Source organism: Drosophila montana, unplaced genomic scaffold (genome assembly GCF_035044405.1).
Source record: "Drosophila montana isolate Dmon_TW-CO22-7 unplaced genomic scaffold, ASM3504440v1 contig_3833_1, whole genome shotgun sequence".
NCBI classification, from domain to species: Eukaryota; Metazoa; Arthropoda; class Insecta; order Diptera; family Drosophilidae; genus Drosophila; species Drosophila montana.
Genome location: NW_026998704.1, coordinates 2299048 through 2420943, shown reverse-complemented (window position 1 = coordinate 2420943; position 121896 = coordinate 2299048). Strand labels below are relative to the sequence as shown.

The 121896-nt window shown below is 40.0% G+C and overlaps 7 protein-coding genes, 1 long non-coding RNA gene and 1 other non-coding gene across 18 annotated transcripts; 4 read left to right on the top strand and 5 right to left on the bottom strand.

Moving 5' to 3' along the window:
• The first annotated feature begins 862 nt into the window (after nucleotides 1-862).
• On the top strand, nucleotides 863-4426 carry LOC135437639 (fas apoptotic inhibitory molecule 1). The gene is made up of 5 exons (XM_064695642.1): nucleotides 863-1041; nucleotides 1190-1346; nucleotides 1458-1523; nucleotides 3129-3428; nucleotides 3497-4426. Exons 2-5 carry the CDS (start codon nucleotides 1209-1211, stop codon nucleotides 3686-3688), a joined length of 696 nt encoding a protein of 231 aa, XP_064551712.1. The 5' UTR covers nucleotides 863-1041; nucleotides 1190-1208; the 3' UTR covers nucleotides 3689-4426.
• A 1104-nt stretch (nucleotides 4427-5530) lies between these two features.
• Nucleotides 5531-29460, bottom strand: aPKC (protein kinase C iota type). Of its 6 annotated transcripts, none has more exons than XM_064695638.1 (11): nucleotides 29158-29460; nucleotides 27910-28262; nucleotides 27726-27846; nucleotides 10591-10641; nucleotides 10431-10516; nucleotides 8852-9808; nucleotides 8596-8790; nucleotides 7797-7918; nucleotides 6925-7051; nucleotides 6348-6597; nucleotides 5531-6288 (listed from the first exon to the last, which is right to left on the bottom strand). In XM_064695638.1, the coding sequence occupies exons 2-9, from the start codon at nucleotides 28117-28119 to the stop codon at nucleotides 6964-6966; spliced, it is 1830 nt and encodes a 609-aa protein (XP_064551708.1). In that variant the 5' UTR covers nucleotides 28120-28262; nucleotides 29158-29460; the 3' UTR covers nucleotides 5531-6288; nucleotides 6348-6597; nucleotides 6925-6963. The 6 variants fall into 6 exon arrangements, with proteins under 6 accessions (XP_064551708.1, XP_064551709.1, XP_064551705.1 ...); XM_064695639.1 differs by lacking the exon at nucleotides 7797-7918 and adding an exon at nucleotides 7156-7271 and having other exon boundaries at nucleotides 29158-29456; XM_064695635.1 differs by lacking the exons at nucleotides 27726-27846; nucleotides 27910-28262; nucleotides 29158-29460 and adding exons at nucleotides 14005-14953; nucleotides 15818-16517.
• A 502-nt stretch (nucleotides 29461-29962) lies between these two features.
• On the top strand, nucleotides 29963-51574 carry ckn (CRK like proto-oncogene, adaptor protein). The gene is made up of 6 exons (XM_064695731.1): nucleotides 29963-30561; nucleotides 37130-38126; nucleotides 47476-47709; nucleotides 48308-48553; nucleotides 48706-49197; nucleotides 49258-51574. The coding sequence occupies exons 2-6, from the start codon at nucleotides 37182-37184 to the stop codon at nucleotides 50122-50124; spliced, it is 2784 nt and encodes a 927-aa protein (XP_064551801.1). The 5' UTR covers nucleotides 29963-30561; nucleotides 37130-37181; the 3' UTR covers nucleotides 50125-51574.
• A 709-nt stretch (nucleotides 51575-52283) lies between these two features.
• Nucleotides 52284-66475, top strand: pcs (parcas). Its single transcript, XM_064695650.1, has 4 exons — nucleotides 52284-52817; nucleotides 64407-64469; nucleotides 64531-64708; nucleotides 64768-66475. The coding sequence occupies exons 1-4, from the start codon at nucleotides 52776-52778 to the stop codon at nucleotides 65970-65972; spliced, it is 1488 nt and encodes a 495-aa protein (XP_064551720.1). The 5' UTR covers nucleotides 52284-52775; the 3' UTR covers nucleotides 65973-66475.
• On the bottom strand, nucleotides 55602-55683 carry TRNAL-AAG (transfer RNA leucine (anticodon AAG)). Its single transcript has one exon. It is a non-coding gene; the product is annotated as a tRNA-Leu (tRNA).
• Nucleotides 61917-67198, bottom strand: LOC135437647 (SAM50-like protein CG7639). Of its 2 annotated transcripts, none has more exons than XM_064695651.1 (5): nucleotides 67033-67198; nucleotides 63405-63992; nucleotides 63221-63332; nucleotides 62321-62879; nucleotides 61917-62251 (listed from the first exon to the last, which is right to left on the bottom strand). In XM_064695651.1, the coding sequence occupies exons 2-5, from the start codon at nucleotides 63917-63919 to the stop codon at nucleotides 62100-62102; spliced, it is 1338 nt and encodes a 445-aa protein (XP_064551721.1). In that variant the 5' UTR covers nucleotides 63920-63992; nucleotides 67033-67198; the 3' UTR covers nucleotides 61917-62099. The 2 variants fall into 2 exon arrangements, with proteins under 2 accessions (XP_064551721.1, XP_064551722.1); XM_064695652.1 differs by lacking the exon at nucleotides 67033-67198 and adding an exon at nucleotides 64020-64168 and having other exon boundaries at nucleotides 63405-63944.
• Nucleotides 67199-67734: 536 nt separating this feature from the next.
• On the bottom strand, nucleotides 67735-69164 carry LOC135437705 (uncharacterized). 2 transcript variants are annotated; one of them, XM_064695745.1, is made up of 3 exons: nucleotides 69025-69164; nucleotides 68560-68906; nucleotides 67735-68502 (listed from the first exon to the last, which is right to left on the bottom strand). In XM_064695745.1, exons 2-3 carry the CDS (start codon nucleotides 68797-68799, stop codon nucleotides 67786-67788), a joined length of 957 nt encoding a protein of 318 aa, XP_064551815.1. In that variant the 5' UTR covers nucleotides 68800-68906; nucleotides 69025-69164; the 3' UTR covers nucleotides 67735-67785. The 2 variants fall into 2 exon arrangements, with proteins under 2 accessions (XP_064551815.1, XP_064551816.1); XM_064695746.1 differs by having other exon boundaries at nucleotides 68560-68941; nucleotides 69025-69158.
• A 22015-nt stretch (nucleotides 69165-91179) lies between these two features.
• On the bottom strand, nucleotides 91180-92069 carry LOC135437805 (uncharacterized). The gene is made up of 2 exons (XR_010437753.1): nucleotides 91837-92069; nucleotides 91180-91770 (listed from the first exon to the last, which is right to left on the bottom strand). It is a non-coding gene; the product is annotated as an uncharacterized LOC135437805 (long non-coding RNA).
• A 334-nt stretch (nucleotides 92070-92403) lies between these two features.
• Nucleotides 92404-117462, top strand: hbs (hibris). 3 transcript variants are annotated; one of them, XM_064695979.1, is made up of 12 exons: nucleotides 92404-92912; nucleotides 111857-112375; nucleotides 112435-112605; nucleotides 112673-112963; nucleotides 113027-113326; nucleotides 113391-113681; nucleotides 113752-114054; nucleotides 114121-114405; nucleotides 114482-114763; nucleotides 114832-115634; nucleotides 115698-116102; nucleotides 116290-117462. In XM_064695979.1, exons 1-12 carry the CDS (start codon nucleotides 92873-92875, stop codon nucleotides 116296-116298), a joined length of 3699 nt encoding a protein of 1232 aa, XP_064552049.1. In that variant the 5' UTR covers nucleotides 92404-92872; the 3' UTR covers nucleotides 116299-117462. The 3 variants fall into 3 exon arrangements, with proteins under 3 accessions (XP_064552049.1, XP_064552048.1, XP_064552050.1); XM_064695980.1 differs by having other exon boundaries at nucleotides 92405-92912; nucleotides 115719-116102; XM_064695978.1 differs by having other exon boundaries at nucleotides 114832-116102.
• The last annotated feature ends 4434 nt before the right edge of the window (nucleotides 117463-121896 follow it).

Genomic DNA, 121896 nt, shown 5'->3' with positions numbered 1-121896 from the left:
TACATTATTGAGCTTGTCTGTTCAGCAGAGTCGCAAGAGAAACTCACATTTAGCTTGTCAAAAGAGAGAATTATCTCTATCGCAAATGTATCTCCCAGGCGATACATTCTTCAGTTTGTTGCGAATTAAATATTGTCTGTTAAGCAGGGTAGCGTAACGTTTCCCTGTTTCTTACGCTTTACTGTCGCTCAAAAATGCTCAAGCTTGTTTCCCGTGGACGACAGAGCCACAAACTTAACTCGCGCAATAAAAGCTGTTTGTAGGGTATCGTAAAACTCGCTTAATTTCACGGATTAATTCATTTTGATGGTGTCTACAACTGATTGATGGTTGCGAGTATTTTATTGACTACTTAAGCTGCCCTATTGCCGAAGGAGAAGCTTAAGACTTCAGTTTCGTAAGAAGCCAACACAAAAGTGTTTTGTTGCAAAGCACTTGTTATAGTTACGCTACCCGCTTGGCTAATGCCATATTCATTGCATACTTGGCGGCGCTTGGGGCTGCTCAAAAAGTAAAGTTTATTTTTATGCTCAACGACGACGGCGTCGGCGACATGTGTGCAAATGTTAACACACAGCAAACACACACTAGCACACACATACGCACACACTCACGCAGTAAAGTGCTGAGCTGTGGGGCTTAAGCTCACACACACACACACACGCACACGCACACTCAAAGCGAAACAAATCAACTCGGTTTTTGGCGCCATGCGGCGCGCTCTGTCTACAGCTTTGGCTTTGGCTTTGGCTGTGGCTCTGGCGCTGGCGTTGGCTCCGGCGCTGGCTGTGCACTTTTTCTAGCCACAACAGAAAGAGCCATCGACAACGCAACTCGACCAGAAACAGTCCAGACCCGTGGCCAACAACTACTATACAAATTTTCTTCAGCTCTTTGTGGCATTATTGTGTGTTGTTTAGTGTGCCATTGACGCTGAATGCTGACGGTTCGCGCTGCCGCCCATTCGCTGCCGAATAAAATATAATAATAATAATACTTACTAACAAAAGCAGAGCATAACTAATTGGGCTAAGAGCAAAGGTGTTAATAAAGACTCTGAAATTATTAAGCTTTTTAATGAAAGTGCATTCGTGCTGTTGGCAAACTTTGTTGCATTGTGTAACCAGCTCTAGTCGCTTGCATTTTTAATGCAATAACTAAATGATTATTAACTGAAATCGATTTTCAGTGCCCGGCCCGGCCCGGCTATGTCGTTTCTGTCGCCAACGCTGCGCATGGAGAACCTGTCAACAGTGCCCATCATGAGTCTGGACCACGTGCCCGAGGCACAGCGCTACAACAAAGAGAACATCGTTGCCCAATGGTGTGCGCCCATCAATGGCAAGGTTCACTTCATTTCCATTCTGAATAGCCCCCTAGAATTTCCCCTATCCCTAACGCCACGTTGACTATCATTTAATTAACTTTCGGCCCTGTGTTCTTTCAAATGCGCCCAGATGTACCGCATCGAACTGGAGCACGGCACCACAAGTGGACGCCGCATGATCTGGGTCAATGGTCGGGTAAGTGGTGAATGCACTTTCAAAGCACACCCCAATAACAGCGCAATTAGTCACACAACCGCCATAAACAAGTGTATGTATTAAGCACAGGGAAATATTTATTTTAGTAAATTCTAGAAAGACTGCGTTACATTTAATATGTACTATCTTATTAACTTCAGTGCTTATTGCAGGCAACATAAAACTTTATTACTTTTCATATATATAAAACTCTCTTTCCGGACTTATCTCTGTGAGAGAGAGGTGTTTATTATTTACATTTTATTTTATTTGCGGGTTTCAGCGATTTTGGAAATTTCACCCGCAAATTGGAAAAATTGGCAGAAGATAGTTGTATAATACTTGAGCTCAGTAATGTCCGAGATTATAAGAGCAAGAGAATCGAAATTTTAAATGCAATTTTATGGTCAGGCATATCGAGTTTGTTTCAACTGAAATCAGCCATATCTTATATAGACAAGAGCTAGATACAATTCATACTAAGATACAGAAAACTTTGGAATAACTCCCCCATTCCTCTTAAAATTGTAAAACATTCATTTCTTGAATGGTCTAAGGAGCTTACAAAAATTAAGATGTCATATTTATGCCCTGCTCTGAACTGGATAAAGATCGGACTATAAAGGCCGAGTTTGTTAAAGAAGAAGCTCAGCCGCAGCGTACAGTGCGCATCAAGCATGTGCGTGTGTAATATTGAGTATGATTAGAAGGATGCTAGAATACTTGTAATGAGAGCTCGGCCCTGGGTTCAGGGTAGAGATGGAAGTGGACCAGGTTTTTACGCCACGAACCAACATGAACATCTAACTGACACAAAAAGCCCAAAAGAGTCGAGAAATATATATACAGCGGGTATTCGCCGGGCTTTTTCGTGGGAAGTTTTGAGCTTCAAATTTTAGAAAACAAACTTTTGTTCACTCAACCTTTGACTCTATTTGGAATTCCCAAGTTCGCTGAAAAACATATGTAATCCTGATTACTAAAAACATCATATCATTATGTCCGTCTCTGTTAGCTGGTCTTTCAATTTAAGAGATATTTTCATTAAACTTTGTCTTTGTCTTTATATATTATACGCACAATTGACAGTTGTATTTTGTTTCTTAGATTCGATCAATACTTATCAATATCGAATCCCTATATGATACAGCTACATACCTTGGGAACGCTCAAAATTTAATTTCTTATATGAAAAAGAATTTCGTTTTTCACCATATGTTGATTAGATTTACGGCCTTCACGATAATTTATTTCATCAGCATTAGACTAATCTCTATATATAAAACTGTTTGTTCTGACTGACTGACAGACTGACTGATTGGTGATCAACGCACAGCCCAAACCGTAAGAGCTAGGAAGCTTAAATTAAAAATGTACTGTAGCTACCTTATGTGATGTAGGTGCACGTTAAGACGGGGTTTCGGGAAATTCCACTCGCAAGTGTGGAAAAATCGCGAAAAACGTTTGTATGTAACTTTTTTGTTTACCATCCGATCGGCCTCAAACTTATTTTCAAAGATCTTTGTTCAAATTCATATAAAAACAAAATGAATTCATGTTCTGGAATTTACTTCCCCAATTTATTGCTGTATTTGATTTTTGCAGGAGGTGTTGCGTCGAGACTGGATGTTTAAGTTGGTTGGCGAGGATACGTTTGAAATCGATCAGGCGCGGTGCATTATTCGCGTGGATCCCGCGCCAGGTTTCAAATATGAATACTCGCTGTACATAGATGGCAAGCCGCACGCTCAGTACGCCGAGGAGCTGACACGCCTATATCGCCTCTGGCTCTGCACATGCGGCACGGAGCAAGCTGGGGCCACGGATGCGTCCCAGGAGTACCGCATTATGCTCAAGCTGGACACGCTCAGTTTGTATGTGAACGATGAGCTACGCGAGGAGATGGTATGTAGTAAACCGGAAGCAGACCGCTTGCCAAGCTTGGCCATCAATCATGACGACCTTATTTTTAGGCCGTTTTTGTGCACGGCGGCACGGATACGAGTTTTGTGCTGCAGGACACACAATTTGTATTACAGGCACGCTCAAGCGGCAACAAACACGATGGCATCGTGCACACCCTGCTCGTTAACGGCGTGCCTGTGCCGGAAGCAAAGATACAGCAAATCATGCAGGAACCCGTCTCCATACTACAAACTAACTGAATCCAGCTAAGACAAAGGGCATCACATTTGCATCTGTTCAGTAATTCCTTGTGTTTTTGACAACTTAGATCCCTACTAAATCGGTTTCAGTAATAAATAATGGGATTACTGATGCCGTTGTCTATAGAAATCTATCCAATGTATACCCATGTAGAGATATGTTAATTATATGCAACCAGGTCGCTCAGTTTTAAAGCTATCGTCTTGAAACTTTATTGGAAGACTATACATATGTTGGAATCGATTGGATTGGACCAATATATCATATAGCTGTCTTGGGAGCGATCGATCAAAAATTAACTTCAGCAGCTTTTATAATATTCACTATGTTCCTTATATCTGAGCAAAGTTCTAACAAAATTGGACTGCTATATCATATATAATAGCTCTAATGCCAGAATTTGTTAATAAATAAATTTGTATAAGACAGAATTTTCTGATTTTTTTATATATTCTATTCTCTTACGATATCTGCAAAACTGTATCGAATCAAACTACGATATCTACAAGGATATTTTATCTTGAGCGTTCCTTTCTTTACTTTTTTTGCTGACATTGAGAATTTGCCAGGGCCACGTCCATAATAAACTAGAAATTGTTTAAAGTTTTACTTACACAATAGTTTATTCGTTTGTTTATATGCATAATTGTAACGCAAATTGTTTACGTTCTCAATTTCATTTGACATTTTGCTAGCATTCAAAGTACTCGAAGTGCATTTTGTATAAAAAAGAAAAATAAATGTATCGGAAACAGCACTTGAAAAAAGAAACATACAAATACATTGTTAAACTAAACAAATATATTTAAGTTAAATACTTGAAGAAAAAATATATGTGTCATAAATATATATTTTCCTAAAAAGTTTTGCCGTCTACAATTGATTTTGTTATGTTTTGAAAACTTTTGAAAAATTCCTCTTACATTAAAAACCATTCTCATGAATTCATTGCTGTTACTACGTTTTTTTTTTCACAATTAAAAGGTGCATACTAAATTTGTTCAGTGTTCATCGTCTGCTTGTTACGTAGGTATGTACGTATGTATGTAAATGATGTACTATGTTACGCTTTAATTGATTGCTTGCTATTATTTTCGTTTAATCAAAATATGTTGTTAGAATTTGTATTTGTGTTTAATAATTTTAAATTGCTTTACGTGTTGTCACTTTGAATACATTAACAATTAACTACTTCTTTGTTTTTTGTTTTGTTTTATTTATCATATACGATTCATTTCAATAATTTGTAGATAATTAAAAACACAATTTTGTAAATTTTCATTAAAGTTAAAGCAACACAATGATATTTTTTGTTTTAATACTAATTTAATTCTTTTTTGTTTGTTGATTTACTTTTGTTTTTTAACATCTCTACTCGTTAATGGGTTATAAAACATAATTTACACGTTTTTATTTTATATGTTTTTATATATATATTTTTTTTTAAAACTCACGCGGTGCAAGAAATTGGAACAATTTTCTGGGGAACACAAAAAGAGACGTGTTTTGAAAATGATTCAATATTCAATTTGTTTGCAACGACCAATAAAATGGGACAGTGATAAAAATAATAAATTTATTGCTTTCTGAAAATCTCATACTTATACGTATTTTACAAAAATTTAACAACAATTTCGTATAGTAAGTACAATGTGGAATGTGTTTCTAATACTTAACAAAACAAAAAAATTGCCAGTAGACGGATGCTTCTTCTTTTTTTTACGATATTGTGTAAATTTAATAATACAGAAAATACAATAAATTATCGTTTGCTTATAAATATATATATATTTATTTTAGAGCGATTCAATTTTTGTTCGTGTCATCAAATTTTGATAATGTTCTTTTTTTTTTTTGATAATTTTGCCAGTTCAATTAGGTCTACACTTTAATGGATTTTCTGCTTACACACACTTGTATCAATTTGTTGCTGTTGCTTTTAAAAACCGTTCTGCTCACTAACACTAACACACATACATTTTACATAATAATTACGCGCTTAAATATAATAGATTGATTTTGCATTCCTTTTTTTTTTTAAATAGTGTATCTATATTTTTTCTCTTTTTTTTTTGTTTGTAGTAAAATTAAATGTTTTGCTTTTAAATATTTAAAAATTATATGTTTATATATGTATATTTTGTTTAGATGCTAAAAATGTTGTTGCATACTTTTTAGGTGAATTTGCTGAAAAGTCTTGCATTGAGTTATGAAATTGTTTGTTGCAGTTGTGTGTTTGCTGTTGTTGCTGTTGTTGTTGCATGCATAGATTTTGCCTAGCTGCCTAGGTGCTTAAATAGTAAAGTAATCATTTGTAGTTTAGTGTAATACTCGCAACTTGTGACCGTTTTTTCTTCGTTCTTTTGTTTTTGGTATGAAAGTAGTGTTCGTTTTAAGACATGTTTTATATAGAAGATTACAATTGCTTAATTTTGTATTTGCTGTTTTTTTTTTAGTATTTTATGTTTTTTTTTTTTATATATATATATATTTTTGTTGCATTTGCTAGTTGTTGTTGCTGTCTGCTATCTGTTGCTCTTGTTGCTGATCTTTATCTAATTCGTAATTTTAATTAGTTCAATGGAAGGCAAAACATGTGCTGCAGTAGACTTTTATTATTATTTGCTTGCATTTGATTATTATGATTGTTATTGTTACCATTATGATGATGTTGCTGCTGCTGATGCTGTTGCAGTTGCTGCTGTTGCTGTTGCAGTTGTTGCTGTTGTTGTTGTTGTTGCTGTGGGTATGGATGATATTGCTGTGCCTGTAGCGGTTGCTGTTGGCGATAATGTTGCTGCTGGCTTATATTATTATTGGTATTGGCTGCACCTCCCGCGCTGTTCAAATGCAAGAGACTCAAATCGTCAGCCACGGAATCGTAATCACTGGAATCCTCGCCATAAAGCTGCAAGAGTTAATGATGAAATTCAATTTCAATTAAAGAGTCTAAAGAAATTGAAATATGGGTTGTTTTTTTGCTTTTGCAGTAGATAAAATAAAAGCGGAGTGAAATGTCTAAAAAAAATATAATTAAAGATCAGTTTCAGCTTGACACGTACTTTAACATTCATGTTAAAAGTTTGCCAAGAACTTTATTCGCTGACAAATGAAAGGGTACTGCAGAGTTGTCACATTGCAATGCATAGAGAACACATTTATCATGAAGATAAATGTATCCCTAGTTTTACATATAGTACCTCAAAAGTATGATCTGTTGGTTAGGTTTACTTACACGCATATTATATGGATGTAAATCACACGTCTCGTGGTGTCAGACGCAATCCTCCAATGACATGAGCAAGGGGTTTACATACTCAAAGCCCTCGAATTCCGATTGATCGATGCTATCAATGACATGGCTATGGAAGAGAACAATATATTAGTAAAAATAATATATGAAGACCTATTAGACTGTCAAAAATCGATGATAGAGGAAGAGAATTAGAAGAAAAAACCAACTTACTCATCATCTGGTGTCAGCTGCACCGGTTCCCCGGTAAACTCGATCGGGAAATTAGCCAGATCGCGATCTGAGTCTAAGCGTGGCTTGAATGGAGGCGAAACCTGCTTGCGTTCGAGCTGCATGAGGTTGAAATTGGCGTTTGTTTGGTTGTGCAGACGAGTGTGTGTGTGTGTGTGTGTGTGTGTGTGTATAGAGGATATGCAAAGATAGAAAAAAAAAATGATTATAGCTAAAGATAGTGCCAGCCAATATCGGCAAACGTAAAAAACAAATTCAATAAGGCTCAGGACACATTTCAAATGCATGTCCGTGTGCGTTTCTCTGTGTGTGTATTGATGATAATGATGATAAGTAGATAGATCGAGCAGGGTAGGGGGCGTGTTCTTTATTTTTCGAGAGGGGGGGGGGGGGGTGGTTGGTTGATAATAGAGAATAGAGTAGGGGACAGCGGGCGGGTTCACAATGTGGCTGAGAGCGAACATTACCTGCTGTTAGTCAGACCGCGAATGCTATGAAGTTATTATTCGTATAAAATATTTTTGGGTATTGTCTCATGCGTCGTTGTACAAATAGAACAAAATAACCAAAACTAGAAGGTATTTCTTTTTTTTTCTGTTTTTTTTTTTTGACACAAAACTTACGGATCGTCTGGCGTCAATTCAGCCGGTTCTCTGGTAAATTGAACGTCAAAGTTTGTTGTCATATAAGGATCGCCAGGATCCAGGTTTGGTATATAAGGCGGTTGTACCTCCTTTTGTGCAATCTTTTTATACACAAAATTATATATAATAAGTTTAATACTTAATCATATGGGTTAAAATTGTCGCAATATTCATATTATACCACAAAATAAATAAATAAAATGCTAATTACATTTTTCTAGGATAACAAATGATTATCATATAAGGTTGTCTTCATACTATTAGAAAGGAAAATATTTTTGGAGAACTTATCACTAATTACAATATTTATTTCCCCATATGAATTCAAATGATGATGTATGTTTCATATAAGGATATAAATATACCAACCTATTTAAAGGTTCATTCACTTTTATACCCTACATATACATCCTTCCCTGTTCTATTTTGATTTCGAGAGTACCAAAAGACTTATTTTTCAAAAAGTTCCATTGCCCTGTCATTATTTACTCTAGCTTTAAGCAAAGGCCGATTTACATACATTTTGCAGACTTCAAGGAGATCATATATCCTATAAAGACGGACAGACAGACAAATTCTCTCTTTGGGAACAGGGTATATAAAAATGGGAAAAAGATAGCTGTGCTCTGCTTCGGATTAAGTTAAACATTAAATAATTACTTATAATATTTTGAGCTCTGTAAAGATTGGAGCACCACAAGTATCATCATTATTACCAACACTGACATCATCAAATACACACAAACAGATAGTGTCCATGCGTTGGCCTTAGACTTACCATTTCCCAATCAATAACCTTGAAGAACGGATGATTTACAATATCCATGAAGGCAGATTCGCGATGGCAGCCCAGGCGATCGGCAGGATTCTTGTTGAGGAAACCTTTGAGAACGGAGGCAGCTTTGACGCTCAACGAACGCGGTATGCGTATGGTCTTCTCCAGAATCACTTGGAATAGATAATCCTCAGTATTCTGCAATTAATGAATAAAGTGTTAGACAGTTGTGGCAGTTGGGTGAGTCCATGAAACATACCTGATCTGGATTTTCAGAAGCGCCGGCAATGTCGAAGGGACTGCGACCAGCGAGCATCTCGTACAGAAGCACACCGAGTGCCCACCAGTCCACCGAGAAGCCATAATCCTCGCCACGCAATATCTCGGGCGCAATATAGTTGGGTGTGCCGCAGAATGTGGAGGTGGTGTCACCCGGACGAATGCCCTCCTTGCACATGCCGTAATCGGTTAGCTTAATGTGGCCCTCATGATCCAGCAGCACGTTGTCCAGCTTCAGATCGCGATAGATGATGCCCTTCTCGTGCAGAAAGTTTAGTGCCAAACTGATCTCAGCTGCATAGAAGCGAGCGTGTTCCTCCGGCAAGCGACGTTGCCTTTGCATGTGGTACATCAAGTCGCCGCCGCGCACAAACTCAATGACAAAGAAGAGGCGCGAGGGCGTCTGGAAGCAAGAGTGCAGCCCCACCAGGAAGGGGTGATTAGAGGCTGTCTCAAAGACATGCTTCTCGGTCTGCACCCAGTCAATGTCCTCGTCATCGGTGACCAGCGCCTTTTTGATCACTTTCATCGCATAGATGCGACGCGTGCGTCTCAGCTCAACCATCAGCACCTTGGCATAGCTGCCGCGTCCAATGACGCGTATCAGCTCAAAGTCATTCAACGAGTACTGGCGCTGGGTGGCCGGCTCCAGTGAATCTTCGGGCGGTGGCGGCACAACAATGTGGGCGTGCTCGTGTGGCTCATAGGAATCGGTAGCGCCGCCAACCGCCTCGTACGGCAGCGGTGGCAATGGCACCGGCATCGGATCGCTGGCCTCCTCGGCACGCTCCTTGACCAGCGGCTCTGGCTGATCGGTGCAGTGCTTCTGCACCAGCTTATGGCACTTTTTGTGCACCAACAGCTTGCACTGTATACACTTGAAACCCTGACGACCCAGGCCCCAGATGCGATCCTGGCAATAGGCACAGAAGGCACGCTAAAAACAAGAAAAGAGTACATTAATATTTGCTTAGCTATTTTATAAAATATAGCATACATGTAATTATAACTATGTTAACTAAATAAATTTAACAAAAATCATGTTTCCTTTAAAATTTAGTCGATTGCATTTAGATCTTTGTGTATATTAGTTATTGGCTATCAATTAAAATTTGTATTCCCTAGCAGAGGGTATTTTCAATGTATAATTTTAATTTAATTTATTATTAATTATTTTGGTCTTTGATTATCAAACTGCATTATATAGATCTCGATCTATAAATATATTCGACTTAGTTTGTCCATATTATATATATAAAATAATTAAATTCAAATATTTTTTTTTACTTTTAACTATGTAAATATCCAAATATTTTTAATTTTTATCAAAAAAAGATTTGGAAACTTATTAAATAAGTTTCAACCTATTGAAATAATATACCAATTAATTATAAATATTTGATATTCTCATTTAAAACTTTAATTTAGCATCAATCGTATTTTGATATGGTTTTTTCATTTTATGTTTGTCTCTTTGACTTCCACTTTTTGTTTCATTAACCCAGTGTGCAGTGGTGTATCTATTAGATATCAAAATACACCCATATGTGTCTACTTACGCGATTAAAACGTTTGGCCTGGAAAATGTGTCCATTGACGCGATATAATTTTCGCCAGCGACGTGCGCCTCGTCTGTAGATGCTGCCTATAGAAAGCAGATATTAGAATGGGATCAATAAAAGTGTTTAAAAGAAAAAAAGTACAGAGAGAAATACTTACGATCTTCGCCATCACAGGACAAGCCTGGCGCTTGAGGAACATTCGGAAATACTGCAAAATACAAATGATAGCAAACCAAATTGTATTAAATGGCAATGTGTGTGTGTGGATATGTATAAGAAATAATTATCAAAATTGTTCACTTTCAATTCATTTTTATGCTTACGGCCAGTTGGTTTGCCCATGGTGAGCCTGACCTTATCAATTTCACTGGCCGAACACTAAAGCCCAACAAAGTGATTTTCTTGTTGTATATTTTCTGTGTCTTTTAATTATATTTTTGCTATATTCTTTTTTGTTTTTTTTTGATTTTGTTCTTTTACTTATAAACGGATTTTTGCCCAGCCACATTTGCCGTCGATTGTGTGTCTGATGTGGCTTGTTAACATGACAGAACCAACTCCATGACTGAGACAGGCGAGCGCTAGGCGGTCGGGTCTTATCTCTGGAGCGGCCACGCACCATGTACAAAACACAAGCAGCGAGAGCGCAGCGCGCTTTGAGTAGTTTTTCCAAGTAATTGCCGCAGTTAATTAAGTTTTCCGTGCAGCCCAAGAGACAAACGATCCACAGTCAGTCGGTCGGTGTCCGTCTCAATTGAGTTCAATTGTTCGCACAAGAGTTTTGATATTTTAGCTATAACATTCATATTCAATTAGTTTCCCAACTGCTGTTCATTCCTCTGGGCGGGGGGGTTTGACTCCATTTGACTCGCCACAAGGCCACAAAATTGAGGCAACCCGATCACAACAAGCCTATGCCTTGCATTGACCTAGAATTCCCTGCTTCTAATGTCATATCAGGTATTGACTACCTACATGCATACATAGCATACGTATCTGGTAGGCGTTTATCTATGCACAGATACATGAGAGTGTGGGCCTTATCAGCGCGATATGCGATATGTATGACAAAATTTGTTTGGTTTGCGCTCTGTGTATGGGTGTTGTTGTATAGCCGTAGCTACTCATAGCTATAGCAAATGCTTGGCACAGAGATAACTCGGCAAATTTATAGTCCAGATAGAAGTATTGGGAAATAAAAATAGCTAAGTTGGGAAAGCAGGTGCGTTATACAGTAGTTTAGTCATTGAACTGACTAGGCGAAAAGTGTGAAGGTCGACCGGATGTTTACAAGGATAGTGTACACAAAATAAATGGGCGGAACGAATGTGGAGTTCAAGTGGAGTAAATGTAGAATGCATATGGAATGCATGTGGAGTGCATGTGGAGTGCATGTGGAATAAATGTAGAATGCATGTAGAGTAAATCTGGTATGCATGCGAAACGCATGTTGAATGATGTTAAACGTATGTAAAATGCACATGCAGTACAACTGGGTGCATATGAATTGCATGTGAAATGTATAATTCATATGCAATACATCTATAATGTAATTGTGGAACACAAGGGAAGTACATCCGGAAAGCATGTGGAATGCTTATAAATTGCATGTATACTGCATGTGGAATGCATAAGAAATGCATGCATCACATCTGCACAATGCATGTATATGCAGTACATCTGGAATTCGTGTGGAACACATGTGAAGTACATCTGGAATGCGTATGAAATGCATGTAAAATACACATGCAGTACATCTGGAACGCATGTGGAACACATGTAAAGTACATTTGGAAGCATGTGGAACACTTTTGAACTACATTTGGAATGCATGTGGCATGCATATGAAATACAGGTGGAATGTTTGTGAAACACATGGAGAATACATATGAAATGCATGTAGTATGCATATAAAATGCAGATGAAATGCATGTGGAATGTATGTGAAGTTCAAATGAAACTTATTTGAAAAAACATGCGTGTGGATCTCTTGTGGTATGTGTGTGGAAGGTGACGCGAAGGTAGCCTACGTGAAGGTCTCAAAACTTGATTAGTTCAACTGATAAAACAAATTTGAGCTATAAAAAAACCCGACAAACAGTCCACAGACTATTTTAATGGCAGTTATTGATTCATAAATAATTCAGTACTGATCTCACGCTCTTATATGGCATCGAAGCTGACAGCCATTGACACTTGAAGTGGGTCTATCAGATCAATACTAACACGAGAAGCCACCACTCATAAAAGTTGCCGATTGGGTGCTGTAAATTTGTGCCGCCTCACAGAAGCCGCTCCAGATGATCATTGTCGTCTTTGTGGCGAGTTCAGCGCGGGTCAGACAGCCGCACGGAGCGCAAAAGCGGTTTTCAATTAAAACTAGTTAAAGTTTCTTTAAATTATGTATAAAAAGTAATATTTATGATATTTTCTTATATGTTTGAGGCTTTTTGGCACGCGCGAAAGGCGTCGTCACCGCGCGAGCTTCAGCTGCGAACTGAGGCCACAAAAGCGAGCAAAAGAACCGAATTCAAAAAGCACAACAAATGAAAAACAGTATAACAAAGAAATAACAGACTCAAGAGGCTTTTGAATTGTCGCAAGAATCGGACGACGCGCTGAACTCTAATTGGGAGCAAGCGAGAGCGCAGCGAATGGCGCAGACGATAAGATCAGGGATGGAAATTAATGCTCACAGAGGAATTTAGTAATTCAAATGGAATAAAACGTTTATAAAGCTAATTAAAATAAAACATTTAATACATATAAAAATAGTGACTTTCCTTATAGAAGAATGACAAAGTCGCTTAAGGTCTTTAAATAGGACGACAGTTCGTATCCCAAGAAGTCTCAGTAGAGGCTCGTTAATTAATAATTACAATCTTATAACTTAGGGCAACTTTAAGTTAAGATAAGATACAAGGGATGGAAATTAGTTTTCTAAGATGAAGCAATCATAATTTAGTTATTATAAAATGAAAACATTATTAAATATCTATATTTAAAAAAAAAAACGATTGACTTTCTTAAATGAAGAGTTGCATATTCTTTTAAAGTCTTTGAGCGGAATGTCAATTGGGGTTCGAATCCCAAGAAGTCTCAGTAGAAGACCTGATATTTTTCTTAATTTATTATTTTTTGTACAATCAAAATTATAATCTTCAAAATTAAGTCAAATTTAATTACAAATTAAAATCATATTATTATGCAGTTTTCAACTTTTCTTTGAGAAAGCTAACATTAAGTTATAAACGAAATTATTTTTCATCAGTGACATGTTATAATTTATTTAAAAGGCTGTAAATCTAATAAATAATATAAAACACATTTAAATAAAACAATAATAAAAAGGTTGTTGAACAGTTAAAAATAACGGTTTATATTTAATCGCATAATAAGTCGTATATTGTCAGGCTTATACTAAGTAGTAACAAGTAGAACGACGCTTTAAACTTTTAAAGTGTTAGGCTCTCTGATATAAAACTTGTCTCATTTAAATTGTTCACCAATCTGTTTCACTGTAGTTTCAAATAATATTCTGGACATTTTCTTGCCCATCCCGCACAATTACCTGTTGCATAGGCTGGCTCAATCTCCTCCTCGGACTGTAGCTGATGCTGTGGTGGCATCTGATGTTGTTGCTGCTGCTGCGTTACGCCCATGGGAACCGTGGGAATGGGCACGGGAATGGGCAGACGCTCGTAGTGTATGCACTCGTGATGGTATTGCTGATGATGATGCCCGTGGCCATTGTGTATGGTGCCCAGGACGCTGCTGCGTCCACCAATGCTGCCGCCAGCGATGCTACCGCCGGCTCCACAGCCGTTAAGGCCGCTACCAGCGCTGCCGCTGTGATGGCCATGATGATAGTCCATTAGCATGCCGGGGCCGCCGATGGCCACAGTGGCGCCGACACCACCACCGCCACCGCCGCTGCTGCCGCCACCGGAGTCATCGGTGGTGGTGGTGGTGTTGTGGCAGCGACTGGAGCAGCGACCCAGCGAGCCGCTGCCGGTGCTGTGATGCCCGAGGCTGCCCATATGCCCGGCATGGCCCATTACCAGCATGCCGCCCATTATGGAGCCGCCGCAGCCCTGGCTAGAATCGGAGCCAGAGTCATGCCCGGTGCAGACAGCACCCGCCGATCCTGGCCTGCTTAGCGTCGCATGCGGCGGCGTCACCGACGCCGTCGTCTGCATATAATGATGCGTATACGGATGCGGATGCGGCACATCGTAATCACCCGTATCGATGTGACTGGCGGATATCATGCCAATGCTGCCGGTGCTGCCTGTGCCCACGCCCACGCCGACTCCGACGCCGCCCTGCAGACAGCCCAGCGAGCCGTGGGCGCTGCCATGATGACTGTGACTGTGATGGCTGCCATGAGCGCTGCCGCTGCGACTGTGAAGGGAGACGCCCCTGGTCAGCGTATTATTGGCCGACTGTATGGAACTGACCACTGCGCCGCGGCACATGATGTCCGACAGCTGATTGGCCTGAATATCAAAGTACTTCGACTGGCCACACACAGAAGGGAAGGGAACAAATGTCAGTTGATAAGCTCAAGTCCCTAGAGAGCTGTGCTTGATTTACAACATTCGCTGCCTTGACTACCAATTCAATAAATGTTACATTTTCCAATTACTCGAATTACTTGCTTTTGGGGGCTGTTCCGCAATGCGATTCTGATCCGAATTTCTCCAAACTATCTGAGTATATTTAATCAAATCTTTTATTTTTAAGCTCCTAGGAAGTGCTTATAAAAAGAACATTTGAGCTGTTCTCTAAGAACGTAAAGGAAAATGGGATATCTTCAATATTTAATTTTTAGCTATGGATATAAAAGAAGACTCGAAGTATTCCATAAATAAATAAATATGGTAAAAAACAGCTTCTAAGATTCTTTAACAATCAAAATAAAATATAACTGAGGGATTTAAACAATAATTTATTTGGATATGGATTACATTTTTAGAAGTATTAGGCCAACGAGAAATTAGGAATTCAAATTATAATTAATTTCTTTTTTTAAAAGGTTTTGCATAGGGCATAAACTGAAGAGCCTATTTGAAATTATGTATTTTAAATATACCAATCCTTTTTATCTGGGAGAATCTATGTATTACAATCTTTATCCAAAATTAAGTAAATTCATTGCAAAAAACAGCCCTATTTTTTATCTTGAAGATTTGAATGGTATTATTTACCAGTCAAGTTCCTCACATATATCCCTCATAAATCTACATATCGCATACTTTATCTCATTTATCTACAAAACTGTGAATCCAAAATTGTGATCAACTTGAATTGGTCTCATTTCTATTTTTGGCATTTTACGGTTCGTATCAGGCACAGCTCTGGAGCCCTGTTCTATTAAGTACCGTGTTCAGTATCTGCGGACTATCCAGCTGATCCAGAGACTGTCTGCGTGCCGCATAGTCCAGGTGCGTGAGCAACTGCTGGGCGGCCGGGCAATTCTTGTTCGAGTGCTGATGCAGATGCTGTTGCGAGGATGTGAGCAACGGCGGCGGCGGCGGCGTTATCGAGCCGCACGGTGAGCCCGGACACGGACTGGAGCAGCGCGACCGGCATGTGGGACTGTAGCAGAGTGTGCCGCCGCCTCCTTGTTGACTGGCCGAGGGTGTCGAGGGGCAGGTCTGTGACTGCTGCGACTGCTGTTGTTGCTGCTGTTGTTGTTGTTGTTGCTGCTGCTGCTGATGCTGCTGCTGTTGTGGCAAGCACGGCGGCGGCTGCTCATCCTCGTCCTCCTGCTGCACAAGATTGACCGGCAACGGGGTGCACTGCGTCACGCGGCGCGGCGAGCGTCCACGATCCACTGTCGTGGCGGACCAGTAGCCCCAAGCCATAATTCGTGTGTGTTTGTTGTTGTTGTTTTTGTTGTTATTTTAGTTTTGTACGCGGCGCGTTGAAGATTCAGTTCGGTTTGTTTTGCACTTGACTTTTGCTGTTGCCGCTGCTTTTGCTTCTGCCGCTGCCGCTAGTTGCGATTAATTGCCGCAAATTTGCATAAACTGGCAATGTCAACAAGCGTACCGAAGAGTGGGGCACAAGCAACGCAAGAAGAATGAAAACTTTAGACCAAATTGCACATTGGAGCAAGTGTGCGCCAAACAAGTTGCTGATCACAAATCAATATTTAGAATTTTTTTTTAGAAAATGTAATTTGACTCTTTTTTTTAGAAAGTTTCTAGTTTTAAAACACTTAATTTAGTTAAGCGATATAACAAGAGCCCAAAACTGTAATAGTTTGATAAGAAAGACACTCGAATAAATATCATTTGAAATTAAAAGTATATAAGCTGTTCACATTGCTGCTCAGTCATAAAAGCTTTAATTGAAGCGAATGAAAACAACTTTTAAATTCAATCAAGCCACTGTTTTCCACTCTTCCTTAAAAAAACACAAACCTTAACTTCAATGAGTGAAAAGGCAATATCCATGTTGTAATAATAACTTTTTGAAATATTATGTCATTTTTGTACTTCATTCACAAAACAACCAACTCCCGTCCCACTGTGCCGCCTCAAGTGCAAATTGTGTGGCACATGGCAGCACACAGCGAACGAACACAAAAAAGAAAATAGAATAGAAACCGGGACAAGGCCCAGCAGCAGCTGCAACGGCACTTTCTGCATTTACCGCTGAGAACGGGCAGCAACGCCGCGGGCTGCCTAAAACTATGCAATGCAAAAGTTTTCAAAGCCAAGCGACAGCTGCGCCCCCTGGCGTGCAAATTCTATAGTTTAAAATGATTGATTAAAAACTGCAGGCAATGGGCGGTTATGGGGCGTGGCCGGCTGTGGGCGTCATGCAGACGCGGCCGTCGCCGCAGAAACCGCACCTAAAAAAATATAAATTGTGTAATAATGGGCAGCACACAGCATGAAGGCAAAAGTGAGAGCGAGACAGCGCGAAGACGAGAGGGAGAGATGCGGCGAAATGCAAGCAAAACAGCTGACAACTCTGTTCAAGCGCACAGACACACACATACATACACACACACAGCCACACACATACAGCGACGCTGCGACAATCACAAACAATTGAACCCAAGTCAAACGAGCGCACAAGTTGCTGCAAATTGTCAAAGGCGTGAAAGCCCAAGAAGTTAAAGCGAGAAGGAACTACATAGCGAAAGAGAGTATCGAAATGCGAGAGAGCGTATGCCAAGCTGCGCAGGGAAATTTTACTCGCAGCGCGACCAGCCGAGAAAGTATGCAATCCTCCCCAGTGCAGTCAAGTGTAAATAGAAAATTTCTTCAAGTGTATTGGTAGGTCACATCAAAATTGCTTGACGTTGGGACATTGTTGTTGTTGTTGTTGTTGTTGTTGTTGCTGTTGTTGTTGTAGCTGTCGCTGGTCTTGTAGCTTGTTGAGACAATTGAAATTAAGTACTCTACTTTCATGCATAATTCGCATGATTAACGAGGCAACCAGAGGGTGGCTCCCACTGCAGCAGCAGCAGCATCCACTTGAGGCAAGTGGTTTCTGTCGTGACAAGTCAGTCGATCCTTGCTTTTGTGCTGACAATGCAGCCTGGCCAGGGCCCAAACCCAATGCCCATTGAGAGCGTCCCAGCCCACTGGGACCCGACTGCGGGTCGGACGCGTGTTTTGGGTAACATCGTTTGCTAAATATAAACACACTTTCCAGGCATTGTTGGGTGATTGCAATTGGAGCATGAATATTGGTTGGGCCCCATCAGAGGCATGCAGTTGGGCGGCAAATGCGGGGTTAGCGGGTCACCGAACGAGCTGACAAGTTGGTTAGTTGCACAGCATTAACGTTGCCCCGTGCACCCAACGAAGCACCCACTCAGTGACAGTGTGCGGTAAATCAATCAGTGGCTAACCCCAGAGATCCTTTGACGTTGCAATAAACTCGAAATGAGAATATAATTTTATGAGCACGTTGTTTTGCCTGCTAAACGAGGTTTATCCTATTATAGAAACTTTCTGCAACCGCTTTAATTAAATCATGAAACAAAGTTTCCTCTAAAGGAAGCTGACACAAATGATAAAATGTCGTTAAATTATATGTTTTAGTTGTTTTTATAACTTCAAGAGTACTTAGTTATAAATTCAAACTAACCGGATAAGTCTGCCTGATTTATGCCTCTTTCTTGTCATTGCGCAAGTTTAAGTCCAGTTTGGTCAAATTGTATTGTCTATAAAGAGCTGATTGTCCTGACAAACTGAAAAATTGTTGAAATTATTTGAACAGTGTATTTAATTAGCAGAACAGGCTTGGGAAAGCCGGATAATTTCCGCTAATTTAACTATATAATCGCATTCAACTAACGTAACTTGTCACAGAATCAAATATCTGGCGAATCCTTGGAATTTATAGAGCCCTCAGACTATAATTTTTGCGAATATATATTTTAAATTATGAATTATGAATCTTAAGAGATATTTTATTTCTTTAAAAAACTCAATTGTGTAGTAATACAAAAAGTTATAGTATTAAGCATATGCAATACTAGTAATTGGGATTAGCATAGGAAAAGTATTTAACAAGCGATAGTATTTAAAGTAACACACAATATTTAAGTAAGTATTTAAAGTAATTCACATGTAGAATATAATCATGTTACGTAACCCTGATATCGATGACAGAATGATAAAATGTTAATATATGAGATAACATACTAATGTAGCTGTTAACAGAATGAAGAAATGTTAACTCCAGTTAACTGCAGATCGTTCGTGAATAAAGCTGAATCACAAATTATTTAAATACAACTGTTTAGTTAGTAAATGTTTTTAAAAATCAAAATCGCCGGAGCTCTATCTATAAACTACATAATTATGGCACATGTCAAAATTGATTGATAGATACAATCGAAGCACGCCATTTGGATGAAAAGCTACTTTTCTTGTCAATAAAACAATAATATTTGATTTATTATAGTTATAAGAGAAAACGTAGTTCTCTTCAAAACATGCAGTCAAAAATCTTTATAATCGTTATAGATTTGTGGACTGCATCCCCTTTCAGTCTATGATGCAACCCCTAGAATACGCACATAGATATATACACATGCATATACATATATACACATACTGTATAGATTATAGGTGTTTTATACCCTTTTTGTACATTTTGAATAGCTATAGGAATAAAAGAAACTAAATTGCAAATACTAAATGCCCTTAATGCCTTCCCATATATAATTCCTATCCATTTAAGGCTCTTCAGACACTGAGTGGCTTTAAGGATTAGCATATTGAATGCATTACGCATACGCACTGTAATCGAACTGAAATGAATGGGAACCATGTTGAGCAACTATCAATTACATGAATTACCAATAATTGCCAACAACTCGGGTCGAAACATTGCTAATGGGGCTAATCAATCAGAAATATACAAAGCAGTGTGAAATAATTCTAAAGATAATTTGTGACACAATATAATATGATAATTAATGCATTATGCCGTTGTCGACGTCTCTTATTAAAAGCCAGTCAATGTCCAATGATTAAATGATACCCCGCCGGATTTAGCAATTCAACTACAATACGTATATATATACATAAGTATATAAAGCTATATATCTATATATAGAGTGTGCTACTTCAACGAATTGGCGAATCAACAATGCTTAAGTATCTGCAAACAATGGGCTTACATCACATCACACGGCGCAGTCGACCTTTGATGTTTATCAGGACACGCCCCAGCGAAATCCACTCAAGTTGCCAGCGATAATAACGATAAATAAAGCAACAACAGCAACAACAACAACAAGGCGAGCGGCCATCTTAAAGCCGAGTTCCTCGTCTGCTCTGGCATCCTCCTGCTGCCGCTCTGACCCCTAGTTAAGCAACAAACATTTGCCTGCGAATGACGTCAGAGCGATGGCAAAACGAGCAGAGCCGTAAATTTGTGAGTGCCTGGTGCTTGGCCATTTGGCCATTCTGGCGAAGCCACCTGCGTCCGATACTTGGCCAAAACTGAAGCACTTTGCACAGTTAAATTTCACGCCACAAGAATGGACGCAAACAACTCAAAGGCAAAGCTGCCAAATGCGAGTGCGGCTTTCGCTGAGAGGAGGCCATTCTGGAGCTGGCCATGCATGCAAAACGAGTCCAAATGTACGTCATGTGCATGACTAAGTGTAGGTGGGAAGGGTGGTTGGGGGGGGTTATACGAGCCAACTGAGAGCTAACAATAATTTCATTAAGCCCAATGGCATCATTAAAGCATGCCAAACAATCATAATGTGCCCAGTCTGCAGGGCTGGCGAGGGGCGAGCCCCAAAAAGTATGCAATGCCAAAATGTAAATGTGTTGATTTTCCAGCAACAACAACAAAAACAACAAGATTTAAATGGCATCGCATTTGAAGGCGACAGCTTGGCCAACAAATTTGTCGATTGTGGGCTTTTGATTTTCACACACACATACACGTGTCTGGAGAGTCAAAATGAGAGAGAAGGAAAGAGAGGGAGAGAGCGAGCGCAAATTGTGCGCCCTGCAGCGTCTTGGCAACATACTGACACACATACAGCTACAGCTGCCTACTCATGTGTGTGTCTCTGAGTGTGTTTGTGTTTGTTAGCCTGGTCAAGTACCAAGTATTTGGGCATCTTTTTGGCCTAGACAGCTTTTGGGCTTGTAATGCAGGCAGGCGACGGCGTCATCAACGCTTGGATGAAGTGCAAATGCCTGCTGGGGTCAAGTTTAGGGCGGGGGGTCTTACACAAACACAAACACACCAACACACACACACCCACACATGTGTGTGTAGAGTGTGTGTTTTTTTTTGCGGCACGTCTGTTTGCCTGTGTGTTTGTTTGTTTGTTTGTTTGTCTGTGTGCGCCGCAGCAGCCGAAATACGAATCAGCGAAGCAAATGAAAATCAATGATTCGATTTTGGTGCTCAGCAAACGAGGTGCGACGTTAACATGAACCGGATTCAGTCGCAACCAACAATTTGATTAAGTGACAAATGTAAAACATGACACTTGCCTTGCGGGTATACCGCAAAATTGAAGGTGACGACGCGTCCTGTTTCCCCTGTTCCCGCATTCGAAACAAAAAGCAGAAAAAATTACAATGCCATTCAAAAAAGACAAGGCAAAATATGACGAGCTGCTGGTTTACATTTCAAATAAAAAATTAGAAAAAAAAGGAAAAATAAATTATTTATAGTTGAAACTTAAGCGTAGAAAGCATTGTATAATACACTCAGATAAATGATTTGAATTGAATTTAAAATCAGTTTTTACTGAATTCAAGCTTTCACTATTCACACAATATTATTATTACATTTAGTAAATAAAATATAATTGACTAAGACACCATATATTTTAATTTCCACCTTATTTGGTTACTAAATTTATGAAATTGGTGTTGCTTACATTTGAAATGAATGAGAAAGTAGAAACTGAAGAATTACAGATAAACTCAAGCTTATTTAACAAATGAATAGACATAAATGACTCAAGCAGAAGCCCAACATTCCTTCACTGCACGTAAAACTTGTCTGCGATTTGAATAAAGCCTAAAAGCGTGCTATACAATTCTTAATCACAGTCAATCGACTGTGCTTTAATCTTCAACAATCCCATTTAAATAAGACTTAAGACCAGACACTGAAATGTGCAGCTCGAACAATTGAAAAGCCGAAAGCTTAATTCAGGACAAAAATAGTTAAAATAGTCATTTGCAGCAGCTCTCAATCATACGCCCCGTTGCACGGTTAAATAAAAGCGGAAAAACTAATCAGAATCCCAAACCAAATGCGATGCCAGTCATAAAATATTGCCCCGCAGCAATTGATTTTTTTCCTTCAAATTTTGTACTTGTTTTTCCTTTTTTGAAGTACTTTTGGGCGAACAGCAAGAAGTTTAGTTGGAATTTTTATTAAAGTAAATTAACAAACCCTTTCGCTGGGTTTTTCACGTTTTGTGTCAACAATTGGCAATGTTTTAGTTAATTTCACACAGTTTATATTTTATATTATGTATAATTTATACATGCGTGCGAGTGTGTTTGTGTGTACGTGCGTGTGTGTGGGGTAATTTGATATATTTGCTGTGCGCGACGACGCGACGTTAGCAACAGCAAGAAAAAAGCGAAGCTTTCTTTTTTTTTGTTATTTTAATTCGTTCCGTTTTATTCTATCCGCACGGCACTTCCAGACAGGCGAGCAGCCACGGCGCGAGTGTTGCGACAGAACGACGAATGCCGACGCAGTCCAAAAGTTTTGCTGGGGATATTTTCGCACACACACATATTGAGAGCCGTCCCGTGCTTGTATGGGTTTGTGTGTGTGTGTGTGTGTCTGCCCGCTGTTCAATGTCAGGTGACGCAGGCAGGCAGCAGCAACAGCAGAAGCAGCGCCGGACGCCTTTTAAAGTTCGGCTCCTGCACTTGCGCTCAATTTCACTTCCTTTGAAACTTTGGCAGCCGCCTAGCAAAAGCCAAACGCCGGCGCAGCATTGCCAGCAGTTGAGCGAGCTCACCAGCTCAGCTGGCAATGCTATCAGCGCTCAGCTGTTTTTTTTTTTTATTGTCTTTTTTTCCACTCAGCGCTTGGGAGGGAAATTGTTCTCTTGCTATCTATCTATCTCGCTCTGCTGTGAGGGCATCTTGTATATCGACCTTATGTGTTTCAAAGCTTGTACGCCTGGATAAAGTTTGTTGCGCGCGTGTTGGTCTGTGTGTGTGCGAGTATAGGGCAGCGTTGCCATATTGCAGGAGCATAAATTATGACGACAGGCGGTGAGATAAAGAGAAAGAGAGCGCGCTTGTGGCAGAGAGCGGAACAAAGGGGCAGACGCTTCATTGTTAGCCGGAGATGAAACCGGAAGGTAGAATGCAAAACACAAGGCAACCAAAACAACGGCTTATAAAAACGCCAGCCCCCCACACAAACACACGCACACAGACACAGCATTTACTAATCAACACACAACAACACCAGCAGCAGCAGCATCAACAACAACAACAACAACAAAACAACCACAACAACAACTGTAGCAATAACAATAACTACACAAACAAACATGCAAAGGTAGCAAAACATCAACAGTCGCGTCGTGTAATGCTTTTAAGGCGCTTGTATGAGTTTTGTGGTACGCTTGTACGCTTGTACGTAGGTATGTACATGTGTACATGTGTTTGTGTGTGTAGCAGCAGCATAATATGTTAGCACACATCCAGAAGCGGAGAGAAAAACGCACAGAAAATGCTTTTAATACATTTTAAGCCGCATTTTTTCACACGTGGCTACAAAAAAAAAAAAAAAACAACTACAACAAATGCTGGAAATATACATGGATGGGAACATGTAGAGAATAGTCCGGAAGCCGGAATGCTGCAAAAATATACAAAAAAAAAACATTTCTAAACTTTGTTGAGTGTTTTGCGGTGGCAAAATTATATCAGCTACAGTTTTTGTTGGCCGAACTCAGTTTTTTGCTATTTACGACCACGGCCAAAACAACAACAAAAATAAACTACCCTGGAACGAAGCCCGAGATAACGGTAAACTTTTAAGGCATGAATTAGAGTTAAAGCATTCGCGGATATACTTGCAAAAAGTTCTCTTTGTAAATCAGTTAAAGATAACAAAAAGCGATAACATTCAACTTTTTTTGTTAGTCAACCAACAGTTATTCCAGCGCAATTAAAGGAACGGTAAATGCTCGCGAGATAAAACGATTTGCCTTTTTTTCCGATTTTCTTGAAATAAACTATATTTAAATATGAATATAATATGAATGCAATATTATAATAAATATTATCAACGAACAACAAATAAAATATTTTAATCAAAAATGATTTATGGAAAATGTCGATTATATATTTAAGAGACAATGTATGACAATTCTACATTTGGAATCTTATTGTATATATAAATATGGAAAAAGTCGATTATAAATGTAGGACAGATCTATATTTGGAATCTTATAGATGTAGATATACCGCATAGAATATGGAAAATGTCGATTACAGCTATAGGACAAATCTATGTTATTCATTTCTATTTAATTTTTCTTTCGGTTTTTATTTGTAATATTTAACAAACATTTTATTAGTTAAAAATGACCCCATATACATTTATTTGAATGTTCAACTTTGGCATTAAAAAAATTATTATTTTAGGAAAAGGAACTATTGTGCAAATTACAGACGTTTGATGGTTTGCCTGCAAGTTTATTTTAAATGTAAACACCTAAAGATCTTACGATGAAAAACTAAAGATATGTTTCTAAGTTTTAGCAAACTTATTTGTGCTACGTTTTAAGTTTTTCTAAAACCAATACTTAAAATCAACTGAAACGAAACAAATTCATTTTCGAATCATATTCATCCCATTCTAGGCTTCTTCAAAAGAGACGTAGAATTGGCGGATTCCGATTGCGGAGTTCTTAACCAATCGATCTCAGTTCGGTTTATATAACCAATCTATTTTTGTTTATATTACTAAGTTAGACTTAACGGAAGATTATTTTGTGTTGTATTTAATTTTAGAGGTTCAATTTAATTTTTTCCTTTTAAATTTAAGAAGAATAAAATAAAATTAACATTCATTCTTTTTTATTTGTTACTCAAAAAATGTCTTTTCGAATCTAAGGAAAATATGCTATATCCGTTTTTAAGCCTTTCCACATATTGTAAGAAATTACTCTACCCTTAAATGTTAATTTGGACCACAAAACATTATAAAATTCTGGTGTTGTTCTCATTTCGTTGTTTTACGTGTTTTACAGTTATTTATTGTTGTTGTCGAAACATTTTGTTTTTGTCATTAGGCAAATTTCGAATGGGGCGAAAGCCAAAAACTTTTTGTGGCAAGGATAATTAAGCACAGACAGTTAACTAAACAGATGGCAGAAGAGTCCGAATGTGTGTGCGTGTGAGTGTGTTGGTGTGTGTGTGTGTATGTGTGTGTGTGTGTGCGAGGCATACTCCCAGGCGTGCCTGCAATGCCAAAGCAGCAGAATAAGCCGCACAAAAATTTAATTTTTGAAAAGCAGGCTAACCAAGCTGGCAGCAAACAATTTAATTATAATGAATTATAAACGAAGCCGGCAGCAGCAATCGGGTCAAAGGGCAGATATGAGCTGAGCAGAACAAAAAAAAAACACACACACAAAAAAAACTGTAAGAACAACAGCGGAAAAACGAGTGAGTTACCAAAAACCGGAGTCTACTTAGGGGCGCGGGGCGAAACGTTTAGCCTGTAGGCGAGTGTATATATGTATCTGTACGTACGTGTGTGTGTGTGTGTGTGTGTGTGTGTGTGTGTTGTAATATGCCTGCACAAGTTAATTAATATTTTATGTTATTAACATGGTCGACTGCTGTTTGGATTTGGGCTGCAAGGCCTCCCGGGAACGCCGGGTGTTTGCCAAAAGGCAACGCCAGGCACCGTTTATTGGGCTAATAAAGCAACGAACGGCATATTGTTTAGCCAGGCTGAAATGTGCACAAAATTGCGGTTAAATTGTGCTACATCTGAAAGCCCCAAACGGCCAAGTCCAGCCCGGCCCCGACCCCGACCCCGCCCCGCCCTGCGCCGTGCTGTGCGCCCTTTGCAACAGCCACAAATGAGCGAAAAACGTTGATAATGAAATTTGTCAAAATTAAAAACTTTCGCATAGTTGTGCACAACACAAAACAAATGTGTTCAAATGCGCATGTGTGCGTGTCATGTAAATGGCCCAACTCATGGAATCCTTTTGCAACATTGAAACGTATCCCTTTTCAGCTGAGCCACAACCCAAACGGAATGTCTGGATAAGCAAACAATAAATTTACTTCTTAATTAACGATTTGTGTTTGCCATCAACTGTGCCCAATCTCTAGCAACATTGGGCTTTACTTTGCTTTGATTTGATTAATACAAAATATGTATATTAATCTTAAATCTTATCTCACTCAACTCTATGTTTGCTGCTTTATCGCATAATAATTCATAGAATCCTTTAAATTGGGATCCATTAAGGAACGAAGAACTTATGGTATTATCATTTCACCTCTAGACAATCTGAAAGCAATCTCACTTGTGTGACATAATTTTGGATACCTAATTTAGAAGGTATTATAAATTCTCGAGGAGTTTTTTTAAAAACAGAGTGAAACTCTTAATTTATAGAAAGGAAGTCAAAACCTAGGCGCTTTCATTGGATTTTTCAATACATTACTTTAGATAAAGAAAACCTCAAACATATTCAATATATTTTACTAAAAATTTAAATAATTGAAAAATTAAATTTAATCAAATATTGAAAGCACTTTAATTTGCAAATATAATTTCAGATTTGTTTTGAATGTGAACTTTCACTGAAATTCTTAATGTAGCACTACAGTATTTATTTGCAAAAAAAGTGTATTTAAACAAGTAAGAGTGCTCTAGTCCGAAATACGCGACTAGTAGATACCCTTCATCTTCTTTTACCAACAACATATATAAAGTGAAAGATAGTTGATCTATTTTTACTATTCTAGAAGATACATGTCAAATTTTGTGACTCTAGCTTGTAAAACCTAAAAGATTTACTGAGAGACGGGATTTCGATATCAATTTTTATCGATTGCTTGGAAACGGGGTAAGTTATCGAATAGCGGAATATATAATATTATATACGTCGCGAGCACTAGAAGAACCTACATTCAAGGTTTCAAGTCTCTAGCTCGTATACGTTCTGAGATTGACTCGTTCATAGTTACGGCCGGTCGGACAGAGAGACGGACATGACTAGATCGACTCGGCTATTGATGCTATGCAAGAATATATACTTTCAAGGGGCGGAGATACTTCCTACTCCTGTTACAAACATTTCAACAATAACATTTACATTGTTCCCACTTTAAAAAGTTTTCCCGATTTAAATAGTTTGTCTAATCAGCCACTATTTGTTGTTCTCTCAAATTAATCGTCGATTCGTATGCTATATCTTTTTGATCTTTTGTAACTCCTCGATATTACAAAAAGTCTCAAGAAGTAGATACAAATTCAATTGTTTATGAACATAAAATACGTTAAGTGCTTCATAATTTATTATACATTATACAGTCAGGGCCCCAATCCTGGCTTTTCTTTATGACATTGAAGAACAACCCACATTAACCGCGGTGACACATTAATTGGTTTTTCCTCCTCAAAGTGACATGGGATACAAAAAAAAAATGCTTATCGCCAACTCGATAACATCGTAAACATCAAATAAAGCACTTACAGCATAGAAAATGATATAAATATATATATATATATATATATCGCGATAAGAAAAGACTTTCGACTTACCATGAATAACCAGCTGGGAGTCGTAATTCATCTCATACAATCGTATGGCTTCATCCAGTTCCATGTTGGTGGATATGGTGCACGGGTCGTTCTCCTCATCGACCCACTTGATGGTGAAGGGCTGTAAGAGAAAGTAAACACATTCAATAAAGATACAAAGATCTAAAGATATGCTTGAAGTCACCTGATCGATGGGAAAGCGGCAAATGTTGCGTATCTCATAGCACAGTTCCTCGTACGTGATATTCTTATTGATGGTCGTGATTATGATCTGACCATTGTAGGCAGTCTTCACTGTAATGCAATTGGGCGAGGCGCCCAGCAACGAGGCCGCATTGTTCAAGCTGCCAGCGCCACTTCCATCGTTTAAAATTTGCGAGGGCATTTTCTGCATTGGGACGGAAACGTACAAAACGACGATTGAGACGGAGGCGTGTTGCAAACGGAGTTATTGTCGTTGATATTTATTGAGAATTTATTTATTTTTTCTTAAAGTTGTATTTAAACATGCACAAGAATCACAGAAATTATAACGAACTGCAAGAAAATAAACGATAAATCAAAAATGAATTAACACATTTAGGGCTTTAAATAAAAACTAAGCCAATTAATAATATTTATCATAATTAGATTTATAGATTGTCTTTATTTCTTATTGCAACTTAACATTCTGTTGCTTGACCTAACAGCGCTGTTAAGCTATGCTTTAACATTGCTTGCCGTAACAGTGTTTTCTCCCTTTCGCATCCCCCCGCAAGAGATGCAGCACGCACAAAAGCTTGAGATGAAAAGCACCTTTCTCTCATTCGAGCTTTTTCAATTCAAATCACATTTTAGGATGCGCCACGCAGCTGTCAAAATTTTTTGCCCCACACCGGTTAAAGTTCGCGAGCATAAACAACATGCCACAGGTGTCCGTTGTTGTTGCCATTCAAACGCACAGCCGAATTCTTGCTGGCAACTAACATTGCAATAGCATGAATCATAGCATCAATTGCGGCAGCAAATGTTAAAAGGCGTAACGCCCACTGCTGAGAGTAATGCAAAAGAAGCCACAACGAAAATTAGAACGCAAAGCTCAACAACAGCAACAATGTTAAGTGTACTTATTGCGCAAACACGGCCCACGGCCCACAAACAACGAGTATTTATATTGCTTTAATTAGCGCCGTGCATTGACCAACTAAAAAGGCAGCCAAGACGACAACAACAACAGCAACAACGGCAGCAGCGCAGCGAGAGCCAAGCCAAGCCAACAAATGCCAAAGCGTAGCAGCGACAACCTGTATTTTTTTTCTTCTTTTCTTCTCTTTGCTCATTTGCATTTAAAATCTGGGCTGTGTTGCCGCTTTTTCTTGAATTTCTATTTGCAGTTGAATTTTTGCAAGACAATAAACTGTCGATTTACTTAATTTCACCTCATTATGCTTACTTCTGTTAGTCGTGGTAATTTGTTTAACCAAAAATGCCGCACAAGGCAATAGTAATAAGCGCACTCTCACACACACACACACAACACACACGCAGAGAAAATACTAATGCAAACGAAACACGGCACGCAAAGAAACAGAAACCTTAATTGCAGTTAACTAAAAAGCCACACATAATTAAGTTATCGAAATAAGCGCACGCACTTTAATTGGTATTGTTAGCCATCAATTTTGTTTAAATAATTGTAACATTTTTTACAAATGCAACAAGTGTGGCTGCCTGTGGCTAACAAATTGCGCTGTTTTATACTGAAAACCAAAGATGACACTAGATAAATTTAAATATTTATCGATGCCAGAAATTGTGCCATCGATGATTAAATTCCACCCAATCGTGATATCGATTGAATCGATGTTCCTTAGACCATTAGTCATATTCCCTCTATTAATTCGTGATTTATTTTCTTTTTTTTATATAATTCGTGAGTAAAAACGACTGTACTTTTTCTGCAGACTGCATTTCTTTCAGCTGCCATTCAAAAATACATTTTTAGATCATGTATTAAAAATTTTCCCTTTATGAATTTATTTGTTTCACTTCATACATTTTTCAAGCCGGGTTTTTCAGAATCTGGAAATACAGCAAATTTTTAATTAAAAACAATTGAATATGTTTTTAGTTCTTTCCCTATAACCACATTATAAGAAATACTACAATATGGTATTTTTGTTTCGATAAGTATCGTTACTGATTTAGTATTTCGCCTCTTTAAATCTGCAGTCACACTCAGTTATGTTTTTGTTTTCCTGCTAAACGGTTCGGGTGGTTTGCGTCGCTTTGTCGCGCGACTCAGACGAGTGATAAAAAAACGCATAAATTAATAGAATCTGGCAAAAATTAATAAATGTTTATATTTAATTGCACAAATATTTTAATAAATTGAGAGCGCCAGACAGCGAGCACAAGAGCAATTAAAACAACAAGTTCACAACAAAGAAAATGGCGGCGTAGCAAACAATAAAAACCAGCGACAACAACGCGGTGCCAACTACGCAAGCAGCGCAGCTTAGTAAACTCTTTTTGGCTGCACAAAAAATTAATCTGGTTTTATGTTTTACTTTTATGAGTCGCGCGCGCGCCATTTGTATCTGTACATTTGTGTGCGTGTCTGTGTGTGTGCCTGGGTGAGAGAGTGCTTGTAGAAAATACCATAAAACGTGCAGGCAACAACAGCAACAAATACAATAATTAATGCCCTGTTACAGTTTTACATTTGTTTACTTTTGTGTGTCAACTTTCGTCGCGGTTGTTTTTTAATGTGATTACCTCGCTTTATGTCGTTACTTTTTGGAAATTGAAACGACGAGTAAACTGTGGAAAATCACTTTTCCATACATTTTAACAGGTGAGTAGTTTGAAGGCGGCCGCAATCGCGCTCGAAATGTTTTTGTTTTGACATTCGTGTCCTTCTGCCGGCGTCGGCGCTGACGTAGCCATCTGTCATTTTGTGTGGTTCTTCTTCTTCTCCATTTGTGTGTACAGGGCGCTACCAGCTGTTCGGCTCCTTTGTTAAGAGTGGCCAGGGCATCTGCAGGAAATGGGTTTTTGTTTCGAAACAATATGCAGCTGCGGCAACGACAGCGGCTGCGACTGCATCTGCTTATGTAAATAATAAACCAACACGTGTCAGTGTCGGCGGCAGCAGCGTTCTGCTTGAGCGCCGATGCTGACGCGTGCTGCAGACAACAATGGCGCTGCGGCAACTCTAGCTGAGCTGATGCTTACCATAATTTATTCCCAGCGCCCGTTTGTTAACAAAACGCTCTCGTCCGCAATTAAATGTTAGGCTGTCATCTACGCATTGTCTTTGGCAGCACTTGTAAATTCAAAACGCGTTTACTTCATCTCTTCTTCTTGATGAGCTTTGTACTCGTTGCAAAGCACTCAAATTGCGCCATAAAGCTCATACATATAAATCAATAGAAAGCGCAGTACAAACACTCGCATACACACACACACTGACACAGGCTCATAACTCACTTGCCATAATGGGGAGCGACTCTCGCGTTCGCTCAATATGCAGAGATTTGTGTGGGAATCAAATGACTTGACGACGCGTCGTTGCCGTCGCAACGTAACGCAACGCAACGCAAACGGCTCCAATGAAGTGTTAGAATTGTCGTTGATGTAGGCAGGGTTCAGTGGGCGGGGGGAGTAAAGTGGCAGCTTAGCGAGCGTCGATGCCATTTCGTTTAGCGAGAGCGCGCGTAGATGACAAAGACAGAAACAGAGAGCGAGAGAATAAGAGCGTGCGCAGGCCATTTAATAAAGTTGGAGCCTTTTTGAAGTTTTTGTGTTAAGCCCGTTTGGAGCGCGTGCTCGCTCTCTCGTTCTCTCTCACCCGTCGCTCGCTCTCTTTGGCTCTTATTGGCTTATGCGGCAAGCGAAGTGGTTGACTAGCCTGCGTCTGAATTTCTGTGTGTGTGTGCATGTTGGTTTGAATGTGCTTTGTGGCATACATCGCACAGTGGGACAACTGCAATTAATTATAAGTTAAGCAAGCAGACCAAGAAATATGTCAATAAATATGTTCATAGTACATAAAATTTCTGTTTAATTTGACAAAGAGAATAATTAATTTTTATTTGGTAAACTGACTGATGAAATTATAATAAAAATATTTTGAACCCTACACCAAAATACTTCGTTTTGTCCTAACTCTTCAAAAATTAATTACATATATAATTATAGTGATAGGTACTCCTTTTACATCAGGACATCTGTTCACAGATGAATCATAGTCGGTAGAAAATTGTAAATAAAAAAAAAAAAATCACAAAAGTGGAACAAATGTTTATATAAATGCTTTTATTTTTGCTTCTTACTTACCCTTGAATATGAGTTATTTTAATGATATGGGCCCAGTTTTACAACTTCCCATGCTAAACACGATTGAATGCAAATGACTTACAATCATTAAAGTTTTTCCCGCCTCAATGGACTGACCTCTAACTCTTATCGCACCAATCTGGGGAAAACGAAAAATAACAATGTTAGGTCGTAAATATTCATAAGGTTTAGCTTGGACAGGTTTCCGTTCTGTTTTGAAATGTGATTTTGTCCACTGTGCTTGCATTGTACGACATGAAATGAATGCATTTCTCTCAGGCTCCTGCTCCTTGCTGCTCTACACTGTGGGGAGGTTGCATGCACACGCCTATAATCAAAGCGGCTGCCCCTGTTGCATTTATTAACTAATTTGCCAGCAACAATAAATTGCCATGCAATTGTTATTGTTTCAATTGCAACAAATTGGCTTGCCTGTGTCTATGCCGCTGGCAGCAAAAACAAAATTGAGAAGAGTTTCGAGTGCGGTAAATTGCGCGCACTCCAGCTCGCTCGCTCTCGCTCTCTCTCTCAATTCGCTCTCTTTCAGTAAACCTTTGGAAATGTACAGCAGGAGGACTCTGGCTCGGACTCGAACTTGAGCCGCGTTTTCAATACGCTTTGACTTGCGGTCGCCGTCGGCTCGTGCACGCTCCACCTTTTTTTCGGCTAGTTCTTCGTTTCTTTCAGCAGCAGCCGCAGCAGCGGCAAGTTTTTTGCGCTGCCTTTTCGTATGCTTTACTTGTTTTGTGTGTGTCGGTGTTAGTGTTACTTGTGTGTGTGTGTGTGCGCGCAAAAGAAATTTGCACAGAATTTTCCGACGCGTTTTTGTGCTACAAAATCAATTGCAATTTATGCAAAATATATAATTAATGCTCATTTAAATTGAGCTTTTGTGTTTCCCATTAAGGTTGCTCCGAAAATCAACGTTTTCAAATGGTAATTTACATATTTTAGCCACAGTTGTTGCAAATATTCAGCATTAGGCTGTGTAGCTGTGTGTATGCATGTATGTATATGTGTGTGTGGAAGTGTGTGTGTGTGCGTAGTAGTAAACGCACTTTGCAAGTGGGTGGCAAGTGGTTAGGTACTAAAAAGTTCAATGTAGCTGTAAATGCTTTCTGCACACTCCACCTCCTGCTCCTGCTTTTACATCTGTTGTTGTTGTTGCTGTTGCTTTGTTCGCATTGCTCGCTTTACAACTTGTTCGCGTTTTTTGACCAAAAAGCAGAATTGATGGCCGCTTTTGGAGCTTTGCTGCTCTCGACGTACGTGCTGACAGCCTTATTTGGTCTGTCTGTCTGTCTGTCCGTCCGTCTGTCGGACTCTTCTTCTGTCTGCCTGTCTGGTGCCATATGCGCTACGCATTCGTTTTGCATTAACCGTTAACTGCACGTACATATGTGTGTTGCTGCTCGTCTGCCCCCCCACACTCTTCCCCCTCTCGCCCACACATTTGACACATCTTCGTTGTGTGTTGCATTTTACTCCTACGAGCTTTTTATGGGCTCTTGTTTGCTCCGTTCTTGGCGTTGCCAGATGAAACCTGAAACAAAACGCAAGACAATGCAATAACAACTACAACTACAACTACAACAACAGCAACAACAATAACAACATCGGCAACAACTCCCTTTACAGGCAAAACAAGTTTATGCTGCCTGCGGCCATTGTTGTTGCTTTTGCTGTCCTCTCCTCTGCTTTGCTTCTTGCAAGATCAACATCTCCAGTTATCGACAGGCAGCGACACCATCTTACTTTGTTGTTGTGGTTGTAGCTGTTGCTGCTGTTGCTGATGCTGCTGACAAAACATGCTACCAACAATGCACAAAGTACACGAAAACCTAGACTCACACAGTGGGGCGTGGCAAACCGACCAAAAAAAGAAATGCAAGAAAAATGCACCCAAAAACTTTTTATCAGCTTTGCATTTTAGGGAAAGCATGGAAAAGCGTTTCATGACATATGCAAAGCACCCGCAACAAAAGTTAAACAACCATTGATAAGCCCACGAGATACCCTGTAAACAATTGTAACGAAAGACTAACATGCATTGTAAATTAAAACTATACTATAACTATAAAGCAGCTCACAGATCTGGTAAATCGAATTAGTTTAATCTTAGAAAAGGTAAAGACTTTAATCAAAGCTGTTCACCCCTGTTTTATATTACATCTCTACGGGGTGAACGAAGAGCCGTTGTCAATAAGTCGCGCTATTAATGAAGTGTTGCCTGGGCGGTCCCTTTATCTAGCGTGCTTAATGACACCCACACACACACGTACATACAGAGAGAGAGAGACACTTACACATACATAGATCCCAGTTAAGCACCGTTAATAAACATGAGAATGAGACTCGCTTCATTTGATTTCAGCCGCCGCCCCTTGCCTATTTGAGGTCCAGGTCCCATTGCCAGTGTGCCATATGAATCTGGGCACTGCAGTGGGTTGGTGTGGTCTGGCAGTGGGGGTCGTTTTTATCGGGGGTGGCTGGGCAACATCAACTTAGTTGATGTGGTGCCTGGCCTGATAGATTGGCCGTGTTGCCGTTGCCATTTTATTGCGCTCCATTTGGCTGATTACTCATGCCAGTAAACTTTAACGGCGCACAGCGACGATCACAGTTGATAGACTTTCAGATACACTCACACAGGCAACTGGTAATTAATTGGACATTTTATCAGATACAAAATATCGATTGGGCTAGAATAAAATTTGTTTTGGCTATTTTGACATCTTTAAGTTAATCAATTTATAGTCTGAGCTTGCCAATACTATATTAAACATTGTATTAATTTTTTACTTATTCAAATCTGTTAAGAATTCTACGTTCAAAAATTGATTATTGCCGGAATTTAAAAGATAATTAAACTGTAAAAAGACTTAAATGAAATGTTTTCCCCTCCAAATTACCCACAAATATGTATAAATGACCCCACTCCATATTTGCAATATGAGACTTATTCTTATAAATTTATGAGCATGTCGTATAAGTTCTTATCGAGCCCCATTCAAAAAATTTTCAAACTTTACAACTAACTCTCAATACTCCCACAATGAGAAGCGTATCAACTTTGCGGTCCCTTTGTGCTGTTCTATACGTATTTGTGTCTGCCTGCCTGTCACTGTGTGTGCTTGCGTATGTGTTGGATGTATGTGTGTGTGTTTAAAGCACTGGCAACCATAATTATTTTTAGTTGCTCAGCATTTTTGCTGCTAACTTCAAAACCGCAACTCCGCTACATGGCACACACACATACATCAGCGATAAGTGAGTGTGTGTGTGACTACAACGACAATCAATAAATCTTTCAGCCTGCGCTGCCCTTTGTAATAGTTTTGTATTGTGTGCAGAGTTTCTAATAGGAAAAGGCCGCCCAAGCGTCCAATTGCATTTCCAATCAGTTTTTATGCTCATACACTCACATACACATATCCGCACGGGCAAGTGTTGTTGTGCTCATTATGATTACTCACCACCCACACCCACAGCCAACAGCAGCAGTAACAACAACAGCAACTGCAATAGTTTTTGTATTATCTACGCCAGAGGGCGTCCTGTGTGCCATGTTTTGCAATTAAATGTGCAAGCAACAAAAGGCAACACCGAAATGTACTCATAAAAATGTGCAGTAAACAACACGCAAAACGAAACAAAAAATAAATAAAACGGGAGAAAAAAGCAGACAAACAGAAAATGTTAGCCCAAAATGCAAGCCGGCCGCACGGTTCAACAACATCTGCAAATGTGCAGCTGGGTGAACGGGGTGTGTGGGTGGGTGACAACAACAATAACAGCAACAACAAATCGCAACCCACATTTGTGTATCGTTCGCAGTTTTTGATATACTACCCTACTACAACTCTGCTGCCGTTGCCGCTGCCGCTGCCTCCTGTCGTTATTCTGTGCGCGCTCTCTCTGTCTCTCTTAGTGATTGCGCTCACTCTCTGGACTGCGTTTGCCTCTCCCGCGCCTTCGGCTGCAGTTTTTCGTTAATTTTCGTTTCACGTCGCATACATAAAAATTCATTAAAGGCAGTCGACAACGTCGACGGGCTTGTAAATGAAATTTACTACTGCCACCGTTTTACGTGTTGTTTTTTAAGCTTTTGCTCTGCTTTTGCTACGTTTCGCCTTTTTGCACGCCCACACACACAGACTTTATGAAATTTGGCACCTGCTTTTTTACTCTTTCGTTACTCCCGTCGCAATGTCTGTGTGCGTATGTGTGAGTGTGTTTACGTGCCTGTGTGCATGTCGACCGGCCGGGCATCGAGTACTTAATCGAACAGGTGGCCGTTGCTTCAGTTAGCATGTTATCGATAAACGCTGCTCTTAATCGTTTTGGAATTTAACTGTTTCACCAGAACTGCATATTAAAGCACCTACTTTCGTACTTGTTATTGCTTCCGAGTATTTCGCGGCTTTGTTCTCGCTAATGTTAATGACATGGCCAGGCAGTAGTTCTGTTCGTGACTTTTGCCAGATTTGCGCTGCCGCCGCCGCCTGCCTGTGCATTTTTCAAGTGTATTATGACGACGCGCCTAGACAAGCCACAACTGGCAGCCGCCCCGCCCTCCCTCTTTCCCCTCAAATCACAGTCACCACAGTCAACGAACTTTGACATCGTCTTTTCACTTCTCTCCCCATACCGTCTCCCCACAGTGTTTGTATATAGTTGTCTTTGGTGAATGAAATTTGTAATACGATGCTGCGGGCGCACAGTGGGTCAGTTTGAACATTTCGATACCTAAAAAAAATGTACTATTGTTCTTCAAATGGAAATAAAAAATGTATATTTTCAGATATTAATTTATCCATTTTTGCGCTCCAAGCACTGTCTTTCTTGGTAACTTTTCATTTTGTACCCACTGTGCAACTCTCGTGCACTGTGGCAGTTTATTGACTTGCCGCAACGGCAGCAGCCGCGTGCGCATAAACAGTGTGACCCTATTTTTAGCTAGACCAACGAAAATGTATGCCCAATTATGCAGATTTCCCCTTCTCCATACATCTGCTGCACATCTGTTAGCCACGATATTTTCTAATGCAGTTTTTATTTGTTTTGCCCCCCTTGTCTTGCAGGAGTTGCCGCAGCTAATTTGGCCAGCGCGGCCAGCTCTAACAGAAGCGCGCCATGCATCGCTCACTGAAGCCGCACGCATCGACGGCACAAGCTAAAAAGGTACAGCCGCCAACCATACCGGGAGATCAACAGCCGACGCCTGCCTCGCCCATTGGCCATCATCAGCCGTTAATACCGATCTACAGGCTGAGCGGACCACTGCGACACCATCAACAGCAGCAGCAACAGCAGCAGCAACAACAACAGCAGCAGCAGCAGCTACTGGACGATGGGATTTGTAGCATGAGTGGCAGCAGCATTGTATCGTCGCCCTCGCTGGAGGAGGGCGGCTTCAACTTGCCGCGCGAGACGAGCGTGGCGCTGCGCATGAAGGATGAGACGACAGCCGGAGCAGCAACTGTCGGGGTAGTAAGCTCTGGCAGTAAGCCCCCGGCGCAGGCTCCGCTGCCGCCCAGCATTGTGGCGTGCCCGCCGCCCGTGTTTTGCGCAACGCTGCGCGAGCCACTCACCCATAAGGCGGCGGTTTACTATCATCAGCAGCTGGCGCTGCAGGAGGATCAGGGCATTGATCTGACACAGTCGCCTGGTCGCGATTCGCCGGGCTCGTCGTCGGGCTCGGCTGGCTCTGGCTCACGACATAGCACCGCCAGCCTTGACTCGGGTCGTGCCTCCTCCTATTTGACAGGCGTGTCCTCGTCGGGCGCTTCTATACGGGCGCCGCTCTCCTCACCGCGCTGCAGCTCGGTCAGTTCCTGCTCGATTGGCAGCGTCGACCGGCAGCGGAACGATGAGCTAATCATTGACTGGCTGCTCGAGATGAAATACGAGGAGTACGCCCAGCTCTTTATAGCCGCCGGCTACGATTTGCCAACGATTGCGCGCATGACGCCCGAGGATCTCACCGCCATTGGCATCAAGAATCCGCATCATCGCGAGCGCATCAAACAGCGCATCGACAAGCTGCAGGTGCTCGACAATTTGCCACACTTTGTGCCGGTAAGTAAACAATGAACTCACCCCCATCCCCCATCCCACCTTACCCGGCAACTCGCCAACCCAACCGGTTCCGCTTTTCTATCTAATCAGGCAAACAACTCGTGATATTTGCATAAAGTCAACCTAGTCATAAGTCAACACACACTAATTTGTCAAATTGGCATTAATTGCGGCATACTAAAGGTGAATATACATATTTGGCAAGGGAGGCACAATACGATCGCAAGACGATCGCAAAGCATTAAATACTCTTCATACTCATGACAACTAGCAAGTACTCTTGCCATAAAAGTGGCCCACTCATGACAAGGATTTGTTTTGAGTCAGTTAGGTGAGATTTTATAAAAAAAAAATATTACCTGAAAATACGTCTTGAAATAGTCGAACTCAAATATCCGGAAATCTATTAACCGGAAACAAATATTATCCGGGAAGATGTGTGTTCGTTTACCTTTATTACACGTAAGGTGAAGAGAAATAGGGATAAATCACGGTTAACAGAGTTTATATGGAATATCTATAAGCACATTCGTGTTTATAGGTGCTGTTTAAGATGTTATTTAAAAAAAAAATGAAATAATACTTTTGAATGTCTATAATCTCTTATAACTATGAGTTTTGATTATCCTTAAAGAGCTCAGTCCCAAGCATCACAGATAATCGAGGATTAGTTGAATTGCTTCCCATACTGTCGTGTATATTTATGCAAGTATAGAAATGGGTTGGGGATTAACATGTTCTTGTAAAACAAGGAAAATGATAATAACATTTTTGAATGGCACATCTTAATCGATATCTCAATTATCCGTACTAAACTCGTTCTCGAGCATCTCGGATAATCCTTTGTTTATTGACAATGTTTTTACAGAGGCCAATTCGATAGGCTTTTTATCAATTCGCTGTAAAATGTGTTTAAATTTACAAAAAGAAAAGAATTTTAACAGCTTTGGATTCAAGACATGCTTTGAAAATGATTTATTCTAATGTCTGTAACCTCGTGCATTTTTAATTATCCCAATTAAAAGGCAAGAAAAGGGAAAGGCATTAACCTAATCGCATAGATAAACATACTAGATCAGATTTCTAAATATACCAAGTAACGTAATAAGTAATTTAATAGCTTCCCACGGCTTAAATATCAATAAATATATATACATATATATCTTCATACACGAAGATCTTTCAACTCTATTGCCGGATGGTTCCAACTAGTTCGCTTTCTGCCGTTCGCTTGTTTATTATTTTTTTGTGTTTTTTGTGTGCAGCTTATCTTTTATATATGTTATTTCATTAAAAAGGCATTTGCAATCGTGCTGCAAAAACTCGTTTCTCACAGACTGAGGCGGCCCCCATAGCATAAAAAAGCGCCGTCAGCCAACTGTTTTTTTTTATTTATTATTTTATTATTATTGTTAATGAAAGAATTTCGTTTAATATGCGCACATTAATTCCCATCAACAATTCATTAAAAAAACACACTCGACTATATAAACAGACAGCGAATGTAAAAACAACGCGAGCTTTGTGAAGTTCTCTCAAGTTTGCCAATTTATTTAACGTGTTGGCGCCTTTCCAGGTGACATTCAGCTCAGGTGTGCAGAGGGACGAGAGAGAGAGGGGGGGGGGGGCACTGTGGAGCAGTCAAAGCATTAACTCGTAGCTTGGCGGGGCTTATTGAGTGCCGGGTCTCAAGTGATCGTTAGCATTGATCCGACAGATCAAAAAGTTAATCAAAAGAGCTTGTGCATCGTGTTCGACTTGGTTACAACTAATTGCTGCAACTGGATTTATAAGGAGAGTGTAATTAATAGATTAAAGAGTGAACTTGCCAGATAACAAGTTACAATTAAACCAAAACTGATGATTAAGTTAATTTCTAGGTCCAGTTTCTAAAGAAACAACAAAGTCGATTAAAGTTAAATTGAAATTGTAACGAAAAGATGTTAATAGCTGAAAGATACAGATATAGACATAGATATAGATTTAGATATAGATTTAGATATAGATACAGATATAGATATAGATATAGATATAGATATAGATATAGATATAGATATAGATATAGATATAGATAAAGATATAGATATAGATATACATATAGATATAGATATAGATATAGATATAGATATAGATATAGATATAGATATATAGATAGATAATCCATATATATATGGATTAGATATAGATATAGATGTAGATATAGATATAGATATAGATATAGATATAGATATAGATATAGATATAGATATAGATATAGATATAGATATAGATATAGATATAGATATAGATATAGATATAGATATAGATATAGATATAGATATAGATATAGATATAGATATAGATATAGATATAGATATAGATATAGATATAGATGTAGATGTAGATGTAGATTTAGATGTAGATGTAGATGTAGATGTAGATGAAAATATAGATATAGATATAGATATAGATATAGATATAGATATAGATATAGATATAGATATAGATATAGATATAGATATAGATATAGATATAGATATAGATATAGATATAGATATAGATATAGATATATAGATAGATAATCCATATATATATGGATTAGATATAGATATAGATATAGATGTAGATATAGATATAGATATAGATATAGATATAGATATAGATATAGATATAGATATAGATATAGATATAGATATAGATATAGATAAAGATATAGATATAGATATAGATATAGATATAGATATAGATATAGATATAGATATAGATATAGATATAGATATAGATATAGATATAGATATAGATATAGATATAGTTATAGATATAGATATAGATATAGATATAGATATAGATATAGATATAGATATAGATATAGATATAGATATAGATATAGATATAGATATAGATATAGATATAGATATAGATATGTATGTGGATATAGAAATAGATATTAGATAGATTAATAATTGTTTTATCCAGATACTTTTACTAAAATATTCGAATACAGCTTTTTCGTAATGAATCTTTGTACTATCTATCTCTACAAATTTGATATTCGCATATATATTACGCATCAATTTACAGTTTACCTAGCTTATCGAAATATAAAACTTGCAGATACTGCTAATACATAACATATATCACGTGATTCGGAGGCCGCTCTGAAAGAAGAGTTCCGCCACGAAAATGCACGACGTTGTCTTATACACATAATTTTTGATGTGCGACAATATCCGATATAATACGTGACATAACGAAGTGCAACGCGATTGTCTATTCGATATGCACTTCACGTGCACCCAAAACAAGCCCTCGACACAAGTTTCTCATAACCAAATGTGGTGCTCGAGCCCTCTTAAAACCCCATTTAAAGCAACCCCGGAGCATTACAATTAAAGTAACTGAACAAAAGTAAAATTACAATAATCGTTAAACGTGTCGCTTGCATAAATAAACTTTTTTATAAGCCCAAACAAAGCAACTAGGAAGAAAGTACGCATACCTTTTACCTTTGTACTAGAACTGCTAAAGAGGAATATAAGAGTATTTATTTTAATGATTTTAGACTCCATATGTTTTCAAGCAACTGCTGAACATAGTTGCTATCGATATTTATCGAATTGTTAGTATCAACATTAAGATCAAATCGGCGATAGTATCGATAAAGATTAGACTACCGACTTAAAACTGATCATCAATATTTATTAAACTATTGACTTAAAACTGATCGTCTTAGCTATTCGGTAGTATCGATCATTATTAAACTATCGACTTAAACATTTTCGTTGAAACTCTTTGAATATATTGATAATTATTAAACTATCCACTTAAAACTGATTTTCAGAACTATTTGATAGTATCGATAATTATTAAACTAGCAACTTAAAAATTGATATTTATCGAACTCGTAGTATCAATAAATTACCAAGCAAGTTTTACTGATCCTCTAAACTGCTAGTATCGATAATTATTAATATATGCACTTAAAGCTGATCGTCGCAGATCTGATAGTACCGATAATTATTTAACTATCGACTCAAGTTGATATTTATCGGACTCTTAGTATCCATTAATCACCCCAAGGCAAGTTATTTTTATAGTCGAAACTATTCGATAGCATTAATCATTATTAAGCTATCGACATAAAACTGATCGTCAAAACTCTCAGTATCGATATTTATTAAGTTATCGACTTTAAAATTGTGGTAGCTCAAACAAGAACCAACAGAGGAATGGTACCTATATTTGTGAATCTATTGAATAATAGCAATTAGGTAATGCATTTTAAATCGACTATATATATAAACTTTACTTTTTTTAGATACAATTTTTGAAAAATCAATATTGAGTGGCAACTATAAAGTCGGATCAAGTCAGGCTTTTCGTATTTCATTTTAAACCCCGCCCTCAATGACACCTTTGTGAATACAACAAATACTATTCACATTTACCACAATGCAACCGTCAACAGTATAATCCCCAAGTTTTAACTGCATTTGAAGTTTGTCTGAATCATTGATTTCGTCAGCCTCTCCGGCAGCCAACTCGAGCTCGAGACTCGCACTCGCACTCGTACGCGCATTCCCCGCCGCCCACCTGTCTTAGCTGGACTTGGGTCGTGGTCTGTTGGCTGCCCACCTGCCCACCTGCATGTGGCATGAATGCGCTTACAAAATGCATGTGTTGTTTCCAACTGAAACTGAAATATCATTTATCGCCTATCTATTTCTATCTCTGGCCCGAGCTCAAGCTCTGAAATTCGAACCGCATTCCATAGTTACTCGCTCTTAATTGCTTGTTTCAAATTATAACCTCCGGTTAACATTTTTGTTTTTTTTTTTTTTGTTTTTCGTTCAGTTTCCATTATCTGCCATTGGAGATCTTTTGTTTTGCCATTTGTTTAATAACCGAGCGTATTTATTCATGTGCCAATATCTCGACCGATTTGTGACGCTTTGAAGCTGTGCATTTTTTCAAGTCGAAAATGACCTCAGCTTTTTATTTTAGATTATTGTGTTCGCGCTTGGTTTTGTTATACTCTGAACCCATTTTAAATGGGCAAAAAGGGTATAATGTTTTTGTGCAAATATATGTAACAGGCATCTTGGCATATATATTCTTGATCAGCATCTATATCCGAGTAGATCTAGCCATATTCGTCTGTCTGTCCGTATGTACAAAACGCGTCGATCTCAGAAACTATAAGAGCTAGAGACTCGAAATGTTGAACGTAGCTCCTCCTAGTGCCCGCGCATAGTCGATAACTTGTCCCTTTTCCAAGCAATCGATAAATATCGATATCGAAATACTGTTCTTTGAGCGAATCTCTTTGGATTTAAGAGCTAGAGCCACCAAATTTGACATTTAGCATCTGGAATAATATATACAGATCAAGTATCTTTCAGTTTCAGCTGCATTTGGTGTTGGTAAAAGAAGGTTCAGGGTATCCCCTAGTCGGGCATCCCGTAGAGCTCGCTTACTTGTTTTTCAGTTGAAAAATATGCGCCATAATATTTCACTGGCTGTGTAGAAGTTTTATCTTTTATTTTGTATTTCTTATTTACTTTTTTATTTCTTATTTGCTGTTTATATAACACTCCGTGACTGTTTTCGCAAGTTTGTGCCGTTTGCTGTTGAGAGTTGTTAGCTCTGGTCGAGTTATACTCTTATCGCTCTCGCATAGTAAGTACGGCCCGACTTTTGTTATTTCTTGCGTTGATCTTGAGCGCCAACCTCGCCTTGGGTGTGGCTCACAACTTACATCATGCCCATATAGTTGGTATACATATTATATATTTTTATATATACATATATGATATATAGATATTTAGTGCTGGGAATGAAACTTTCTGCACGCGCATGCAAATTGTGCGGGGCACCCTCATTAGCTGACATTTTCAAAATTATAAACGTAGAAGAAAAAACATATTTTCTCATTTTTTCCACTCAACCGGCGCTTTCTTTAGCTGCGCGGGCATTTCTATCTGGCGAAAAAGGAAATAAAGCAAAATACCTCAGAGCCAAAGAGTCGAGAAAAAAAAAGTTATTAAACATCGTCAACGATATGTCGTTGGCAGTCTCTTGGCCCGGCTCATACCTTTCCATAAAGCAGCAACAAAAACCGCAATCAAGCAACGACCTTGAGGTTTATACCAAGTGCTTGTTGTTGTTGTTGTTGTTGTTGTTGCCGTTATTAGACACTCAAATGGTATTTAGTTTTCGGCCTGGCGTACTCGTGTTTAACTATATACACACACATGCATGCGTATATAGCCAGAAAGAACGGCCCCGTTTGACACGCCGAAGAACTAATACCCTTCTAGACATGTTTCATAGAAGCGCTTTGATACAAAAAATAGCGAACAATTTGTCCTGTAGGAACATGATATACTAGCGCGATTTGAGAGGATTTTGCAGATATGTTAGAAGAATTTAATATCTTGAAAAAACAGAAAAGTTAAGAATTAAAAGTCATTTATAGATCGATGCTTCTGCTAGATCAATCTAGCTAGATAGATTTTGATAAGGGAATCAATGTAAACCTCTCAAATGCCAAGTTTGCAAGAGATATGAAGGAAAAAGTGAAAAAGTATAACTTTATTTTCGACATCGGATATTATGATCCGATCAGGCTGGTTAGAAAAAACCTGCAACAGTTTTCTGACAATTCCTGCATGGAAAAAGACATGTTGACCTGGTTATATCAACTGATCAGTAGTATGTAAAACCTAAACTTCCATGCGTTGCCTACTTCGTGACTAAATTACAATACATTCTACAAGGGTATATGAATATATATTAAATTCACATATACATATGTATATACTTTTTTTTTGGTACCTCCAGTTTGCTAGCAAACCAGTTTTTATTTTCGCTGTTGACCATCTCTGTTGTTGCCTGAGACTGGCTGCTGGCTGTTTCTGCTGCTGCTGTATGCGGGTCTGTTTGGTGTCATACCATATGCTACCTGCTAATGAGTTTTCAAATTAGAAAACAAAATATATGCGCTCGTATGTCTCCGGTATGCGTCTGAATGACGTTAAATAAATATTATTTCTAAAGTTTTATGGAATATGTATATGTATATGCATGTGTGTGCCGTGCCCAAGCGAGATGCTCTCTACAAATATGAAATATGATTAGCATCTTTGGATTGCGCATTCAGCTGTCATTAGCTGGTAATTATGGAGTAGTATAGAGCTTTATAGAAGCACATACAAATGCATATATAAGCTCGGGTTAGTTAGACTAAGAGCAAATACAGCTGCGAAAAATAAGCAAACTTATTTTCTGCAGATCAGATATTTGTAGAGTGTTGTATACACATCTGGAGTTGGGCAACTGTAAAACTATTTGTGCTGAACGATTGACTGATTGATTGAGTAACTAATTGCAGATCAAAGCACAGCACAGACCATGAGAGCTAGGTACCCATCTCAGCTAAGACGGGCTTTGGGTAAATTCCATCCGCAACTGTGGAAAATATGTGGAAACGGTTTCAAACGGTTTCTCATTTTCAAAGATCTCTACGCCGTGTTTTACACTTGATATGGCCAACTCCGGATAATGCTCGCTAATACATAATCAATCATTTTTTGGAGACCCTAGCATAAGTAGAGTTTTGTGTATAGCTGGGCTCATTAGAAAAAAAACGATTCAGATGTGCAGCTAATGTCTACAATATATGTTTAATGAATAAGTTGTTGGAGACTTTGGGCAACGCTTACAGAGTTTTCTGTAGAGTTTATATGAAGAGTTTTGTATTAGGTAGAAAACAGTTAGAGAGAGAGAGAGAACGAATGAAAGATAGAGAGCGAGAGAGAGAGAGAGTGAGAGATGGAGAGCGAGAGAGAGAGAGAGAGAGACGATAGTCTAAAACTTTTACTTAAAACTTTTTTTGTGTAAATTTAATAAATTACATTAATCAATCAGCATCTGGGGAATAGTTTAGAATAATCTCAAAACTAAGTTTAAGCAATGTTATGATAGTGAAGACTGTACACACATTTCAATAGATCCTATTAAAGATTGGCTACAAACATCAAGTCGAGCAAAACAAATAACACAGAAGTGGAGAATTGATTTAATATTCTCCAAGTAATCGAACCAGACGGACACAGATAATTGCCGCGTCTAAGCTAATTGTCCACACTATTGCAGAGCCCTTGAAAAGTCTACACAAATTGTGCAAAATCAGTTTTCAATCGCAGAGGAATGAACAGCATCCAGCAACATTCCCATTCCCGCTTTTTATTAAATAGAAATCAACGGCAATTTAGATGGCAAGCAAAAAAATCAACAGCTTCAAAAGCTATTAACACGCCATACGAAAAACATGCAGCGATAGAAGACTGAGAACGTTTTGCTCGACTAGAAAATACCTCGCTTTTCTCTTCAACAAGGGCAACAGGTCTAGTAACTCTTCTATATATAAGAAAGTTCTTCACAAACTATCTCTGGCTCAAGGGTCTGAGAGGGGCCAGAGACAGAAAACTGAGAACGTTTTGCCATACTTAAAGATACCTAGCATTTTCTCTATGATATGGGCAACAGAACTTTGGTAACTCTGGTATTCGATAGCCGATCATTATGAAACTTTTCATTTTGAAAGGTTTCATATCAAATTTAATATATATAAAAAACCAAGAATGGAGCATTTAAAATTCCTGAGAAATTAAAGAAAAACAAATGGGATCACATAATCTGTCTCTAGTTCAGAGAGGAGGCTGCATATATAAACCAATAATTATTTAAAACACGTAATTATTTATATGCAGTTGCTCAGATAAATACATGTGCTTAATGCTCATCATTTCCTGTAGCCACTGTATGATTACAGGGTATAACAAAATGCTGATGTTGATCATTTTTGACTGCCTGCCGTTGCGTGTGTGTTTGTGTGTGTCTGTGGAAACTTTGGCTACCGTTTAATGGCTGACAGCAGCAGCGACGCCGACGGCGACGACGACGAGTTTGTCTCTTTTTACCCGTTTCTTTATGTTTGTGCTTTGACGCGATTTATGTCATATCTTATCAATTACAACTGATTAGAGCCGCGACGAGCTCTCATCAGCAGCGAGACAAAACGCACTGCTCGCAGTAGTACCCTCTAACCAGAAGCGGCTCCACAGCCCACACTTCCCCCCTCAATCCCCGCACCTATCGAACTGACGCGGTGTGTGGTATCAGCGCTTTGGCCTGGAATTAGTTCATGGACAAATTGTAGCTTGAATGCCCGTGTGAAGGGGTTGCTGCTAATCAAATGTGATTAGCCGACAACACACACACACATAGATATACATACATACACATGCACACTCAAAAAAAATGTGATCGACATCAACTAATCGCTCCCAATTATCTTTTTCCACAGGGCTCAATCGAGGAATGGCTGCAGCTGTTGCGCTTGGAGGAGTACATACAGCCGCTGCTCGAGCAGAACTACAAGACGGTGCGCGATGTCACCCAAGTGACTTGGGAGGATCTCGAGGACATTGGCATTGTCAAGCTGGGACATCAAAAGAAAATACTGCTGGCCATCAAGCGGGTCAAGGACATTATCAGCGGCAAATGGAATCCGGGCGGCACCAATGCCTATCAGCAACAGGTAAAAGCCATGGGATAATAAATATAGAAATGGGCGTACAAATAAGTAAATAGATCCGGGATTTATATAGTAGGGGCGCGACTGCTAAGAATGACGTCAAGCGGAATAGTTTTTGAGTTCTTTGTTTCTTGCGTATGCTGAATTTCAATTTATAATATTTTTTATATATTTTCTGTAATTTTTTTCTTTATTTAATATATTTGGATTTCTATAGTTGACTTTAAAAGTAATGTGTTAAAAATCCAATTTTAAGTAATTTTTTACTTAAATTATGCATATTTAATTCCTAGTTAGAAATTATATTTTATCTAGTTCAGTATTATATCTAAGTTAATTTTGAATATTATATCTCAGTTAATTTTTCGAGTTTATATTTATATGTATTGAAGACTCTTTAAAATACGTTTTAAAAGTATTTCTTACATTTTCCAATATTTTTACAATTTTTTTGTTGTAGTATTTTGACTTATAGTATTTTTGTTCTGATACATTTAAATGTAATTATACTTTTTGAAGATTTCTTTTTAATTTCTTATATTCTAATTTTGTTACATTTCTCATTTCTTTGCATATTTATTTTGTTAATGGCAACCATTAGGAATACCAGCGCAAGCCTTGGCAATTCAATGTGCCCATACCGAGTACGCCATCTTATGTGCCAACCACGCGTGTCTCCTGGGACGACACGAAGATCTATGCGACGAGCGCGAATGTGAATACCATGGCCAACGGGCTCAGCGGTGGCCACAGCGGTGGTCTAAGCACCGCCAGTGGGGGGGATGCCTACTACTGCACGGGCAGCAATCACGAGTGCTGTAACGGCAACGATGTGGTGCTCATTAAGGTGGGTGTGCGGTTTGTCGGTCGGTCGGTGGGTTGATGGGTTGATGGGCGCTCGACAAATGGCAGTCGTAGGACGACTGTCGTCCTTGAACTTTAAGTGCCACTGTGAGTCAGCCAGCGAGTAACTAATGCACTCTGTGCTATCCATTGCAGGTGCGTCAGCCGCGCGGCAAGAGCCTGGAATCGCTCGAGGACATACACGACAACAGCACGCGCAGCCATTTGACCTTTAGCCACTATACCACCACGGACTATGGACACTTTGGGCCACCCACAACAGCGGCAGCCGCAGCAGCAATGGCAGCAGCTGCCACACTTCAACAGCAGCAACATCATCAGCTGCTCCAGCAGCAGCAGCAGCAACAACAACAACAACAGCAGCAGGCGGCGGCAGCGCGTCTATTGGGCAGCAATGCCGCTGCCATGGCCTGGCGACGTTCCTACGATGATGGCGACATTACACCCACCAACGATGCCACGCGCGAGCTGCTCTACGAGGAGGGCGGCGGCACCTTGCCACGCCAGCAACGTGGCATACTGCAGCGAGCCGTGCTGAATACCATGCCGCCACTGGAACATCATCACTACATGAATGCCGCGGCGGCGGCGGAGTATGTGACAGCCGGTGGTGCTGATGGCGCAACAGTAAGTATCTGTTGAGACGCGACACCCAGTTCAATGTTAACACCGTTTTTCCTCTTGCAGTCCTATCTGGGTGGCAGTCCCTTGACGGGCAAGAAGATTGCGCCCGAGCCACCGCGACGTCACTGCAGCATACGCAACTCGCGTCAGTTGAGCGTAGACGCTTCGCAGCAGGCTGCAGCTGGTGGGGCTAACCAACAGCAGCAGCAGCCGCAGCAGGGCCAATCGCAGCACATGTTCTATGGCCACACGGCGCAGCATTGGCAACAGCAGCAGCAGCAGATGGCGGGCGGAGTTAACTCACAGCAGCAGCAGCAACCGATCTATGCAAACTATGCGACCATACAGCAGACAACCGCCGAGATACACTGCGAGAAATATCACGACAATAAGTCAAACTCCAGCATTGATTCGATTGACACGATACCGTTCGCCAATGAGAACACCGGCACCATCAAGCAGCGTCTGCTTAATCGGCCAGAGCTGCAGTCGGGCGGAGCTAGTGCTGGACACCATGCGGCCGGCACGCACTTGCACTCCTCCAGCTCCAGTTCCAGCTCGTCGTCGACGAACACCATTGCCAACATAACGCACTCGTTCCACTCGCTGAAATCTTCCAGTTCGCTGCACGACGCAACAATGGCGCGCAGCGACAGCATGAACAGCACAGCGAGTGCCGGCAGCAGCGCCTTGCATCTGCGCTCACCCACCTTGGAGCTGGCCAGTGGGCCAGGCAGTGGGCCTGAATCCGGAGCATCGCCAGAGCCAGCTGCAGCGGCATCTGCGCCTATCGCTGTCGGCACAGTGCCGCCCAAGGTATCGGTCAATGTGCTCAACGATATTGGCAATATGTTGGCCAATTTAACAGATGAACTGGACGCCATGCTGGAGGAGGAGAAGCGCGTGGGCCTCAACATTGACAGCGAGTAAAGGACGCGCCGCAGCCACAAAAACAATCCGAAAGCAAAGTTTCCTTAAGGTGAACTCCCACAACTCGTGCCCCAATTGTGAACGAGAAACATTCACGTAGTGTAGCTGAATTTTTTGTGTAATCGTATATAGTTACGTCCACTCGTTGTTTGTTTGCCGTCTGCGTCCATTATTAGTTCTTGTTTTAAATACTAGGCTCTAATTTCAGTACTAACTATAATTTTATTGATTAAGTTAAAAGTTGTGCACTTTTATAAAGGGAGGCACCTTTAAAAAAGATTGGTATATAGAATGTTATGGCAGAACTAGTGCTTAAACAAATTGTTGTAATTATTTGTTACTATTAAAAGTAACAAGTTTTTTCATTTTTTTCTACACATTGCATTTAATTTCCATATAAATTGGAATATAATCATAATTTTTTAATTGTCAGACATTCCAAAACATTTGAAAACTAAGTGTAAACATTTACTTTTATTCGTTTTGCTGCTGAGCCGCGCCGTAACATGAATATACCAATTGGTAAATGTATAAGTTTTACAATTTATTTGGACGAGGCCAGTTTTATTAATTGAATTATGATTTGTAAGCACAATATTTAGGTGTGTATTAAATGTAACTCTCGATGAACTAAAACAGAAAAGCTTTCGAAACACGTATACTTTTGTACTTTCCCTATGAATGTTAACAAACAAAGCACACAAAAACGGCAAAAGAAATTAAAAATGTATTAACAAAATGATAGCAAACAATAAAGAATATCTGAAGATAATGAAAAGTAAGCGCAAATTGCATATATGCAACACTTGCATAGTTAATATATAGCGTAAAATATATATATATATATGTATACATTTAATAAATATATAAACAAAAAAATCATTTATATGGCAAGTATTTAGAGGTTTGATACTGAACAAGAAATGCAACAACAGGAAATTTGAAAGACATATACAAAAGAAACATAAACTGCAAAGCACACAAACAAAAACAACAACAACAACAAGAAAACACACACAACAAAAGCATAAAAAACTATTTAGTAATTATCTAAGCAACTTTAAGTTAACCAACATTTGTATTTTGTTAAAAAAACATAGAATTTTGTTACAACTAGAAATCAAATCAAACTACAAATTCAGTTGTTTAAGCATCATTTAAAGTGAAAACTTGGGTTTTATATATATTTAAAATATGTATACAAAACAATACAAGGCAAAACAAGCAAAATCTATATGAAAATCAATGTATAATTAAGTGTTATTCCATATAAACTATAAAATGCATTATATTAAATATAAAAATTATATATATATTTAAATATATATTAGCGTTACATTAAGCAAGCAAATACGGGCATTAATGCTAAATAACGTATAGAAATTCCGTGGTATACACTTCTATTGCCTTTCTTTATAATTTACTTAAATAAAAATTTTTTAGTGAAAAATGAATTGTTTTCGTTTCCATTCGAATTTTCAGTTGTAATGCAGTTCTTTGCGCTAAGTTAATTTGTTTTGGTGCGCATATCATTAGTAATTGAAATTGAAAAATAAACATATACGTATACATAAATGCATATACATATATATATATTAATAAATGCAAAAGAAATCACACAACATGTAAAGCACATAATGGACAAAACAAAACGAAAACAATTAAAATAAAATTTCATAGTAAAAATGATCGACATATTTTTATTCAAGAATTCAAATAAAACTGTAAACATTTAATGAATCAGAAAACAGCTTTTTAAATGTCGCGCTTACATTTTGAATTTGAAATGGTATTTTTTAATTAACAGTAATACTCACTTTTACTCCACACTTTACATATGACTCCTCATTTAACATGTTTTATCCAAACAGAGTTGCTCCTAACGCTCCACAATTTTCATTTTAAGCTGACACATTAAAGACTTACTTGGATGTACTACACAGTTTAAATTAATGTAAAAGAAATTATCCATATTTATTTTTACAAGTGGGATTGACAATATTACTAATTATATCGATATGTATCGATAAACGCGACCATTTGCGGTATATCAGTGCCAGCCATTTGCGGTCACACTGAGTCTGCTTTTCACTTACACCGCGTTCGGACGCTCCAATAATTTTAAGATAGTGTTAGCATTTATATCAACAATAACAAACAAATTAAATTTAAATAATTAAAAAAAAAAACAATAGCAGAATTGTGTTTCCACAGTTATTTATATCCATTTTAATATATTCCTGTAGTAAAGATTCCGTTCGCGTCGGCCCCTTTCGTTCGCTTTCTTGCATCACACAAACAACGCAGTACAACAAATGCTATTATTATTTTTAAATTTTGTTAAATTCATCAAATTCCCAATGTGAAAAGTATTTGCATAATCTTGGCAACGGACACTCACACATGTGGACGCACTCGTGATTATTGCCCAACTAAATTCTACCATAAAGTGCGCCCCAGGCAGAGCAAAAGGCAAATACATAGTTACGCTGGCCAATAAATGCAAGTGAAAATGCAAATGCAAACTAATTGAAAAAGGCGCAAACAGAGCAGCAGCAGCTGGCGACAAAAGTGAAACGAAATTGAAATTAAAAGGCTGTCGCAAATTAAAAACTTGGATTTGGCAAGCAACAAATTGCTCGTAGTTCAAAATGTCAAATACTGAAGACAGCGAGCTGGACCCGCAAATTCAGGTGAGACCAAAGCTAAAATGCACGTGTGTGCCCCTCTTGACCCGCACCCTCAGTCATCATTCGTGCCAGGCACTGCCAAGCGCATATAACAAACAGAGAGAAAAAAAAAACAACAACAATGCTCAGCTGTTGTTGCCTTGACAAGTTTAATTGTTGTTTTTGTCTCACTAGTCTTTGTTTGTTAGTTGATTTTGTGGCGCTCTCTGCTTATGTCGCATCTCACTCTCTCTCCCTGTCTCTTGCTCACTGGTGCACTATTAATTAGTTTGACAGTTGGCAAAGCCTTTTACAGGAAGGCGACGTTAGTTATTCACTTAACATTTACATATTTATTTAGTTTATTGCATGCGCATTTGTTGCTTGACGCTTGACTGCGTTTAGCTGTTTTGTTTTGTTCAACAAAAAAAATCAATTTTCATAACGTTTTGCCTGGCAATTAAACAAATTGTGCGCTTCCTTTAATGCAAGTGTTAAATATTCATGTGAACTGATGTTAAGCACTTGACAAAACAGCTGAACAACCTTTCTGTCGCTTTTGTCTCTGCGCATTTCCAGACGTAGCCTCTGTTCCGTTTTCTCCCTTCCTTACAAACGCTCATGTCCTTGTCAAGTATTTTTGTCATGCTGCCTCTTCCAAGTAATTGCGTTGTATGCCCTTTGTGCGTACTTTACAACTCACATTCATACATATTCTATTATGTGCGTGTGCTCAGTCTGTCCGCAGTGTGTGGCCATTGGATTTGTGTGACCAAAGACAAACTCAGTGCAGTTGGTCGCCGTTAGGTGCGGCTCAGGGAGTGGAAGCGGGAGAGCATAACTCGCATGGGAATGTTAGGTATGGCAATGGCATGCATAAAATTAAAAAGTTAGGGAAATGCCAAAACGCCGACGCAAGCAGATGAAAACAAATGCGCAAATTTTTGCCCGAAGCAATACAAAAGTAAATGTTGTATTTTCGATGTCGGGTTTGAGAGCCCCGTGCGCAGTTTGAATAAATTAATTTGTTTAGTTTATTTTTTGTCGATTCTTATGTCTTTTCTCTGAGCGTGTTGGATTGATTCCGTGCATTGTTTGATATGAAGTAATAAACAAATTTTGGAATGTTAATTTCAGTAAAAAGTTCAATGCTTTTTGGTATTGCTTATGCTTATTTATGAAGCTATTCATTATTTTTAACCTGCTTCGCTGCACAACTCAATAAATAGGAATCCCATCAAGTCCAATCATTTTCCACCCGGCCGCCATTTGTCTATTTTTATACACAAAAAAGATCCCACGCTGCGAAAACGTTTACAAAAAATTGATGTAGAGGCATGTGATTTGATTGGAACGTTCGGCATGTCTGTGTATTCGTTATTGTGTGTGTGGGAGTGAGACAGCAGATGAATATAGGGAAAAAGAATTTACGCATTTGCCGCATGTACAGAATTCGAGCTTCTTCGCAAAAAAACCTGTTTTATGCATATAAGCGAATATTTACAAATAACCTTTTAATACATTTAAACACGTTTGAATGTACATACATACATACATAACCATGTATGTATGCACATACAGAAAAATGATCATAAATATTTATTTATTTTATTATGTGCTGCGCTTTGGTAGCTTTTCTATGCTTTATGCACCACTTCCTCTTATGTTGGCACCTGTTTGTTGTTATTTTTTTTCAGCTTTTCTGAGTTTGTTTATCAATGAAATTTATAGCGCGTGCAATTTCGTTGCCGTTGTCTTATCAAAGATGTCGCCCACACGTCAATAGCGAGAGCAAGTGAGACAGTAAGAGAGGGAGAGAGAAGTAGGTTTTAGCGAATGAGTAAACATGTGTATAAATAGAGGACAAGACACTTGATGACGTCTGCGGGCGTACGACAAAGAAAGCAAAAAGAAGACAACAACAAAATGAATACGAAAAGGCTTTTTTTTCATCTTTATCTTCGATTTGGACAGCTGTTTCATTGTTTTTATTTGCGATCAAACGTATTTGTTTTTTAAGTCTGGCAAACACCGCTGCCTCTCACACGCGTCAAGTGCGGCAGTGCCAAAGTCTGGTCATGTGTGTGGGGGAAGTTTTTTTTCAGTTCTTTTATAGCGTATTTAAATTTTCTTCAACGTGAGCTGTGCAATTAGTTAACACTTATCACTGATACGATAATACTGCTATAGTAACCTGAAAAAAAACTATATATAAGTGATAAATTATGAAATCACCATTTGGTGTTTCCTGAAATAAATACGAATTGCATTTTACGGTTAATGAATAAAACATAGATTTGCATTATATTATGCATTGAAGCTTAGAATCGATCGTCCGAGATTCTCTTTATTTAAACTCGTATAAAATTTGAGTTTGCGTACAATATCGGTGTGTTACCTTGTTCCACTTGATAATTTGATAACGAACGGAAACTTTATCCATGTCTAGCCAAATTTATGCTAATGACTAATAAAACACGATACATGGGCACCTTATTTGCCAGCAAGGTGAGACGCGATATAGAGAACACGACAAACACTTATGAATCACATAAAGCCTGCCGACAAATCATATATATATATGTATAAGTTATAGTCATATACAAGTCGCTGTATGTACTTATAAGGTACACTAATGACTCAGAGTGTGTTGTAATCTAACTACCATAGCAACTGATTAGTTTACAAGTATAAGAAAATCGGGAAGCACAAAGCAAATACTAATTACCTAGTTTGACGGAATGTTGTACAGAATATCTAAATACATTTCCATAAATTTAATTTAATAAAAAAGAAACTTCAATCACTTGGCAGCGGTGGGATTCGAACCCACGCCTCCGAGGAGACTGGTGCCTTAAACCAGCGCCTTAGACCGCTCGGCCACGCTACCCTGTGTCCGAGCATCGCTCAAATATATTCCTCATACTTTTCGTTGACGCACTTTACTCGAATGTGGAGGGCGTAAATTGTCGAGAATTTTTATAAAAATAAAAGCAATCACACACAATAAGATTTTTGCTGCCTTGCACTTGCAACAATGGGAGACGCTCCCACACGTCGTTCGCTGTGTTTTTCTCGCCCCCGCTTGCTTTTATTTTTATCTCAATCTCACCATCGCGTCAGTGCGGCAATTGAAACTTAAGCGGATGACTTTGTCTCGCTCGCACTTAAATGCAACCCAGACTCAATTTACAAATTTCATAAGCAAGATGATCTAACAGACGTTAAAATAACTTGAAACTTGGAAGGCACATGAAAAATACTACTAATGAGACTTACTATCATCTGCCTCGTCAATAATAATTATTACCTTTTTTCTTGCTCTTTCGTCTTTAGTCTCTATTATTAACCATAGTAAAATATCGCAGTGTATTTTCAATGCGGCTTTAAAAACTTGCTTTCCTTTTCGTTGGCTGTTTGTTGTCTCCGCGCAAATTGTTTGCCATATTTGTTATTTGACGGCATCTTGGAGGCGCCCTCAGCAGTTGCCTCTTCAATGATGCATAACAGAAATCTGTGGAAACATTTTGCCAGCGGTTACCGCACACAATTTGCATTTGTTTATGTTTGTTTGTGTTTTGCTTTAATTAATTAATTTCTATTGCCGCCAGCAAAATGGGCCAAGCAATTTTGTTATGTGTTGTCTGTGGCTTATATAAATCGAAATGCTATTCCAGACAGAAATCTTGACAAGACTACAACTGGGAACATGTTTGCACCTCGTGTTATCAATCAAATTCGAGTTTGTTTCCATATCAAGAGGAATCTTATCGCTTTCACAAGCTATTAACTTCTTTCAACAGCAATTCGTTTGCAATTTCTTGAACTTTAAAAGTTGCGAAAGACTTTAATGCAATTTCCTCAGAGCTTTGCTAATTTTCAAAGGTCACTTGCATAAAGAGTAGAAAATGTTTTCATCATTAAATAGCGGAAAGCCATTCGACTTTTTGTACTTCAAGATAAAAGGTGCTTTAAACTAGCAACTGAGTTTAATAGAGTTTAGTAAAAGTTTTATGCAGAATTCCAAGCTTGGCAAGTCTCAGTGAGTGCCCCCCAAAAGCAATATGAACTCATTTGTTGAATTTATTTCTGAATACTTCCAGTTATATAGCTAACAATTTTGTTATATTTTCGATTTCCTCTTTAATTGTACTCCCCTGCGAACAATGGCAGCTGTATTATGATTAACCATAAAGCACTCTCTACCTAAGACGATATTTATAGGATAAGAGATTTAATCATATTTTTTAATAAAATAACAAACACTTAGCTTTGCATTCCATGGAACACAGAAACCTAATTTTGTTTTGTTGGCTTTCTCTTTAGAAAATGCAAACTTATTCTTTTATCCAAAAGAAGCTTTTACTGTATGAAATAGATTCAATAACAGAATCTTATCTAAACTCTTTTGTTTGACTTTGGACCGTAAGCTCATAATTTATAGGGCCTGAAATCTTTTACTTCAATAACTTTTCTCATTAGCGGATTTTTCTCATTGGCTTCACATTGTTGACATAACTTTTGGTCTCTGTTTTTGGGTTCAACTTTTGGGCTAATTAAAATTGTTGCGGTCAATTGCGTTTTACGCTGAGTTGCGCCCAGACACCAGAGCCTCTCGGTGGCATGCTCTGCTTTATATAACAACACTTTCTCGGTACCTCCAACAACAACAACAACAACAACAATGGCAACGGCAACGGCAACACTTGTGCTAGTTTAGTTTTGGCCAAAACATTTAAGCCCTGCCAGAGGCCCACTTCAGGCAAAGCTAAGCTGAAAGTTTCTGCTGCCCCCAATACATGCGTATGTATGTATATTTATGTATGAATATGTGTGCATTATGTCGCATTACGTTTCTAATGACGCAGAAGCACCTGAGATCGAGTTGAATGTCCTTTTGTGTGCCTTACACGTGCCACTTTGCCCGCTTCTCCTGTCGCTAAAAAACAAATCGATGAATATGGCTGACATTACGGCTCGCATTTCCTGCCTCGATTGCAAATGTTTACGCAGCAATAGCTGAAGGCTTCGCCGTTGGTTAGGGCTGGCACGAGGCCACCGCAACTAGGTCAGGTCAGGTCAGGCCAGGCCCAGGCCGTAGGACTAGGCATCAAGACATCACGCCACCACTCGATAGCAGCTGACTGCGGACTGCGAACTGTTGTCTGCCTGCCTCAGTTGCCGGGCTGGCGTCATTCCAAGTTGTCCAGGGGCGTGTCCTCAACGGCTGCGAGTTCGGGCAAATTAATAAGCTAATGAAAAATACTATGTCCAGCTTTGGCTTGGCATGGAATAATTCTCTTGTAATTTGGTCACAAAACTCAAAGTAGACATTTTCGACTCGGATCGATTCGACAAGCTGCGTCAATATAAAGTTGTCTGTGTGTGGCAGACGCATCTTTCTAGGCTCACATTGTGGAAGCTGAGCTGTTGAAGCTTTGTACAGATGTTTCTTGTTCTCGTCTAGGGTAAATAAACACATATTTAACGATAAAACGCAGTTTTTATCAGCCCGAGTTGTTTATGTTTTTGGTGAAATTCCCAATTGACCCATTTTATTGAGTCGAAAGAATTAATATATCAAAGTAAAACTAGTTGAAATATTATTATTTTCAGCAGAGTTTTGCAAAAAAATAGTTAGAAACTTACAGAAACTTATGGAATTAAAGTTGCCAAAAAAATCCCTTATACTATATTTTTTTTTTATATCTCACAAAGTTTCTTAAATATATTGAAAGCGTTAGTTAAGTTTTAAGTTGTCCTAATTAAATAATGTCTACATTTTTTTCTAAAAATTGTGCTTTAAGTTCTTTAAACTTACAAATGTAAGACACATTTTAAAAAAATTCCAAAATTATCCAATCTTCTATAAAGCGATCTGCAAAACGGCTAGTTAATTGGCACCAATAAAAAATATTTAAATTTCTCACAAACTTTCTAATTTGGAGTATTATATGAATGATTTTTGCTTAGTTATGTTCTTAAGCCTTGTATAAAGATAAAAACATTAACATTTTCATGCTGATTTTCACTCTTTCGACATCTTTTTTTTTACCCATATCCATATCCAACCGTAAGCTTCACTTTTATTTTGCTCTCGCCAAAATAGTTTGCCAGGTTTCTTTAAGCTCCAAGAACTTGCTGAAGCTGCCATTACGCTCAGGTTACACAACTTGGTTAGCCCCTTCCCAGCTATCTAGCATCTTTTTAAATGTCGAAAACAAAACGAACGTAATCATCAACTTTGGCGGCAGTTTGTGTACGACGCCCGCGTGTCTGTTAAATTCGCTGCTCGAGAAGGGAACACGTCATCTGGAAATGTGCTTGACTGCAGATACTTTTACTTGGACGTGCCTCGCTTCGCTTGTAACCTTTTGCATTTGATTTATATAGTCTGTGACTCAGTTTGAGCTCTGTTGCCCTTTGTGGCTTGCACCTCCCAGCTTTGATGAATGCAAAAAACGTCAGCACATCGCGTGATTGGCCAACGTTTACCGCCTGCTCTAGGCCGTGTTTCACGTAATTTTGACCCTGTCAGCGGGAGAAGCTTTAACATTTAAGCAGCTGACGTATGCATCAATTAATCAATAATTTGTTAGCTTGGTGTGTTCAGAATTGGAATTTCTAGAAATTCTCTTGAATATAGAAAGTTAGATACACAAAAGTATTAACATAAACATAAACATTTAAAGACTTTTCTTTGACGTCAAGCTGTTTTATGTCTAGTTTTTTGTTTTACTTTGCCTCTCTTTAAAGCTTTTTGCACACTCGTCTAAAAAGAAATACGTAAATATTGCGCAAAGATTTAAAGTGAAATTCTAAGTCGTTTTTGCAACATTTATTTGCTCTACAATAAATGTTACTATGCTGAGATTGTCGTGTACTAGAATAAGTATAATAAAATGAAGAATAAAGAGAATACAAATGTCTTTAAAGAAGAATAGGTTTCTTTGTTCTTGGAATATATCCAAATGCAGCCTGAAACCAGAATCTGTTTTCTATATATCACGAATAAATTTATCTGCGACGTATTCCTTATCTTCTCGCATTGCTTCTCTATTGCGATATTGAGAAGTATTTCGCAAAAAATAAAGCTACGTAAAAGTTGCGCAAATATTTACAAGTAACATTCTGAGTCGCGTCATTTCAGCATTTAGTTTACCCACAATAAATTTATTTTGTTGCTACTTCATTGTTGTCAATCAAATGTTTTTGCGTGCTCATATCCATAAGTAAGTACAGCTGGCTGGTAAATAAATAATTTAGCATCTGGCTGGGTTTTTACAATGCAAATTGCAGTGTCATATAGTTTTTACGATGTCAGTCCTCATTGACTGGGTATTGACTACATAATTGTGTTTGCTTAAAAGGTCTTTGCCTCTTTAAGGGCCGCTGCACACGACGGAATTAATTAGTGCGTTGTTTGCGCCGCTAGGGGGCGCCCTGGTGTTAACTCGCTTTATAACTTTAGCTAACTAGCTTTATATTCCGTTGTGTTTTGTTGCATGTTGCGCATGAAAATTGTTAGGAAATTGTAAGCGCCAGATCGGGTAATAAGCCTGTAAGCCAAATGCGTTGAAAAAGTTTTAATTAACAAGCACTTTGCAGCAAGGCAAATGCCAGCCAAAGCCAGACCGAAAAAGTGTGCACCTCCTTTGTGCCATCGCCATGGCCAGATGCCAGCGAATTCCTGGAAAGTTCAACTGTTGAAATTTCTGCAGCGCATGTGAAACTAGTTTTTAGGGGCCAGCCAAAAGGTAAACAGAAACCGGTCTAAGCTGCTTGCGCGTTTGTCTTGGCCTTTAAATCAATCAGCTTCCAGACTTGCCCTGCGCTGGTCCGCTCCGTTACAGATACACACTCTCTCACACACGCACACACACACAAATACATATATATGTATAAACCACCTTTACATGCCCCTTTTGTACATCCGGTATGTGAAGAAATGCCCAACGACGACGATAAAAATCAAACTGGGACAAGCTTAATAAAAGCTGATACAAAAACATACACATACCATCTCGTATGGATACACACGCAGACAAAATTCAGTCGAAAAATATGATAATTAAAACCAGTTTATTTTGTTTTTTACTACGACCACAACAAACCAAAACAAAAACTGTAACCGCATGCAGTTCAGCGATCCATAACAATGGACGGAGCTGGTGCACGCCCGCCGACTAAACAATTTGGGAATTTTAAATACGTTTTCAACAAGCAATTCCTCGTATCACGTAAACAGCAGCAGGGAATAATCAACGATACACTAAAACCTATGCCAAATTGAGCAAATTTCCCATGTCACTTATGGGAATTAATATTTTGCCATCTCTCTGCACTCACATTCGTCTTACTGAGCGGGGTAATGCTGTGCCAGTCTAATGCTCAGCAGTAATTAATTTGTAAGCTATTCGTTTTATTAAGACTTAAATCGCGTAAATGACATGGGAAATTTTCAATAATGAATGTTCATTCAGCCATAAGTTCACATCATTCATCTCTGTTAGGGCAATGCCGTAGTTGTGGCAGGCGGAAATGTTAGTTTACATGCTGTTTGCTGCTATGTTAAATAGCCGCTGTGCTGGTGGAATCGCTGACGTTAGTGTGGTGATGTGCGTTGAGTTGCGGGTCGCGTGTGGTGGTTGTTTATCTGGGCTGGGGTTCGGGTTCGTTGCACGACGAGTAGTTTTTATAAATATGTATCTTGTGTGCCCCTAGGTTTGCTTTGGAATTCGCTGCTCAAAAAGCAATTTCATGTTCACATGGGGCAATAGCAACACGTTTTGTTATCACTCCACGGAGGGTACGCGTTACTTCATTGTTTAGCGGAGCTCTTCACTAGACTTATAAACGACATTACTTTTTTTTTCTTTAAATGTGATTTAATTTATATTTGAGAACGTTAATAATTTTATATAATGTAACTTTTAAATAGCACTCGCTGCAAGGGTCTTCGAACCGGGAACCTTGTTGTTCTTAACACTGATTTATCGGCTCATCTGCACTTAAATACATTTACCCATTTTTTTCGTTTAACAATTTTGTTTAAATATATTTGTTATTGTTTCAACCTTTTTTGTTTTTTTATATACACTCCTTATAAACTATACTTAATAATTGTTCTAGTTTACAAATAAATTTTAGGATGAAAAATGCATTGACAAAGAAAATACAACAAGATATCATGGAGTAAAATTGAACAGTGACTATTGTTGGGCAGCTAAACATTTCGCATATTTGCTTTTGTGGGCGACTCTCAGGCTTCTATAGCTAAGTACACTTGCAATTTAAATCTTAGATTTAGACGAACTCGTAGCCAATGCCAAACTGGAAACCATTCAAGACCTTGTCAGTGCTCTGCCTACGCACCGGGACACAGTAGTTCAGCTCGATCCGAGCACGCTCGGCCAGTTTTACAGCTAGGCCCAAGCCAAAGGCGCTGCGCATGTTGTCTGCGAAAAAAGAAATAGTTGAATTATCTAGCTCTAGCTGCTCTGAGTTAAGATTCTTTGTCTACATACCCGTTGTAAAGGAATTGCTATTGCCCATATTGTAAAAGAAATGCAACCGAAAATGACTAGCCAGGCCCTTGAAGACGCCTGCGAACGGCAACGGTGTCCACAGATGTGCGCCCGTGCACCAAAACGTTTGTGCACCAATGGGCGTGCCATCGATGACTGGCCCGGCGCCGCCGTACTTGAATCCGCGCAAAGTCAGCGGTCCACCGCAGTAGAATAGATTGTTAATGGGCAGCACAGTGGTCTTTTTCGTTTCCTTGAGGACGCCGACCCGTGCACAGAACTGTGCCACCAAGCCGGCAAAAAGCGGCACGTTCATCTCCCCGTGCGCCGTGCTGCTGGTGTACGCAATGTTGCCACCCAAGCCGCAATACTCGTTGACGGACTTCAGCAGAAAGCCGCGCGTGGGAAACACGCTGGCATCCCGATTGTCAAAGATAAGCGAATAACGCAGCAGCGATGCCAATTTGGGTCCACTGTGATCGCGTATTGCGAAGGGCACCGACTTGTTCAACAGACCCACGTCCCTAATCGAGTTCTCATACTGCAGCGAGTGTGTGAGCTGTGTGTAAAGCAGAAAAAGATAGATTACAATTCGGCATTCGAATTAGTATTATAATGTAGTTAAGACTCTCCTGTTATGGGTTGTCTTTAAACAGCTGTTATTATTTTTAACAGCTGTTTTTAGAATAACAGACAAATGTTAACAGGCCATCTGGTTTTGGTTTTTATACCATTGCAGAAAGTATTATAATTATAACATGAAATATGGAAACGCGCTAAAAATGCAGCCGTTAACTCTCTGTCAAACCTAATCTCTAAACATATTAATTATTAATAATTATAGCACCCACGGTGCAATTGGCTGAACTCTAAATTTATTATTATCCCATTTTAACTTACATCCACGCCCAGCATTGTGTGTGCGCTAAAGTCCAGCAAATAGCCCAGATTAGTTGTCTGAAACGAGCTGATGTCATATCGATCTGTCTGCCGAAATATGCTGAACGATATCCTATTAGGGCAGAGATTAAAATTAGTAATCAGCTAAGTGTTTAACGATTAAGCTATAGAATTGGCGGCTTACTCGGGTCGATTCTCTCGGAAGCGCGTGTGAAAGAAAGGCTTCCAGAATTTGAGCTGCAGATCGTTTGCTCTGGTGCTGCTGTAGCTGCCCTGCAGCGATATGCTCTCGCCGCGGCCCAGTATATTCGGTATGGTCAGCTCCGTGCGTAGAGAGCCCTCGTTTTGGCCAATCTCCGTGCCCGCCGAGCCCATGATGCGTGTGTACTCCTTGCCCTTGAGCGTCACCTCATACCCTTGGGGTGAGGCATCCGCACCCCGACTAATGTCAATGTGCACGCTCACATCCTTGAATATGCCCAGCTCATGCAGATACGATTTGGCTGCCATCGCCTCCAGCATCAGCTGCTGAAAGTTGTCCGCCTTGAACAGCCCCTCGGCGGCGCGCATCACATAGTCGTTGTGGGTGCGGAGCAGCCCACTCACGTTCACCCGATCCACGCGTGCGTTTATTTTGCTCAGATCGTATTTACTGTTCGGATCCCTAGGCGAGGACCCGCCATTTGGCGACTTGGACATTTCTGTGGGTTCTTTAGTGGGGAGACTGGTGGGGCAGGTGTTGATGATGTTTGTGTTAGTTGGCTGGCAACAACTGCAAATAAAATAAACATATATTTACATAGTTGTATAGGTGCCACGCGTATAACTTTATGAAAACAAAACAAAATATATTTGAAATAATTTTGATTTCCAGATAGCATTTTAATAGCACTATTCGAAAGTAAAGCTATAATCTATAAACAAACATATTCAAGTGATTTTCGTATCTGTAAAAATGCAAGTTTCTTTCTGGTTTGGAATACTCTTCTCCCTTTTTTTTTAAAGCCATAATTTAATGCGTCATATGCGACACACTTGACGTAATATATATACAATTTATTAAATTCGAATATAAGCTGTCAAAAATTTGAAAAAGTCTCTTCGAATAAAACAGAACAATAAGTTTAAGAAATGGTGGCCTTTGTTTCTCATACTAAAGATTTCTTCCTGATTGTTTACTTTTCAGATTGAACTGGAGAATCTCAATAGCGCTACGGATGAGATTAATAAGCTGGAAATCGAATTGGAGGTAATTCAAACTAAATGCCCCCAAAGCCAGCACTCAGTAATATGTTGTTATCCATTAATAGGAGGCGAACTCGACGTTTCGCATACTGCTAAATGAGTCGACGCGCCGCTTGAAACTCTCCTCCAAGAAGCTGGGCAACTGCATTGAGAAGGCGCGTCCCTACTACGAGGCGCTGGACAAGGCACGCGAGGCGCAAATCGAATGCCAACAGGCGGCAGTCAAATTTCAGCGTGCCAATGGTGAGTAAATCGGCAAATCTCATTTGGAGCGTCTGCTAATGGATAGTGCATTCTTACAGAAATCCATGCGGCAGCCAAGGAAACGGTGGCGCTGGCCGAGCAGCGTTTCATGTCCAACTCTCATGAATGGCAGTTCGACAATGCCTGGCAGGAGATGCTCAATCATGCCACACAGAAGGTAATGGATGCGGAGAAACAGAAGGCCGACTGCCATGCGGAACATCAGCGACGCACGCGGCAATTTCACCTCGCCGAGCAGAAGTTGCAGCAGCTGGAGGATCGCTTCAGGCGCAGCATTAATAAATCGCGCCCTTACTTCGAGGAGAAGCAGGTCTGCCAGGATCAGCTGCAGACCCAAAAGAATCGCATACAGGAGCTCCAGCAGCAGGTGGGCTGTGCCAAGACGACCTATTCCACGGCCCTGCGAAATCTAGAGCGCATCAGCGAGGACATACACAGGCAGCGCGGTGATTATCCAGCGTTAAGCGGCTCTCCGCCACCGCCCGGACCACGTGAGCCGGGCGTGGGCGCCGAACTCAACACTCCCACCTCCAGTGCGTTGCCATCGCTGCCAGACTTCCAGCTTGAGCTGGAAAAATGCGACTTTCCATCGATAGCGGGCAGTCAAATGTCTCTGGGCGCTGGCACCGCAGCCACGCAGTCCACTGTTGAAACGGAGGACGAAGCGGAGGGGGACAATGTCTGCGACTACGATGAAACAGGATTGGGTAACGAGCTCCGCGGCGTTGTCGATGAACGTCAGTTGGAGGCATTACGCCAAAAGGTCAAAATACTCGCAGTGCGACCCATCGAAGGCGGCGACGGTCAGCAGCAGAATGATGTGTGGGAGCACGAGCTGAAGGCTACGGTTGACAAGCTTGATCATCTGATGATGCTTAAGGAAGCGGCCAAGCATCAGCAAACCGAGCGCGCCAAATCCACAGAGCTGCGGCCAGATTCACTGGGCGCCGAGGCGCTCAAGCGCCACAGCGACGTGGACGATGTCGACGCCAGAGATGTTGTCATCAAAATCAACACCGCCGTCTCAGTTGCCCACAGCCTGCCCGTCACGCCGCAGCATCAGCCCGGCAACCCAGCGAGCTCCATTAAGAAGCTGCAGCAGCATCTGGCGCCGTTGCCATCGGTGAATGTTTCCATGCGTGAGCTGCCCCTACTAGCGCGGCTCTCCAACGAGCTGCTCGACCGCAGCAGCGCTGCCATGGGCAGCGTCCGCAGGCAACTGCGACGTCGCTCCCTCGAATAGCAGCAGCAGCGGCAGCAGCAGCAGCAGCGGCAGCAGGCGCAGCCAGTCTCTAGAAACTCTACAGCCGTTACGCGTATATCAAATTTAAAGTTAGTTTATATTAAATGAATTGTAAACGTGAACGCAAGTGAATGAAACGCATTTAGTTCACACTGAATATTGAATATTGCCTACAAACATATATATATATATATATAGCATATATATCTACATCTATTTTCGTATCTATTAAGTATCATAAATGTTGAGTAAAGTTGAGTGTCCTGCATTTGGGTGCAAACTTCAAAGCAGGCGCTTAGCAATAAGCAGCTTTAAGTTAATGTTTAACAAAAAACAAAAAGAAAAATATAACAAAAAACAAATGCAACTCACTTATTAAAGAGCACACGAAAATGGGCACATGCACTAAATAGTTTAGCCTAAAATAACACCAAAAAAAAAAGAGAGCGAAAAGAAAAGGGCACCCGTTCGAAAATGAGAAATGCAACTGAAACGAATTCAATTAGCCGTTTTGGCGAAATTCTCAAAGATTGTGAAGGATGTAAGTGGAAAAGTGCATAGAAGAAGGCAAACAAGTATTTCAGTGTAGTTAAAATACAATTTTCAATTTAAAAAAATAAAAATTTACATTGTAATTGAAATGCGAAATTGTCTTTCCTTATGAAACACTGATCCAGTTAGTTTCAAAAGAATCTCAACTGACAGACAGATATGTTTTATATTCCTGCATAGACATTGGGTCTGTCTTGTCATAACTGACTTAAAACTAACGGTTCTGCTGGGAGTAATTCATTCTTAGCTTGTTTTCTAAACAACCCGCATGTTATCAAGTTTACCATAAGAGACGATAGCTTAACTTTATTCAAAAATGCTCCACTAAAGATCCATATAGTATTCAGTATGCAACTCATTAGCTATTGCAGTTTAAGGCGCCTAAAAACTATAATAAAGTATGATGTCATTTGCTGCCTGCAGTTCGACACAAATCTATAGAAGCAAAACAAATTTGGCCCGCAGAAGCCCGAAAATTATGTAAGCCAATGGCTCTAGGAAGACTTACCTGATTTCGTGCCACTGCGTTTGCTGGCCACACGCGACAGTCGAATTTGGCGGATTCAGTTAGAAATTTTTATAAAATATAAACAAACTGAAAGGCGCCTTTGCCAGACAATTTTTAACAAATTTCTTTCGACTTGAAACGCACGCGTGCGGCACCAACTAATAATCAACTAGAGATGCGAGACATGTGCGATATATCACTGTTACAGGCACGTGCATATACATCACGAGTATCCCATGTCCATGTAATGTGACATAATAGTATAAATAACATTATGTCGATATAACATGATAATGTTCGGTTAGTGCTAAAATACAATATATAAGCAATATAGCAATGGAGAACATAATATGAGTCACTGATATTTACATGTCGCAGTATTGTGACTCAAAATATCGCTCATCTCTAAATTCAGCAGCTAGAGACGGCACCGGTCGAGTCCGTGAGTCTGGCTACTATCGGGTTTGGCATTTCAATTGTTTATAACAGCTGTTTAAATTTGTTTTTCCCCTAAGCGCTTGAAATACGCAACAAATAAAAAATTTAGCAGCATTCCCATTCTGCAAATAATATACACTTGCATATGTGAAAGTTTTTAGTTAAATAATGACAGAAAACTTTTCTGAAAGCGCAGAATCGCGCCAATTAATGTTTAGCTTATTCATTGTATTTGTTCATTAATAAATTAAGTAGAACTGGGAATGGGCGGGCGTTTTCAAATTTATTTTGAAGGTGCATACAATTTTTCTAGGTTTATTGCTTAGCATTGTTTACTTTGGTGCACTTGATGCCATTTGATTGCAATTTCCGCATTATATCCAGGGCGAGCTGCTTTTTCGCATCTGCCTCGCTAGAACTGTCCATGGTTTCGCGTGTATTGCGGCGCTTGACTTCCACGCCGCAGGCTCGCAGCTTGTTGAGTATTTGTTGGGTGTCGCCGTTGGCCGTATTAGCCGCTGGCATGGGTATGGAAACCATGGGTGGATTTGCTGCTGTTGGACTGGTTGTTGTTGTTGTTGTTGCCGCTGCTGTTGATGTTGTTGCGTTGGCTGGGCGGGCATTTCTCATTGCTTCCAGACGTCTTAAGTCGTCTACGATATTTTGCACAACATACATTTCATTTTTGATTTTAGCTGTCGTTGCAGGCATTTCCAAACTGGCGCGTAATTTGTGTTGTTGTTGGTTCGAGAGAATGGTGCGCTTCGGCGTGGAATGTCGCATACGCTTGGCTGGGGATTCGGGCGACTGCGGATGCGGCTGCTTCTCTTTTTCAAGATCCTTTGCTGTTAGACTGCGCGTGCGGCTCTTGGCCACATTTTCTTTGGCATTGGTGGGCGATTGTTTTGCTTTGTTTGGCAGTGTCCGAGCGTCGTCTGTGTACCAGCGCGGATCCTCAAGCTCCGCTTCCCAGTCTATGTCACAGTTCACGCTGTTTATATTCCGCACTGCGTCAGGCTCATAGATGAGCAGCTGAAAGGCAAAAAGTTTGATAGATAGTTTGCTTATAAAACTTATGGACACACCTACCTCTTGCTTTCCATTAACGAGCCTTGTCTCCCGCTTCTCCTCGTCATACTGCAGCTCATCAATGGACGTGACTATGTGCTTGATAGCAATGCATTTGCTTAGATGCGTCTGGAATGCCTCCATTGATAAATAATGTCGCTGACAGGAGCGGCACAGCATTATCAGGCGCTTTTGCTGATCATATAGTACATCGCCAAAGCGCACAAGCCGCAGCGATTTAAATTTGCGATTGCCGTTCATTTGTGTTTTGTTGTTAATCTTCCTAATATCTTGTTATTGCCTTGTCCTAAGCTTCCTTTTTTTTTGATTGCTTGTCACGTATTACGATAATTGCTTAATGTGAGGGCCTTTAAGATTGTTTAAATATTAATTGTTTTTGTATCTTTTTCCGAATTGGAACGTAAGTAATTGAACGATTGGTTATTAATGCATGGTCTTTTAGGTGAAATCAAAATGCATTCTTACCATTACTTAAAGTTGCCATCACAAATATCAGTGCATGCTAATTACGACTAAATAATCTCTTCTTATGTTTATTTATATTTATTTTTTTAAGTTTGTGAATTAATGCGTTCTGGTAGTAATAATTGGTGGCGGCAGGCTGATACACTCTGCAATTCGAACGATATGCTTTCGATAAGAAGTGGCGGCATGAAGATTATTAAAGTGCTTGAAAATGGCACAAGGCCAGTGTTGGTAATCATATTGTATCGACATTGGCGCGCATTTAAATTTTTTACTCTGACATTATTTGCTTATCTATTTTATGATATTTCAACTTTTGTCAATTTAATTGTCTGGTTTACTTTGCAGCCTTTTTCTATGCATCAGTTTTATTGTTGATTTTCAATGGCAGTTGGCTTTTGTTGTCATTGATTAACGCCCATGCAATTGAAATTAAATCGCTTGCAAATGATTCGTATGGTTGATAGTGAAACAAAAAACGGCAGCAAATGCGCACCATTTGTTTGCCATTTTTTTTACGAAGCTCTTGTCATACTACAAACATACATATGTACACGGTCTGATTTTGATTCCCCGACTCTGCTGTAGGACGCGCAATCCGAAAAAAAACAACAAAAAATCCCTTTTTAATGTTTTGCGTGTCGCGGCACTTGTGCAATGTACTACTTTTTTTAACGTTCCATTGCTGCAACCCGTAAAAAGTGCTGCACATGTTTCAGATCACGTGAACACACGCATGCACATGTGTACCTCTGGAAAAGTCAGACCTATAATCACCTGGCCATCAAGTTTTTAAAGTTGTTGCTCGCCTTTTGTTGATATTAACGCTTAAAAATTGTTGAGAAACAAAACCCAATATGCATGTTTAAGAATTGACACTAAGAAAACGCTGCAGCAGACGTAACAGGCCCGAAAGTAGGAAACACTTTCTGGTAGCAGCAATTGGATTTCGGTAGCATGAAGTTGCCAATGCAGTACCATGCAATTAAGTAAGGGACGCTCGACCTGGACCTGTGCCTCCGCCTCACTATGCCCCATCCCCTCATCCTATATGTATTCCCTGGCCCATCTGCTGCCGTTGCCGTTGCCGATGCCGTTGTATGCTGACCATGCAAATTACGTTGCCCACAGACACACACCGACACAGATAAAGGCACGCACATTCACACATATGTGTATGGACACGCAGCCCTGTCACCATTTGGCCGTGCGTTTGAGTGATGCAGTGAGACAGGGAAACAGAGAGAGGGGCCAGATGGCCAGAAGCTAGTCCGGACCAAAAATCCAACCGATGCCAGTGCATGTACGGCCAAAGTTAAGTTAAATGGACTTGCGGTGCACTCAAGCAGCCGAAACACACGCACACATACACGCACACACACACACACGCACCCACTTTAAGCAGTCTGGGTGTGTGTGTGTGTTTGTGAGGTGCCTGGACTAGTCCATGTCAAGGTAGCAACTCGACTAGTAGATTAAATTAAACGCAGCAACAGTGCAACTGCAGCCGACGCAGGAGCAACTGCACCCGTGCAACACAGGGGCAACAACATTAAACGTGTTTACACCATGTCCGACCAGTTGATATGCCAACTGCTTTGAAATACACACACGCAGACACACACACACACTTACACTTGCATGGAGTGGTGCGTGCAGCGGCTAACTCTGGACAATGAACACTTGGAATTCCACAGCGTCGTTGTCAACTATTGCCACCTTTCTATTGTTGCCTGTTTTTGTTTACAGTTTTTAAAAGTGAGGCGCATGTGGAAAAAATCACTGCATACTTTCAGGTGCAGCGTCTGTCATAATGCAATACAATGGTTAGTAAGGGGGGGGGGGGGAAGGAAGACGGTTGGGTAGGTACGCTTCTGTTTGTGCGCATTGTGCGCGCTCTGACTTTGAATTAGCCTTTGGCTCGCTGTGCTCCACGTTGGCCACACACACAGACACACACATACACAGGTGGACTTCATCCATGTCAAAGTGCTGCATGCTTGCAGGCAGCTGCAGCTTTGTCACAAATTCTCTGTGTGCTTACCTGAGCGCGCGCGCGCTTGTGTGTGTGTGTGTGTGTGTGTGGAGGGGTCCAGCAAGTTTGGTTAGTTGACTTTTTAAAAACCATAGCACACACTTGTGCTGTCATTTGGTGAAGCATCTTGCAACTGAGCTGCAAAATATTGTTGCCTACTTCAAGGTAAGCACTGCGCAATAACGTCTATTTAAGTTTTAGGTTTGTTTTGAAGCTGTGTCCACTATGCTTAGATTTTCCAGGCACAAGTTATTGTCTTATTTTCATTGACATTAGGTAATAGAAAAGACTTGTCAAATGCCACACAATAAATAAATCGCATGCCGTACAAAACTTAACTGAGGGCACATTTAAGCCCTTATTTAGGCTCTTTGATCTATTCTTCTTAAAACTTTTTACTACGGATATATTTTTTTTAAGTGTTGCTCAGATTTCTAGTTAATCATGTTTACTTAACGTAAGTGATTTGCTTAGATTCCCGATTGATATATATATTTTAAAATTATCTCAAATCGGCTATATTATATCGAATAAAGTAAAATTTTTTGTCTAAGAACACAGTTGATATATTTACACCTGGTTAAAGCTGCTGCTAAAAAGGTTATTCAGATCCTGGTTAGAGAGTTTACGATTGCTTGTTTTGTTAAACTTGTTTTGTTGTTCAAGTTTTTGTTGAGTTTCTGTTTACTAGATTTTAGAAAACGTTTTGTTAGTTGTTGGGTTCACTTGAAGAAAAGCAGGAAAAGTGCTTTAGGCTGTCCGGTCTTCTATTGACCATACGAATCAAAGTTAACGGAAAACATTGCATTGCATTTTTCTGCTTCAACTGAGCTACCAATGTCGTTTTAGCCATTCGAATCAATGTCTTAATATTACGCTCATTTATTGACCAAGCGCAAACAAAGCTGCAAAAGTCAGGTAAAATTGCTATAAACGCTGCCCCTCCCCTCCCCCTCCCCTATCCTTCATGCGTGTGTGTATTTGTGTGTGTGTGTGAGTGGGTGTGCAAAGAAGACTTTAGAAAAATAGACAAATGCAGCTGCGCTCACTTCCTGGATGACTGCTGGCTATGGCCATGGCTATGGGATGGCTATGGCAATGGCTTTTTGGCTTCAGAATCAGCTTCGGCTGAGGCTGCAGCTCAGGCTCTGAGGTAAGGCACAACAATTGCAGGAGATCGTCAATTTCCTGGCTGCCTGCAGGTAGCCAAGTTGATTACAAAGCAGTAAAATCAATAGGAAATGCAGTTAAATATTTTGCCAGCCGAAATAATTGCACAGAACGTAAAGCCAAATCAAATATGAATTGTTCAGTTGAGAAAGAGTGCCAAACATTTTATTGCCGCCTTCTGCTGCTGCTATTGTTGGCAAAATTTATTTAATTAAAAGCTGAGAAACTGAAGCTGCAAAATGAAACTGAAACTAAAGCCGAAGCCGAAGCGTCTGCTGGAATTTGCAGTTGGCTAAAAAGCAACGACACAGCGACAAAACTTATGGCTCGGTGTGAAAACTTTGCAGGCCGACCCAACCTGGCTCGAGCAGGTGAAAAAGTTGTTTCTAATTTTTTTTTTTCTTTTTTTTTTTCTGCCAGCTCAATGTTGGCAGCATTCAACTTGTTAAACAATTTTCGTATATACGAGTATTTTCGACAAGTTTGCGCTGTGTGCTGTTAAAAATCTTAAAGATACGCCAGCGAGAAGCCAAAAACGAAAGCTTTAGCAGCACCAGCAGCAGCCGCAGCTAGCTACAAGCTGCAACAACATACAAGATACAGATACAGTCAGAGCTGCAGCAGCTCGAGCTACTTTATGCGTCTGGTATAAAAAGTTGTTGGCATTGAGCAAAGGGGTGTGTGTGGGGCTTATACATAGCTGTCTGTCTGCGCGTCTGGCTGGCAACTTTGCCAGACAATTTTTCTGCTACTTTGCATGTCAGTGCAGCCAGTGCAAATAGTCGAAAAGTTATAGCGGGTAAGTTTTGCCAGTTTGAGCAGAACGAACGTCTTCGACATTTTGCAATTGAATTCCGCCCAGAGCACACACATGTGCTAACCAATACCTCAGCTCCTGTATCCTCTGTAGTTTTGCACCCTTTGTAACTCTGTATCTGTGCATCTGTATCTTTTGCAGTGTCCCCTGTCGATGCTGTTGATGCCAAGGCCAAAAAGGTAAGACAGCTGCCCACACACTCACACACACACACCAACACACACACACACACAGAGACTCACGTGGCCGGCTGCCCATTCAGATAACATTTGAGGCCATTCTGTGGCATAAAGTGTGCGCTTAAAGTGTTGCCTATTGCCTTTTGCCTATTGCCGCCAGCGCCATATCAATAATAAATGGGCCACAGTCCGGCACAGCATGCAACAGCATTTGGTGCTTAAAACATGGCGAAATATTAAATAGACAGCTTAAAAGTGGGCTATAATAAATAGACAGCTTAAAAGTGTATGCAGCAAATAACGAAAGCAAATGGCAGCCGTTGAATAGCTGTAAATGTGAATTATAAATGGGTCAGCATTTCGGCCGGGCCATAATCGATGCATATATACATATGTATGTATATATATATATATATGCATGTGTCCACATACAGCAGCAAAGTGTTGAATTGTAAAGAACAAATGAACTGGAATGTTGTTTGCTAACAAACTTTTCAGCATGTGCAAAAAGTAATAAAGGCCACAACTGCCAAATGGACAAAATTGTGCTGGTAACAAAAGGTGTGCGAACTGCACTTCGGCATTATCAGGCTCACTTATCGGGCAACACATGGAGACAATGCCAAACAAAGGTCTAGCCAATAGGCTAAGAGTCTTAACAGTTTTGTTGAATCGATTCGCAGGCACCAGCTCATGGTCAGATTTCTGGCATATAATTTACCAATAAGCAGGCCGCAGAGAGAACACAGACAATGGCAAATACATGTAGTTGCGATACGAATTGTAATCATGCAGTAATCGCTGGGCTTCGGCAAATATTTAACCCGCGAGTGGACCGCCAATAGCGACAGCTCTTCCCATTCAATCCACGATAAACATAAACAGAGTCGCACAGTTGGCAAACATTCGCATTGCCGCTGCGGCTCGGTTGCAGCTTAAAGGGGAAACCCCGTCGATGGTTTACAATTTCACCTCGAAATTAAATTTCTCGATGGCCTGGCAAACACACACAGAGCTTGCTGTGTTTGCATCCAAATCGCCGCTAAACAAAAATTAAATTGCAACGGTCGCAAATGAAAATCATAGAATTATCAGCTGCAAAGCGACCGGCAAATGATTTTAAACCTATTTCGAGTCCGACTCCGAGTCTCGTGTCCGATTGCCCGTGCTTATTGAAAATCAGAGCCGCATAGAAAAACAGCTGGCGGTGGGCAGAGGAAATAACATGGAAATATGTGCGTCCGGTAAATTTGTCGATGTTCGGTTTTCCTGGCTTCCGTTTTATTTATTTTTTTCTTTCATATATGTACGTAACGTTGTGCAAATAATCGTCATCCAAAAAGTCGACAGATTGTTAAAACTATCGCTTAAAATAATTTTCAATTCCCAGAAATAAAAAAAAAAATTGTTACAAAAAATTCCCATAACGAAAAACTTTTGACGTTATTTAATATTGCGTTCAACATTTAACTGCTGTATAGCTATATACCCTGTTCTCATAAGAGAGGGTATACCAAAGGTATGCAAACACTCTGCAAGTGTTGAGTTTATTGCTTTAAAGGCGTTAATTTGCAATACTTCGAAACAACAACTTGCCCAGAAAATTGTCTGAAGATCAGCAACATTAGAGATAAAAGAAGCCAAGATAAAAGTATCTTTAAAGCTCTTAAATGCCATTTTAAGTGAGCTTAATTAAAAGCATCAAAGCAAGCAAAATGTAAATAAAAGCAATTTAAAGTGATGATCCTATAGCCACAATATCCTATTTTAAAGAAATTCTAAATATATTGTGCTTAGCATTATGCTCTTCTATACATTTTTCCAAAGCTGGGTTAATGCAAATTCCATATAATTCGTTTGCTTGCATAGGATTTACATATTGTTGCATACCCTATGCAACACTAAAGAGTCTAGGGTACACAAAGGTGCAAATGAATGGGGGGGGAGTGGGAATGCGGAAAGGTGTGCAACCACGTAGCACAAATATTTGTGAACACGTGTCCAATGAGCAAAAGTGAGAGGCGAGGCTGGGGCAACTGCAGCAGCCGCGCTTTTTTCTAATAAATGAAAAGTAAATAGGAAAGCGGGCCAGTTCAGCTGCAATTTCATGTGCCCCCCTCCCAGCCCGTCTGCGCACGTCCCTCGTCTCGTCAGCAAAAATATGAAATAAATTTTTAAGCACAAGCTCCAAAAAGGCGCGCAATATTGGTGCAGGTCAAGCAGAGTCAACTTTTCCAGCTCATGCGCCGAAAAGCCGAAAAAACCCAAACTAAACTTTCGGCACGTACTCATGATTCATCGACGGGCCAGTTAGGGCCATGGCTAGACAGGGGTGAGGGGTGAGGGGGAACGGTAACGGTAACGGGAACGGGTAGGGACTGTCAGTTGCGAGTTCAATAACTGCGATCATTAGCAACAACGGAAACAGGGTCAGTTAGGGTCGTTAAAGCAGCAGTTCTTCCATGTGGCTAACCAAGAATTAGACCAGTTAACAAATGCCAGAGAGCATTAGGAAGACGTCACAAATTTACAGGCTGTCTGCGAAACTTTCCAACTTGAGTAGCTCTCTAAAGTCAGCTGAGGGTTAAACCAAGCGGGCAACCCGCATCAAAATACACGCAAGGAGGCGTCGAAAATTCAAACGTTTCGGCGGGGTTGAATCTGAAGTCCAGACTCGCTCGGTCTGAGCACAAACAGAAGTTGCACCAGACGCTGACTTGTTGACAGCTGAGTATATTCTTAATAATGCATATGCCCAAAAACAACAAAGCACAACATGTACGGCAATGGCTGGAGGAGCTGGAGGAGCAACAGCTGGAGGAGGGGCAGCAGCAGCAGCAGGAGACACAAAAATTTACAATTTCGCACGCCATAGCGCCTACAAAATGTCACAGCAGACGAGACAGAGCCAGAGCGGAGCGGGAGGAGGAGCGGGAGAAGGAGCAGCAGCTGTAGGAGTTGGAGCAGCCGCTGCTGCCGCCGCCGCCGACGACAATCACAAAACAGACAAATCCTGGAACGACGACGAGCTTGTCTCTGTGTCTGTTACGTGCCACATGTGCGTCAGATGTGGCAATGATTTGCATCGAGGTGTGGCATAAAAAACAAAACAGCAGCGGGCAAGTGTAGGGCTGCTGCGAGGGATCTGGATAGGATGTGGGGCAGAGTTATGCGCTCCCTTTTTTTATGACACACATGCGTTGCCCCGGGATGGGGCAGTGGCGGGGGCAGTGGCAGGCAATGAGACCTTTACCTATATGCGAATTTCATAACAAACAAGCGAACAACCGTTCCGGGCAGCAGGTTGGACCCAGTGCCAGGTCGGTTGTTGCTCGTTGAGGGCGTATTGTCGACCGGTTCGCCTTGTTTGCTGTTGTTCCTGATGGGTCACAAAATATAATTGAAATTTGCCAGCCAGCGAGATTTTAATTAAGGTGGGCTAGGCTCCCATATATGTTATATAGGTTAAATATGGCATGTGCGCAATGCAAAAATTCCCAGCTAAAGAGCTTTTGCCACGGATTTGATAAACAGCAGCTGCTCAATGCGCAGCCCAAAACCCATTTTATTATCTGCAGCGTTATTTCAGCTATTTTAACTAACAGTGTGTAAACTTTAGTGCCAGGAGAGAAACTTAACGTTCAACGTTTTTATGCAAAACTTTAATAATAATGTCATAAATAATTTCACTTGCCATCAAAATATTAAGAAATTACCCCTTGGTTAACGGATTAAGTTTAAGTAAATGCAATGTTTTAATCGATAATCATTGCATATTTTATATATATGCCCTACCTGTCATCAAAATACAAATAAACATTTTTTAATCTTCTGCAAATAGATTTTGAACCAATCAGTCGAGGCAACTGCTGCACAGTATTAGAATGCGTTTGCCCTTTGCCCGGTTATATCACATTCGAAAATATTGATCTACTATATATTTAAAACTAGTGACAGAAAGCTTGATTTATTTAATTATTGATGTATGTAACAAAATCAATGTTGTTCCACTTTTGGCCCAATAATCAAGAGGTTCTTCCTCACCTGCTTTCAATCTGGGTTCAGACTATTGAAGAGTCAACGGATTTTAATTGTAAAGCTATTTATAGTTTTGAAAAAAAAAGAACACTTTTAGTCGATGTTAAATGTAATCCATTTTAATCTTTAGAAGTAATAGTGTTTGATTACGGATTTAAATCTTTAAACATATAAATAAAGCAGGCAAAAAATGATAAGCTCGTTTTGCGTTTGTTATAATATGACATATAGTTCGAATTTCAAGGCCGGACGAGCAAATAAAATACTCCCATTGTGTGGGTGATGTTATTAGAAATTATTGTATTCTGTTCAGGCCTATAGGGTTTAATTGTTGCATTATAGCGTATTTAATACTTTGGTTGGCACTCTTTTTCTAGACCATTTAAAACAAAAATAAATAAATAAATAAGACTCAAGCTCATTTCCAATGGGTATGGGGTATAAAAAAATAAAAAATATGAATATGTTCTCAGTTTAATAACATCTTAAAACAGGCTACCAGCATAGTTTATTAAGATAAGACAATGAGACAATGAAGATATAATATTTTACGATCTTTAGATGAACTCATTAGTAGTTATTATTTCGAATCTGATTATTACAGCTCTAATACTTTGAGAGATATAGATTTATCCGACTTAACATGCTCCCACCAGGCTTAGTTATATAAATTTAAGCTAAATTCGATAGAGTTGAAAAATACCCTTTACCCAATATATGTACCCCATAAAAAATCCAGTTAAGCCGTAATTAATTCCTTACTTTATATTTTTTTTTGCCCCCGCACTTTGAATTGAATATGCCTTCATATTAAGCTAATAACGTTAAATTAAAAATCTCGTTAAATATTAAAGAAAATGATTTAAGGTTAGTTTTCATAATTTATGCACATACTATACATGTCATTAAATTGAATACGTGTTAAAATGGAAATAGCAGTTGGTTTCCTTGGGAGAATTCTGTGTTAAGATTGAGCTCGTCCTGTTTGTGACATCCCCAAGTGTCCCTGTACGGGCATCACATGTCGGAAATGTTAATAACACTTGGCTACGCTTTGTCGTTGGCAGCAATTTCTAATCATTGCGTTTAGGCCAGGCAAAGCTCATGAAAGGCAACAGGAGCAGCAGCAGCAGCTGCTGCAGCAACTGTTGGTCTAAACTGGCCATTAAAATGCACGGCAGCGAAGCGGATAAGGACGAAACACTTCCGGCTAATTCGCACTGGCAACAATGTCTCAATTTCTATCGGCTCTCCAATTTTATTAGAGAAGAAAACAAAAAACAAAAAACAAAATACAACATAAACATAAGCATAAAATTTAATGCGAATAATAAAAGCAAATTAGCCACAACAAGCAGCGGACCGGTGACACAGCGGTGCGGTGGTGCGGTGGTGCGACGCGGCCAGCGGCTTAGCTCGGTGGGAAAAAAATCCATGCCTATAAAGAGAGCAACAATATATACATACATACATATAAACACGTTTAGTATGGGTATCAATATTATTGACAGCCATCGACAAAAGCGAAACCAATAATAAGCTCATTCAAGTTCATGTAAAATGCTTTAGTGGCTGTGCCGAGTAGGTGTCACGGGAGGGGTAGGGTGGCTGAGGGTGGGGGAGGGGGAGGGGGTGTCTAATTGGCGTGCGAAGCAGTCGATAAATGTGAAGTGATAAATTACGCGTATATCTTAAAGGTTGGCATCCAACGAAAACTGTCAATACGCGTTTACATTTGGGTTTGGGCTTAGGCTTCGTGGCGGGAGCGGAAGGCGGGAGTTGGAGAGTTGGGGAGTTGGGGGCGAAGTCTCGGGAACTGCGCTAATGAAATCAGACAACATTAACTGCGACGCCGGCAGCCAAGACAACGGCGATGATGATGATAATGATGATGGGCGATGGAAACGTTGAAGACACCAAATGACGGAGCGGGCCAACAGGTGAGCAGTTGAGTGAATTAGATGGGCAATTGTTGCATGGAGACGCTGAGTTATGAGAGCGAGAGCAGCCCCGGGCTGCTTTCCCCTGTGTGTGTTTGCTTCTCTCTCTGTGTGTGTGTGTGTGTGTGTGGCCAAGGGCCGTAAACGTTTCATGTGACGGAACTTAAATAAATGTAATTTGTGTGGTTATTGGCGGTGGTGAGCCATGAGGCCATAACGTAACAGGCTGCCTGTTAAAGGCTATTGAATTCCACACAGAGTCTCTGCGAGTGTGTGTGTGTGTGTGTCAGTGTGTATGTGCTGGGAATAATCTACGTGTGGCTGTGTGTGCGCACACGCGGCAACGGAAGGTAGCTCCAGTTACAAGTTACAAGTAGAGTATAGGCATTCAATAAACAATCAATAAACAATCAAATTAACTTTATAGAAAAACTTCATAATTAGATCACACGGAATTTGTTTTATAATAACATTACTTAGAATCCATAAGGCTAACTGATTTTGTTGCTGATACTTGTTAAGTAATTTGTGTTGTTCATTTTTCAGGCTCGCAATAAAGGCCAATGCTCAATCATATGTAAGCTTAAGCATAATGTTGCCGTTGATTTACTGAACGAGGAGGCATTTGACATACATATATGAGATTAGAGATAAGGTCATATGGGCGGCGGCATCTGGGTAAAGATTTTGACTTACTTTCTTAGATTAAAGCTTCTTCAGAAAGAGTACTGCTTACTTGGAGAACTCCAAGAGAGCACATTGTCTTTTTGAGACTCCCTTTTCATTATTATTATTATTGCTATTATTATTATTATTATTATGATTATTATTATTATTATTATGATTATAATTATAATTATAATTATTATTATTATTATTATTATTATTATTATTATTATGATTATTAATATTATTATTATGATTATAATTATAATTATAATTATAATTATTATTATTATTATTATTATTATTATTATTATTATTATTATTATTATTATTATTATTATTATTATTATTATTATTATTATTATTATTATTATTATTATTATTATTATTATTATTATTATTATTATTATTATTATTATTATTATTATTATTATTATTATTATTATTATTATTATTATTATTATTATTATTATTATTATTATTATTATTATTATTATTATTATTATTATTATTATTATTATTATTGTTATTATGATTATTATTATTATTATTACTATAATTATTATTATTATTACTATTATTATTCTTAATATTATTATGTAGAGCTACATGTTGTAAAATATATGTGTGTGGATTAAATAATTAAAGTTAAAATAAAACTAATATTATTTAAGGTTTTCTTAGGGTAACAAAAGCTTAACATACAAATTACCAGATATTTTCTCACTAAATTGTGTAGATATGTACTAACATACATATATGATACTATTTGTAATAACACGGCATTTTGATTTCTACGAATATAATTTTTTGACATTTCGTGACCTATTCGATTATTTTCCACATAAGCGAACAACAATAAATAAATATTCCTGGAACTTAGGCATCCAAATACGAAATTGCCACGAAACTGTGAAATGCTTTCCACAGTTCTAGGAAATGGCAAATATTTTATGAATTTTGCTCAGCAACCAATAATCGATTTTCAAAATATAAGAGTATTTACCAATAATTTCACAGCACAACAATTACAAAAAATATTGTTATACTTGGAATTTCTTTCAATTTGGGGATGTTCCATTGAATCATATTATATAGATTGGCTGGCGCAAGTACTCTTAAGTTGTTAGCCTTGTTTTTTATGGCCATCTATTTTCTTAGCTCTTAACTTCACTAAGCTCTTTAAACATTTTTTACTTAGATCAGAAGTAGCACAATCTCTAATCGCGCAAAAACATTTGTGATGAATTCATGGCTCGTTGTGGCATGTTGCAAGTTGCCAGTTGCCAGTTGCCAGTTGCAAATCCGCTAACCAAGCAAAGCAAAACCAAAGTGCCAAATGCGACAAAAACTTTTCAATTAGTTATGCTCACAACTTCATAATGCAAAGCCAAGCGGACAAACAGTAATACCAAATTTGCAAAACGGCCAATAGCTAATCCAACAAACAAACATTAAAAAAAAATAAAAACTCAAATATGCTTGACTATTAAATGCCCTGCAAATGTTTATAAGACCAGAAAATATCATTTTAAGGATCTTTAGATTTGTTTAAAGGCTATTTAGTAAAATAAATTATGTAAAATTTAAAGTAAAATTCGCGACTTTTTTTTTTTAAGATAATTTCTTTATTTGTTCTATACTTGATTCACATTGTGGCTTTATTTTCCTTGGTTTTTCTTCTTTCTTATTTTTTTTATTCTTCTAATATCTTTAAATTCAAAAAAAATTTTTCATATGTTTAGATGCTCATACTAAATCTAAGCCCTGATTGTACATAACTACTAACTTTAATTAATAAAATCTAATGTTAAAGCAAAAAAAAATGTTATTTGTATGCTAGGTTTATCTGCTTGGCAAAAGTTGCAACATACTTTATCTGCCCTGCAAGGGAAAAACACGAGGATGCATACAAAAAAAAATCACAAGCTTGCCTTTGGCTGTTATATTTTAATATTTAATTCATAATTAATGTTTGCTAAATTAACTGAATTCGATTTCAATTTAGCCTACACAGTAAACACTGGTAATCAGGTGCTTGACAGTTGTCTAGCCACTTTTTGACCATCATTGCACAAAAATTTAGCAATACGACGATGAACGAATATTGTTAGTTGCCTTTTAATAACAATTTAAAGAGCACAGCCCAATTTATCCACTTGGTACTTATTGCCATGAACTTTGCAATGAGCACGAGAAACAGTCTGATAATAGTTTAATATTTAGATTCCCTTGCTTTGCCTTGCTTGTGTCAGTTATAATTTGATTCATAATCAAAGAAGATACAAAACGTATATTGCGGTTTTTTATTATTAAATAATTTTGCATTGAAGTTATGAGTGATGCATAGCTTTATATATCTTGTCATATTTTATTAAAACATTTATTAACTGATCTAATTACAATTGATGCTTTCAATGGCTGCCACACACCTTCTGGCCAGCTTTTAAAGGGTATAAAAAGGCGAAATGACAGCCATTTAATTTGCTGCTGTCATGGTGGCAATGAACAAAAAGCCCAAATCTAACCCACGGGGCATAGTCCGTACTCAATAATACACACATGTGTGTGCGAATGTGTGTGTATGTGTGTGTGTGTGTGTGTGTGGAGCTATCTCTATTTAGTTGCTGCTCGGCCCGCTTCCGTTTCCCTTTGGGCTCAACTATAATGCCGCTATATCTGTTGGACAATTTCGACTGTTTTATTTATTTGGTTAATTATAACCGATGCGCGTTGCGTTGCGTTGCGCTGCGACGTAGAAAATAATGAAATCAAGCAAATAATACAATTACAGGATACACGCAAAGCGAAATACAATTACGCACACACACACTCACACAGTCAAAGAGATACAAATACAATTATAGTTTTATGCGCGCGTGTGTGTGTGTGTGTGTGTGTGTGTAGCTGCTGGACACAGCGAGTCGGCAGCAGAGCCGGTTTGCAAAAATAATAAGCGCGTAATTATGCGAATTAGGCGACAGCAGCTACATAAAATAAAGTGTAGCATACGCTCAGGGGCAACTAGCTAAACGTGCACACACACACACACACACGCACACACACACACACGCACGTAGACACACTTGCATAGACACATGACGCTCATTTGGCGTGTTAGATATTGTTGTTAATATTGTGTATTCTGCATTTATAAATATATGCAAACACAAGAGGCTCCCCCTTTCCCTCTCCCTCTCTCTCCCACTCTCTTTCTCTATTATTTTCTCTCTCTTGAAATAAGCATGTGTGAGTATGCATCCAATTGCAGCCTATTTGTTTCATTACGATTAAGAGCAGCTAGCTAAAGATAAAGCATAGATATGGCTTGTTGCTCATATATGCCAGGTATACTTACCTGAGGAAGCATATGATTTAATTAGATCGTAGATAAAAGATTTATTTAAACTAATACTGAGCTTGGCTTGCATTAATGTTACCTTTAAATATGTATAAAGTACATGCTATGGCATTATTCTGCAACCATCATCCATAATAAATATGGAGACACTGACAATATCTTTCTTTTAATACTCTACTCAGCTTTTGAAAAAGCGTATCCACTCTTCGACTTGGCTCACACTCTGTAAGCCTCTCTTCTGCTTTGTGCGTGCAACCTGTTTGTATTTATTTTATTTTTGGTAATTAGTGCTTATACTTATTTCTACATGAGCAGCTTGATATGAACGTGTTTGCACAGTGCAGCTAACTGGCAATTTTTACCTCACAAGCACACACACACACACAAACACACTCAGACACACACACACATGAACAAGTACTGACGAGTGCGGCAACAACAACTGCGACAACAACTGCAACTGCATCGCATTTTCAACAACATTTCAACATTTCAAGCAGCTGTAACGTGCCGGGGCTGCATAGAAGGCAACTAAGGCACATAAGCGTCGTCATCTAATAAAAATTTAAAGCCATTATTGCCAGTTGCCCTTATAGCCACGGCCCCTGTCTTAGTCCTGGTCGTGGCTCCTTGCAGCTAGTGTGGAGCTTAAGGCAGACGCCCGTCAACTCCGCCAAACTCTTTGCCTCGCCTGAGCATTAAAACAAATTCCCAAGTATATTGTTTGAACAAGTCTCGTAGAAAACGTCAAATGTTAAATTGCCAATTTTTTTCTTGTTTCTTGCTGCCCTGCCTTGCTGGCTTTTCTCCCCCACTCTGCACCCCAGCTCCCCGCCCGCAGCAGCCCTGGCTTCCTTCCGTGCCAGCTCTTTCTTTTCGGTGTGTGTGTGTGTGTGTGTGTCTGTGTGTGTGTGCGGAATTTCGGAGCAGAGCCCGTTGCCATTTCACTTTATTTGCAACAAATTCTAAGCTGCATTCACAATAGGCAAGTACCCCTTCTGCGCCGTCTACTCGCTCCTCTATGTGGCTGTGGGGAGTGCAACAAAATGTTGCCAGTATGGAGGCGCTAAAGGGGGCGTGTTCATGCATAAATTGTGCACAGCTTTTGGGCCTTTTGGCCAGGGCTTTGGGTTTTACTACTTTTTGGCTTATATTTTATTTTATTTCGATGCATATTTGTTGCTTGTGTGTGTGTGTGTGCCTTGTGCTTTGTGTTTGTGCCATGCAACATTTATGACATCAACAGTTCACAGTCGCAGCCAGCTGAGCATTCCCCTCAGCTCAGCTCCACCCACCCAGCCCTGCCCAGCCCTGCCCAGGCACAAAAGTCGTTTTATGACGTAAATTAATTTTGTATAAATTACATTTTCCATGCAAAAAGAATCCAGAGAAACGAAGAAAGCAGCACGCCATAGAAAGCTGCATAAAAATTGAGCTGCAACCAAAGGAGCAGATGAAAAATGGCTCAAAGGTCTGGCCAATTGAAGATGGACATGTTGAAAGCAGGCCAAGGCTGCAACTGAAAGCACAGGGCCAAAAGCCAGCCGAAAATCGAGAATATCCAGAGTGAAAAGTGTTCAAAGCAGATGTGAGCTGGCCCCATCAGCAGACAAACAAATGCCTTTTATATGCTGCACATGTCTATGCAGCAGAGCAAGTGCTACAAATAACATTGGAATCCAATGATATTAATTAGAATAAATCAGTGTAAAAATCAATTGAAAATACCAAAGTAGAAAATTTAAACCAATTTTCAAGTTAAACAATCGCTTTGTCATTTTCCAGCTTAAAAACTTTATTATTGCTATTAACAAATTCATGTCATAATATGAATATTTTATAAATGATTTGGTATTCCGATGTAATTCGAGCAATTCTTGCCTTTAGATGACAAGAATTTAAAGAATTTCATGATTGAAATTATAGTTAATCGTATTAAATTGGTGTTACGATTAATATAGTATGGAGTATAGTAACATACTATCAACCTACAACGTGCTCTGTCACATTCGTCTTGGGCAGTACTACATCCGGACTGTGGACTCGAACTTGAATCCTTCTGGTTTAGTTGCCTTAGGGACAGGGTCGCTGACCACCAATTAAGAACTCCGCAAGCCTAGTAGGCATCAGGAATTAAGCTTCTTATTGTTTAAACCGTTACAATGGTAGTCTTAAATATTTTACTAATAGTTTTTCTTTACCTTTATTCTACATACTCCATAAAAGATTCTATAAAAGTATATACAGATTAAATATCTTTCATTTTATAGCTACCGCAAATAAAACTCAGAATGATTTAAAATTAACGATAGTGAAAAACAAAAAATGTTTGCAATCGATATATCAACTTCTTACTCTTTGTCGTAGCGCATTTAAATAATACGTTCTAAGCAAATTATCTATGTACTACTCATTAAATACTTTTTGCAGCGCTTAACACTAACTCATCTTTTATTAATAGAACAATATTTACGTCTGCGAGTCTAGCAAATTAGGTCAATTAGAGCAATTGGTCGATACACGCAAAAATTATTATAAATATGTAACTTAATGAGCTATTGAACTAATTGGGAATGCACATAATAAAGCATAATTATAATAAACAGTGTATTTTCACTGGGAGCTGCGTGTACGGCAATTTTCCGAAAATTGATTTTATTTATTCAAAAGTTTGTCGCAGTTAGGTCGAGTTCTCAATAAAGTCCCGATACAAGCAATTAAGCATGAAGGAGCATAAATTAAGTATATCTTAGACTAATACAATTGGGCACATCTTGCTAGAAAATATATTTTCCAGCGGTCAGTCGGCATTAACCTTTACCTAATTATATTTTGTGTTTTTATGAGCCATATAAAAAGCAAGCGCTGCGGCGACACTCGCAACAACAAGGCAACAGTCTCGATAGTTGTGAAGCGTCGTTAAAAACTTGCTAATGAACTTATGACATTGCAGACAAAACGTCTCAAATTGTGTTCAACTTATGGATCACTCAAGGGGAGGGCTGAAGTGGTGAGGGGGGGGGGGGGTTGGTGTGGAGGGTCGCCTGGAAACACTTCTCAAGCGCGCAGCTTGTCAGCATTTATGAGCACAAACATTTTTAGACATTTGCATATGATAAGTAGCAGGCGGCAACCCTTAAGACTAGACTTTTACGCCACTAAGACAACCCTACAAGTCTCCACATGGAGACTCGCTGCACCGTGTGTAGGCCGCAGCTGTCTAATAACAAGGGCAGCTGAGTTAAGGCCCGCGAGCGCACTAATATTTTTGCAGTTTAACACACACACACACACACACACACAGTTACTTATGCACCCTATTATTTATTTATGCTGGCACCCTCAATGGACCCGCCAAGGACGTCAACGGCAGCGTCGGCCCTGGCTGCCTTATCAGTGCCTGCAGTTTGTTGTTGTTGTCGCGTTGTTGCTGTTGTTGTGGTTGCTGTTGTTGTTGTTGTTGCTGTTGTTGTGCAGGTTAGATTAGGTTAGGTTAGTCGGCGCTCTTGTTGTTGAGGTTATGTAGCGCGTCGCGCGTTGCAGGCGCGCGCCTAAAAACGGATTAATAGGGATTAAGCATACGCAGCGTGTGCGCCTTCAACACATGTTTAAATTATGTTAAAATTTGTTTAAAGCAAGGGGGCGCAAGATAAACGCGGTGCGTGTGTGTGTGTGTGCGTGCGTGTGTGTGTGTGTGCGTGCTTGTGTGTTGGCTTTGTTACTGATAAGGTGCTGTGCGGCCAAGGGGCGCAGGCGGGAAGGGGCCGCTTTGTCGCCGCTTCTTGACTTTAATCGATGCTAATTTTCGGTTTAATTCAACGGTTTTGTTTACATGTGTTTAAAATGCCACCATGCTGTGCGTGCATGTGTGCGTGTGCGTGCATGTATGTGTTTGTGCTGGTTTCTGTGTGAATAATGTTGTTATTATCCTGCCAGATCTGTTGCCAGAATAAAAAACAACAGAGAAAGGCGTTGTCAAAACAAAAGTGAAACATGAGCAACATGAGCAGGTGCGAAAATACGACGATATAGGATCTTTCCATTAGGCATGTGTGAATTTTTGAAAATTATGCGACTGCCGAATCTGACGTAGCGTTAATAATGCGCCTTATCAGTCAAAATATTACAATGGCAGCGTTCGCTTGAATGGGCCGAGCTCGAAGTGCTATGTAATTGTAAACGCAATTCGGCGAGGAGCTTATATGTAAAAAGCTGAAAACAAATCGAATTCCATTAATTTACAACGAAATTGGCTAGATTATGAATTCTTGAAAACAGAATATTAATTTGTAAAACTATACGGAGCTGGCTGTTAAAAAAAAAGACGCAATAAATTAAACGCAGAACATATCTAATTCGTTTAATCGCTGCAATTTAAAGCGCACTTTTGCGATAAAGCAAATTAAAGACAATAAATTTATGTACTCCATTAAGTTTGCTCTCAATTTTCCCTTGGCTGACCCCTGGACACTGTGTGCTCGCATGTGTGTGTGTGCGTAAGTGTGTGAGTGTGTGTGTGTGTGTATCAGTTTCTCAGTTCACGGCTCAACATGATTTACCGAGGCTCTCAACTGTAAGCAGCAGAGTATACCCCAACTATCGAGCCGAGCTGCTGCCACATATGAAAAATTACACGCATATATCACTTGAATGGCGCACAATTTGTGCAGATAGACACACCCGAAAATTCATTGAGGCGTAATAACAAAGCCAATGAACACCTTGATGACAGTTAACAAAGTCAACACAAAGGCGACAGGACTAGGAGCAGCCAGGAGCAGCCAGCAGCAGGAGGAGCAACAAAAACAAAGCCAATAGGCAAAAACAACGGCAGCTACAAGAACAACATTGCAACAACAACAATACCAGCAACATCATGACAACACAAAAACAAAAAGCGAAGAGATAGCGCAAATTACAGACAAGCTTATTACGCAAAATTTCGCTTAATTAGCAGGCAGACATCAGAGACGCACAAAAGTAGGCAACAGTTGCCGACTCGGGCAGACAGGCAAAGTAAATAAGAGCTGCCTGGCAAAAACTACACTAACTTACACTGTCTCTGCCGCTCTCTCTCTCTCGCTCTCTCGCTCGTCCTGTCTCTCTCTCTCTCTCTCTTCTACACACACTCACCCACACACTCATAGACTTATGGCACCTTTTGCCAGGCAAAGCATAATATATGAACTGACCTTAACTACTCGCCTGCACGGCAGCAGCTCCTATGAGCAACAACAATAAATACAACAGCAGCGAATAAGTAAAGCAAGTAGGAACAGTTGCCTTGAGGTTGGCCGAACTAGCAAATACCCTTACAAACAGTTGTGTGTCACAATCAGCCGATGCTTAGCTGCTTGCTTTTCAAAGTGTTTAGTTTAATGCTGACTAATATATATATAATAATAATAATAATATCCCAAATTGTTATAAAAAATATGTAATACAATTTTGAGGTTCAGAGTTTGTTAGGGTACTAAAATGTATCTTGAATATAAACCGATTTTGATTAAATTGAACATATTATGTGAGCTAAATGATATTGAAAATAGACTTTAAAAAGAATCATAAATATTCAATATGCGACATGTTGTTGAAATCTATAATAAATTGGTCAAATGTTGGCAAAGGCATCAAGTAAGAGTTGAATGGTAACTATATTTATTATTAATATTTATAATAATAATTCGTTTGCAATGCAACAGCAAAATACAAGTTAAAGAACAGGCGAATTGCATTATGAATTTAAAGCCAATAGCGAAACGATTTATCAGTTGAATTCTTACTTAACAAGAGGAGTTTACAAAAAGGCTCAGCTATCGCCTTATGAGAAATGCATATGAACTGTCCGAAACCCAATTAGACTCGCCCGCATGCAGAGGTTGCAAACAGTTAACTAATCGAATTAAGTTGGCTTCAAATGTAATATGCCCGTGTTGGCCTACAGCAGAGACCTGTGGATATTCTGAAGGCAGCAACATGTGAGGGCAGCGAAAATTTACTTGGCCAAAGGAATATTAAATGCCGCGTGGGAATTCTCGCTGTTTATGACTGCAGCTGAATTTCCAACCGCACAGCGCCCCAGTTGGCTGGGCAAAAGGGAAATGCCACAGACAGAAAGAGGGGTAGGGAAGGGAAGGGAAGGGAAGGGAAGGGAAGGGGGGATGGGGGGATCGCTATGCTTCAGTAATTTCACTTAAGTCATTATGAGCCATTAATAAAGCCTGCTGTGTGGACCACTGGCGACTGGCACTCCCTGCTAGCCTGCATAGGTATAATTGTACACACGACCATTCTGTCTGGGCCCCATAACCCCCCATCCCTCATCCCCCATCCCCCAGCCCCGTCCCCAGTCATTGGTTACCCATCGAAAGTCAACCACGTGGATGATGCGCCCAAATGTCTGCTACAGATGGCGATTCGAGTCAGTTTGTGAGTGTTTGTTGCCTTTAACGCACTAGTTTTTCTTTTACTTTTCACACACACACACACATGCACACCCATGCACACACACAAGCGTGTGTATCTGTTGACTATTCAGTTTGAATTTGCTTATTTCATGGCTTCAATTTTCAGTCCATTTTTTGTTTTTGGCCATAGAAAAACATTTTTATTGCAGTCTATCATTGGCAAAAGCAAAGTCGTTATCGCATTTCGCATTTTTTATGTTCGTTTTGTTGTTGCTGTTGTTGTTTTTTTGCGATTCAATTAATTTGAAAAACATTTTATGCGCGTACGTTCAATTATTTTGAAGTAATTATGAAAGTGAATACGCGTTGCGTGTACAAGCTTTAATATTCATTTCGAATTGAATTCGATTTAAAGCACTTCGATTCTTTTATCAAATATTTTATCTTAGACAAACCGAAGCTCATTAAAAAGAGATATTTTTTAAAAATATAGAAAATTCTAGCTAAAAGCTAAAACAATTCGTTTAAATGTGTTTATAAATATATTTCTTGTTCAAATTTATTGGAATAATAGTTTATAATGTGGAAATTTGATTAATTAATTTTTCCAATTTTTCTCTATGCTTTTATTATATTAAGTAAAAGCTTGTACTTATACATTTAAGTTGTTATTTAAATATCGGCTTGGTTAAAACCGAAGCGAGTCTTCTTCATTTAGACACAAGGTAACACACGTGTTGAAGAGGTCAGAAGTGCCGTGTATCTATGTCATAAATTCACACGAATGTGGACGCGTTCTCGTTAGTTCTTATGAGGGTGTGTGTCGGAATTCATTAGCAAGCCGAGCAGACCCGATTAATATTCAGTTTACACTGAACTCACCCCCCCATTCACATCGTGATAATACATTTAATTCTTTAGTGTGTGTTGAGCGGTCGCTGACTTTGAGGCTTTTCATTTCGATTGTTATATTTGGAATAAATACAACTGAGGGGAATTTCCCTATGACTCATATCAGCAATATGATGCAAAGTTACCAAAGAGAATATATTTAAAATACACAAAGAATGACTTGCTGCAATTTATGGTTAATTGAACTATAACCAAAACCTACGGCAGTTATATTGAGCATATTTAAATTGAATACATGTTGTTTGGCCCAAGAGCTTGTGAGATATGAAGTAGGCGAAAATTTATATATAATGGATGGTTGAGCTATATCGTTTGCTTTTAAACCCTTTTGCGGTATCCTTCTATACGGATACAACATGCGGAAACTGAATACGCTTAAGTAAATATAACGACTTAACGGGCATCATAAATAGGTGCTAAGTGTAAAGACACTCGTGTATAGTGTTTCAAACTATTTCTCAATAATAAGTTGCATTGCATTTGGAGACTTCTCGGGAAATAAGTTAATGTCCCTACCTTACCCTTGAAGCATTTCCATGATGTGTTATGCGGTTCCTAGTTGACTTTGTATGTGGATTTTCACTGGATGCTAAACAGAGTTTTGCACAAGTGGAAGGTTGCAGTCGGGTATTTATGGACAAAAATTGCAACATGCATTTCTCACAATCAACTCTTTAAATCATACAAATTATTCATCTACCAGAACATTTCCTTTGGTTTTGCAGCTTGCCAAAGAACTGAATTTAATTAGCGTTTCATGAGATATATTTGTATCTTTCAAATGATACAGATTCTCAGCGATGTCCCAGGCTTCAATCAAGGATAGGTCCAATCCATAATCAATCTTTCAATATATGTTTGTGTGCATTTCTATTGTTTGCTTAAGGCACCCAAATTGACTTCACTTTCGCTAGTATGGAAAACTTTTAGAATCTTTTGTGCTAAACTTGTTGTTGTTGTTGGCGGCCTCGCCTGCATTTTCGATGAAGTTTTTGCCATGTTTTCGGCTAACGTTGCCAGCTAGACGAACGGACGGGATACTTTTCCACTTTTCCACTTTTACTTTCATAACCGAAAAGTCAGTCTTCAGACATGTTGCTGCCTCTCTGCTACAGCAGCTCTGCTGAGCTCTTCGAATAGCCTGTGCACAACTCTTATATGGTTCGGTTTGGTCGCTCGCTGCTAAAATAGTTCGAATTTATATTCAGCTATTGAAGTTGCCTGCGTAGCAGAGATTTGTATAAGAGCGTGTCTGCACAGTTCGAAAATATTAGCAGAGTTGTGCACCTCGTCGGCGGCGGCAAGGCGCAAGCGTCATGGCTGCTGTGCGAGAGTCGTGCCTTGGCTATACGAGGCTGTCCACGAAGCGGCTGTACTAAAAGATGAAACGAGCCTGAAATCGTTTTTAGATATACTGAGAGATACACAGAAAAATGACAGAAAATTGCCAAAAATGTTGGGAGAAATAATAAATTTGAAACTCAATTAGTAAGTATGCAACTTGTTAGGCAAAAATTATAAAAATTTAATAAAATATTTTGTTTTGAAGGAAAACTCATACAGAAGTTGGTTACAACAGGAGCTGGTTAGCCGCAACCTCTTTCTCGTCGCATGACTGGCTTAGCAATGACTCAAACCGCCATTGACTCGCCTCGCTTGCCTCGTATAAGTTCGCGTTTGAGTTCGAGTTGCAGCTGCAGCTTCGTTCTGTGAGCCACCTGATTCCAGGTTCGAGTTCGCTTCAATCGTCTGTGAGCGGCGCTTCGAGTTCGACCTGTCTGGCTGAACGTATCTACGGAGGCGGCAATTGTATCTGCGTTTAGTCTTCAACGGTCTGCGCGTTGTTTATGTACGTCGCGTGTCTCTAGCGTCGAATGCAACAACGATCAAAACAAAACAAAGTCGAGTCGAGTCGAGTCGAAACGAGTTGGAAATTAACGACAAAACACAAACAACTGAAAGCCGCTAAAAGGCATTTGCATGGCTAAAACCCCTAAGAGGTTATCAAATTCAGTTTAACAGTTAGAATTAACTAACAAGCTTACGCTCAGTGTGCGAGTGTGAGTGTGAGTGTGCGTGTGTGTCTCTGTGTGTACTTCGTGTCTATTGCGCAAAATGTTTGCCCAAATGCATGGCTCAAATGCATGGCCAAGCCTAAAACTGGCAGCCGCTTGCAATTAAACACAAAAGATACAAAGTATCTGCAACTGTAAACAGCTACAAGAAAAAATATAGAAAAAATTCCACGTGTTGAGCAACGCGGCCAATCAAATAGTTACAAATCACAACAACAACAAATATACACATCAAACACGGCGGCAAGATGCAGTTTTGGATAACTTTGACATTTGCATTGCTTTCGGGTAAGTTATTAAGCGAAGCTTCGCGCTATGTGCGCCAAAAAGTATCTCATAGATGCAGCGCTGCTGTCTATTTTTTGTTGTATTTTGACCGCTGCGGACTGCGCACCAAAAAGTTCATGACATTTGACTGGGCTACGAAAAAAAAAAAGTCAAATACATATATATATAAAATAGAAGATGAGTCTCAGACGCAGTCGCAGACGCGGCAGCGGTTATCTTTCCATATGAATTGTGTGGCTCCGCAGACTCCGCGAGTGTATCTCGCACATAACTCCTTTTGTCTGGGCTGTCTGGGGCCGTTGCTGCTGCTGCTGCTGCTGCTGCTGGTTTTTCTTCTGTTTGCTGTTGACATTTAAACACTTGTTTTTGCCCGCCGCTGCCGCTGCCGCTGCTGCTGCCGCTGCTGACTGTGGTTTCTACTTCACAATACGAGTACGTATAAAAATTGCTGTTTTTTTTTGTTTTTCGCTGTTGTTGGTATTGTTTTTTTTTTTGGCCATAGCCAAGTGTTGCGCTAACACACGGCGCACTTGCCACCAGCCCAGCATCCACCCCCCCCCCCCCCCCCCCCCGCCCCTCCTCTGCCGTCGCGCTGCTGTTGCCCACGGGCTCGCTTTAAATGCAAAAGTTTTTCGTATAAATTTTTTCTCAGTTATTTTCCTCAACATTTTTGCAGCCTCAACTTTACTGCTGCTGCTTCTTCTTCCACTTCTTGATATTTTTTTATATTTTTGCTTTTTTGCCACCGCTGCTGTTTATTTGATTTATGCGACATAATTCGAGGCGAACTTTGTGGCACACATAATTTAATTTTTGCCATCGCACTTTGTTGTTGCTATTGCCCGCTGCTGCAGGCGGCATGCGGCATGCGGCAAGCGGCAAGCGGCATGCGGCAGGCTGCAGCCTGCTCCTGTTTTTAATTATTTGCAATTTTGCATTTTTATTGTAAAACGTCAGGCGCGCTTTTGTTGCCCGGCAGTTTGTTTGACTGCTAATTGAAAACTATTTGCATAAAAAATGTAAAACATTTAACAAGTTTCACACAATTTGTGCATCGAATTCGTGCTTGGCCCTTACAAAGTTCTGTTTTTGATTCAATGCTAATGAATTGAGGACAAAATTCTGTCGCTGCATCGATGAAAACGCCGATGAAAATGTTTGGAAATCAAATTAAGAGTCTTAGATGTGGTCCAACAGCTGTCATCGAGTCTTCGCTAACACAGTTCTAATGATTTTACACCACATGACGAATTTATTAGTGAGCATTGAAAATCTTTAATTAACGTGCTGTTAATAGAAGCTTTAAATAAACAAACGTGTATTTGCATTGACGATTAAAAGTGGCGCAAAGACAAAGGAAATGTATGTGTTGAAATAGATTAAGGGGGAATTACGACAATAAGTTTTTCTAAAGATTTGCTTTGTTGCTGACACGGACTAACTAGATAAAAACGATAATTGAATATACGCAGAAATGGCAATTAAATTACACGTTTCTATGAAATTGTTGCCAGTTTATTACGAAAAGTTACTTTGCAGAATATTATTTCCATCAAATTTTTCAAAATATGATTTCTCTTTAAATATCATCATTTGATTTAAAGGAATTAAAACAATTTTTAAACAAAAATATATAAATAATTCTGTGTTTTCAAATGTGTGAAACCCAAAAAAATGCCAACTCCAATTTTATTGCCCAATATTCCCCTGTTTTTCCTTATAATTGCTATATCCCAGTTTGATGGCGCTTGATTACAAAATAACTGCATTAATAAAGAGGAAAAAACCATTAAGTGCAATTTGAAATGATTTTTGACATAACGATTTTCGTACATATTCATTATGTGTACTTACAAAATTGCTAAAATATCTTGTGGCACATCATTTTAATTTGGAACCTTCGTCAGGACAACAGTTTAAGGGGCCCAGCAGTTGCAGTTGGCATCGTTATGACCGCAGCTCCAGTTGCTCGTCGGCTGTCGCTGCGTTTGGCGCACGCCCAGGGATATGGACATGAGCAGCAGGAGCAGCAGGAGCAGCTGCCCCGGCATGTGGTCGCAGGCACCAGCTCCATTTGCACGCGTTCAAAATTAATACCAGTCAGGCTGCAAAAGGCAAACAAGCCAAACTGGCAAGCTGGTAAACTGGCAAACTGGCAAACTGGCAGGGCACGCAAAAAACACAAAAACACAAAATACCAACCAAAAAAAAGTAGAGAAAAACCGGCAGGCAGGCGGTTAAAAAGAAATACACCTGCCCCAGAGCCCGCAATGGGGCAAGCAAAACACAGTTTGAGGCAGTCAAATTTTCAACATGTGTAGCAAGCGGCCAACCTACAAAAGACGGCACGAAAAATTATGATTACGTTCATTTTTTTTCCTCACTCGCTTTTTAGCACAACTAGAAAAATTGAGGATGTGGTTAAGCTCTGAAAGACGAGGCGGCAGCCGACAGAGACAGAGAGGGTGAGAGGGTGAGAGAGAGTGAGAAGTTGAATAAAAAAAAGTGTAGAATTTACAAATCTCTTTTGCCTACACACTCGTAAGCGCTGATGGGCAACAGCAGGGGATTGAGGGGGGGGGGGGGGGGCAGATGGCGTACAGAGCTTTAAGCCAAATATGTAGGTTTATGCTCTGTGCATAGATATGTGTGTGTGTGCGAGTAAGAGTATGTACATGAAATGTCGGACTTTGCTATATAATCCCAGCGATTTACCTAGGCAAATTGAATTAAAGCTAAAACCTCGGCAAACGGACGGCCTCCTGGCTCATAGCTGGACTTAGCACCGATTTGGCTTAAAGCCGTAACTGAAATCTGTGCTGGCATAAAACTTTTGACGCACTTGTCTAAAACTTGCGCCACCATCGGGTCTCTGTGTGGGTTATAATACGCAACCACTTTGCAGTGCATTGAACTGGTACGGCTAAGCGCTACGGCTAATCGGTGGGCAGCAGCAGCAGCTGCTAAGAGTCCGAGTTCGAGTCCGAGTTCGAGTCCGAGTTCGAGTCCGAGTACCAGCCCGAGAACTACGAGTACTTGTCCAGTGAGCCACTTGCTCTGATTAAAAAAAAACTACTGCGAATTATGTTGAACAGGTTGTGGGTTGGGGCTGAGCGCAGCGGAAGCGGGAACGGGAGGAGGTTAGCAGACAGCCCACATATACTGTAAGAGTGCAGCATAGAACATTAAAAGCAGCCCGAGCAGGGGGCGAAGGCGGGGGGGCAGGCGGACCGGTACAAGACCTGAACTGACCGCAATTGCCTTAGCAAAATCTGGCTGTGCTCCACTTGGAACTGGCCCAAAACTTTTGTGTAATATTCTTATAGAGCTCTTGAGCGATGCTCTGCATATGGCTGAGAGCTTTGAGTTTGCAGTGTTTCAATTATTTCGAGGGCTCCATTACTTTGTTTAGTTTAACTAATTAAAGTATTAAAATGTTTTCCAATTTTAAGTCGATCGAATGAAGAGCTTTGCTAACAACATATTTTTAAAGATTCAGGTTTAAATAATAGCTCCATAAGAAACGTAAAATTTCAATTTTAATTCTTGTTTAATTTTCAACTAAAATCATAATAATTATTATTCAGATTTATATCTAACAACTGATTATTTTAATCATTTTTATTTACAATATTTTTTTCTCAATATAACTTTTAAGTAAAATAACATAAAATAGTTTCTAATCTCTTAATCTCTAAAATCTCGAGTATTATCTAACTTCGAATTCCACACAATTCTGTCTACATTTAATTTGCACTACATTTTTAATTATTACCTTTCAACTCCGCTCATTTTGAATAAGTTTCAGTTTTGCTGGCATTCTAGGCTACTTTTGTCTATCTCACATATTTCTGCTGCTGGATTCTTGTGGCTTGTGTACCTTGTGCTAGTTATAAGTAAAAGCTATCTACAGATTATTCTGTCGCCATCCTTTCACAATTCTCTCATACGAGCATAGTTAAGTATTTGCCAGCTCATGCTGGGGCTGACGATTGCAACTTTCCCAGCAAATTCCAAAATGCTCGGAGCCGGGCCCATGCCCATGCCCATGCCCATGCCCAGGTCCAGGTCCAGGCCCATGCTGAGGCATTTACCTAATAGACCTACCAACGTGTGCAACTTTGTTGAGGGTTTCGTCTGCTGCTGCTGCTGCTGTTGCTGCCCCCATCTCTCGTGTTGGATAATTACAACCCCTGTCTTACCTTTTTGTTTTTTTTTTTTTAAATGTCCATTTGTACAACTCACTCCCGGCTTTGACTTTGACTATCCGATGTTATCCAGCAACTTGGAGACCCGCACAAAATGCTGGTCATTTGTTTTTATGTAAATAAAATGCGCTTCCAAGTTGTTATTGCTGATGTTGTTTTTGTTCCTCTACTTCTTGTTGTTGTTCCTGTTGTTGGCTTATGCATATTTGCCTGTACTCAACGAGTCGCTCAGTCTGACACTCTTTTTATACAATATATACATTTATATATGTATGTATGTGTATAGTTGTTGCTCCTGTTGTTGTTTTTCTGTGTTTCGCAAACATTTTCTGTTTGTGCCGCCTTTGGCTGGGGCTGGTCAAAAGCGCACAACATTTTCCTTTTTCGTCGTGTTTTCTGTGTGTGTGTGTGTGCGTGTAGTTGTTGTTGTTGTCTTTTTTGCAAATTCACTTCCGCCACAGACTTTTGCCAGCAAAACGGCAACATCGAAAAAAATTAACACGACAAAAAAATATAATAATAACGAAAAGCAGCAGAAAATTGCTCGCAACTTTGCTGCGTCTTTTTCTCTTGTTATTTTTTTGTTCTTTTGCTTACATTTTCTTTGTGCAATAAAAATAAATAACAGTTTATGAAAATTTGCCAAAATATCAACAGCAACATCAACATCAAGAGCAACAACAACAACAACAACAACAACAACAACAACAACAAAGTGAAGTGACTTTTCCTGTTTTTGGCGGCGGCTTTGGGAACGCGTTCTGCTTGGATTTTCATTCTATTGTAAAAAGCTTTTTCGTAGCTGCCCATTTAAAAGGCGTTGACAGCAGTCAGCAGTGCAAACCCCCCTCCTCCTCCTTCTGCCCACCCCCCCCGCACCTTAGTAGCAACTCCCACCCGCCCATTAAACACCCCTCATAGCAAATTTGTGCTAACGAGTTGTCGTCATTCGTTTGGACTGCTGAAAAAAAAAAAAGAAAATAAAATAAAGAAAACCTAGCTGAACTGAGCTCCGAATAGGCCCATATGCCCATCATGAACCGATGCTGCCAATGCTGCCAATGCTGCCTGATGTGCTCCCCCTCCTTAGTGTTGTCTTTGTGCTAAATTGAACCAATTTTTTTGTGTTTTTTATATAACTTTTTTGTGCTCGTTTTTTGTGTTTTTTAACTGCTATACGCTTTCATTTTGTTTGTTTTTGCATCCATGTGTGTGAGTGTGTGTGTGTGTGTGTGTATTTGTATATTTGTGCTTTATGTGCGCCCAGCGCTGCGCTTATTTTGCAGCACTTTGCGCGTCAAGTGAGTAAAAACCCGAGCAGAGCTCTACGAATGCGCTTTCAAAGCGTCGAGCTGTCTATGCATCTATTCATGCGTGCCGTGGCCCTCCAATCTCCCAACTGGGCCTATTTTCAAAGCACACACAAAACACACATACACATGTTTTTTTCCTGCATATGTGTGAATTAGAGATGGGCACGTTCGTATCATCGATATTGTTATTATGCGACCCTATTTTGCTGACTTTTATGGCTTTCACACGCTCGAAAAAAGAGAGAAGGAAAAACAATATGACGTTCACATTAGTTTAAAATTTGCGCAAATGTTGATTTCTTTTTATAAATGGAATATTTTACTTCATTTTGTTTTCCTTCAAATGATTACATTTTTTTTTATGCCCAGGTTATACTGCAAGCTATAACATTTTGTGAAATAAATTTATAGTAATAAAAAGGCAGTTTAGCCTGATCTTAGGCATTAATACGTACCAAGCGTATCTTGTGTCGTGATTATTTCATACAGTATAATAAAATGTGCTTCCCAAATACCAAATTTATATATTTCTGTAGTCTAATATTAAGCTGGCCTGGCTCGAGTAAACATTTTTTTTTTTTTTTGTGTATTTAATAACTTAAAAACAATAAAATATAAATTGTCTGTGAGCTTTTTCAAGCTATTGTTTGATGAAGTATCTGTATGGGAATTAAAGTAAACTTGGGATATTTTAAGTGTATTTATTTAAGTTGTTGTTTTCATCGATTGTATTAAAAGTACGTAAATACACATATATTTGCAATGACACATATTTACTAAGATTATTTGATATGATTATAAATGTTGCTTAATCACGATAATACCGAATCACATTTCTATTTGCACATCTCGAGCACAATGTCTATGCCTATCGAGCCGTGTTTGTTTGTGTGTGCATGTTTGCAATTGCAGATTTGCAGCCAATGCAGCAAGATTTGGAGTGGGAGAGGCAATGGTAGTGGCTATGGGAGGTGGGAGGTGGGAGGTGGAAGTGGGCGTGCGTGAGGTGTCTGTGGCACGGCACCTACCACGCTGATGGGGAGCTGTCGGCGACTCCAGCATACGTAGATATGTGCGCGTTCAGCGTCTCCAGCTGCATCTCCGTCTCCGTCTCCGTGTCCATCTCCATCATCGTCGCTTGTCTGTCGTCAGCTGAAGCTGAAGTTGAAGCTGCGGCAACTGCGGTGGCAACTGGCGCGGCTCGTGGCTGCCACTGCCACTGCCACTTGGTAACTGGTAGCCGGGGTGGCAGTTCGCGGCTGTTGCCATTGCATTTTCGGTCATTATTCAACGTCATTGCAATTTGGCGCTGCTGCCGCTGCCGCTGTCGTTGCCGTTGCCGTTGCCGCTGTGGCAGCCTCAATGATGCATAATTTGTAGCGTTATATAAATGCAAGCTCTGTTGATATTTTTTATGCTAATTGCATGCAAGTAAAACTTAATACACCGCACACACACAAAGGCACACACACACACGGTTGGCTGTAATTATGTGCGCCGGCGAAAAAAGAAAGTTGACAGTTAGGTGGCGTCAACTGCAGCAGCAGCAAACAGCAATGGCAACGGCAACGGCAACGGCAGCCGCAGCAAACAAGTTGCAACAGTTGCAGTTGTTGTTGCCGTTGCTTTTGTTGCCGCTGTCTTCTCGTTGTTGCTGCAGTCGCTGCTTATGACGGGCCGCTCGTAACGAGCATATATGTGTATATATATCTATATATATATATATATACACCTATAGCAACATGTGTACAGTTAGGTGTTTGCATCTGATATATGCAATTATGCATGACGCTCAGATCAATGCGATAAAGCAGCCGCAGCAACAGCAATATTCAGGAGAGAGCGACAACAACCAACACCTCAAAAAACACAAAAAACAAAAACAACAACAACAACAACAAAACAGACGAAATAATAAAATTTCTGCAAAATATTGGGTTAAAGATCTGTAACGTGTGAAGTTGGCTGCGGATGTTGTTTATAGCGGTTTATAGCGCTTGCAACTGTAATTTACGGCAGAACGCGGAGGCAGGCCATGAGATGTTGCTGAAAAGCGGCGCGTGTGTCGCATTTTAAGCAGACTATGTGGGCGGAACATTATATACTCTAAATGCACTCATTTGCATATATAACTCCTATCTTTAAGATAAAGCTTAATCATCAGTTTTTGCACAGTTTAATTTAATGTCATAAAACAACGTTAACGTTGTGGCCACAGGCTAGTTTATTCTATGATCCAATAATAAATTCAGCACTAAAATCAACTTATTGCGGCCAATTTAAGATAGCTCAAGGGGGAGAGTCCTCATCCGTCTGCACGTTTGCTGCCTGCAGCTAAAAACCGGCTCGCTGTGCAAAGCATTTCCCTCTAGGCACATCCAAGTATCCTGCTGGCCTGCATGTATATAATAAGGGACACTATCTTCAAATAAGGCAGAAATTCTACTTCCATCCTAGAAATAAACATGCACAAAGTGCCATAAAATGTCAATTAATATTCAAGCTGCAATTGTTTCTCTCACCTTTTGGTTGCCGACCTTAAACTAGAGTTAGTTGAGCAAGTTGACGAAGGAACTTGATATAATTGGTAAAAACAACGCCGTTGGCCAATTAATTAAGTTTAGTACGCACCATGACACAGCTTGTTGGCATATGCTGCCATAAAAGCTGCCATAAAAAACGCTTTAGGTACCAAATTACAAGTCAAACGCTGGCGGAAGCAGCCGTTAAAAGGCACTTAGTAGCGCTTTGGCAGCACCCAAAGTACCCCTCACCAATATGCTGCTGCCGCTGCTGCTGCTTTAAGGCAAACATAAAAATTCATTAGAAGCGCTTTCAATAAATTATCAAGCTGCATTAATATACGCTCGATGCGCACTTGAATATGCGCTATCAATGGTCATTAATCTGCTGGAGGAGGACGACGACGACGACAACGACAAACGTTCATGTTGACGAGCTTCGGTTCTTGATAGCCAGATACCCTACTCCCATGTACATCCTTTTGCCCTTAAACAAGCCAAATTGGCTATGCAAAATAGAAAAGAAAAATATATATGGTAGTACTCCAATTGCAGAGCTGTAACTTCTATGCTCGATTGTTGGTTATGTGTGCGCGCTCGTGTATGTTGTTCAAGTGCTGCCAATTAACAGGGCAGCCCTTGCAGCAGTGCGAATCGATATTTACTCAATTAATTTATTACTTCCGCCAACAGCGACAGCAACGACAGCGGCAGCGGCAGCGACAGCAGCAGCGATTTTTCATTCATAAAAAAAAGTCAGCTCGCAAAAGTTGGCCAACAAAAGCTGATGAAGCGTCGTCAGCGTCGCTGTCAGCGCCTATGCGCGTCGTGCGAGTTTTCGAGTTTTCGAGTTTTCGAGTCACTCTCTGCCACAGGAAGCAATCATCGTGCTACAAGTCATATTAACTTACGCGGGGCGCACAAAAACAAAATAAAAACCCGAACGATACCCCAGACCCCAGACTATAGCACGCAGAATCACAGCAAAAAGCAAAAACAGAAGCTGAAGCGAGCCAGCTGGGCCGGTTCCAGCTACCACAGATCGCCGCTTCGAATGGAGTGGAGCTGGAGCGCTGGAACTGTGCCTGGATGGTCAGCATATGTTGTCCGACAGCTTTGCGCATGCGAAAGTTGAGCTCGGAGTGCATGAAACTATCAATGAAGGAGGCCTCTTCGACTTTAACTTGTGCTTCCCAGGCCAGCTAAATGCGAGCAGGTGCACCTCGCCGATACTTCAACACAAACGTGTACACACAAACGTGCTTAAGCACACACACACACACACACACACACACACACACGCACAAATTTCATAATGATGGATGGCTATGAGTTGTCTGTTTTGCTTGAGTGTGTGTGTGTGTGCGACGCGCCTAAGCCGGTTTTGGACAACAGCAGTTGTCAGTCTCTTTTTCCCCTCCGCTGCCTCAATTAAACTGCCAGTGAGACCTGGCCGAAAACCCACAAAAGTGTACGTTAACTGTGTCCCAAAAAAAATTGAAATAATAAACAATATAAATAAATAAAAAAAATTGAATTAATAACAAGACGCGACAATGTGAAAATTGTTAAACGTCGTGTTTTTGGTTTTTTCAATTTGCTTTTGCAATTACCAAGAATAAATGCAAGAGTTAACAACAAGCATAATAAGTAATGTCCAATATTGGGTCAAATTGAATAGTAATTGAAAATTTACCAAATATGGACATAAATAGTAGGTGTGGGAAAATAACAAAGTTCATATAGTTTGATAAATTGAAACTTTTTTAGGAAACTTGTAACTTTTCTATAGAAAATGGAGTAGTGATCTTTTAGACGGTTATTTTAGTACATATATATTTTCAGAGAAGGAACAAAATATTTGAGTAAAACTCTTGAAAACAAAGTATTTGATATTATTATTTTAAGAAATTTATTTAACTTTCAAGCAAGAAATATTAAAAAAATATATATTTAAACAGACATTTTAAGCTGTAAATATAGATACAAGTTTCGCTATATCTACAAATATACAAAAGCTGTAATTGGGTTAAGGGCTATCAGTAGGAGGATTTATATAAATGTATCTAAATAATTAATAACTGACTGCTCCTACGCATCGTGACTGAAACAATCTTTTATAAGTTAGTAACTGTTTAACATTAGCAACAAGCAGATTAATAACAACAACAACAACAACAACAACAACATAGACGGCAGCGGCAGCAAGTTGGCTCTTGGCTTTTGGCTGCGTGTTAATTTTGACAAATGAACATTTTGGTTGGCGGGCATGTGGAGCATTATTCCCACCCGGCTTGTCTATAATTTACAAATTCAGACTAAACAGCGGACTGCGGCGGCTTTGCTTAATTATGGCTTCCATCGCTGACTGGCCTTTGTCTTGTCTCTTGTCTTGGCCTCAAACTAATCAGCTTGAAGCCATTAATCTGACCAGTGTGCCCGTGTTTCGTGTTGCAGTGCGAGCATATCTTTTGGCCATGGTGTCGCTTGATTATCTAACATTTGACTGGGGCCCGAAGACAGTTGTTATGCTCGAGCAGTTTTCAAAACGCCGTCAGATAACTTGAATTTCTGGCCCGACGCGCTTGACTGGCTGTGTTCAGTTCTTAGACCAAGCGACGTTTGGGTTGAAGTTGAAAATTAAATGCTGATTTTAATGTCTATATATATATTGCGCCTTTAAATAAACGATATCAAATCTGTGGACATCACCCGCATTTGTTCACACGCACCTACATGCATAAAGCTTAAAACTTAATGAACACATCCTTGAAAATATAAATAGGTAATACGAGCATTTTGGTCTGCAATCAGACAGCCATTAAACTTTTTAAAAACAAACGAGCTGGCTTCTATAAAGCTGAAAACAAACAATCCCACAGTTAAAAAGTTTAAATCTGCATACATAAATAATACGAAACAAAAAGGCAAGCACAATACTCGAAAATAAACTAAAAAACTTTTCAACAGACCCGCAAAACTCATTCATGGATACTACGTGAGCGTGCGGGTACAAGGCAATAAAAATAAAATACAAAAATAATACAACATAAAAATCAAATGGAATTGCATACATAATATTTGCATATACGTATTTATAGTTGATTTAATGAGTAAAAACGAAGAGCCACAGGCTTAAAAATGCAATGGACTGAGATAGTTCCGAGTCCTATAAATTTAAATAGTACGCTTAAAATTGTATTAATTCCGCATTTTTTTTTGGCAGTCAAATGAAATTTAAACATTCGCGACTCTTAGAATTAAGTTAAATGCAATATTGTTTAATGAGCAGGAATTGTTGATTTTAAAAAATTGATACTAAAACAGAAACAAGGTAACTAGCTTTGAATTTACGATTCTGATATTTACTTAATTTTGGTTTTTAATTCACAAATTTTATGCACATTTTTTATGCTTTTTGTATATTAAGCAGTTTCCTACAATAATTTGTTTTGTGTTATGCGATTATTTATGAAGGCAACAATTTTGTTTATTTACCAAAATTTATTGGACATGCATTATAATCTATGACTTGTTTTAAATATATTTATATCATGAGCTGAGTTAAATGCCTTTTTATTATAATTTGAGCTTAAAATTTGTTAATACAGTGAAGTTTTAAATTCTTCTAACCCAGTTACGGGCCTAACTCATTTCTAAGTCTCACACTTAGACGTCTACAAAGTTCAGCACGTCAATAAAAACAGCAAAAATATGTAGTTTGACCTTTTGGCGCGACAGACAGACAGACAGACAGACGGACGCACAGCTCGGCAAGTCAAGACATTCAGAAAAGCTAGAGAATAATATATAATACAAAGCCAGCGGGCCAATTGGGCCCAGACATTATAATTATGCAGCTGCCACATACACCAGCCAGCAGCAACAACGGCAACGGCAACGGCTGCGGCAACGGCAACAGCCAAGTGTGGCATGCAATGGCTTCGTGTCTTGGCATTTGGCAAACGACAAGTGCAGCCGTCGATCGCTGCCAGAGCTGTCGATCCGTCGATCCGGCGACCCGTCGATCCGCCAATTCGCAGAGCGCATTAAACTAAGCCGGGCAAAAAAGTCAAAGCCAGGTGCGTGCTCTGGGTGCCCGAGACAGAGCGACCAGTTCACTGTAGATACATAGCTTAAGCTAGAGCTGTAGCTGGAGCTGGAGCTACGCTTCGAATAGCCCCTCGCATTGGCCAGTTAAATTAAAATTCAGTTTGATATGCGCTACAGCTCAAAGCCCCGGCGCGTCGGTCTTTCGGTAGGGGATTGTCTGTCCGTCGCAGCCGGCCCACGTCTTTGTCGTCTTTGTGAGCCATTCATATGGCGGTTGCCATTCATAAACCCGTATTTGAGGCACGTAGGCTGTGGCGACGGTTCAGTTAGTTAGTGGCACTCGAACTGGTTTTCTAAGCCGTGGCTAGCGCTAAATGTTGATTTTGATTTCTTTATGAGTATATGTTATGTATATGTATATGTGTATTGCTGTACCATTTTGAAATGGCCGAGCTCGCCAGATTTCTTATTCAAATACCCTGCAGCGCTGTGGGTTGTGTCAATGGAACAGCTGCCGCTCTGCGGCTCTGGGTGTGTGGGTGTGTGGGTGTGTGGGTGTGTGGGCTTAGCTTAAAGACCGGTAGTCTTGCCGTTAAGAACCAAACTTAACGCGTTAAAGGCAACGCCAACCCTCGCCGAAGCCTTGCTGTACTTAACACCACAACAACAAAAAACCGAAAAAATTTTATTTAATTTGCCTGCCACAGACTACAACAACAAGAACAACAACAACAGGATTAAGAAGAAGAGTGCCACAAACTTTGCCCATTTGCAGAGAAACACCCGCCCAAGTTTTACGAGCGCACTAAATAATATTTTGTTGCATATTTTAAGGCATCGGCGCTTCTTCCTCATTGCTATATTGTTCCAACTTTCTTTTCTATACATAAGTCTGTATATATTTTCACTGACTAATTTATTTTCATAGACTGCCGACGCAGCTTTTTTATAATATTATTATTTTCTTTTCCTTTGGTTCTGGCCTAGGTGTTGTCTATGATTTTTATGCTTGCCCAAAATTTATGACTAATAAAATTTGTCAATTTTTTTTCAAAAATACCTTCTTTTTCCCCTCCGACGGCTCTGCGGGATGTGTGGGTGTTTAAGATCTTTAACCCACGCATCTGCGACAACAAAAACAAAATTGCTTGGACGGGCTTTGACAACCGGACGAACGTAACATATAAACCAACGAATGTTTTGTTGAGTGGCTTACAGTCATAAAATCATCAAATCTATTACAGCTCTCTGCTGTTTTATTATTAAAAAAAAAAAAAAAAAGAAGAGATATAAACAACAACAACAACAAAATACGGCAAAATTGGTTTGTATTTCGTTTTGTTATTTTTTCGGCTCTTCCGAATGCTGTTAAATTTGGTTTCAAAAGTGTTGTTTAGCTTTGGCCTCACTAATGCCAATATTCATATGTATTTTTTATATTTTTGATGAAGTTTACGAGCTCCATTTGCTGCTTATTTGGTATGGGTTTTAAAATTGCGAATTCATGTTTAACAATTTTGGCTGCTTAGCTAAATATTTGTGCATTTAAATTGTGAGTTGAAAAGAATTCTATACCAAATGCCAGACTTAATTTACTAATTGCCTCGCCCGCATGGGCCTGCCGCAAAATACTTTCAATTTTTGAAAACAATTTTTCGTGCTGCGGTCAAACAGAGACAACACCAAAAAATATATAAAAAAAAAGAATGAAATAAAACAGAAAGTATTTTGTTGCATATTTAAAAAATAGTTGACAGCCACAGAGTTCAAAAGGGGCAATAATTTTTATTAATTAATTAAGGATGAAAGCGCCGGTTAACATTGAAGCGGCAGCAGCCGGGTGCACATCTTCTTCGTTCCAGTCTCCAGTTCATGTTCATCTAAAATGCTCATGAAGCAGAAAATAATTAATGTTAATGCTATGGCTGGCTGGGTTACTTGGCCCTGTTCCTCTGTTCCCCCTGCCCCTCAACTGGCACTGGTCTGCCCCTCGAATGGCGCTCTAATTTGTGCAGACCGCAAAGTTCATAGCAAATTAGTTGATTAGTTTAACGTCGCTGCCAAAGAGCCTGTCCGTTTTTGGCAGGCAGGCGGAGAGAGGGGTACGGGTAGTGGAAGGGGGTTCCTGGTGTGTGTGTGTGTGTGTGTGTGTAACCATTTGATATGGCTAGTCACATTTGTTCAGCTGCAAATTTTATAATTCAATCAGTGCACACAAACACACACAGACAAACAAACAGACAGACAGTCAGTCAGACAGACTTGGTAATGCGGCAATTTGTGTGAAATTTACCAAGAGCTTCGCAGGCTCAGAGAGGCAGCAGGAGAAAGTGACTGAGAGAGAGGGAGAAGGAGACCAATTCTGGGAACCATTGAGAATGTTATTGTGGGCTGTGCGATTCGCGTGAGTCAAATGCGTTTTATTTTGAATTTATTAAGCGTGCCCAAGGCGAACATTAAATGCTCGCTCCGTGACACTGGGCAAGGACTGAGGCTGGGCAGAGCCATAAAGATAGCCGAGAGCACAGACAATAAAGGAGAATATTGAAATCGACGGCACAAGTGAATATGAAAGATGAAGTCTGGATAAAGGATGCTGGCAATTTTGTTATTGAAAAGATGAAAAACAAGTTCGAAGCGAATCAATATACGAAAATGAGTATATTTGTCTATGCATAGAGGAATAAATACGAAAGCCAACGTATCTTTCATAGATGTTTCAATTGATTTAATACTATTGTTATTCTGTGTTGTTATTGACAGCCAGTCAACAAATAATCTAACGCTATTTCGATAATAAATATTTACCATTTGAAACGCGTATCCGAAAAATATAACAAATGATTATGAATATTTTTAAACTGTGATGACGTTGATATTCTAGACAAAGAAACCAGTTTAGCTGCGCTACGAAGATTGATAGACGACTGAAATGCGGGCTGCGATTTATGATTAAAAAACTATTTTAAATATCACAACATGCTGTGAAATTTGAGCATCAATTTGTGGCCAGACAATTCGCTTAAATTAGCAATAGCTCTAGCTCTAGAAATAACTAAGCACCTAGTGCTGTAAATAAAATAATACGATTCTTCCATGTCCTTTTGGTTAAACGAAACCAGCTTGGAGAAAACTGATCCAACAATCTGTTGGCCAAAGCGGCTCAGCATCGAGTGCACACCATTTACTTAGCTGCTTTTCAAATTATAAGCCTTTCCACATATCCGCGCGCGGCGAGGAGAGCTCCTGCTGCTGCTGCTCCTGCTGCTGTGTGGTGAGCTCTAAGCCACATGTTGAAAATAATTGTCATGGCTACCCAGAAATCCTTTGCGCAGCGCCATTTAAAACAATTCCAAACACTTTGTGGGCGCTTAACATAGCTGACAACAAATTTGACACCAAAGCCGCTTTAATCAATATAATAAAAGGCATTTGTTAAATTAACAAAACGCGCCACGAAAAACAACAACAACAACAACAACAACAAAGAAAAAAACATTGAAAAAAGGAAGAAATTTTAATTAAATTTATAACGCAAAGCCGCAAAGAGCGCCTAGAAGCTCTTTGGCAAAGATTTATGTGACCGTTAATTTTGTCAAAGTCATTCGTGAGCATGTTGTTGTTGCTGTTGTTGTTGCTGTTGTTGCTGCTGTGCTTGTTCATGTTGTTGCTGACTGTGTGCACGCTAAGTGTCCTGACGCAAAAAGGAGTGCGAGAAAAAACCTCACCGGATTTCCTGTGATATGCCACAATATTTTCCATTAACGCACTGAAGTTGCAGGCAAACACAGCAAACCGAAAACAGGAACAGCGGCAAAACTGGAAACTGGTCTTGATAAGACAGCAGCAGCAGCATCAGCAGCAGCAACATCAGCAGCAGCAGCAGAAAGAAACAAGAAAAAAATAAGAACAACAACAGACAACGGGCAAAAGACGGTTGGAAAAAACAAAAGCATTGAGCAAAATGTGCGTTGGTCCAGAGTACTAGAGTAGGAGAGTAGCAGCTCCCCGGGCCGGGTTCAGGTTTAGGTCCAGGCCACTTCTGTATGGATTGTCTGTGGACAGCAACATCGCTCGGTCTCTGTTGCACACGGTGTAGGCCTGCTGACTGCCTGCCTGCCAGCCTGCTGTGCGGCAGTCGCTGGCTTTATATGAGTTAATGACTTGTAGATAGTTTAACTTACAAAGCAGAGAGGCGTGGAGTACAGTGCACATGAGGTTGGCGCCCGAGCAGGGACTGTGCGAGCAAGGGGTTGCGCTGCTGACCATTAGTGCGACATCCGGCGTTGCGCTTCGCTTGCCATTGCCACACGTAGACGTAGTCCATGCTCAAAACTATTAGCAAGCTTTGCGCCTAGCCTAGGCCAGCTCACACACTCACTTAACTTGTGGCCGAGTTCGAGTTCGAGTCGGAGTCACAGGATCGCCATTGGTAGAGGCATCGGCAGAGGCATCAGCAACAATCTGTTGGCCAAAGGCATCGGCACCGGCAGAGGCATCGGCATCATCAACATCGGCTGGCATGGAACGGTTTTGCGGTTAAGCTGTTAGTTTAGTTTGCGTACAATTTGTGGGCCCAGTTGACAATTACAGCCCCTTGGAAGAGCATTTGAGAACCGACTGCTGACTGCTGACTCCTTGCTTCCCTTCCACCAACCACCAGACACTAGCCACTAGCCACTGGCCACTGGCCACTGGCCACCGGCCAGAACGCATGAATGAAATGGTAAACCGGTTTACTTTAGCCACCTTCTGTTCGTCTTTCATTTACTTCACTTTGCAGCCTGTGTGTTTTCTTCTTTATTTTCTGAACTGTGCTCTGCCAGTGCTTCCTACTGTCACACTTCAAGGATTTCTTTGTTGGCCATCCTGCCCTGCATATGTGTGACAATTACCCATTGCTTATTCTCTTGCATGTGCCAAGGTATACACATATACAAATGTATAAGTACATATGTATATGGAAGAGGGGTTGGGGGGCACCTCGTAATGACACTAAATGAGTTGTAGCCAACCGGAGACGGGGCCTGGGCTTGGCCTCTGTTTTTCTCGTCGTTGTTGTTGTCGTTGTCGTTGTCATTGTCGTCGCAAAACCTGTCAAGTTGTGCAGTTTTGTTGTTGTTGTTGCTGTTGTTGGTTAATTGCCGCAGGAAATGTTCTTGCTGTGGTAGTTGCAGTTGGTCAACTGTCTCTCTTGGTCTTTGGTCTTAATTGCTTGAACTTTGGGCCAAGTTAATGCGGCCTTATGCAAATTGAAGCGCGCCCCCAACACCAAGAATAACGAATGACTAACTTGCAGCTGCGGGTGGTCGCTGCATTGCGTTTCCGTTGTGACCAAATCATATCCACAATGGATAGCTCTATTTTATGCAGATGTATATATACATATATATATTTATTTGTAGTTCATTTCGTGCCCAAGTCGAACGGAAATCGAGCTCGTTTCAAGACCGTGCAGCCTCGGCCTGTCGGCTGTTGTGTACGACAAATAATCAATTAATCCATTGATGAAGTCCACGACAGCGACGTTTATTTGTTGAACCATTTGTAGGCACGTCTCACGCAGTGCTTGGATGTTTGCCTCAGCTGGTTCCTGTCCCGCACAGTGGCACAAAAACTATGCAATCAATTATACATATTTTTATAAAAACATATTGTCTTTTTTTTTTTAACCAGTTTAATTTAGCATTGGCTTGTCTGGGAATTGAATTATATGGAATGGAACTAATTGAACTTGTTTTGATTGGCAGCCAAGTTTCAAATGAGCTGAGAATTATATGTTGCTTTCTGAATGTTAATTAATGGCAGTAGCTAAATTCCAATTCGAAATATGGAATGACTTAAATTGATTTAAAAATGAGATGCTAGTTGCGAAATAAAAAAGTCACTAGAGATATATGGAACTGAATATTAATTTAACCTTCAGCGTTGGCTTTAATTAGCACTTTTTACACATTAATAAATGTTAGTAATGCTTATTAGCTGCCTTATATTATCTACTAAGATTGAAGTTTGAATGTTTGAGTCCCTTAGGCAAGACATTTAACCAGAGCTCTCACTTTATTTTATAAATTTAATATACTTTTCTAGATCTTAGCTTTTACAAAGTTTGACATGATTTTTCTTCAGCCCTTCGGACAAGTTTTCTATGACCTAGTGACACTGTGCGTGCTTTTATACGTATTACCTATGTAGATTGCTCTAATGCTGATTAGGTCGACGACAAAACACACTCACACACAGACACACTCGAACACATACACAGCTAAGTAGTCGGTTCAATTTGGTATCGAACGTGGCCTGCTCTTTTCTTTAAGACATTTTAATGCTAATGAGCCGCAAGCTGGAGACCTACATCGTTTCGGTGTGGGTTGATATAGCGACACACAGACTGGCAACGGGCAGACCATGATGAAGACTGAGACTCAGACGGACGGGCGGACGGACATGTCCATGTCTCAATGACAGTCTGAAAGTGCCCTGACACATACACCTACACACATGTGAGCCATGTGTGTGCGAAACAAATAAAAAAAAAACAAGAAAAATAAAATAAAATAAAAGTTGTTCCAAATTAGTGAGATGTGACTGGGCTGCGTCGTTGGGTCTTACGCTTAAGTAATGGTTATTTTATGTGTGGGCTGCGAAAAGTAGGTAACTGTAACTGTGACTGTGACTGTGAGTGTGACTGTGACTGGGCCGTGTGACAGGTCGATTCGTCGATTGCGTTGCCAATTGAACTAGGTGCTCGCTGCCGCCTGCCGCCTGCTGCAGTTGCCAACTACGTGCGCAATTGTCGAACGTGCCGATTAACAATATGCGAATTTCCTCTTTCTCTTTTCTCCCAGTTGGCGTCACCTGCAGTGCCCAGGTAGTCAGCCCCTCGACCGCCTCGCCCGCCTCGCTCGCTGTGCAAAAGTTCCGCGTTACCCCCCACGATCTACAAATACTGGAGGGCACGGATACGCTGATGCGCTGTGAGGTGTCCTCGCGCGCAGGGAAGGTTCAATGGACAAAGGATGGCTTCGCGTTAGGTTTCTCAGCAGTAATTCCCGGTTTTCCGCGCTACTCGGTGTTGGTGGATGCCGCCCATGGCATATATAATTTGCAAATTAAGAACGCCACGCTCGAGGACGATGCTGAGTACCAGTGCCAGGTGGGCCCGGCCGCTGGCAACCCGGCCATTCGCGCCAATGCCAAGCTCAGCATTGTGGCAGCACCCAGCAGCATTTCCATTGATGGCTATGCACGCAACGCCAAGGTGGAGGTCATCGAGAGTCAAAACCTTACGCTACAGTGCATCACCGAGAATGCCAATCCGGCGGCAGAGATTGTTTGGTATCAGGGCGAGACGCCGATGACATTGGGTAAGGTTTTTACTCAAGCTTGTCCATTTCGACTTGTCTAACTTGGCTGCCTCCTGCAGCGCCCATTGTCTCAATAAATCAAACATCGGCCAAGCGTTTCCGCACCAGCTCCACGTTGCATCTTTCTCCGCGTTCTGACGATGACTTCAAGGAATTCTCGTGCGAGGCGCGACACAAGGCGCTGCCTCCGGATGTGCCCATGCGCGCTCAAGTGCAGCTCTCTGTGCTATGTAAGTCAAGAAACCCCTAAATTGTATTCGCCAGCAACTAAGTCTTACTTCCACCACATCCCATCAGACCCACCCGGCCCGCCATTCTTTGAGGGCTACAGCCAAGGCGAGACTTTGCGTCGTGGTCAGGAGGTTCAAATCGCTTGCCGGAGTCGTGGTGGCAATCCTCCAGCACAGTTGGTTTGGTATCGCAATGGCGAGGTCATTAGCTCACCGCAACGCACGTCGGGTCGCCTCTCGGAAAATGTGTACAAATTCACGGCCAATGCATCGGATAATGGCGCCAATTTGGTCTGCGAGGCTAAAAACCTGCTGTCCAATACTCCGTTGCGTGCCGAACTTAATCTGACTGTCCTATGTAAGTTGCGCAGATTAGCCTTAAGTCCCCAGTTGCCTGTAACGTCAAGCTCCTTCTAAACAGACGCACCTAAGGATGTTTTCCTGAGCGGCGCTACCCATGCAAAAGTCGGCGACGCTGTGCAGCTGAACTGCGTGACAGCTCCCTCCAATCCTCCGGCGCGCATCAACTGGTCCATGAATGGGCGTCCATTGAATAACAGCACCTACAAGACGACAATCAGCGCTGATGGTGGCTGGGTGAGCAGCTCCAACATAACCTTGAATATCGATTCCCAGAGTCGGACCTTCATCACCGTTTGTCATGCGCTTAACGCGGAGCTCTCTCAGAATGTTGTCGGTTCGCACACGGTGAATGTTTTGTGTAAGTGGATCAGGAACCTAGGGTCAATTACGCGCAGTTTGCTTTAGCCGCTTCTGTTCCACAGATCCTCCCTCGCCGCCTCTACTGACCGGCTACAACGACGGTGACATTCTCATCTCCGGCTCGATTCTGAAACTGCAATGCAGCTCCGCTGGTGGCAATCCACCACCCACATTGCAATGGTACAAGAACGATAAGCGCTTGAACGCCGCCTCGAAGGTGACCGATAACAAAATCAGCTCGGAGCTCTCTTTGCTGGTGAATGCCTCTGATAACAATGCCATCTACAAATGTGAGGTTCAAAATGCGGCTATCGAGATACCATTATTCGCCACAAAGACCCTCGGCGTACACTGTAAGTAATTCGACTGACTCAAGCATTCTGGGCTGGTTCCTCATCTATTGTGATTGCTTTGCCCATTTAGTTCCACCGGAGACAGTCAAAATAAGTGTTGCACCCAAGAACCTAGTGCCCGGCATTCGAGCCAAACTCATCTGTGATTCCAGCTCGAGCAATCCACCCGCGAAAATCAGCTGGTGGAAGGATGGCATACCAGTGGAAGGACTCAATCTGGCCAACAGGCCTGGTCTCTGGGGCGGTTCGGTGTCCACCCTGGAGATGCACGTGAACATTACCCAAGATCTCGATGGCTCCATCTATACCTGTCAGAGTCACAACGAAGTACTGCAGCGCAGCGTTCACGAGACCATCAGCCTGGACATACTCTGTAAGTGCCCACAACCAATCCATTGTCGATATATCCCATCTGAATAGCCACCTCTATCGTGAATAGTTCCTCCCAAGTTCGACGTTGCTCAGATTACCAGCTTTGTGGGCGTGGAAGGCGCACCACTACAAGTGGAACTACATGCCAGTGGTAATCCCATGTCCATTAGCTATACCTGGACCAAAGATGGCCTGCCCATTAGCAGCAACCCCTTGAGCGGCCAGCGTCTGATATCTGATGGACCTCGTCTCAATATAAGTCGCCTGGGCCGCAATGACGCCGGGGTCTATGTGTGCGAGGCACTCAACACACAGGGCACAGCCATGCTGGAGATTCAAGTGATTGTCGAATGTAAGTAGTCATAGGGTAGCCGTAGCCAAGGCGCCCTCGATAAGTTGGCCAGTTGCTGATTTTGCTCTTCAATTAGATGCACCCATTATTACCTCTGTCACCGAGGGTCAAAGCTTTGCATCTGGCGCACAGGCTGTCCTCGCCTGTCAAGTGCAAGCCCGCCCACTGGAAGCAGCCCATGTGCGTTGGTCACGACCTGGCTACGATTTAGCCACACGCACCACTTCCACCTTTGAGAACAACACCGCACTATTGCACATTGATAATGTTCAGCGTGGGGATATTGGCAATTTCACTTGCACTGTGGACAATCAACGTGGACCACCAGCTTCAAAGAATGTTGTCCTTGTCGTACAGAGTAAGTAGCAAAGCATCTTCTGTGCAATCCTTTATAGCAGCTAACATCGAATCCTTTATTGATTGCAGCATCCCCAGAGATTGATCACTCGCCTGCCTACACCCGCTTTGCAGCTCGTTTGGGCGTTCGGGCACAGCTCATTTGCCGTGCTTTGGCCTCGCCACAGCCCAGTTTCATTTGGCGTCGTCATGGCAAGGATCTCAAGATGCAGCGTCGCAACAAATTCACGAGCGTCGAGCGACAAGTGGATCCGCTGCACTTTGAATCCGCTTTGCTCGTGGAGAGTACCTCGGCGGATGACTATGGACAGTACGAGTGCGTGGTGCGTAATTCAATGGGTCAGGCCAGTACAACTCTGGAGTTTAGTAAGCCAACGCGGCCGGATACGCCTCTGCAGCTGCGGGTGGGCAATGTCAGCGATACGAGCGTGGAGCTGATGTGGACACCTGGCTTTGACGGCGGCATGCAGGTGTATTATCGCGTTCGCTTCAAGCAGCAGGGTGAGGATAAATACAAGTACATGGACGCCAAGGTAGGCCAACAAAACATCACACTGGAGGGTCTAAAGCCCGGCGGCACTTACTTCTACTCTGTGATGGCGCACAATGAGGCGGGCGGCAGCAAATTTCTGCCGGACATCAAGCTCACCCTTAGCAAGGGCTCTCAACCACATTCTGCGGAGTATACCGAAAAGGATGAGCTGCCCAATGTCATGATCATTGGCATTACTTCCGCGGCCATGGTGCTGTTGGTGTTGAATGCTGCACTTGTAGCCTGGTTTGTTATAAGGCGGCAGAATAAGTCACAAGGCGAAACGGAGCCCAGCAATGATGATGCCTACTCCAAGGATGACAATCAGTCTGTCTATAAGGTAAATAGGCTACAGCTAATAGCAAATATTGAACTGCAGACTGATTGGACTAATCCTAACCAGCTGCCCATCACTGCTTTGCAGGCGGACGTGCAAAAGAAGGCGGCCGCTTCCACATATCTCGTCGAGAACGTGGACATCATACAGTCGACGGCATATCCACCCAAATACCAGGAGAGCTCTATGTGCACGCCACCCTATCCGCTGTGCAATCCAGATTTCACGCGCACGCTGCCCAATCCCAAGCGGCATAGTCAACGCAACAGCGCAACGGGCATGATTGAGGGCATGCCCATGCGCGCCAAGGATGATCACATGCTGATCTCCAATGGCCTGTATATACCATCTCCATCGCCTGCCTCCTCATTGGTCATCAAGGGCAGTTACATATCATCGCCATCGCCAGCGCCGCCAGCCGATGGCTCCTACTTCAATATGAGCGACAAATACATGTCCTATCCACCAGTGGTAAGTCAAAGATTTCATTTAAATTTATTTATTTCTTATCCGAGAAGAAATTTTCATTTAATAGAGCCAGATATAATGACTCTCGTCCCCTCGTTGGTAGGATTTTAGGTTATTTATACTGGCTTATTATATTTAATACCTATTCTCTTTCGCTCTTCTCCCTTCTTCTCATGAATTTATTCGACAGACCTACTAAACCATGCAGCACGTCAAAGACGAAAGACAACAAACACCAGCCAAGCCCAGCTGGACTGATTGACATCACACATCACAAAACAAAGCCAACACCAAAATTAGAAACAACACCAACAACGGATATACTCATAATGAAATTGAGATAGAGTCGATTTCAGTCAATAGGAGGTTTTTGTTGATGCTTTTTGCTGGGGTTTGGTTGTTGCTGTTGCAAGTTTTTTGTTTTCTGTTTATAATTATTACTAAATGACGTTGATTATTATGGAGCGCAAATGGAGGAAACATGTTGAATGTATTTTGAGAAAAGACATTTGCATGCGGCGCTCGAAGGCTGTGATAAGTACCTGTATCCAAGGCTCTCCACTCCACTCCAACCGAGTCGACACGACTCGGCCAACCGCATCATGATACCCAGCACGCACATCAAAACTTGGATCCACATCAATCAATCGAAGCGATGCCGATGCCAATGGCGATGCTGATGCCAATGGCAATGGATTAGCCTTTGGGGCAGGTGCGCAACCCACTCTACAAATGCTTGCCCCCTCTCATCATCAACCAACACAAACACAAATACAACTAATACAACAACAACAACAACGACAAGAGAAGAAATAGAAAAAGAAAAAGAAAAAGAAGAAGAATAAGCAGCAGCATTAGTGGATACAAAACAACACTCAAATATTAATTTGTAGGCATTTTTCTTGATATTAAGTAGTAGCAATTACGATTTTTAGCATTTAGCGTAAATATTAACGAGTCTGTTGAGTCGTGACTCATTCTCATTAGCAGTTGTTCAAGTTTAAGCTCTAGACATACCAATATCTCGATATACCTTCATATAAGCCCAATAGGCGTAACGATTTTCGAAGCAAAAAAAAGTTTAAAAATAAAAAAAGAAAAACAAACGATTCAAAATCACAGGAAAACAAAAGAAAATCCTTAAGCGTATTTCAATTATAAAAATATTTTTAAGCGTGACTTTCGTTAGATTTAAGAGCCAATTTAAAATAGTATAAGTGCATACACATATACAAACACAAACATATATATGATATACCATATTTACACAAATCGAACGACTTTTTATCATGCATGACAATAAAATATATACATGATAAAATATGCGTAAACGCGCAAGCGCCAAAAATTATGTTAAATAAAAAAAAAAAAACAGAAAAGGGAAATACAAACGCGAAAATTAAATAAAATGTTAATTAAACTTAGACTTCAGATCTTTGCATTTAAACAAGATAAGCATGTGTACTATATAAAATCAAATTTAAATAAATTATATATGTAATTAATGAAATTAATATTTAAAATATTTCACATCAAAGAAAAACAAAATATTTAAAACGAAAAAAAAATACAAAAAAAAAACACCCACAACAAATTTTTGTAACTTCAAACAAAAGTATTTGAATAAATAACTTACAAATTTTTAAAAATTAAAAATCAACATATTCTTCTACCCAACTCATTTATGGGATTTCTGTGGATGCCCGCTGGATACTTAACGCCCACGAATGGCCGCCGTTGCCTAGCCACCTGCTTCATTATGCCACATGATTCGGCCGCAGAGCTCAAATTTGTCTATTGCCATCAATCAGCGCTTGGCTTTGTTCATCATTCTTGTGCCACCATTTTTGCTGTGGGCTCCATTGGGTAGGCGTGCCGGCTTACACCTTAAATGCTGCCTAATTGTTTTTGGGGCCAGACTTAACGGCGTCGGCTTTTTGCTTAGAAATTTTATTAATTAATAGCGTCGCTGCTCCGCTTAATTAATGACACATTTAATAATATTTATTTCTTAATTTATGGAGGCTGCATTAGCGGATCATAGAATTAGTCTGGGCCAGCTTTCACTGCCCCCAGAATTAAGTCATTTGCATGCCATGTTGTCTACGCCAAGAGCAGGTATTTATCTGGAAATCTATGAAATTTTCCCTCTGGTTACCTTATGTGATAAAGATGCACGTTAAGTCCGGGTTTCGGGAAATTCCTTTCTCATATGTGCAAAAATCGCGAAAAACGTTCGTCTGAAACTTTTTTGTTTACCATTCGATAAGCCTCAATCTCGTTTTCAAAGATCATTGTTCAAATTCATTTGAGTGGTGTTTTACACTTTTCGAAAAATGCATTCCTCCTTGGTGAAAAGGGGAGTCAAAACTGTAAAAAGTGCGATTCAAAGATTTTTTTGGTGAAGTTTCAAGTTTTGTCCGATTTGCCTTAAACTTATTTTCAAAGCTCTACATATGAATTTAATGAATACGTATTTCAGCGATTTGGGAAATTTCACCCGCAACAATGGTAAATTGGCATAAAACGGTTGTATGTAAGATATTTGTTTATTGTCAGATGGGTTTCAAAATCATTCCCAAAGATCTTTGAGAGAATTTATTGTATACGTGCCACGGGAAGGCGGAGCTAGACCCGCTAGTACATATGTATAAGTATATATAAGACTGTTTTTTTCTGACTGATTGACAATCCGGTTGATAGACTGGTGATCACCGCACAGCACGAAGTTAAATTTATTTACAATGGTTAACCTTTATGCAAATTCCACTCGCAAACATGAAAAATCGATGAAAAAAGGTTGTAATTTTTTGGTTAACCATTCGATTTATATGCTATGGTATGTTTTCTCATATCAAACGCAGACAAGAGTTATTTTACTCTTTTAAAACTGCCCCGCTGCGCAGCAAATTAAAAAACGTATTTTTTAATATGTCGCTACTATGCGATTTTCATAAATTCAAAGAAAACTTTCATGCTACGAAAAAAGCTAAGTATAATAATAATAGCATGTATTGGCAATCTAATAAATAATATATCTGCTTATATATCCATTCTATGTTCCTTTGGTAATGTGTATTTATGGAAATCAGTCTCCCTTCTACTAAAAGATGACAGTAAAATAATAAAGCGTGTATATGTACCTTTTTTTTTAATAAACGTAATGGCAGTTTGGACCTATAAACTCAACGTTTACTAAATCACAATATATTTTTATTAAAAAAAATGCAAATTAAATATTACAACTTTTTTTATTTTTCAATTTGCATATTTTAATTCTGCATATATATATATATACCTATATTAATGCAAAGCAAATTGTTTATATCGCACAATTTGCGCAAGCAGGGCTATTGTCCCATTTTGAGGAAGCAGGTCAACGTGTCCTCGACTCTGATTTAAATATTAATGAGTTTAACAAAATGTATTTTACTTTCCAAATGGCTACTTGCTATTTTGTTTGTAGTTTGTTTACGCTTTCCATTTTGTTGGAAAAAGTTCGTAATGCACAAAAACCGATTCGATTTGTTTTCTTTCATTTGATTTCTTTGTTTATTAAATCGAGTTTTTGTTTATGTGTCGAGTCCGTAAAATTTCAGTTAATTAAAGTTGCAATTTCAAATAGCTGCAATTGCAATTGCACAGCAATATGATATGAGCATAATAGAATATGTTTTCATTACAAATAAAATGAAATAAATGTTATTTTAATTACCATGTTGCCTGCTGCCTGCTATTGCAACGCCCTTGCCTAGTAGCCTATTATGGGAACCTATAATCTCGCCTAGATTGCCACTTGCTGCACTCAGAAGCAAACAGCAACAAAATAATTAAAATTAATTTTCAGCATGCTTTAAGTGCGTAGAACGAGTGTCAACAGTAACAGCAACAACGACAAAATCAACGATAAAAACAACAACAGCATCAAAACAGAAACAATGCATAATTAAATACAGTGAATTCATTAAATTTTAATTAAAACATTTGAACGGGCAATGGATTTTTATTTTACTCGACTTTACAATTGCAAAACAAGAGCAAGAAGTAAAAAAAAGGATACGCCAAAAAGTCGATACTCTTACACTCTAAGACTCAGGAAGTATATTGATGTGTTTTTATCTAAAAAAAATGTATTCACGAAATTAATCGTGAACTATGTTTTAGAAAAATTGCTGAACATATCCTCAAAGCGACAATTTCAATCTGTAGTTAAATTAAATTAAAAGGAAATTGCCAAAATGTATAATAACTTGGTTTTTGATTCTTGCGAATTTTTTTCAAGAATAATATTTGAACATGCCTGTAATAATGTCATATTAGATTGATTAAAATGATGATGCTGTATTTTATTTTGAATGCTAGCATTTCCCGTTCGCTAGTTCAATATATTTTTTATTCAATTTATTACCATTATAACTTAGATTTAAACAGCTTGTAATTACAAATTTACTTATGTATATATTTCTGCGCTCGCCTTATCAAATCCATGCTCTTATTGCAGTGTATTATAGAAGCTACATACGACGAGAGCCAAGAGGCAGCTAGTAAAGCCAATGGCGGCACGAAACGGAAAACTTCATTAAAAGTGGGCAGCAGTTGGCAGCAGCCGTTGCCAGCCAAGGCCATGAATTGTGGCAGGGGGCTGGGGGCTGGGGGCTGGGGGCAGGGAATTGGTGGGTTGTACATTCGCTTGGTTCTAGGCATGTTCTAAGCATGACTGCCAATGTGACGACGCCTGGCGCGGCTTCACTTCCTGTGCTTGGGCCCAGTCTCTGGTGGCGAGGCCCAAACTACAAGCTGACTGCAATCGAACGCATAATCATATTTAATAAGCGCGTCGCAGTCAGCAAGTGAAAAGGCATCGTTCAGTGCTGCATCTTGGCCAGGTTCATGTGATGGCTGTCTGTTGTTGTTGCTGTTGTTGTTGCTGTTGTTGTTGATGCAACAAGTGCGCCAGAAGAAGGCACAGATGTGCAGAAAACCGGTTTACGATAGCTGCAACGCTTTAACGCAATTTGTTAACCTGGCTGACAAACTGTTGCCTGCTGCCTGTTGTTACTGCTGCCCGTCTGCCTGCCTGGCTCCTACTCTGCTGTTGCTGCTGATGCTGTAAAAAATAGGTGCGAGTGCAATTAAGAGCCTGCCTGACCAGTTCCGAGTACGAATACGAGTCGAATCCTGGCCGGCAGCGAGCACTTCATTCATAAAATTACGCGCATGTTGCGTGATGTTGACGCTAGATAAGAACCAGCCGCATCCACCGCATCCACAGCACCAGCTGGAGCCAGAAGCCCTGCCCAGTTAGGGCCAAAGCCAACCTGTTGACGTGCTGGCCAGTTGCGGAAAAATAATTATATATAGACTACTTAGATTTGAGCGAAGTTGACTTGGCTGACTGGCAGGAAAAGTGCAGCGGCATAAAAAACTCGCTTTTCTTGGTAATTAATGAAAGCTGCCATGGCTCTGGCTCAGGCTCAGGCTCAGGCTCAGCCCGATGCAAAGCCTGCTCTGAGGCAAAAGCAACAAATGGAGTTGGCTACTGTTGCCGGCAGTTATTAAAATGTTGCGATAAGTTTTGCCACGGTCCCGGGCCACATTTGTATGCAAAGTGCCAACAGTTTTTGATGATGCGACGCGCAGGAAGTTGTCGCTGAAAGTGATATTGAAAACTGCCCGTAGAATGGATTACTTCCTTTTGGCCATGGCCAGAGCCGCTGCCAACCAGGCACCTGGGGAACTGCCAGCCACGGTGTGAAATCCAACCGGAGATGAATCTGCTTACCTCGAAGAGCACTAA

Excerpts from the sequence above, each read along its gene's own strand:
- LOC135437639 (XM_064695642.1), top strand. The coding sequence starts at position 1,209 with ATGTCGTTTCTGTCGCCAACGCTGCGCATGGAGAACCTGTCAACAGTG. Across the intron at positions 1,347-1,457 it reads GTGCGCCCATCAATGGCAAG|ATGTACCGCATCGAACTGGA; the intron begins GTTCACTTCATT and ends AAATGCGCCCAG. Across the intron at positions 1,524-3,128 it reads TGATCTGGGTCAATGGTCGG|GAGGTGTTGCGTCGAGACTG; the intron begins GTAAGTGGTGAA and ends TGATTTTTGCAG.
- aPKC (XM_064695635.1), bottom strand. The coding sequence starts at position 16,303 with ATGGCTTGGGGCTACTGGTCCGCCACGACAGTGGATCGTGGACGCTCG. Across the intron at positions 8,791-8,851 it reads CTTCTGAAAATCCAGATCAG|AATACTGAGGATTATCTATT; the intron begins GTATGTTTCATG and ends CATTAATTGCAG. Across the intron at positions 7,919-8,595 it reads AGGTTATTGATTGGGAAATG|ATTGCACAAAAGGAGGTACA; the intron begins GTAAGTCTAAGG and ends GTGTATAAAAAG.
- ckn (XM_064695731.1), top strand. The coding sequence starts at position 37,182 with ATGCATCGCTCACTGAAGCCGCACGCATCGACGGCACAAGCTAAAAAG. Across the intron at positions 47,710-48,307 it reads CCAATGCCTATCAGCAACAG|GAATACCAGCGCAAGCCTTG; the intron begins GTAAAAGCCATG and ends GGCAACCATTAG. Across the intron at positions 48,554-48,705 it reads ACGATGTGGTGCTCATTAAG|GTGCGTCAGCCGCGCGGCAA; the intron begins GTGGGTGTGCGG and ends TATCCATTGCAG.
- pcs (XM_064695650.1), top strand. The coding sequence starts at position 52,776 with ATGTCAAATACTGAAGACAGCGAGCTGGACCCGCAAATTCAG. Across the intron at positions 64,470-64,530 it reads AGCTGGAAATCGAATTGGAG|GAGGCGAACTCGACGTTTCG; the intron begins GTAATTCAAACT and ends ATCCATTAATAG. Across the intron at positions 64,709-64,767 it reads CAAATTTCAGCGTGCCAATG|AAATCCATGCGGCAGCCAAG; the intron begins GTGAGTAAATCG and ends GCATTCTTACAG.
- LOC135437647 (XM_064695651.1), bottom strand. The coding sequence starts at position 63,919 with ATGTCCAAGTCGCCAAATGGCGGGTCCTCGCCTAGGGATCCGAACAGT. Across the intron at positions 62,880-63,220 it reads ACACAATGCTGGGCGTGGAT|CTCACACACTCGCTGCAGTA; the intron begins GTAAGTTAAAAT and ends CTTTACACACAG. Across the intron at positions 62,252-62,320 it reads TAGCAATTCCTTTACAACGG|ACAACATGCGCAGCGCCTTT; the intron begins GTATGTAGACAA and ends CTTTTTTCGCAG.
- LOC135437705 (XM_064695745.1), bottom strand. The coding sequence starts at position 68,799 with ATGAACGGCAATCGCAAATTTAAATCGCTGCGGCTTGTGCGCTTTGGC. Across the intron at positions 68,503-68,559 it reads TCGTTAATGGAAAGCAAGAG|CTGCTCATCTATGAGCCTGA; the intron begins GTAGGTGTGTCC and ends TTTGCCTTTCAG.
- hbs (XM_064695978.1), top strand. The coding sequence starts at position 92,873 with ATGCAGTTTTGGATAACTTTGACATTTGCATTGCTTTCGG. Across the intron at positions 114,406-114,481 it reads GATTCAAGTGATTGTCGAAT|ATGCACCCATTATTACCTCT; the intron begins GTAAGTAGTCAT and ends CTCTTCAATTAG. Across the intron at positions 114,764-114,831 it reads TGTTGTCCTTGTCGTACAGA|CATCCCCAGAGATTGATCAC; the intron begins GTAAGTAGCAAA and ends TATTGATTGCAG.